This window comes from Lolium perenne, chromosome 6 (genome assembly GCF_019359855.2).
Source record: "Lolium perenne isolate Kyuss_39 chromosome 6, Kyuss_2.0, whole genome shotgun sequence".
NCBI lineage: Eukaryota > Viridiplantae > Streptophyta > Magnoliopsida > Poales > Poaceae > Lolium > Lolium perenne.
This window is the reverse complement of record NC_067249.2, coordinates 143,842,787-143,986,965: the sequence shown is the minus strand read 5'-3', so window position 1 is coordinate 143,986,965 and position 144,179 is coordinate 143,842,787. Positions and strand designations below refer to the sequence as shown.

The following is a 144,179-nucleotide window of genomic DNA, read 5'->3' as shown; positions in this document are numbered from 1 at the left end:
TTATGCTTATGTGGAGAGTAATGATACTTTTATGCATGTGAATAAGAATGCTTTGTGTGATACTTATATTGTTGAGTTTGTTCATGATGCCACTGAAAGTTATTATGAGAGAGGGAAACATGGTTATATGCATCTTATTAATATTAAGTTTCCCCTCTTTGTGTTGAGAATCTTGAAGTTACTCTTGTTTTATCTTCCTATGCTTGTCACTTTGCTCCTCATGAATTTATTTGTGTACAAGATTTCTTTTCATAGGAAGTGGGTTAGGCTTAAATGTGCTTTGAATTTTCTTCTTGATGCTCTCTTTTGCTTCAACTCTTATTTTTTGCGCGAGCATCATTAAAATTACTGAGCCCATCTTAATGGCTATAAAGAAATCACTTCTTGGGAGATAACGCATGTCTTTATTTTGCTACTGTTTTGTTGTGTCTTGGAAGTTGTTACTACTGTAGCAACCTCTCCTTATCTTTATTTTATTGCAATGTTGTGCCAAGTGAAGTCTCTAATAGAAGGTTGATATTAGATTTGGATTTCAGCGCAGAAACAGATTTCTATCTGTCACGAATTTGGTCAGGGCTCTCTGTAGGTAACTCAGAAAAATCTTCCAATTTACGTGCGTGTTCCTCAGATATGTACGCAACTTTCATTAGTTTTGAGCTTTTTCATCTGAGCAAGTTAAGTGCCCCAGAAAAATTCGTCTTTACAGACTGTTCTGTTTTGACAGATTCTGCCTTTTATTTCGCATTGCCTCTTTTGCTGTGTTGGATGGATTTCTTTGTTCCATTGACTTCCAGTAGCTTTGTGCAATGTCCAGAAGTGTTAAGAATGATTGTGTTACCTCTGAACATGTGAATTTTTGATTATGCACTAACCCTCTAATGAGTTTGTTTCGAGTTTGGTGTGGAGGAAGTTTTCAAGGGTCAAGAGAGGAGGATGATATACTATGATCAAGAAGAGTGAAAAGTCTAAGCTTGGGGATGCCCCCGTGGTTCATCCCTACATATTTCAAGAAGACCCAAGCGTGGGCATCCCCTTCTTCATCGACAACTTATCAGGTCACCTCTAGTGAAACTATATTTTTATTCAGTCACATCTTATGTACTTTACTTGGAGCGTCTGTTTGCTTTTGTTTTTGTTTTTGTTTGAATAAATTCATGCTTATGTGGGAGAGAGACACGCTCCGTTTTTTCATATGAACACTGGTGTTCTTAGTTCTATCTTTAATGTTCATGGCGGAGTTGAAAACCGCTTCGTTAATTGCTATTTGGTTGGAAACGGGAAATGCTTCATGTGGTAGTTGGTATAATGTCTTGAATAATTTGATACATGGTGGCGGTGCGGCCCAAGGGGGGGCGCGCCCCCCTGTTGTCTGGCTGCCCCAGACCCCCTCCGACTCCGACTCTCCGCCTATAAAAGCCTTCCTAACCTAAAAACTTCGGAGGAATAAGCCACGGGACGAGAAAAGTTACGCAGCCGCCGCCATCACGAAGCCAAGATTCGGGGGACAGAAGTCTCTGTTCCGGCACGCCGCCGGGACGGGGAATTGCCCCCGGAAGGCATCTCCATCGACATCACCGCCATCTTCATCGCCGCTGCTGTCTCCTATGATGAGGAGGGAGTAGTTCTCCCTCGAGGCTAAGGGCTCTACCGGTAGCTATGTGGTTCATCTCTCTCTCTCCCATGTGATCTTTATGTGATCATGAGCTTTGTATCACTATTAATCTATGTGCTACTCTAGTGATGTTATTAAAGTAGTCTATTCCTCCTTCATGATGTAATGTGGATAGTGTGTGCATCATGTAGTACTTGGCGTAGGTTATGATCGTGATCTCTTGTAGATTGTGAAGTTAACTATTACTATGCACTCTAGAGTTACTTTATATGAACTCCGGAATTACTCTCTATGGTGTGACAGTGACAGTGTTTGCATCTTGTGTGATTCCTTTATGGCGTTGTGGAGCTTGTTTACTCCGGCTTGAGGGTGCTCTCGTAGCCCTACACAATGAATGGTGTTTGTTATCCAACAATAGAGTCTTTGAAAGTAGCATAAGAGAAGATAACTTATTTATTTATGTGATCGTTGTTGAGAGTGTCCACTAGTGAAAGTATGATCCCTAGGCCTTGTTTCTAAGCATTGAAACACCGTTTCCAACAAGTTCTGTTACATGTTTGCTTGCTGCCATCTTTATTTCAGATTGCTATTACCACTCATATTCATCCATATTACTTGTATTTCACTATCTCTTCGCCGAACTAGTGCACCTATACATCTGATAAGTGTATTAGGTGTGTTGGGGACACAAGAGACTTCTTGTATCGTAATTGCAGGGTTGCTTGAGAGGGATATATTTGACCTCTTCCTCCCTGAGTTCGATAAACCTTGGGTGATTCACTTAAGGGAAACTTGCTGCTATTCTACAAACCTCTGCTCTTGGAGGCCCAACACTGTCTACAGGAATAGAAGCGTGCGTAGACATCAGAGAACTCCGGCAGGGCTTCGCCTATGCGCTGCGGGAGTAGTATGTGGAGGAGAGGTGCTAGGGTTTGGGGAGAGGGAGGCTTGGGCGCCGGCCACTAGGGGGGCGGGCAAGGTTGGAGGCTAGAGTGGCTGGCCCCCTCCCCTTGCTCCTCTTTTTATAGTTGGACACCCCCAAGAGTTAGAGTACAAGTCTTCGAATAAGACCCGAAACCAAAACTTGCCATAAGCACAAAACCTACTCAAGATGGGAGTCCTACTCAAGGTGGGACTCCCACCTTTCCTTGGGGGGGGGGGGGGGGGGTTGGCCGGCCATGCCAGGTGGAGTCCACCTGGACTCCTCCTTCCATGGTGATTTCTTCCGAAATTTTCTAGAACCTTCTAGAACCTTCCATAAATGCACCGGATCATTTTCAAACTTGGAAAATGACTTCCTATTCATGAATCTTATTCTCCGGACCATTCCGAAACTCCTCGTGATGTCCTGGATCCAATCCGAGAATCCGAACAAAACTTTGAACTCCATTCCATATTCCATATCTACTTAAACGACATCAAACCTTAAGTGTGTCACCCTACGGTTCGCGAACTATGCAGACATGGTTGAGACCACTCTCTGACCAATAACCAATAGCGGGATCTGGAGATCCATAATGGCTCCCACATATTCAACGATGACTTAGTGATCGATTGAACCATTTACATACAATACCGATTCCCTTTGTCACGCGATATTTTACTTGTCCGGGGTTTGATCATCGGTATCTCTATACCTCGTTCAACCTCGTCTCCGACAAGTACTTGATAACCCACAAGTATAGGGGATCGCAACAGTCTTCGAGGGAAGTAAAACCCAAATTTATTGATTCGACGCAAGGGGAGGTAAAGAATACTTATAAGCCTTAACAACTGAGTTGTCAATTCAGCTGCACCTGGAAAAGCACTAGTAACAGGGGTGATGTGAAAGCAGCAGTAATATGAGAGCAATAGTAACAGTAACACAGCAGCAGTAATAGTAACACAGAGGCAATGGCACCAGAAAATAGTTGATACTACTTCCAATGACATGTAGAAACGAGTATATGATGATGAGAGATGGACCGGGGTTCCCAGCTATCTACACTAGTGGTAACTCTCCAATAACAAGTGACAAGTGTTGGGTGAACAAATTACAGTTGGGCAATTGATAGGATTGAAATAGCATTAAGATAGAACATCAAGATTATTAATTATGTAGGCATGTTTTCCATATATAGTCATACGTGCTCGCAATGAGAAACTTGTACAACATCTTTTGTCCTACCAGCCGGTGGCAGCCGGGCCTCTAGGGAATCTACTGGAAATTAAGGTACTCCTTTTAATAGAGCATCGGAGCAAAGCATTAACACTCCGTGAAAACATGTGATCCTCATACCTAAGCCTTCCCCTCCAGCTTATCCCGATTCTTTGTCACTGGGGCCTCGGGTTCCGGACATAGACATGTGGAAACAACTTGTAGATACAATCTAAGCAATAAGTATAGAGCTTAAATCTAAGATCATGCCACTCAGGCCCTAGTGACAAGTATTAAACACAACAAGATTGCAGCAACAATAACTTCACAAAATTTATAGATAGACTAATCATAATGTAACAATCCATCGGATCCCAACAAACACAACACCGATTACATCAGATGAATCTCAATCATGTAAGGCAGCTCATGAGATCATTGTATTGAAGTACATGGGGGGGAGAGTACCAACTAGCTACAGCTAGAACCCGTAGTCCATGGGGGAACTACTGATACGTCCAATTTGCATCACTATTTTGTATCATAATTTGCTGCTATTCATTGATATATTTCATATTTGGACACAATACTTATGTTATTTCATCTATTTTGCATGTTTCATTATTATTGGAGGATCGAGCACCGGAGCCAGGATTCTGCTAGAAAAAGCACCGTCAGAACGCAATATTTCGGAAGATCAACTGCGGAAGGAAATTATACCAAAAATCCTATTTTTCCAGATGACGAAGGAAGCCAGAAGGGGGAGCCAGCTGGACCCAAGGTGGGCCCAGACCATAGGGCGGCGCGGCCCATGGCCTGGCCGCGCCACCTTGTGGTGTGGGGGCCCCACAGCCCCTTTCGCCTCCTTTTCTTCGCGAAACCCTTCGTCTCGAAAACCTAAGCTCCAGAGGGTACGTCGCGAAGAGCCACAGCCGCCTCTGCGGGGCGGAGAACACCAGAGAGAAAAGAGCTCTCCGGCGGGCAGGAATCCGCCGGGGAAATTCCCTCCCGGAGGGGGAAATCGACGCCATCGTCACCGCCATCGAGCTGGACATCATCTCCATCGCCATCACCATCATCTTCATCATCATCATCGCCATCTCCACCGCAGCACCTCGTCACCGCTGTAGCAATTTGGGTTTGATCTTGATTGTTTGATAGGGGAAACTCTCCCGGTGTTGATTTCTACTTGTTATTGATGCTATTGAGTGAAACCGTTGAACCAAGATTTATGTTCAGATTGTTATTCATTATCATATCACCTCTGATCATGTTCCATATGATGTCTCATGAGTAGTTCGTTTAGTTCTTGAGGACATGGGTGAAGTCTAAATGTTAGTAGTGAATTATGGTTGAGTAATATTCAATGTTATGATATTTAAGTTGTGGTGTCATTTTTCTAGTGGTGTCGTGTGAACGTCGACTACACGATACTTCACCATTTATGGGCCTAGGGGAATACATCTTGTACTCGTTTGCCAGTTGCGGGGTTGCCGGAGTGACAGAAACCTGAGCCCCCGTTGGTATATCGATGCAGGAGGGATCGCAGGATCTCAGAGTTTAAGGCTGTGGTTAGATTTATCTTAATTACTTTCTTGTAGTTGCGGATGCTTGCAAGGGGTATAATCACAAGTATGTATTAGTCCTAGGAAGGGCAGTACATTAGCATAGGTTCACCCACACAACACTTATCAAAACAATGAAGATTAATCAGCTGTATGTAGCGAAAGCACTAGACTAAAATCCCGTGTGTCCTCGAGAACGTTTGGTCATTATAAGTAAACAAACCGGCTTGTCCTTTGTGCTAAAAAGGATTGGGCCACTTGCTGCAATTATTTCTCTCGCATTTTACTTACTTGTACTTTATTCATCTGTTACATCAAAACCCCTTGAATACTTGTCTGTGAGCATTTACAGTGAATCCTTCATCGAAACTGCTTGTCAACACCTTCTGCTCCTCGTTGGGATCGACATTCTTACTTATCGAAGATACTACGATACACCCCCTATACTTGTGGGTCATCAAGACTATTTTCTGGCTCCGTTGCCGGGGAGTGAAGCGCTATTGGTAAGTGGAATTGGTAAGGAAAACTTTTACTGTTTGTGCTGATTTTATTTCTGCCTGCTGCTATAAGTCATTATGGAGAGATCTTCTCTTCAATTTCTATTTGGGAAATCTACTACTACTGCAACGGTAGTGGATGAGGCGCCAGGTGAGGAAGTGATACCATATAAAATACCTATGAAAATTATTGAACGCGTTATGGATAACCGCTATGAAGGGGATGGAACTGTCCATCCTGGTGATCATTTACTGTTTTTGCATGAATTATGCGGGTTATTCAAATGTGCAGGTATTGCTATGAATGAAGTTAGAAAGAAACTATTCTCTATATCGCTGTCTGGTAAAGCGGCGCATTGGTATAAATTGCTGAAGAATGGTGATTCTCTTGATTGGGAGGACATTGTGCCTTTATTTTATTCTAAATTCTATCCTCCAAGTGAAATTCACAAAGATCGTAACCGCATATATAATTTCTGGCCTCATGATGGAGAAAGTATTGCCCAAGCTTGGGGGAGATTGAAGTCTTTAATGCTCAAATGCCCCATTCATGAGCTTCCTGGTAATGTTATTATTGATAATTTCTATGCAAGACTTTCTTTTCAAGACAAGACCTTGCTGGATACTTCTTGTTCTGGATCATTTACACGCAACAAAGAAGAGTTTAAAAGGGACCTTCTTGATCGGATCCAAGAAAATACTGAAGGTTGGGAGAACGACAAGGATAGAGAATCAGGTATAATTTATGATTATAAATGCATTGAAGCTTTTATGGATACTGATAAATTTCGTAATATGAGTGCTACATATGGTCTTGATTCTCAAGTTGCTGCAAATCTTTATAAAGCTTTTGCCTCTCATTATGAATTGCCTAAGAAGAATTTTGATAAGTATCATGAACCGTATAAAGATAAAATTGATTCATCTATTAATAAATGCGTTGTAGTTGAAACTGCTGATCATGTTATCCCTGAAGCTTATATTGAAAAAACTCCTTTCCCTGCTAAAATGAAGGAGTACTCTGTTATAAATAGTGCGGTTCATAAAAGTGAAAAGAAACCTATAGAACCTGAAGAACAAATAAAAGTTGAACCTGCTGTTGCAATAGTTAAAGATCTTGTGACTGAAAATGTGGAGGATGGTCATATTATTTTCTGTGAAGATGCTTCTAATATTGTTTCAAATCCTAATAAACCCAAACAAGTTAGTGTTCCTATGCTATCTGTTAGAATTGGTGATCATTGCTATTATGGTTTATGTGATATTGGTGCAAGTGTTAGTGCTATTCCTTATGAGCTTTACACGGAGATTATGCACGAAATTGATTCTTGTGAACTTGAAGATATTGATGTGGTTATTCAGCTGGCTAATAGAGAAACTATTTCTCCAATTGGTATTGTTCGAGATGTGGAAGTTCTATGTGGTAAGACTAAATATCCTGCTGACTTTTTGGTACTTGGTTCTGCTGCTAGTGATTATTGTCCTATCATTTTTGGTAGACCTTTTCTAAATACTTGTGGAGCTATTATAGATTGCAAGAAAGAGAAAATTTTGACTAAATTTGCTGGTGAATCTTATGAGTTTAACTTCTCTAAATTTACTAAAGCTCCTTATAAAGCTGATTTGCCTAGTGATGATTTTAAAATGGAGCAGTGTGCATCTATTGTTCTTGTTCCTAATAATCATTTGCAGCAACATTTGGAGAATAGCGAGAGTGAAGTTTTTAGGAAAGAAAGAGATGAGCTTGAGGAAATTTTTCTTCGCCAACCTATTCTCAAGCATGATTTACCGGTGGAAGATTTGGGTACAACACCGCCACCAAAGGAAGATCCTATTTTTGATTTAAAGCCTTTGCCTGATAATCTTAAATATGCTCATATTGATGATAAGAAAATATATCCTGTTATTATTAGTTCTAAGCTTTCAGAGATTGAGGAAGAAAGGTTATTGGAAATATTGAAGAAACACCGAGGCGCTATTGGCTACACTCTTGATGATTTGAAGGGGATTTCTCCTTCTATTTGTCAACATGCTATTAATATGGAAGATGATGCAAAGCCTGTTGTTGAACATCAGCGTCGTCTAATTCCGAAGATGAAGGAGGTGGTAAGGAATGAGGTATTAAAACTTCTTGAAGCTGGTATTATATATCCTATTGCTGATAGTAGATGGGCTAGTCCTGTGCATTGCGTTCCCAAGAAAGGAGGGATGACTGTTGTGCCTAATGATAATGATGAGCTCATCCCTCAAAGAGTAGTTGTAGGGTATAGAATGTGCATTGATTTTCGAAAAGTTAATAAAGTTACTAAGAAAGATCATTACCCCTTACCATTTATTGATCAAATGCTAGAAAGGTTGTCTAAAAATACTCATTTTTGCTTTCTTGATGGTTATTCTGGGTTTTCACAAATTGCTGTTAAAACTAAAGATCAAGAGAAAACCACTTTTACTTGTCCCTATGGAACTTATGCTTATAGGCGTATGCCTTTTGGTTTATGTAATGCTCCTGCTACTTTTCAAAGATGCATGTCTGCTATTTTTCATGGCTTTTGTGAGAGTATTGTGGAAGTATTCATGGATGATTTTTCCGTCTATGGGAATTCTTTTGATAGTTGCTTGCGAAACCTTGATAAAGTTTTGCAGAGATGTGAAGAAACTAACCTTGTTCTTAATTGGGAGAAATGCCACTTTATGGTTAATGAAGGAATTGTATTGGGACATAAAATTTCTGAGAGAGGTATTGAAGTTGATAGAGCTAAAGTGGAAGCAATTGAGAAGATGCCCTATCCGAGGGATGTTAAAGGTATTCGTAGTGTTCTTGGTCATGCTGGGTTTTATAGGAGATTTATTAAAGATTTCTCCAAGATTTCAAAGCCTCTTACTAATCTTCTTCAAAAAGACGTACCTTTTGTTTTTGATGATGATTGTAAGGAAGCTTTTGAAACTCTAAAGAAAGCCTTAACAAGCTCCCGTAGTTGAACCTCCTGATTGGAATTTGCCTTTTGAAATTATGTGTGATGCTAGTGATTTTGCTATAGGCGCTGTTCTTGGACAGCGGGTAGATAAAAAACTGAATGTTATTCATTATGCTAGTAAAACTCTTGATGCTGCTCAAAGAAATTATGCTACAACTGAAAAAGAATTATTAGTTGTAGTCTTTGCTTGTGATAAATTTAGATCTTATATTGTTGATTCAAAAGTTACGATTCATACTGATCATGCTGCAATTAGATACCTTATGACAAAGAAAGATGCTAAGCTGAGGCTTATTAGATGGGTACTTCTTTTGCAAGAATTTGATTTACATATTGTAGATAGGAAAGGTGTTGATAATCCTGTTGCTGATAATTTGTCTAGATTGGAAAATATTGCTTATGATCCTGTTCCTGTTAATGATAGTTTTCCAAATGAACAATTGGCTGTAATAAAGGTGAGCTCGCGAGACAGTCCTTGGTATGCTGATTATGCTAACTTTATTGTTTCCAAGTACTTGCCTCCAATCTTTTCAGCTCAGCAAAGGAGGAAATTCTTTTATGACTTGAGGCATTATTTCTGGGATGACCCACACTTATATAAAGAAGGAGTGGATGGTATTCTGCGAAGGTGTGTTCCCGAATATGAACAACAAGAGATATTGAGTAAATGTCATGGTAGTGCTTATGGAGGACATCACGCCGGAGAAAGAACCGCGCAAAAGGTTCTACAATCAGGTTTTTATTGGCCAACTCTCTTCAAGGATGCGAGAAAGTTTATTTTATCTTGTGATGAATGCCAAAGGGTTGGTAATATCTCCAGACGTAATGAAATGCCTATGAATTATACTCTTGTTAATTGAACCATTTGATTGTTGGGGATTTGACTTCATGGGACCTTTTCCGTCTTCAGAAGGTAACACTCATATACTTGTTGCTGTTGATTATGTTACTAAATGGGTGGAAGCCATACCTACAAAAAGTGCTGATGGTGAGACCTCTTTAAGAATGCTTTTAGACATTATTTTTCCTAGATTTGGAGTGCCTAGATATATTATGACTGATGGAGGTTCTCATTTTATTCATGGAGGTTTTAGAAAAACTCTTGCTAGGTATGGTATTAATCATAGAATTGCTTCCGCTTATCATCCTCAAACTAGTGGTCAAGTAGAATTATCAAATAGAGAGATTAAATCTATTTTGGGAAAGACCGTTAATAAAACTAGAAAGAATTGGGCTAGTAAATTGAAGGATGCACTATGGGCTTATAGAACTGCTTATAAAAATCCCATGGGAATGTCACCTTATAAAATGGTTTACGGAAAAGCTTGTCATTTACCTTTAGAACTAGAGCACAAAGCTTATTGGGCTGTTAGAGAACTAAATAAAGATCCTAAACTGGCTGGTAATAAGAGGTTGCTGCAATTAAGTTCTCTAGATGAATGGAGAAGTGAAGCTTATGAAAATGCTAGACTCTTTAAAGAGAAAGTTAAGAAATGGCATGATAGAAGGATCATCAAAAGAGAGTTTAATGTTGGGGATAAAGTCCTATTGTATCGGTCTCATCTCAGACTCTTTGCAGGGAAATTACTCTCGAAATGGGAAGGACCATATGTTGTTGAGGAGGTGTATCATTCAGGAGCAATTAAAATTAGCTCTTTCCAAGGCAATGCTACGCAAGTGGTGAATGGACAAAGACTCAAGCATTATATCTCGGGTGATTCTTATAATGTTGATGTTGATATTATTCAAGTGGAAACACCAGAGGCTTTCATCAAAGGACAAATTGACAGTCCGCCAGAACTCAACTTTGAATAGGTAACAGTACCGGTAATGAAAAGTTCGCAATTTACTTTCCGAACAATATTTTTGCTGTTTTTGGAAAATATGAAAAATTACGAGATCGAAACGGAGTGGAAAAGACGCACGAGGGCGTGCCACCATAGGCCGGCGCGGCCTGGCCTGGGCCCGCGCCGCCCTATGGTCTGGCCTCCTCGTCGCCCCTTTCCGACTCTGGTTCGATCTGGTACTTTCCTTTTGTCGTGAAAATATTTGCTATATAATCCCCCGGACCCCTGGAAGTCCGTATATCGTTTTCTCGACGTGTTTTGTTTCAAGCTGTTTCTGCCAGGATTTGTTTTGGATCTAGAGCCATCATGTCTTCGTCGGGAACTCCGAAGGACAGCTCCTGCAAGGATGTTGGCAATTTGTATATGGAGGAGCTGAGGATGCACCCAAAGGAGTTGATGCTCGTCGAGGGAAAACTGCAGATCAAAGATGTTCAGGGTCCCAAAGGAGAAGGAAACTTGGAAGACAGGATGGAGAAGCTAGAACAAGAGGTCTTCAATTACAAGAAGATGGCCGAGCGTGAAGTGGATATCTTCCACAAGATTGTGTCTGAACTCATTGCTAAACACGAGAAGGAAACTGCAAAGCTATGGGGCGACATCCTCTCACTTCACGACACCACCAACAAACTCCAAGCTCAACTCTATGACGTTCATAATCAGAACTGTGAGTATGAAAACAGGTTTAAACACATAAGCCGTGCTGCTAGTTTCAGGATTCCCGAGACCAAGATGTCATTTGTTGATGGAGAGCCTCTATCTTGGAAGTCTGAAGACGGGAATTAATCACCACCATCGCCGAAGGAGTAATTCATCATCGGTATTGGCATCCCCTTGGTTTGTTCCAAGCTTGGGGGAGTGCCACGGTATCACATCATCACTACCTTTTACTTTTTACTGTCAAGTAGTGTCATATCATGAGTAGGGAAGTTATCATATAAGATGGGTTGCAGTTTGGAAGTATCTCTCCTTTAGTTGGTTATCTATGTATCCCTTGGTGTGAGTTATCGTTATGAAATATTAATGAGAAGTCTTATCATTTACATATTGCACACCTTATTTTAGTTTGCAATTTCTACTATATGATTGATCTTGATTTTAGTATTGGTACCACTTTGGGAGCATTGAGTAAATCTATTTGGTTTTGTCAAACTTAGCAATGGTCAATAGCAACAACACTTTGAGTTTAAGAAGAATAGAGGAAATACATGTAGAAGATGTTATTATCTTTCTTATCAGTTCTTAGCTTAGTATTCTGAAGTTAAAACTGTTTGTACTTACAAGTAAGATGCATGATTGTTTCTATCACATGTATATTTATTTGTTTCCCTCAACTCTTATGCTTGCTATTTAACCTTGCTAGCCAAAGACCTGTACTGAGAGGGAATACTTCTCGTGCGTCCAAACCTTAGCCCAAACCTATGTCATTTGTGTCCACCATACCTACCTACTACATGGTATTTTCTGCCATTCCAAGTAAATACTTCATGTGCTACCTTTAAACAATTCAAAACTTAGTATCTCTTATTTGTGTCAATGTTTTATAGCTCATGAGGAAGTATGTGGTGTTTTATCTTTCAATCTTGTTGGGCAACTTTCACCAATGGACTAGTGGCTTCATCCGCTTATCCAATAATTTTGCAAAAAGAGATGGCAATGGGATTCCCAGTCCCAAACTAATTAACCTAATTAGACACTCCTCCATGGTATGAGATTGATGGATGGCACCCAAAGGATTCGGTTAGCCATGGCTTGTGTAAGCAAAGGTTGGGGGGAGTGTCATCATCATAATAAAACTAAAATAAAAAGGCACTCCTTCATGGTATGAGATTGTTGGCAGGCACCCGAGGATTCGGTTAGCCATGGTTTGTGAAAGAAAGGTTGGAAGGAGTGCCACATAAAATGAAAATAATATGGGAGCCGCTCTTTGAAGGGTTGTCTAGCAAGGGGGTTAGAGTACCCGCTACCATTCGTTGACAAACAACAAACACCTCTCAAAACTTTACTTTTATTCTCTTTATATGATTTCAAAACTGAAAAAGCTCTAGCACATGATTTAATCCCTGCTTCCCTCTGCGAAGGGCCTGTCTTTTACTTTATGTTGAGTCAGTAAACCTATTTCCCTCCATCTTGAGCAAGCATTTGAGTAGTTGTGATCAAACCATTATATTGTGATTTACTTCATCATGTTTTTACTTTTCCTTGTTTAGTACAAGTTTTATCTGAATGAATATAGCTTTGCAAGTTATCAATGATTATGAGGAGACTATTATGATTGGGTATGCAAGTTGTGCAATATAAACTTTAACATGAGAGCATTGCTCGATAGATAAGTATAACCTGTTAATTGTTCTCTGACCAAGAACGAAGTTTGCCATCACCAATTACGATTTCTTATGCACCTTTATTTGTGATTACTTTATACTTGTTTCAAGTTGAATTATATGAGGAAGTTGTTCACTAGAATGCCTTGTGTGAATTAATATGATGCTTCTTGTCCGTATTTTATTTATCGACTCTTCACTCCATAAACATGTGGTCCTGTTTACCGAGTTCAGTTTCGCTTGGGGACAAGCGAAGTCTAAGCTTGGGGGGAGTTGATACGTCCAATTTGCATCACTATTTTGTATCATAATTTGCTGCTATTCATTGATATATTTCATATTTGGACACAATACTTATGTTATTTCATCTATTTTGCATGTTTCATCATTATTGGAGGATCGAGCACCGGAGCCAGGATTCTGCTAGAAAAAGCACCGTCAGAACGCAATATTTCGGAAGATCAACTGCAGAAGGAAATTATACCAAAAATCCTATTTTTCCAGATGATGAAGGAAGCCAGAAGGGGGAGCCAGCTGGACCCAAGGTGGGCCCAGACCATAGGGCGGCGCGGCCCATGGCCTGGCCGCGCCACCTTGTGGTGTGGGGGCCCCACAGCCCCTTTCGCCTCCTTTTCTTCGCGAAACCCTTCGTCTCGAAAACCTAAGCTCCAGAGGGTACGTCGCGAAGAGCCACAGCCGCCTCTGCGGGGTGGAGAACACCAGAGAGAAAAGAGCTCTCCGGTGGGCAGGAATCTGCCGGGGAAATTCCCTCCCGGAGGGGGAAATCGACGCCATCGTCACCGCCATCGAGCTGGACATCATCTCCATCGCCATCACCATCATCTTCATCATCATCATCGCCATCTCCACCGCAGCACCTCATCACCGCTGTAGCAATTTGGGTTTGATCTTGATTGTTTGATAGGGGAAACTCTCCCGGTGTTGATTTCTACTTGTTATTGATGCTATTGAGTGAAACCGTTGAACCAAGATTTATGTTCAGATTGTTATTCATTATCATATCACCTCTGATCATGTTCCATATGATGTCTCGTGAGTAGTTCGTTTAGTTCTTGAGGACATGGGTGAAGTCTAAATGTTAGTAGTGAATTATGGTTGAGTAATATTCAATGTTATGATATTTAAGTTGTGGTGTCATTTTTCTAGTGGTGTCGTGTGAACGTCGACTACACGATACTTCACCATTTATGGGCCTAGGGGAATACATCTTGTACTCGTTTGCCAATTGCGGGGTTGCCGGAGTGACAGAAACCTGAGCCCCCGTTGGTATATCAATGCAGGAGGGATCGCAGGATCTCAGAGTTTAAGGCTGTGGTTAGATTTATCTTAATTACTTTCTTGTAGTTGCGGATGCTTGCAAGGGGTATAATCACAAGTATGTATTAGTCCTAGGAAGGGCGGACATTAGCATAGGTTCACCCACACAACACTTATCAAAACAATGAAGATTAATCAGTTGTATGTAGCGAAAGCACTAGACTAAAATCCCGTGTGTCCTCGAGAACGTTTGGTCATTATAAGTAAACAAACCGGCTTGTCCTTTGTGCTAAAAAGGATTGGGCCACTCGCTGCAATTATTTCTCTCGCATTTTACTTACTTGTACTTTATTCATCTGTTACATCAAAACCCCTTGAATACTTCTCTATGAGCATTTACAGTGAATCCTTCATCGAAACTGCTTGTCAACACCTTCTGCTCCTCGTTGGGATCGACATTCTTACTTATCGAAGATACTACGATACACCCCCTATACTTGTGGGTCATCACTACTCACGGAGCATGATGGAGGCGGTGGCGTCGATGGAGATGGCTTCCGGGGGCACTTCCCCGTTCCGGCAGGGTGCCGGAACAGAGACTTCTGTCCCCCGAAACGGAGTTTCGCGATGGCGGCGGCGCCCCTGGAGTCTTTCTGGAGTTTCGTCAATTCGTATCGCGTTTTTAGGTCGAAAGGGGTCTTATAGGCGAAGAGGCGGCGCAGGGAGGTGCCTGGGGCCTCCTCACCATAGGCTGGCGCGGCCAGGCCTGGGGCCGCGCCGCCTTATGGTGTGGTGGCCCTCTGGCCCGCCTCCGACTCTCCTTCGGTGTTCTGGGGTCTTCCGGGAAAAATAAGATGTTGGGTCTTCGTTTCGTCGAATTCCGAGAATATTGCCCGAACAACCTTTCTGGAACCAAAAACAACAGAAAACAGGAACTGGCACTGTGGCATCTTGTTAATAGGTTAGTTCCAGAAAACGCATAAAAACATTATAAAGTGTGAGCAAAACATGTTGGTATTGTCATAAAACAAGCATGGAACATCAGAAATTATAGATACGTTGGAGACGTATCAGCATCCCCAAGCTTAGTTCCTACTCGCCCTCGAGTAGGTAAACGATAAAAAGAATAATTTCTGAAGTGACATGCTACCAACATAATCTTGATCATACTATTGTAAAGCATATGAGATAAATGAAGTGACTCAAGGCAATGATCTATAGTTGCTAACAAATAGATAACATATAGCAAAACTTTTCATGAATAGTACTTTCAGGACAAGCATCAAAAGCCTTGCATAAGAGTTAACTCATAAAGCAATAAATTCAAAGTAAAGGCATTGAAGCAACACAGAGAAAGATTTAAGTTTCAACAGTTGCTTTCAACTTTCAACATGCATATCTCATGGATAATTGTCAGCGCAAAGTAATATGATGAATGCAAATAAGCAACTATGTAAGAATCAATGCACAGTTGACACAAGTGTTTGCTTCTAAGATGGAAGGAAGTAGGTAAACTGACTCAACATAAAGTAAAAGAAAGGCCCTTTGCAGAGGGAAGCAGGGATTAAATCATGTGCTAGAGCTTTTCAAGTTTTAAAATCATATAGAGAGCATAAAAGTAAAGTTTTGAGAGGTGTTTGTTGTTGTCAACGAATGGTAGTGGGCGCTCTAACTACCTCATCAACCAGACTCTCAAGAGCGGCTCCCATGAAGGATGTTATCTCTACCAGCAAGGTAGATCATCCCTCTTCTCTTTTGTTTACACATGTATTTTAGTTTTATTTATGATGACACTCCTCCCCACCTTTTGCTTACACAAGCCATGGCTAACCGAATCCTCGGGTGCCTTCCAACATTCACATACCATGAAGGAGTGTCTATTTGCAAAATTAGGTTGCTTACTGATAGGTCAGGGCAAAACACGTGAAGAGAATTATTAATGCAAGTTAATTAATTGGGGCTGGGAACCCCATTGCCAGCTCTTTTTGCAAAATTATTGGATAAGCGGATATGCCACTAGTCCATTGGTGAAAGTCCATCTGAAGTAAATGACAAGATCGAAAGATAAAACACCACATACTTCCTCATGAGTGATGCGTGTAGTTGACACGTCCGTTGGGAACCCCAAGAGGAAGGTGTGATGCGCACAGCGGCAAGTTTCCCTCAGTAAGAAACCAAGGTTTAATCGAACTAGTAGGAGTCAAGAAGCACGTTGAAGGTTGATGGCGGCGGGATGTAGTGCGGCGCAACACCAGAGATTCCGGCGCCAACGTGGAACCTGCACAACACAACCAAAGTACTTTGCCCCAACGAAACAGTGAGGTTGTCAATCTCACCGGCTTGCTGTAACAAAGGATTAACCGTATTGTGTGGAAGATGATTGTTTGCAGAAAACAGTAAAACAAGTATTGCAGTAGATTGTATGCGATGTAAAGAATAGGACCGGGGTCCACAGTTCACTAGAGGTGTCTCTCCCATAAGATAAAAGCATGTTGGGTGAACAAATTACAGTCGGGCAATTGACAAATAGAGAGGGCATAACAATGCACATACATGACATGATAAATATAGTGAGATTTAATTGGGCATTACGACAAAGTACATAGACCGCTATCCAGCATGCATCTATGCCTAAAAAGTCCACCTTCAGGTTATCATCCGAACCCCTTCCAGTATTAAGTTGCAAAACAACAGACAATTGCATTAAGTATGGTGCGTAATGTAATCAATAACTACATCCTTAGACATAGCATCAGTGTTTTATCCCTAGTAGCAACAGCACATCCACAACCTTAGAACTTTCTGTCACTGTCCCAGATTCAATGGAGGCATGAACCCACTATCGAGCATAAATACTCCCTCTTGGAGTTAAGAGCAAAAACTTGGCCAGAGCCTCTACTAATAACGGAGAGCATGCAAGATCATAAACAACACATAGGTAATAACTTGATAATTAACATAACATAGTATTCTCTATCCATCGGATCCCGACAAACACAACATATAGTATTACAGATAGATGATCTTGATCATGTTAGGCAGCTCACAAGATCCAACAATGAAGCACAATGAGGAGAAGACAACCATCTAGCTACTGCTATGGACCCATAGTCCAGGGGTGAACTACTCACTCATCACTCCGGAGGCGACCATGGCGGTGAAGAGTCCTCCGGGAGATGAATCCCCTCTCCGGCAGGGTGCCGGAGGAGATCTCCAGAATCCCCCGAGATGGGATTGGCGGCGGCGGCGTCTCAGTAAGGTTTTCCGTATCGTGGCTCTCGGTACTGGGGGTTTCGCGACGAAGGCTATTTGTAGGCGGAAGGGCAGGTCAGGGGGCCACACGAGGGGCCCACACTATAGGTCGGCGCGGCCAAGGCCTAGGCCGCGCCGCCCTATGGTTTGGCCACCTCGTGGCCCCACTTCGTCTCCTCTTCGGTCTTCTGGAAGCTTCGTGGCAAAATAGGACCCTGGGAGTTGATTTCGTCCAATTCCGAGAATATTTCTTTACTAGGATTTCTGAAACCAAAAACAGCAGAAAACAGCAACTGGCACTTCGGCATCTTGTTAATAGGTTAGTTCCAAAAAAATGCACGAATATGACATAAAGTGTGCATAAAACATGTAGATATCATCAATAATGTGGCATGGAACACAAGAAATTATCGATACATCGGAGACGTATCAATGAGCTATAAAACATTGACACAAATAAGAGATAATAGCTTTTGAATTGTTTAAAGGTAGCACATGAAGTATTTACTTGGAATGGCAGGAAATACCACATAGTAGGTAGATATGGTGGACACAAATGGCACAGGTTTTGGCTCAAGATTTTGGATGCACGAGAAGCATTCCCTCTCAGTACAAGGCTTTGGCTAGCAAGGTTGTTTGAAGCAAACACAAGTATGAACCGGTACAGCAAAACTTACATAAGAACATATTGCAAGCATTATAAAACTCTACACTGTCTTCCTTGTTGCTCAAACACTTTTACCAGAAAATATCTAGACCTTAGAGAGACCAATCACACAAACCAAATTTCAACAAGCTCTACAGTAGTTCTCCACTAATAGGTTTAAACTACATGATGCAAGAGCTTAGACATGATTTACTTGAGAGATCAAAACAATTGCCAAGTATCAAATTATTCAAGGCAATATGAAGCATTTTCTGTTTCCAACCAAATATCAATAAATGCTGCGGCTTTCAACTCCGCCATGAACATTAAAAATAAAACGAAGAACACCAGTGTTCATATGAAAAAGCGGAGCGTGTCTCTCTCCCAAACAAGGATTGCTAGGATCCGAATTTATTCAAACATAAACAAAAATAAAAACACACAGACGCTCCAAGTAAAGCACATAAGATGTGACCGAATAAAAATATAGTTTCAATAGAAGAAACATGATAAGTTGATGAAGAAGGGGATGCCTTGGGCATCCCCAAGCTTAGACGCTTGAGTCTTCTTGAAATATGCAGGGATGAACCACGGGGGCATCCCCAAGCTTAGACTTTTCACTCTTCTTGATCATATATCATCCTCCTCTCTTGACCCTTGAAAACTTCCTTCACACCAAACTTCTCATAAACTTCATTAGAGGGGTTAGTACTCAAAAAACTTTAATCCACTTTAGTCCTGTAGTGACACATTGCAAGAACTCAATAAAACATTAGCTACAGCTCTCCATGTCTAGAAAGCCTCACTTAAAGTTCACAAGAGACAATGCAAAAAACAGAGACAGAATCTGTCAAAACAGAACAGCCAGTAAAGACGAATTTTTAAGAGGTACTTCCGTTGATCAAATCAGAAAACTCAAAACTAATTAAAGTTGAGTACATATCTGAGGAACACACACGTAAATTGGCAGATTTTTCTGAGTTACCTACAGAGAGCCCTGCCCAAATTCGTGACAGATAGAAATCTGTTTCTGCGCAGAAATCCAAATCTAGTATCAACCTTCTATTAGAGACTTCACTTGGCACAACAATGCAATAAAATAAAGATAAGGAGAGGTTGCTACAGTAGTAACAACTTCCAAGACACAACAAAACAGTAGCAAAATAAAGACATGGGTTATCTCCCAAGAAGTGCTTTCTTTATAGCCATTAAGATGGGCTCAGCAATTTTAATGATGCACTCACAAGAAATAAGAGTTGAAGCAAAAGAGAGCATCAAGAAGCAAATTCAAAACACATTTAAGTCTAACCCACTTCCTATGCATAGGAATCTTGTACACAAATAAATTCATGAGGAGCAAAGTTACAAGCATAGCAAGATAAAACAAGAGTAACTTCAAAATTTTCAGCATATAGAGAGGTGTTTTAGTACTATGAAAATTTCTACAACCATATTTTCCTCTCTCATAATATTTTTCAGTAGCTTCATGAATAAACTCAACAATATAACTATCACATAAAGCATGCTTTTCATGATCCACAAACACATAATTTTTATCAAGCTTAAAAATAATAGGATCAGAACTTTCAAAACCACTTTTATCAATACTATAACAAGATGATTGATCAATCTCAAAAGATATGGGACTCCTAGATAAAATCAAGACTTCTCCAATCCCTTTTTCATTAGTACAATTAATATTATCAAGTAACATAGGACCATCATCTAGAGCTTTATCATAAACATTTGCTAAGCAAAACTCTTTAGTACCATGCATTTCGACATCAGGCACAAACAAAACATTATCATATGATTTATCAAAATAGCATGGATTATTATAGATAACAGTAGCATAATTATTCTCACAAGTTTTACTCATAGGGAATATTTCAAGAGAATCCACAGGAACATAACATTCATCCTCCTTTGGTAAGCATGGAGGACAATCAAATAGTGTAAGAGATAAAGAGTTACTCTCATTAGAAGGTTGGCATGGGTAGCTAATCCATTCTTCCTCCTTTTTTTCATCACTCTCCTCTTCTTTTTCATCCAATGAGCTTTCAGGTTCATCAATTTCCTCCTCTTTTTCATCCAATGAGCTTTCAGGTTCATCAATTTCTTCTTCCACTGGTTCCTGCAAATTGTGAGTGCATTCTTGTGCATTAATGAGTCTCTCTTTATAATCAATGATATAAGGATTATCACTGTAACTTTCTATGCAAAAATTAAGGATAGAAGAGACATAATCTTTAAGGTCCTTACAAACAACACAAGTTTCATAATTTTTAGACATGAAGGATTCGATCTCAGAAGCTCCCATAAATAAGACAAATTGTTCTACCTCTTCGAACCCAAAATGAATATAGCTATTCCAATTATAGTTCTTAATTAAAACTTCTTCACTAAAGTCACATTGAAATTTAAGATGTTTAGTATCCTGTTTAGAGCAACAGTTTATATCATGGCGTTTAAGCAAGATTTTAGCAATTGTATTCAATTTTTCTATCACAGCACTCATAACTTTTCCCGTTCTTGATTCTCTATAATTATTATATAATTCTATAAGCTCCAAATAGGTTGTGGGTTCTTCCATAACAACAGTTTTTAATTTTTCGGTTTTTCAAATTTTTATGGATTTTTGGGTATATGAGAAAAGTAAAACAAAACAAAAACAAACTAAACAAAAGTAAACTAGGCAAAATAATACTAGACAGAAATAAACTAAGCAAAACAAAATAAAATAAAACAGAGAGAGAGGTGGAGTGTACTCCCCAGGTGAACTTATGAGTAGAGCTATGCCTCCCCGGCAACGGCGCCAGAAAATAGTCTTGATAACCCACAAGTATAGGGGATCGCAACAGTCTTCGAGGGAAGTAAATCCAAATTTATTGATTCGGCACAAGGGGAGGTAAAGAATACTTATAAGCCTTAACAACTGAGTTGTCAATTCAGCTGCACCTGGAAAAGCACTAGTAACAGGGGTGATGTGAAAGCAGCAGTAATATGAGAGCAATAGTAACAGTAACACAGCAGCAGTAATAGTAACACAGAGGCAATGGCACCAGAAAATAGTTGATACTACTTCCAATGACATGTAGAAACGAGTATATGATGATGAGAGATGGACCGGGGTTCCCAGCTATCTACACTAGTGGTAACTCTCCAATAACAAGTGACAAGTGTTGGGTGAACAAATTACAGTTGGGCAATTGATAGGATTGAAATAGCATTAAGACAGAACATCAAGATTATTAATTATGTAGGCATGTTTTCCATATATAGTCATACGTGCTCGCAATGAGAAACTTGTACAACATCTTTTGTCCTACCAGCCGGTGGCAGCTGGGCCTCTAGGGAATCTACTGGAAATTAAGGTACTCCTTTTAATAGAGCACCGGAGCAAAGCATTAACACTCCGTGAAAACATGTGATCCTCATACCTAAGCCTTCCCCTCCAGTTATCCCGATTCTTTGTCACTGGGGGCCTCTGGTTCCGGACATAGACATGTGCAAACAACTTGTAGATACAATCTAAGCAATAAGTATAGAGCTTAAATCTAAGATCATGCCACTCGGGCCCTAGTGACAAGCATTAAACACAACAAAATTGCAGCAACAATAACTTCACAAACTTTATAGATAGACTAATCATAATGTAACAATCCATCGGATCCCAACAAACACAACACCGATTACATCAGATGAATCTCAATCATGTAAGGCAGCTCATGGGATCATTGTATTGAAGTACATGGGGGAGAGAGTACCAACTAGCTACAGCTAGAACCCGTAGTCCATGGGGGGACTACTCACGAAGCATGATGGAGGCGGTGGCGTCAATGGAGATGGCTTCCGGGGGCACTTCCCTGTCCCGGCAGGGTGCCGGAACAGAGACTTCTGTCCCCCGAAATGGAGTTTCGCGATGGCGGCGGCGCCCCTGGAGTCTTTCTGGAGTTTCGTCAATTCATATCACGTTTTTAGGTCAAAAGGGGTCTTATAGGCGAAGAGGCGGCGCAGGGAGGTGCCTGGGGCCTCCTCACCATAGGCTGGCCCGGTCAGGCCTGGGGCCGCGCCGCCTTATGGTGTGGTGGCCCTCTGGCCCGCCTCCGACTCTCCTTTGGTGTTCTGGGGTCTTCCGGGAAAAATAAGATGTTGGGTCTTCATTTCGTCGAATTTCGAGAATATTGCCCGAACAGCCTTTCTGGAACCAAAAACAACAGAAAACAGGAACTGGCACTGTGGCATCTTGTTAATAGGTTAGTTCTGGAAAACGCATAAAAACATTATAAAGTGTGAGCAAAACATGTCGGTATTGTCATAAAACAAGCATGGAACATCAGAAATTATAGATACGTTGGAGACGTATCAGTACTCTTTACTCGTACCGTGATATGTCATCTCTTATGAACCATTCATATGCTTGCAAGCTAATTAGACGACATTTCACCGAGAGGGTCCAGAGTATATCTATCCGTCATCGGGATGGACAAATCCCACTGTTGATCCATATGCCTCAACTCATACTTTCGGAATACCTAATCCCACCTTTATAACCACCCATTTACGCAGTGGCGTTTGATGTAATCAAAGTACCCTTCCGGCATAAGTGATTTATATGATCTCATGGTCGAAAGGACTAGGTAACTATGTATCGAAAGCTTATAGCAAATGAACTTAATGACGTGATCTTTATGCTACGCTTAATTGGGTGTGTCCATTACATCATTCACATAATGACATAACCTTGTTATTAATAACATCCAATGTTCATGATCATGAAACTATGATCATCTATTAATCAACAAGCTAGTTATACAAGAGGCTTACTAGGGACTCCTTGTTGTTTACATAACACACATGTATCAATGTTTCGGTTAATACAATTATAGCATGGTATGCAAACATTATCATAAACACAAAGATATATTATAATTACCATTTTATTATTGCCTCTTGGGCATATTTCCAACAGTCTCCCACTCGCACTAGAGTCAATAATCTAGTTTACATTTGTAAAGATATAACACCTTGGCCTTCTGGTGTTTTATCATGTTTTGCTCACGGGAGAGGTTTTAGTCAACGGTTCTGACACACTCAGAAACGTATGTATTTTGCAATTCATTTGCGTCTTCACGCATCACTTATTTTCCAAATGAGTCGGTATTAAATATGTTTGCTCTTCTGGTGGAACCTTAATTCCGTGGTCTGAAATATGTCACTAATATTGTCATACACAATATAGCTTCAAAGTTCTGACACTATCGGGACTACACCAAATTCTCAAAGAACTTCTTGATTTAACATCCTCAATCATTGTCGAAACAATGACATACTCTGCCTTCTTTTGTAGAATCCGTCACAATATTTAGAACTCTTCTAAATCTAGCATTGTGCTACCTTTTAAACAACACTTAGCCTAATTGAGATTTGAAATTCATTTTTATATGTGACCAAACAAATATCGGTGCAACACCTTACAGCGATTTGTTTGTCATTACCCCATATAAAACTATATATGTATCCTTGGTTCTTCTAAAGCACACAAGGATATTCTTACTGTTGTCCAATGATCATCACATGAATCATTCTGGTATATGCTCCTAACTTTTTAGAGCACAGGACATCTGATTTTGTACATATTATTAGTGATCTAAAATCACTCATGTGTTTTTACTCATCGAGTGTCAAATACACTCAAGTCTTGTAAAATCTTCACATGACAAGAACATTTTCTTAATATTACTATATTGAACTACTTCAATATCCATTCTATCTACTTTGACTTAAACTTATTATGTGTTAATCTATCTTCATAGATCTTGACACTACATATGTTTCAGTCCATATCCTTTCATTGAAGTTAATTCTCAATGAAACCATTTAATCAAGTATATAATTACATCATTTATAACCAACTATATGTCATCTACATAAAATATTATAAATATGTCTCAGCGCTCCCACTTAATTTCTTGCAAATGCAAGCATCTTCATCGTTTCTGATGAAATCAAAAACTCTTTGACTATTTCATTCGGTGAAGATTCCAACTCCGCGATACTCACTTCATCCAATTGAAGTTCGTATACCTATCTAGTATTCCACGGACTAGCAAAACTCTTGGTTTGTATCTTGTATACACCTTTAATACACACTTCTGTTAAGTAATGTATTTTGCCATCCTACTAGCATATCTCATAAAAGAAATATGTAGCGATTACTAGAATAATCCACATAGACTATAAGCATTTCTACGGAAGATCTAATCTTATCGCAGTCAACTATTTGAACTTTGTCGTAAACAACTTTTCGACAAGTCGAGCTTCTTCAAGGATATTACATCCAAGTCCATCAATTTCATAGATCTGTTTACTTTCAAAAAGTATTCATCTATCTTGGATTTCATGGCGCATAGCCATTTTAACGGAGTCAGGGCCCATCATAACTTCTTTGTTTGTAGTTGGTTTATCATTGTTCAAAATCAATCCTTTGTCCACAAATCATTTATTTGATCACAAAGTAAACCATACCTACAAGGTTCAATATGTACTTCAATCTCCATGGCTAAAACACTTTGTAGTCATGCGAGCCATGATCGTCGTGGCCGCTTCCGGAACCAATTCCGATGCTGCGCTACTCTGATCATTATGCTCAGGTTCATAAACCTTATCAAGTTCTATTCTCCTCCCACTCAAATATTTCGCTAGAAACAGTTTCTTGGAAATAAGTAAGAAACATCGACAAACACTTTTGTCTTTGTTTCCATGGTGGAAAGAATTCCCAATTAATTCTTTGGGATAATCAACAAAGATATTCATCCGATTTTGGTTGTAAACTTATTTACTTACTATGCATACCAAAATTTAAGGAAGGACTATTAGGGTTCATACCCATGCCATAACTCGTATGGTGTCATTTCAACGTATCATGATGATGCTCTATTTAGTGTAAAAGCGGTAGTCACTATAATCCACAAAAATATAATGGCGTCATAATATTTATCTCATCATTAATCCAACAAGGTTTGGATACATCTCTCGGATACTACATCATCACTATGATACTCCAAGAAATGTGAGTTGTAGAACAATTTCATGACTCTCTTAGATGTTCGCTAAAACTCATAATTCAAATATTTCCACCATGATCCAATCATAGATATTTGACTTTTCTATTACGATGATTTCCACTTCATGCTGAAATTTATTTGAATCCATTCAAATGTTTCAAACTTCTTCCTTATCGAATATATCCACATGTATATACTCAATTCATTGTTGGAAGTTTTCATGAAGTAGAAGAATCTCCCGCACACAACTATGTCCAGTGAACCACATACATCATCATGTATGTTTTCACTAAGTTAGTTGCCCGTTCAACTCTTGGCCTACAAACGGTATTTTAGTCATTCTTTTTTTTTGAAAAGATTTGCAAGCGCCAAACGATTCAAAAATCAAATGACTCCAAAAATCCATTTGCATGGAGTTCCTTCATGCGTTCTTCTCTAATATGACCTAAATGGCGGTTCCACACAAATAAGTGGAATTCAAATCATTTGCCTTATGGCATTTTAGCGTTAGTGTTATGTATGTGTATTTCACCATTAAAATTTATAATAACTTATCCATCGTACATGGAGTAATGTCATAATTTGAACAACTCATTGTTTTCATTTGACCAGAGCAAAATAACAATTATTAAGTTCTTTATTATAAATTCTAAGGGCTAGGTAGAATGCCAACGACAAACACAATAACACTTTATTATGTTCCAGACGTGCATTATTACCATATTCCTTATCAGTCACTTAGGCCATCGTATTCTTGTATTGCGTTGTATTGTATGACATCTCATACCAACCAATCTGGTATAAATACCCAAGAATTCTATTATGCGACCAAACAAAGAATACATCCATAATATGTATATCATCTATATACACCTGAGCTAGACTTTCTAGTCTTTTTCTTTCTTTCTGCCAAAATATCTTTTGTAGTTTCTCTTTTAGCTTTCCTCATTCTCAGCACTTCACCTTCAATAACTTCTAGGTTTGTTGGTCAAATACCAATAACCTTGAGGTTCTTACTTTGAAGTTGATCATCATATGACAAGTGTTCCAGATTTCACTATTAGTAACTTTGTAATATGATGAACAATTTCACTCATAATTTTATCCATCATATCATGACGACTTTCCGAGACCATGTCTGTACGTGCTAGGCTCGTAAAGTTTAACCTCAGTATTCGCATGTGCAAATCTGGCTTGCACCCATTGTATGCACACGTAGAATCTATAACACCCGATCATCGCGTGATGCTTCGAAACAACGAGTCTTAGCAACGGTGCATACTAAGGCCGATCACTTCATGGATATGCGAATATCGTTAGTGCCCCAATAGTTGGAGGATTGGGACGCCTGGCGTCTTCAACCTTCGTACATTCCCATAAAACTTATGAGTTTATGTAGTTTCACCAAATTATATTCTATCACCTTGCAATAAGGTCTTAGGTATCACATATATCTCATACCTTGCTTATTTCTGAAAACAAAATTTTCAGCTCCTTACTTTTCAAACATATTTGAACTTAAAGTTTCACGGAGACAAGATGACTTTAGGTACTAATTGAAACCATAGCTCTTTGAATCAACAATGTGAGGTTTACTAAAAGTTTGCAATAGGACTTAATCATTTCTTGATTCTTTAACAATACGGTACCAGTCCGTAAAGTTTCTTGTCAGACTTAACGGTATTTCTATCTCAATTACAAGACTAGCGCATGGTAGAAAACGGATGCCAATACTACAAAATTAATTCAAAATACTACTCAGACTATGTTCATGATAATTAGTTCATGTTTTAATCTAATTACTAATGAACTTCCACTTAATACAACATCCCTCATAGTTGTTAAGTGGTACACGATCCAAATCCACTACACCAAAACCGATCATCACGTGAGATGATGTAGCTTCAATGGTGAACATCAACATGTTGATCATATCATCCATATGATTCATGTTCAACCTTTCGGTTTCCTGTGTTCCGAGGCCATGTCTGTACATGATAGGCTCACCAAGCAAACCCAAGTATTCCGCGTGTGCAAACATGGCTTACACCCGTTGTATGTAAACGTAGAGTCTATCACATCCGATCATCACGAGATGCTTCGAAACGACGAACTATAGCAACGGTGCATACGAGGGGAGAACACTTTATTATCTTGATATTAATGTGAGGGATCATCTTATAATGCTACCGTCGCGATCTAAGCAAAATAAGATGCATAAAGGATTAACATCACATGCAATTCATATGTGATATGATATGGCCCTTTAGTCTTTGCGCCTTTGATCTTCATCTCCAAAGCACGGACATGATCTCCATCATCAACGGGCATGATCTCCATCATCTTCGGCGTAGCGTCAAGGTCCATGGCGCCGTCTTCATGGTTGTTCACCGTGTGTAGCAACTATTACAACTACTTTGAAATAATACTACAACATGAAATATAAAAACAACCATAAGGCTCCTGCTGGTTGCCACAATACAATAATGATCATCTCATACATATTCATCATCACATCATGGCCATATCACATCACCAAACCCTGCAAAAACAAGTTAGACGCCTCTAATATGGTTTGCATATTTTACGTGGTTTAGGGTTTTCGAGTAAGATCCAATCTACCTACGAACATGAACCACAACGGTGATATTAGTGTTCTCAATAGAAAGAGTAAATTGAATCTTCACTATGGTGGGAGAGACGGACACCCGCAAATCCACTTATGCAATACAAGTTGCATGTCGAGCGTGGAGCAAGTATCATGAACGCGGTCATGTAAAGTTAGCCCGGGCCGCTTCATCCCACCATGGCGCAAGATGCAAAGTACACAAACTAAAGACAAAAAAGCATCAACGCCCACAAAACCATTGTGTTCTACTCGTGCAACCAATCTATGCATAGACACAGCTCTGATACCACTGATGGGATTCGTAGCATAGAAAACAAAAAAAATTCCTACCGCAAGAACGGAAACCAAGCCAAGATGCAATCTAGAAGATGGTAGCAATGAGGGGATCACGAGACTAACCCTTGAAGATTTCCAAAGCCTACGAGATTAGATCTCGTTGTTGCAGAAGATGATCACTTGCCGCTTTCAAAAGCGCGTAGAAGATCTTGACGGTGCCACAATCGGGCAGCACCTCCGTACTCGGTCACATGTACGGTGTTGATGAAGACGACGTCCTCCTCCCCGTTCCAGCGGGCAGTGGAAGTAGTAGATCGTCCTCGGAATCCCGGCAGCATGACGGTGTGGTGGCGGTGGTGGTGGAGAACTCCGGCAGGGCTTCGCCTCTGCGTTGCGGGAGTAGTATGTGGAGGAGAGGCGCTAGGGTTTGGGGAGAGGGAGGCTTGGGCGTCGGCCACTAGGGGGGCGGCCAAGGTTGGAGGCTAGAGTGGCTGGCCCCCTCCCCTTGCTCCTCTTTTTATAGGTGGACACCCCCAAGAGTTAGACTACAAGTCTTCGAATAAGACCCGAAACCAAAACTTGCCATAAGCACGAAACGTACTCAAGATGGGAGTCCTACTCAAGGTGGGACTCCCACCTTTCCTTTGGGGGGGGGGGTGATACGTCTCAAACGTATCTATAATTTCTTATGTTCCATGCTACTTTTATGATGATACTCACATGTTTTATACACATTATATGTCATTATTATGCATTTTCCGGCACTAACCTATTGACGAGATGCCGAAGAGCCAGTTGCTGTTTTCTGCTGTTTTTGGTTTCAGAAATCCTACAAATGAAATATTCTCGGAATTGGACGAAATCAACGCCCAGGGTCTTATTTTTCCACGAAGCTTCCAGAAGACCGAAAGGATTACGAAGTGGGGCGACGAGGCGCCGCCACGCCAGGGCCGCGCGGCCAGGGCTGGGCCCGCGCCGCCCTGGTGTGTGGGGCCCTCGTGCCGCCCCTAATCCTACCCTTCCGCCTACTTAAAGCCTTCGTCGCGAAACCCCCAGTACCGAGAGCCACGATACGGAAAACCTTCTAGAGACGCCGCCTCCGCCATTCCCATCTAGGGGGATTCAGGAGATCGCCTCCGGCACCCTGCCGGAGGGGGGAATCATCTCCCGGAGGTCTCTTCATCACCATGATCGCCTCCGGATCGATGTGTGAGTAGTTCACCCCTGGACTATGGGTCCATAGCAGTAGCTAGATGGTTGTCTTCTCCTCATTGTGCTATCATGTTTGATCTTGTGAGCTGCCTATCATGATCAAGATCATCTATTTGTAATGCTACATGTTGTGTTTGTTGAGATCCGATGAATATTGAATACTATGTCAAGTTGATTATCAATCTATCATATATGTTGTTTATGTTCTTGCATGCTCTCCGTTGCTAGTAGAGGCTCTGGCCAAGTTGATACTTGTAACTCCAAGAGGGAGTATTTATGCTCGATAGTGGGTTCATGCCTCCATTGAATCTGGGACAGTGACAGAAAGTTCTAAGGTTGTGGATGTGCTGTTGCCACTAGGGATAAAACATCAATGCTTTGTCTAAGGATATTTGTGTTGATTACATTACGCACCATACTTAATGCAATTGTCTGTTGTTTGCAACTTAATACTGGAAGGGGTTCGGATGATAACCTGAAGGTGGACTTTTTAGGCATAGATGCATGCTGGATAGCGGTCTATGTACTTTGTCGTAATGCCCTGATTAAATCTCATAGTACTCATCATGATATATGTATGTGCATTGTTATGCCTTCTTTATTTGTCAATTTCCCAACTGTAATTCGTTCACCCAACATGCTATTTATCTTATTGGAGAGACACCACTGTTGAACTGTGGACCCCGGTCCATTCTTTACATCTGAAATACAATCTACTGCAATTGTTCTTTATTGTTCTTCGCAAACAAACATCATCATCCACACTATACATCTAATCCTTTGTTTACAGCAAGCCCGTGAGATTGAGAACCTCACTGTTATGTTGGGGCAAAGTACTTTGATTGTGTTGTGCAGGTTCCACGTTGGCGCCGGAATCCCTGGTGTTGCGCCGCACTACACTCCGTCACCAACGACCTTCACGTGATCCTTGACTCCTACTGGTTCGATAAACCTTGGTTTCTTACTGAGGGAAACTTGCTGCTGTATGCATCACACCTTCCACTTGGGGTTCCCAACGGGCGTGTGCTTTACGCGTATCAAGCAAAATTTCTGGCGCCGTTGCCGGGGAGATCAAGACACGCTGCAAGGGGAGTCTCCCACATCCAATCTCTTTACTTTGTTTTTGTCTTGCTTTACTTTATTTTATTTGCTGCTTTGTTTGCTCTTATATCAAAAACACAAAAAATTAGTTGCTAGTTTTACTTTATTTACTGTCTTGATCTCTATATTAAAAACACAAAAAAATTAGTTACTTGCATTTACTTTATTTAGCTTTTGTTTATTTCATCATGTTTCCTCCTAAGTACACTCTAAAAGACATACCGGTGGGACGAGGGTCTACAATTGGAAGAGATAATATAGAAGATTTTTTCACTCATGTTAGTACAACTGAAGATTTTGAAGATAGACACTTGGTAGAACTTGCTCCTACTTATGAAATTGCTGCTGCTTCTTTAGTACACATGTTGGAAACTAAATTTGTTAATCTCAATCCTATAATTCAACATATGTTTCTTACACTCTGTGATATGGAGGAAGGAGAAAAGAAAGATTTTGTCTTAGAAACCCTTCTTAAAGAATTTGGTGGTGTAGCAAGAGAGGCTAGAAAAGTCTTTATTAAATATAAGATGCTTGGCTCTTACACCAACTTTGCTAGTACCCTTGAAAAGATGGAAATTGATAGAATAAAGTACACTAATAATGTTAATGATGGAGGGGAGATTAAAGTACCGATACCTAGTAAGCTCCTAGGAATGCATGAAGCTCTAGAAAATAACTATGGTTGGCTTGTTCCTGAAAATTTGTTTGATGAGAATAGCAAGCCTAAGAGTAATGAAAAAGGAGCCTCTGAAACTTACATAGATAAGATACAATGCATAGTTAAGAAAACTCCAAACCCCTATGTTGATGTTTCGTCTCTCGATAATACTTGATTCACACTTTCTGCGCCTAGCTGAAAGGCGTTAAAGAAAAGCGCTTATGGGAGACAACCCATCATTTTACTTCTGCACTTTTGTTTTATATTTGAGTCTTGGAAGTTGTTAATACTGTAGCAACCTCTCCTTATATTTATTTTATTGTATTGTTGTGCCAAGTAAAGTCTTTGATAGTAAAGTCAATACTAGATTTGGATTACTGCGCAGGAACAGATTTCTTGCTGTCACGAAATTGAGCAGCCCTTTCTTTAGGAAATTTATAAAAATCTGCCAATTTACGTGCGTGATCCTCAGATATGTACGCAACTTTCATTCAATTTGAGCATTTTCATCTGAGCAAGTTAAGTGCCCCTAAAAAATTCGTCTTTAAGGACTGTTCTGTTTTGACAGATTCTGCCTTTTATTTCGCATTGCCTATTTTGCTATGTTTGATGGATTTCTTTGCTCCATTAACTTTCAGTAGCTTTGTGCAATGTCCAGAAGTGTTAAGAATGATTATGTCACCTCTGAATATGTGAATTTTCAATTATGCAATAACCCTCTAATGAATTTGTTTTGAGTTTGGTGTGGTGGAAGTTTTCAAGGATCAAGATAGGAGGATGATACAATATGATCAAGAAGAGTGAAAAGTCTAAGCTTGGGGATGCCCCCGTGGTTCATCTCTGCATATTTTAAGAAGACTCAAGCATCTAAGCTTGGGGATGCCCAAGGCATCCCTTCTTCATCGACAACCTATCAGGTCACCTCTAGTGAAACTATATTTTTATTCCGTCACATGTTATGTGCTTTACTTGGAGCGTCTGTTTGTTTTTATTTTTGTTTTTGTTTTTGTTTGAATAAAATCGAATCCTAGCATTCTTTGTTTGGGAGAGAGACACGCTCCGCTGTTTCGTATGAACACATATGTTCTTAGCTTTATTCTTTAATGTTCATGGCGAAGGTTGAACTACTTCGTTCATTGATATATGGTTGGAAACAGAAAATGCTGCATGTGTTAATTGGTATAATGTCTTGAATAATTTGATACTTGGAAATTGTTGTGCTCATATATATCATGTTTAAGCTCTTGCATCATGTACTTTGCACCTATTAATGAAGAACTACATAGAGCTTGTTAAAATCTGGTTTGCATGATTAGTTTCTCTAGAGTCTAGATATTTTCTAGTTAAGGTGTTTGAACAACAAGGAAGACAATGTAAAGTCTTATAATGCTTACAATATGTTCATATGTGAGTCTTGCTGCACCGTTTTATACTTGAGTTTGCTTCAAACAACCTTGCTAGCCTAGCCTTGTATTGAGAGGGAATTCTTCTCGTGCATCCAAATCCTTGAGCCAAAAACTATGCCATTTGTGTCCACCATACCTACCTACTACATGGTATTTCTCTGCCATTCCAAAGTACATTACTTGAGTGCTACCTTTAAAATTCTATTCTTTGTTTTTGCAATATATAGCTCATGGGAAAATAGCCTTAAAAACTATTGTGGTGAAGAATATGTACTTATGTATCTTATTTCTTAATAAGTTGCTTGTTAAGCGGTAACCATGTTTCTGGGGACGCCATCAACTTTTACCTTTGTTGAATCTCATGTGAGTTGCTATGCATGTTCGCCTTGTCTGAAGTAAGGGCGATTTTCATGATCAAATGGTTTGAGTATGCATATTGTTAGAGAAGAACATTGGGCCGCTAACTAAAGCCATGATCCATGGTGGAAGTTTCAGTTTGGACAATTAATCCTCAATCTCTTATGAGAATTTTATCTGTTGTTGAATGCTTATGCATTAAAGAGGAGTCCATTATCTGTTGTCTATGTTGTCCCGGTATGGATGTCTAAGTTGAGAATAATCAAAAGCGAGAAATCCAATGCGAGCTTTCTCCTTAGACCTTTGTACAGGCAGCATAGAGGTACCCCTTTGTGACACTTGGTTGAAACATATGCTATGCAATGATAATCCATGTTAATCCAAGCTAATTAGGACAAGGTGCGAGCACTATTGGTATACTATGCATGAGGCTTGCAACTTATAGGATATATTATACATAACACATATGATTTATTACTACCGTTGACAAAATTGTTTCTATGTTTTCAAAATGAAAAGCTCTAGCACAAAAATAGTAATCCATGCTTCCCTCTGCGAAGGGTCATTCTTCTACTTTATTGTTGAGTCAGTTTACCTACTTCTTTCTATCTCAGAAGCAAACACTTGTGTAAACTGTGTGCATTGATTCTTACATGTTTACCTATTGCACTTGTTATATTACTTTATGTTGACAATTATCCATGAGATATATATGTTGAAGTTGAAAGCAACTGTTGAAACTTATATCTTCCTTTGTGTTGTTTCAAAGCTTTCTACTAAGAATTTATTGCTTTATGAGTAACTCTTATGCAAATCTTATTGATGCTTGTCTTGAAAGTATTATTCATGAAAAGTCTTTGCTATATGATTCATTTGTTTACTCATTGTCTTCACCATTGCTTCGAATCGCTGCATTCATCTCATGTGCTTTACAATAGTATTGATCAAGATTATGATAGCATGTCACTTCAGAAATTATCCTTGTTATCGTTTACCTACTCGAGGGCGAGTAGGAACTAGGCTTGGGGATGCTTGATACGTCTCAAACGTATCTATAATTTCTTATGTTCCATGCTACTTTTATGATGATACTCACATGTTTTATACACATTATATGTCATTATTATGCATTTTCCGGCACTAACCTATTGACGAGATGCCGAAGAGCCAGTTGCTGTTTTCTGCTGTTTTTGGTTTCAGAAATCCTACAAAGGAAATATTCTCGGAATTGGACGAAATCAATGCCCAGGGTCTTATTTTTCCACGAAGCTTCCAGAAGACCGAAAGGATTACGAAGTGGGGCGACGAGGCGCCGCCACGCTAGGGCCGCGCGGCCAGGGCTGGGCCCGCGCCACCCTGGTGTGTGGGGCCCTCGTGCCGCCCCTAAACCTACCCTTCCGCCTACTTAAAGCCTTCGTCGCGAAACCCCCAGTACCGAGAGCCACGATACGGAAAACCTTCCAGAGACACCGCCGCCGCCAATCCCATCTCGGGGGATTCAGGAGATCGCCTCCGGCACCCTGCCGGAGAGGGGAATCATCTCCCGGAGGTCTCTTCATCACCATGATCACCTCCAGATCGATGTGTGAGTAGTTCACCCCTGGACTATGGGTCTATAGCAGTAGCTAGATGGTTGTCTTCTCCTCATTGTGCTATCATGTTAGATCTTGTGAGATGCCTATCATGATCAAGATCATCTATTTGTAATGCTACATGTTATGTTTGTTGGGATCCGATGAATATTGAATACTATGTCAAGTTGATTATCAATCTATCATATATGTTGTTTATGTTCTTGCATGCTCTCCATTGCTAGTAGAGGCTCTGGCCAAGTTGATACTTGTAACTCCAAGAGGGAGTATTTATGCTCGATAGTGGGTTCATGCCTCCATTGAATCTGGGACAGTGACAGAAAGTTCTAAGGTTGTGGATGTGCTGTTGCCACTAGGGATAAAACATCAATGCTTTGTCTAAGGATATTTGTGTTGATTACATTACGCACCATACTTAATGCAATTGTCTGTTGTTTGCAACTTAATACTGGAAGGGGTTCGGATGATAACCTTAAGGTGGACTTTTTAGGCATAGATGCATGCTGGATAGCGGTCTATGTACTTTGTCGTAATGCCCTGATTAAATCTCATAGTACTCATCATGATATATGTATGTGCATTGTTATGCCTTCTTTATTTGTCAATTGCCCAACTGTAATTCGTTCACCCAACATGCTATTTATCTTATGGGAGAGACACCACTAGTGAACTGTGGACCTCGGTCCATTCTTTACATCTGAAATACAATCTACTGCAATTGTTCTTTATTGTTCTTCGCAAACAAACATCATCATCCACACTATACATCCAATCCTTTGTTTACAACAAGCCGGTGAGATTGACAACCTCACTGTTACGTTGGGGCAAAGTACTTTGATTGTGTTGTGCAGGTTCCACGTTGGCGCCGGAATCCCTGGTGTTGCGCCGCACTACACTCCATCACCAACGACCTTCACGTGATCCTTGAATCCTACTGATTCGATAAACCTTGGTTTCTTACTGAGGGAAACTTGCTGCTGTACGCATCACACCTTCCACTTGGGGTTCCCAACGGGCGTGTGCTTTACGCGTATCAGGGGGGGTTGGCCGGCCCCTATGGTGGAGTCTGATACATCTCCGACGTATCGATAATTTCTTATGTTCCATGCCACATTATTGATGATATCTACATGTTGAAGTCGCGCCGTGGTTGCTGGTGACCATGGCCGACGATTTTTGGTCTCTCCGTTGTGCATGTCAAAACGTTTTTTTTCTCGTTTTTGAGGCCACCTAGCCCGACGAAAACGGCCAAAACGTGGCGTATGGTGGCCCGGGACGTGGTGCATCTCGAAATCTCGGGTTCGCCGGCCGAGTCAACGCAAATCCGCACTGCCGAGGGATGTAGGGCCCAGATGGCAGCCTCTCTGGCATTGTTTTTTTCTCGATCGCGCCATCTCGTTCAACGCTCTCCGATCGAGCCGTTTACGATGCAGGATCATGGGTCCCGCATGTCATCCTCTATGAACCAAAATTCTTTCTATTCTTGGATTTTTTTGACCCCCTGATTTCTGGCTACTTCCTTTTTCTTTTGATCCCTTGCCGCCTTGGAAACGTTGAGACCGCTGCTGCTAAATGGGACCCGCATGTCATCCTCTATGTGCAATCAACTTTCTTTTCTTGGAGATTTTTTTGGCACCTCATATTTGGTCACTTGCCTTTTTCTTTCGATCCCCTGCCGCCTCTCAAACGGTGATACCGCTGCTGCTAAATGGGACCCGCATGTCATCCTCTATGTACTGTAAAACTTTCTTTTCTTGAATTATTTTTGGCACCTCATATTTGGTCACTTGCCTTTTTCTTTCGATCCCGTCCCGCCTCTCAAACGGTGATACCGCTGCTGCTAAATGGGACCCGCATGTCATCCTCTATGTACTATAAAACTTTCTTTTCTTGAATTATTTTTGGCTCCTCATATTTGGTCACTTGCCTTTTTCTTTCGATCCCGTGCAGCCTCTCAAACGGTGATACCGCTGCTGCTAAATGGGACCCGCATGTCATCCTCTATGTACTATAAAACTTTCTTTTCTTGAATTATTTTTGGCTCCGCATATTTGGTCACTTGCCTTTTCCTTTCGATCTCATGCCACGTTTGAAACGTTGATGAACCTGCTGGCTCATGGGACCCGCATGTCATCCTCTATGTACTATAAAAGTTCATTTTCTTGGTTTTTTTTCACCCTCTGATTTTTGGCTATTTCCTTTTTCTTTCGATCCCCTGTCGCCTTTGAAACGTTGAGGACTCTGCTGGCTCATAGGTCCCACATGTCAGCCTCTATGTACAATCAAGTTTCTTTTCTTGAATTATTTTTGGATCCTGATATTTGGTCACTTGCCTTTTTCTTTCGATCTCATGCCACGTTTGAAACGCTGCTGGCTCATGGGACCCGCATGTCATCCTCTATGTACAATCAACTTTCTTTTTCTTTTGATCTCAAGCCGCATTTGAAACGTTGAGACCGCTGCTGCTAAATGGGACCCGCATGTCATCCTCTATGTACAATAAAGTTTCTTTTCTTGGATTATCTTTGGCTCCTAATATTTTGTCACTTGCCTTTTTCTTTCGATCTCATGCCGCCTTTGAAACGTTGAGTAAGCTGCTGGCTCATGGGTCCCGCATGTCATCCTCTACGAACAATAAAAGTTTTCTTTCTTGGAGTTATTTTTGACCCCTAATTTCTGGCTATTTGCCTTTTTCTTTTGATCTCCTGCCCCCTCTGAAACGATGAGGACGTTGTTGGCAGGTCGGTCCCACATGTCATCCTCTATGAACAATAAAAGTTTCCTTTGATGGATTTATTTTGAACCCCTAATTAATTTCTGGATATTTCCCCTGCCGCCTTGGAATCATTGAGGATGTTGCTGCCTCATGGGTCCCGCATGTCATCCTCTCAGAAAGGTAAATGTTTCATTTCTTGGATTTTGTTTACCAACTGATTTTTGGCTTATTTTTTTTGTTTCGATCTCCTGCCGCCTTTAAAATGTTGACAACGCTGCTGCCTCATGGGTCCCCAATGTCAGCCTCCTCATACTGCAAATCCTCTTTCTGCAAAGGTTGTATTTCTAGCTAGATAGCTAAGGTGGATTCGAATCTGCCGTGGTTCAGGCAGCTCAGGTAAGCCTTCTTGCACTGATTAATGGAACTAGTGTATAGCAAGGTCAAGACATGTGGCTCGGTGTAATGAATCTATTTGAATCATGTTGTGGATTCAATCTGATAGTTCTCTAACAGGTCAGCCAAAATAGAAATTAAGTTTTTTTCTAAAACGGAAATGCAAATTAAGATGAACACAAACATTAGTTATCGTAATAGCTGATCATACATACATACTTGCTAAGAGCAAAAGCTCGCCAGAGTTTTACCACCCATACAATTAATTAGCAGTTCAGATAAGATAACCTTATATAAGTATAACTACAAATGCATTTGCTAAGGGCTCATGGGACAACAGAACTAGACAACCGCAAACTTTATGACCAGCATGTCACAACGGCATCGAAAGATCTTGACCTTCAACTTTGATCCAATGCGAAGTTTGGCACCGTCAATGAACTTTTTCCACCTGGAAGTAACAGCCAAGCGGCCATCGCGGGGACTGACGGAGTACCGTCCCTCCACGGTGAGACCTTCACTCTCCATGACGAGGGAAATCTTGCCCCTTCGGCCAGCATTGAGATCCTTGGAGATACTTTTAGGCAATTTCTGATTCAAAGCAAGAGATACCACCAAAAATTAGTCAATGGCACCAATGCACTGAAGACTAAACCATGTGAGACTTTGAGTAGAGAAGACATCAAGATAAGAGTAGTTATGCTGTCATATAATCACGAACATAGCCTTCAGATGCGTCCTGGTCACCACACGGGTGGCCACAGCAATGAGCTGAGACCTCGGTGATCTGGCTGGGGCAGGTGCAAGAGCCTGGGCTGGTACACGAGCTGGTGCTGATGCGGGAGACTGCTGGGTAGGTGCAATAAATGGTGCCTCTAGAGGAACCGGTGCTGATGCAGGATACTGTTGGGCAGGTGCAGTAAACGGTGCAGCTAGAGGAACCAGTGCTGATGCAGGAGCCTGCTGGGTAGATGCAGTAAACGGAGCTGGTACAGGAACCGGTGCTGATGTAGGAGAGTGGGAAGCCGGTGCCAGTGCTGGTGTGGGTGCCCTTTGTGACATCCGCTCCTGTTCCATCAGGGGATCTGTAACTTTGATCATGTTAAACCCAACAAGCTAGAACAGAGGGAATGGTTTAGAACAACTGCTCAGAATGCAGTAATCAAAGGATATGAGTACAAAAAAGTTACATAATATATATTTCGAAGTGTCTCCAACTCTGTAAGCAGTTACGTATATCTGCCCGTTTGAGTTTCTGATCCTCAGCTCGTCGCCCTTCTTCAGACCGTAGTCAAAAGCAAACTTTCTCCAATCATGTCCATACAAATATGTGATGGCCTGCGTCTTGTAGACATACACCTCATAGACCGTGTAGGTGTTCATCAATTTGCCATTGCCATGCATAGTGAAAGACCCTTCATGCGGACACATCTGGTTAATCATTGGACGAAGTTCACAAGGTACAGTCTGCAGGTGAAAATTGATACTAATGTAAGAAGCAGGAAGACTAAAAACAAGACTTTACTATATGCCAATTCATGCTAAACCACTGAGAATTCATACCTGTAACTCTGTGAAGGAGTTATTAGAAAGGTAGATAGAGCCATAGGAGGTGTTATAGGCGGGGTATGTACATGGGCCCGCCATATTCCCGCAAGCTCGGCATCGGGATGGTGAAGGAAACATGGGAGGTACTACTGGTGCGTAGCGCTGAATGTAAGTGGAAGAATTAGGTTGTGTAAAGTGCATAGTTCAGAGCAATGCAAATTTTGACAAGCGAGTGCATAACACTATGTTACAAACTGAACAGTCAAAATTTAGTGTATGATGAATATAAGCATGCTAATTTGGCGTTTCCGAATTCCAAAAAGCATTAGACAGAGCCGGTGATAATATCAGACATAAATCATGGCATGTAAATGTGGCTTAAGAAAATATACTCGAACCCTTGGATGGTTACGGCCCGGCTGGTCCTTGGACTTGAGCTTATATAAGCATCCAGAAGGTGGGGCTGACAGTAACTTGGTGGCAGCCTCTGCAGATGCCTCATCAGCAGCAGTTGCAATCCTTTTGACCAATGAAGGCTTAGCAGTTTCAGTCTGCATATGAAAATTGAAGAGCAACAGACATCAGCAGTTATATATAAAATGAATCTATGAGACACTGATGCATATAGTGCTGGATGTAAGTGGAAGAATAGGGTTGTGTGTGTTTCTGAACTATTGGTAAGCATTAGACAAAGCCGGCAATAAACAGACAAATCAAATCATGTATGAGGATTAAGAAAATATACCTGCTTGAAAAGGATACCACCCAGCTGGCCCGTGGCCTTGTGCTTGAGGAGGTTTTCAGAAGATGGTAGCGGCACCATCGTCTTCACAGCAGCCTCATCAGGATCATTTTTTCCATTTGAGTAGAGGCACAGAAGATTCATCCTGCATATGAATAGCAACAGAACTCATCATTGATATTTAATAAATCTATGAGATAGACTGATGCAAATAGTGTGGGATGTAAGTGGAAGAATAGGGTTGTGCATAGACAACAGTTGACAACAATGCAAATGATTACAAAAGAAGCCAATGGAACTCAACAGTTTATATACTGGATGAGACAGACTGAAAAGTGAAAAATTAGTGCATGATGATTGTAAGCAAACGCAGTGTTTCTGAACTTTTGGTAAGCATTAGGCAAAGCCAACAGTAATTAAACAGATAATAATAAAATCATGTATGTGGATTAAGAAAATATACCAGATTCATTAAAAGGTCACCACCCAGCTGGCCCATGGCCTCGTGCTTGTAGAGGTTTTCGGATGATGGTGCCGGCACCATCGTCCTCACAGCAGCCTCATTTTGCATCCACTTGAGTAAAGGCGCAGCAGTTTCAGCCTGCATAAGAATGGGAACAGATCTCAGTAGTGATATTGAATGACTCTAAGACAGACTGATGCATATAGTGCTGGATGTAAGTGGAAGGGTATGGCTGTGTATGGACAACCGTTCACAACAATGCAAGGGTGTGTTCGGTTCTGAAACAGCATGGAATGGAATGAAATGGTTCCATTTCAGAGGAATGGAATGGTTACATTTTTGTTCGGTTGGGAAAAATGGAGAGCAGAACAGGTCGAGGTTAAACTAATCATTTGTCTCAAAATTGTAATTAGCAATTGTAAATGACATTTTAATGTCAAAGTCATAATTAACAGCGCCTAATGGTGCTCTTTTAATCTAAAAATCGTAATTAACATCGTTTTTTGTTGGGTTAGGGGAACTGGAGAGTAGATGAACATTACTGTATGATGATTGTAAGCAAACGAATTTGGTGTTTCTAAACTTTTGGCTTCGAGATCTTATGGGCTTCAACTCTAGCCTACCCCAACTTGTTTGGGACTGAAAGGCTTGGTTGTTGTTGTTGTTGTTGTAAACTTTTGGCAAGCATTAGAAAAAAACGACAATAAACAGACAAAAATCAAGGCATGTTTTGTGGATTAAGAAAATATACCATATTCATTAAAAGATCACCACCCAGCTGGCGCGTGGCCTTGTGCTTGTAGAGGCATTTAGAAGATGGGGGCGGCATCAACATACTGGCAGCCTGATCACCAGCTTTGATCTTCCTTTTGAGTAAAGGCCCTAAAGTTTCAGTATGCATATGAATAGCAAAACAAAAGGCAGACCTCAGCAGTAATATTGAATTACTGTATGAGATAGACTGATGCATATAGTGGATGCTCTTAGCCTTTTGCACCATGAACACTAGCTATATGGACAGACAAAAAAAAACTAGTTGACTCAGCTTTGTCTAGATACCTCCATCCCAAAGCTTAAGGCTTATTTATTTTTGAGAAATCAAAACAAGTAAAGTTTGACCAAAATTTTAGAACATTCTATCAACAAATATAATATTGTGTAGATACCGTAGGAAAATATATTTCACAACCTATTTAATGATATTAATTTTGTATTTTGCATGTTAATGATTTTTGGTAAAAGCTTAGTCAAACATGGTATAGTTTGACTTTCTAAAAATAATATAAGCCCTAAGCTTTGGGATGGAGGTAGTAGTATCTAGAGCTAAAACACATCTAGATACATCCGTATCTACAGATAGTTGAGTCAATTAATTTGGATCTGAGGGAGTATCAGATTCAGACTACATGGTAAGTTGGTTAAAAAATTTACCCTGGGCGGTCCCTGCCCCCGGCTCGGCGATGGCATTTCGCTTCTTGTGCTGCGCAGATCCGGCCATGCTCCTGCAGCAGGTGGGGCGCTATCGTTCCCCATAGCCTCAGCACGGAACCTGGAGGTACCAACCTGATACAGAGAATATAGAGCATGGTGTCACAGAGGCTTTACGCACAAACAGCTGAAGACATGTGCTACTTTAAGCATTTTCCAGAACAGGAACAGATTGAGGATGCAGACAAACAGAGTGGATAAGCAAACGGAGTACCTGCTTTGCGGGGTTGGGGACGCAGCTCAGGCTCAGCCAACTGCCCACATGCGTGGTGGCCTTACGCTCCATTGCCCCCCCACCACCACCACCACCGATCGAGGTCTTCCCTTTCCTGTACAAGCTGACAAAAGATACATTGAGGATTAGCAGAGACTACAAGGGTTGCAAATGTCGACAAATAAAGGAAGAACACCCCAATCCAAGCAAAGGTAGCCCCCGCCCCCACCCCCATCCCCATCAATCACTCCCAGCGCGAGGGTGACCAGAAAGACACCCCTTCGCCCAGAATAGGAAATAGATGCGCAAGATATCGAGGTGAGGAAAAAGGAACCGATATCGAGAAAGGATAGAACATTACTAGTAGAGTACTACCTAATCCGCTTGGTCTAGATGCAGCTTGCCCCTCCAAGCTGGATGCCTGGACGGTGGAGGCGAAAGGAGGGGATCGAGCTAGCGGCTTGCATCCGTCGACTGTCGGCACTCGATCGGGAGAGACAAGGGGGGATACATAAAGGGGAGGGGTAACATATTTTATTACACAGTGAACTTACTGATGTGACTAGTCATTACATGTCTCACTGAAACTGGGGCCCATAGTGTGGCACCCCAAATTCACTTGAACCTCCCCGGCGGGACACATTGGCGCGTCAAGAAACCCCCCGAATTGTAGCGGGGAAATGAAACATTTCACGAAAATTCGAAATTCAAGCACACTGCCACGCGCCAAGCACGCGGGCTGTTCCTTCTTCTTCCTCGGTTCCTCCTCCCCTATCCGAAAAAACCCCAAATCCCAAGCTCAAACAACAACAAAAAAAACCAAATCCCCTGGCCGCCATGCATGTCCTCGTTAACCCGCTGGAGATCGTTCCGGGATGAGGCGGACCCCCCGCCCTGAGATCCCGAGTTCGTCTGTTCCGTCCACCTCGAGGCACTGCGTGCTGTCTCGCAGCGGCGGCTTGAGGGCGCTGCAGAGGAAGTTCCGCCGGAAAGTGCTCATGGCAACCGTGCAAGCTCACCGGCGTGCCGTATCCCAAGAGGAACTGGTCAAAGCTTTGCTATTCGCAAAAAAAACGGGCCAAGATCTGGTCAAAGCTTCGTCGATGGCTTGCCGCGAGAGGCTTGGAGTCCAGAGTCAATAAACTAGCTGCTCGAGGACTTGGGCGGTTTACACCGATTCATGTTAACTGACTCAAGTTTGTTAGTCTAGTTAACAAATGCATCTAGATAGATCCATATCTAGACAAAATTGAGTCAATTAATATGAATCAGAGGGGAGTGCCTGAAAGTGTTTCATGCTACCAATTAATGCGCTGGCAGGACTGGCTGTAGAAGTAATTGTGCTACTACTCATACGATGAACTGATTGTGTGGGTGTCAAATTTTGCAACGCGATCATCCACTGAATGCTTAATTATAGTTCTAGCGCCAAAGGCGTACAAATCATAACAAAGATAGTACATACTACAGCACCAGAACATAAGAGTACGAATCATAAAGTAGCTCAACATTTTGCATCAGGGCTGGGTGGTCCTGAGACTACCGGGACGCCCCTGATGATCTCCGGGCGTGCATCCACTTCAACGCAAAACTGTGTACTCGGTCCACGGCCTCCTTCTGTAGGCTGGATAATCTCAGGTGCAGGACCTTCGTCTATGAAAGGCTCGTCATCAGTACCATCCACGGGTGCATCAGGGCTGGGTGGTCTTGAGACTACCCGGATGCCCCTGATGATCTCTGGGCGTGCATCCACTTCAACGCAAAGCTGTGTACTCGGTCCACGGCCTCCTTCTGTAGGCTGGATAATCTCAGGTGCAGGACCTTCGTCTATGAAAGGCTCGTCATCAGTACCATCCACAGGTGCATCAAACTGAGATTCATCTTCAAATCTCCCATCAAACTGAGAGACCTCTTCAACTCTATGCTTCTGCAATTAGTACATCAACAGATTAGACAAACATCTAAGGGATGCAACCTGAACAAATGTCGTTTTACATATTTACCTTCTCATCTGGCACAGCACATGTCCCAGAGCTGAAACCCATTTCCTGAAGCAAGCGCTTTTTCTCTCCTTCCCGTCCATCCATCTGCAACAAGTTAAATTTGAGTACAGAACCTTGCACAGCAATGCAAACTATTGATCGAAACAGCGGCAACATCAATATAAATAATTAACTACATATGCCAGCACACGTACAGTGTGAGCAAGATCTGCTTCTCCCGCTGAAGGATCATTATATGGTTCACCATGATAAACCCACCTAACATATGTGCGGTCCATCCCAAAAATGTGTAAATGATCTTCCACTACATGGTGAGGCCTCTTCTCACCATTCATACATGTGCAGCGCGGGCATACACGTCCAGGTTGTGACCTTCATGAGCTCTAATAAACCCCATAAAGGGTTGAACACCATTTATATATGAAGGGGAACATAAGTGTCCATGCAGTATCCAAGTTCTGTCCATCTGTTTAATTATGAGATACAATGGTTGGTGATTAATTTGTAAGGCGAAGTAGGAAATGTATATCCATCGAGTACAAAACTATACTACATGATTATGCATTTCAGCAATCATGTCGAGTACAAAACAAAAAATGCCCATCGACATTTTAGCAAACAGATCGTGTACAAAACTCTGCCATGGCATTTCAGCAAATTAACGGATCGAGTGGAGAACTGACTCTATATGCCCACGCAAATAAACAAATTGATCGAGGACAAATCGAACGGAAAACTATAAAGTGCCAATTAGTTCGAGCATACTGACGATTTTTTTTAGCAGCATCAAGAAAATATAAATCGTTAGGCCGTCTTGCCCGATGCATGATTGAGCTAGAGATAGCAGCCCTACCGTGGATCAACTTGACCGCCGGTGCGTCTCGAGAAGAACGACGGGGAGGGGAAGCTTCTTCTTCACACGGACGGGACGGGGAGGGGAAGCTCTTCGCACGGACGGGGATAAGTTGTGTAGGGGTGGGTGGGGGGTCATGCGGCCGGGCCGCCCGGTAGGTGGTGTTTAATGGAGTTGCGTGTGTAATTTGTGCACAAGGTTGAGGAATAGGCGGTTCCCTTTGCCGGGCGCACAATTCAAACTATCCCACCCATGTAGTTTAAATTCGCCCTATTTTCGTTAAATCGACATAAAGTCATGTGAGTGGGTGGAAATTAGCAAAGTTGCTTGAAAAATAGTAAAACTCTGGAATTGTCCTTTAAATATGCTCTACTTCGTGTGAAAATTGGGGTGTGGAGGCATGTTGAGCTATTTTATTTGTACTTTCTTCATTGAAACTCCCATTTTATGCACTTTGGATGGAAAGAAATCATTTGTACATAAATTTTGACAACGCCATTTGCAAACATTAATTGTTTTACATGCCAAGATGCACCCATCCACCAAATATGGGGCAAAAGTTTATCACAATCTAGATATATATGTATAATTAGTGAGGGACCCCTTTTGATTTTGTGCAATTTCCACTAATTAGCTAGAGAGAAGGGGTCAATTAATTAGGCCATGCATGTTAGGGGCTATGTGTTTTAGATTAGGGTTGTGTGGATTCAAATACAACTTCTTTATTTGTGTGCTATGATTAATCAAAACTAGATCGATCGAATGCGCACACATTATTAGAGGCACATGCCTTTGCGCGCACAAAGTGCAGGTTAGGGTTTAGGGTTTAGGGTTTAGTGTTTAGGGTTTAGGGTGTAGTGTTTAGGGTTTAGGGTCTAGGGTTTAGGGTTTAGTGTTTAGGGTGTTTAGGGTGTACGTTTAGGGTATAATTCGGGATTAGGGATATTAGGGTTTTAGGGTTTAAGGTTTAGGGATCATCGATCGAGTGCACACACACATTATTAGACGCACCCGCTCCTTTGCGCATAAAGTGCATGCGTATATAAAAGTGTGTGTTTTGGCCACCAACGATATATAGATCGAGAGAGAGATTAAAAATATATATATCCCCAAGAATATGTTCAGATATATATTGAAATATATGCACGAATGATATGTGCAAGGTATGACATGCGCGCATGCACACACTAATTGCATATATATATATATATTATGAGGCAACTTAATCAAATGTGTTTTCATATATTCGAGAGAACTTGTCAAAATTCAAGTTAATTAATTTATCAGCACTAATTAGTTGGTCGCCTGCTTGATGCGCAATGAAGTGTCGTTGGCCTATATATATATGTAGGGTTTATTAGGGTTTAGGGTTTAGGGTTATCTAGCTAGGGTTTTAGGGTTAGGGTTAGAGTTAATTAGGGTTTAGGGTTTAGGGTTGAGGGTTTGGGGTTTAGTTTTAGGGTTTAGGGTTTAGGGTCTAGGGTGTAGTGTTTAGGGTTTAGGTCTAGGGTTTAGGGTTTAGTGTTTAGGGTGTTTAGGGTGTATGTTTAGGGTATAATTAGGGATTGGGGATTAGGGTTTTAGGGTTTAAGGTTTAGGGATCATCGATCGAGTGCACACACACATTATTAGAGGCACCCGCGCCTTTGCGCATAAATTAAGTGCATGCGTATATAAGTGTGTTTTTTGGCCACGAACGATATATAGATCGAGAGAGAGATTGAAATATATATATCCCCAAGAATATGTTCAGATATATATTGAAATATATGCACGAATGATATGTGCAAGGTATGACATGCGCGCATGCACACTAATTGTATATATATTATGAGGCAACTTAATCAAATGTGTTTTCATTCGAGAGAACTTGTCAAAAATCAAGTTAATTAATTTATCAGCGATAATTAGTTGGTCGCCTGCTTGATGCGCAATGAAGTGTCGGTTGGCCTATATATATGTAGGGTTTAATTAGGGTTTAGGGTTATCTAGCTAGGGTTTTAGGGTTAGGGTTAGGGTTAATTAGGGTTTAGGGTCTAGGGTTTAGGGTTTGGGGTTTAGGGTTTAGGGTTTAGGGTCTAGGGCTAGGGTTTAGGGTTTAGTGTTTAGTGTTTAGGGTTTAGGGTGTAGTGTTTAGGGTTTAGGGTCTAGGGTTTAGGGTTTAGTGTTTAGGGTGTTTAGGGTGTACGTTTAGGGTATAATTAGGGATTAGGGATTAGGGTGTTAGGGTTTAAGGTTTAGGGATCATCGATCGAGTGCACACACACATCATTAGAGGCACCCGCGCCTTTGCGCATAAAGTGCATGCGTATATAAGTGTGTGTTTAATTTTGGCCACCAACGATATATAGATCGTGAGAGAGATTGAAATGTATATATATCCCCAAGAATATGTTCAGATATATATTGAAATATATGCACGAATGATATGTGCAAGGTATGACATGCGCGCATGCATGCACACCAATTGTATATATATATTATGAGGCAACTAATTAATCAAATGTGTTTTCATTCGAGAGAACTTGTCAAAATTCAAGTTAATTAATTTATCTGCGCTAATTAATTAGTTGGTCGCCTGCTTGATGCGCAATGAAGTGTCGTTGGCCTATATATATGTAGGGTTTAATTAGGGTTTAGGGTTTAGGGTTATCTAGCTAGGGTTTTAGGGTGTACGTTAGGGTTAGGGTTAATTAGGGTTTAGGGTTTAGGGTTTGGGGTTTAGGGTTTAGGGTTTAGGGTCTAGGGTTAGGGTTTTGGGTTTAGTGTTTAGTGTTTAGGGTTTAGGGTTTAGGGTGTAGTGTTTAGGGTTTAGGGTCTAGGGTTTAGGGTTTAGTGTGTTTAGGGTGTACGTTTAGGGTATAATTAGGGCTTAAGGATTAGGGTTTTAGGGTTTAAGGTTTAGGGATCATCGATCGAGTGCACACACACATTATTAGAGGCACCTGCGCCTTCGCGCATAAATTACTGCACGCGTATATAAGTGTGTTTTTTGGCCACCAACGATATATAGATCGAGACAGATTGAAATGTATATATATCCCCAAAAATATGTTTAGATATATATTGAAATATATGCACGAATGATATGTGCAAGGTATGACATGCGCGCATGCACACTAATTGTATATATATATATATATATATTATGAGGCAACTAATTAATCAAATGTGTTTTCATTCGAGAGAACTTGTCGAAATTCAAGTTAATTAATTTATCAGCGCTAATTAGTTGGTCGCCTACTTGATGCGCAATGAAGTGTCGTTGGCCTATATATATGTAGGGTATAATTAGGGTTTAGGGTTTAGGGTTATCTCTAGCTAGGGTTTTAGGGTTAGGGTTAGGGTTAATTAGGGTTTAGGGTTTAGGGTTTAGTTTTGGGTTTAGGGTCTAGGGTTTAGGGTTTAGGGTGTATAGTGTTTAGGGTTTAGGGTTTAGGGTGTAGTGTTTAGGGTGTAGGGTCTAGGGTTTAGTGTTTAGGGTGTACGTTTAGGGTATAATTAGGGCTTAGGGATTAGGGTTTTAGGGTTGAAGGTTTAGGGATCAACGATCGACCGAGTGCACACACACATTATTAGAGGCACCCGCGCCTTTGCGCATAAAGTGCATGCGTATATAAGTGTGTTTTTTGGCCACCAACGATATATAGATCGAGAGAGAGATTGAAATGTGTATATATATCCCCAAGAATATGTTCAGATATATATTGAAATATATGCACGAATGATATGTGCAAGGTATGACATGCGCGCATGCACACTAATTGTATATATATTATGAGGCAACTTAATCAAATGTGTTTTCATTCGAGAGAACTTGTCAAAATTCAAGTTAATTCATTTATCAGCGCTAATTAGTTGGTCGCCTGCTTGATGCGCAATGAAGTGTCGTTGGCCTATATTTATATGTAGGGTTTAATTAGGGTTTAGGGTTTAGGGTGTAGTGGTTTAGGGTTTAGGGTGTAGTGTTTAGGGTTTAGGGTTTAGGGTTTAGTGTTTAGGGTGTTTAGGGTGTATGTTTAGGGTCTAATTAGGGATTAGGGTTTTAGGGTTGAAGGTTTAGGGATCAACGATCGATCGAGTGCACACACACATTATTAGAGGCACCCGCGCCTTTGCGCATAAAGTGCATGCGTATATATATAAGTGTGTTTTTTGGCCACCAACGATATATAGATCGAGAGAGAGATTGAAATGTATATATATCCCCAAGAATATGTTCAGATATATATTGAAATATATGCACGAATGATATGTGCAAGGTATGACATGCGCGCATGCACACTAATTGTATATATATTATGAGGCAACTTAATCAAATGTGTTTTCATTCGAGAGAACTTGTCAAAATTCAAGTTAATTAATTTATCAGCGCTAATTAGTTGGTCGCCTGCTTGATGCGCAATGAAGTGTCGTTGGCCTATATATATGTTGGGTTTAATTAGGGTTTAGGGTTTAGGGTTATCTAGCTAGGGTGTTTTAGGGTTAGGGTTAGGGTTAATTAGGGTTTAGGGTTTAGGGTTTGGGGTTTAGTTTTAGGGTTTAGGGTCTAGGGTTTAGGGTTTAGGGTTTAGGGTTTAGGGTGTATAGTGTTTAGGGTTTAGGGTTTAGGGTGTAGTGTTTAGGGTGTAGGGTCTAGGGTTTAGGGTTTAGTGTTTAGAGTGTTTCGGGTGTACGTTTAGGGTATAATTAGGGATTAGGGACTAGGGTTTTAGGGTTTAAAGGTTTAGGGATCATCGATCGAGTGCACACACACATTATTAGAGGCACCCGCGCCTTTGCGCATAAAGTGCATGTGTATATAAGTGTGTTTTTTGGCCACCAACGATATATAGATCGAGAGAGAGATTGAAATGTATATATATCCCCAAGAATATGTTCAGAGATATATTGAAATATATGCACGAATGATATGTGCAAGGTATGACATGCGCGCATGCACACTAATTGTATATATATTATGAGGCAACTTAATCAAATGTATTTTCATTCGAGAGAACTTGTCAAAATTCAAGTTAATTAATTTATCAGCGCTAATTAGTTGGTCGCCTGCTTGATGCGCAATGAAGTGTCGTTGGCCTATATTTATATGTAGGGTTGAATTAGGGTTTAGGGTTTAGGGTTGATATGTCTCCGACGTATCGATAATTTCTTATGTTCCATGCCACATTATTGATGATATCTACATGTTTTATACACATTATATGTCGTATTTATGCATTTTCCGGCACTAACCTATTAACAAGATGCCGAAGAGCCAATTGTTGTTTTCTACTGTTTTTGGTTTCAGAAATCCTACAAAGGAAATATTCTCGGAATTGGACGAAATCAACGCCCAGGGTCCTATTTTGCCACGAAGCTTCCAGAAGACCGAAGGGGAAAGGAAGTGGGGCCACGAGGTGCCGCCACAACAGGGCGGCGCGGCCCAGCCCTAGGCCGCGCGGCCCTGGCGTGTGGGGCCCTCGTGTGGCCCCCCACGTTGCCCTTCCGCCTACTTAAAGCCTCCGTCGCGAAACCCCCAGTACCGAGAGCCACGATACGGAAAACCTTACTGAGACGCCGCCGCCGCCAATCCCATCTCGGGGGATTCTGGAGATCGCCTCCGGCACCCTCCTGGAGAGGGGAATCATCTCCCGGAGGACTCTTCACCGCCATGATCGCCTCCGGAGTGATGAGTGAGTAGTTCACCCTTGGACTGTGGGTCCATAGCAGTAGCTAGATGGTTATCTTCTCCTTATGTGCTTCATTGTTGGATCTTGTGAGCTGCCTAACATGATCAAGATCATCTATCTGTAATGCTATATGTTGTGTTTGTCGGGATCCGATGGATAGAGAATACTATGTTATGTTGATTATCAATCTATTACCTATGTGTTGTTTATGATCTTGCATGCTCTCCGTTATTAGTAGAGGCTCTGGCCAAGTTTTTACTCTTAACTCCAAGAGGGAGTATTTATGCTCGATAGTGGGTTCATGCCTCCATTAAATGCAGGACGGTGACAGAAAGTTCTAAGGTTGTGGATGTGCTGTTGCCACTAGGGATAAAACATTGATGCTATGTCCGAGGATGTAGTTATTGATTACATTACGCACCATACTTAATGCAATTGTCTGTTGTTTTGCAACTTAATACTGGAAGGGGTTCGGATGATAACCTGAAGGTGGACTTTTTAGGCATAGATGCATGCTGGATAGCGGTCTATGTACTTTGTCGTAATGCCCAATTAAATCTCACAATACTCATCATATCATGTATGTGCATTGTTATGCCCTCTCTATTTGTCAATTGCCCGACTGTAATTTGTTCACCCAACATGCTTTTATCTTATGGGAGAGACACCTCTAGTGAACTGTGGACCCCGGTCCTATTCTTTACATCGCATACAATGTACTGCAATACTTGTTCAACTGTTTTCTGCAAACAATCATCTTCCACACAATACGGTTAATCCTTTGTTACAGCAAGCCGGTGAGATTGACAACCTCACTGTTTCGTTGGGGCAAAGTACTTTGGTTGTGTTGTGCAGGTTCCACGTTGGCGCCGGAATCCCTGGTGTTGCGCTGTAGGATAACGTTGCATAGAAAACAAAAAAATTCCTACCGCGAACACGAAATCCAAGCCAAGATGCAATCTAGAAGACGGTAGCAACGAGGGTATTATCGAGTCTCACCCTTGAAGAGATTCCAAAGCCTACAAGATGAGGCTCTTGTTGCTGCGGTAGACGTTCACTTGCCGCTTGCAAAAGCGCGTAGAAGATCTTGATCACGGCGCCACGAACGGGCAGCACCTCCGTACTCGGTCACACGTTCGGTTGTTGATGAAGACGACGTCCACCTCCCGTTCCAGCGGGCAGCGGAAGTAGTAGCTCCTCTTGAATCCGACAGCACGACGGCGTGGTGTCGGTGGCGGTGGAGAACTCCGGCGGAGCTTCGCTAAAGCACGCGGGAGCTATGGAGGAGAGGGGGGCGGCTAGGGTTTGGGAGGGGATGGCCGGCCACTCAAGGGGGGCGGCCAGGTTGTGGTCTTGGGGTGGCCGGCCCCCTCCCCTTGGCCCCTCATTATATAGGTGGAAGCCCCAAGTGTTGGACTACAAGTCTCCGAATAAGACCCGAACCCAAAACCTTCCATGTGATAGGGAAACCTACCCAAGGTGGGAATCCCACTTGGGTGGGATTCTCCCCTTCCATGTGGGGGGGTGGCCGGCCCCCATAGGGGGAGTCCACTTGGGACTCCTCCCCCACTAGGGTTGGCCGGCCATGGAGGTGGAGTCCCTCCGGGACTCCACCTTCCTTGGTGGTTTCTTCCGGACTTTTCTAGAACCTTCCATAGAACCTTCCGCATCATTTTAATTTACACAAAATGACATCCTATATATGAATCTTATTCTCCGGACCATTCCGGAACTCCTCGTGATGTCCGGGATCTTATCCGGGACTCCGAACAAATATTCGAACTCCATTCCATATTCAAGTTCTACCATTTCAACATCCAACTTTAAGTGTGTCACCCTACGGTTCGCGAACTATGTGGACATGGTTGAGTACTCACTCCGACCAATAACCAATAGCGGGATCTGGAGATCCATAATGGCTCCCACATATTCAACGATGACTTTAGTGATCGAATGAACCATTCACATACAATACCAATTCCCTTTGTCACGCGATATTTTACTTGTCCGAGGTTTGATCTTCGGTATCACTCTATACCTTGTTCAACCTCGTCTCCTGACAAGTACTCTTTACTCGTACCGTGGTATGTTGTTTCTTATGAACTTATTCATATGCTTGCAAGACATTAGATGACATTCCACCGAGAGGGTCCAGAGTATATCTATCCATCATCGGGATGGACAAATCCCACTGTTGATCCATATGCCTCAACTCATACTTTCCGGATACTTAATCCCACCTTTATAACCACCCATTTACGCAGTGGCGTTTGGTGTAATCAAAGTACCTTTCCGGTATAAGTGATTTATATGATCTCATGGTCATAAGGACTAGGTAACTATGTATCGAAAGCTTATAGCAAATAACTTAATGACGAGATCTTATGCTACGCTTAATTGGGTGTGTCCATTACATCATTCATATAATGATATAACCTTGTTATTAATAACATCCAATGTTCATGATTATGAAACTAATCATCCATTAATCAACAAGCTAGTTTAAGAGGCATACTAGGGACTTCTTGTTGTCTACATATCACACATGTACTAATGTTTCGGTTAATACAATTATAGCATGGTATATAAACTTTTATCATAAACATAAAGATATATAATAACCACTTTTATTATTGCCTCTTGGGCATATCTCCAACAGTCTCCCACTTGCACTAGAGTCAATAATCTAGATTACATTGTAAGGTACCTAACACCCATGGCATTCTGGTGTTGGTCATGCTTTGCCCTAGGGAGAGCTTTAGTCAACGGATCTGCTACATTCAGATCAGTGTGTACTTTGCAAATCTTTACTTCTCCATCTTCGATGTACTCGCGAATCGAATGATAACGCAGCTTGATATGCTTCAGCCTCTTGTGTGACCTTGGTTCTTGTGCATTGGCGATGGCACCCATGTTGTCACAATAGATGACTAGTGGGTCCAATGCACTAGGAACCACACCGAGCTCTACAATGAACCTCTTCATCCATACCGCTTCTGATGAAGCCTCTGAAGCTGCTATGTACTCCGATTCTGTTGAGGATTTCGCCACCGTGCACTGCTTCGAGCTTGCCCAGCTTACTGCAGCACCATTCAATATAAACACGTACCCAGACTGTGACTTAGAGTCATCAGGATCAGTGTTCCAACTTGCATCGGTGTAACTTGTTACAACGAGCTCTTGGTCACCTCCATAACAAAGAAACATATCCTTAGTTATTTTCAAGTACTTCAGGATATTCTTGACCGCTGTCCAGTGTTCCATTCCTGGATCACTTTGATATCTGCTAGTCAAACTAACAGCATGTGCTATATCCGGTCTTGTACATAGCATGGCATACATGATAGAGCCTATTGCCGAGGCATAGGGGATCTGACTTATCCTTTCTCTTTCTTCTGCCGTAGCTGGACCTTGAGTCTTACTCAAGACCTTGCCTGGTAACATAGGTAAGAATCCTTTCTTACTTTCGTTCATTCTAAACTTCTTCAGAATCTTGTCCAGGTATGTACTCTATGATAGCCCTATTAGACGTCTTGATCTATCTCTATAAATCTTGATGCCTAATATATATGATGCTTCACCAAGGTCTTTCATTGAAAAACTATTATTCAAATAACCCTTTACACTGCTTAATAGTTCTATATCATTCCCAATCAATAATATGTCATCTACATATAATATCAGGAATGCTACAGAGCTCCCACTCACTTTCTTGTAAATACAGGCCTCTCCATGACACTGTATAAACCCGAAGTCTTTGATCACCTTATCAAAGCGTCGGTTCCAACTTCTTGATGCTTGCTTCAGTCCATAAATTGAACGCTGAAGTTTGCATACTTTGTCAGCATTTTTAGGATCGACAAAACCTTTGGGTTGTACCATATACAACTCTTCCTCAATGTCTCCATTAAGGAACGCCGTTTTGACATCCATCTGCCAAATCTCATAATCGAAAAATGCAGCTATTGCTAACAAAATCCTTACAAATTTTAGCTTCGCTACAGGTGAGAAAGTCTCATCGTAGTCAACACCTTGAATTTGTCGGAAACCCTTTGCGACAAGTCGAGCTTTATAGACAGTAATATTACCATCAGCATCTGTTTTTCTCTTGAAGATCCATTCATTCTCGATAGCCTTGCGGCTATCAGGTAAGTCTACCAAAGTCCATACTTTGTTATCATACATGGATCCCATTTCGGATTTCATGGCTTCTTGCCATTTGTTGGAATCTGGGCTCATCATCGCTTCTTCATACGTCGCAGGGTCTTCATCATTGTTATCCACAATCATGACATTTAGACAAGGATCATACCAATCTAGAGTGGCACGTTCCCTTGTCGATCTGCGAGGTTCAGTAGCTATCTCATTTGAAGTTTCATGTTCATTATCATTAGCTTCCTCTGTTACCGGTGCAGGCGGTACAGGAACATCTTCCGGTACTGCGCTACTCTGATCAACGAGCAAAGATTCTTCAATCTCATCGAGTTCTACTTTTCTTCCAATCACTTCTTTAGTGAGAAATTCTTTCTCAAGAAAGGTTCCGTTTTTAGCAACAAAGATCTTGCCTTCAGATCTGTGATAGAAAGTGTACCCTATAGTTTCCTTAGGGTATCCTATGAAGACGCATTTCTCCGCTTTGGGTTCTAGCTTGTCCGGTTGTAACTTTTTTACATAGGCTTCGCAACCCCAAACTTTCAGGAACGACATCTTAGGTTTCTTATTAAACCATAATTCATGCGGTGTCGTTTCAACGGATTTTGATGGTGCTCTATTTAAAGTGAATGCGGCTGTCTCTAATGCATAACTCCAAAATGATAACGGCAAATCAGTAAGAGACATCATAGAACGAACCATATCTAAGAGAGTTCGATTACGACGTTCGGACACACCGTTTCGTTGTGGTGTTCCCGGCGGTGTCAATTGTGAAAGTATTCCGTATTTCTTTAAATGCATGCCAAACTCATAACTCAGATATTCACCTCCGCGATCAGATCGTAGAAATTTAATCTTCTTGTTACGTTGATTTTCTACTTCACTTTGGAATTCCTTAAACTTCTCAAAAGTCTTGGATTTATGTTTCATGAAATAGATATACCCATATCTACTCAGATCATCTGTGAAGGTTAGAACATAACGATAACCACCGCGCGATGCTACACTCATTGGTCCGCACACATCGGTATGTATGATTTCCAATAAGTCAGTAGCTCGCTCCATAATACCAGAGAATGGAGTCTTAGTCATTTTTCCCATTAGACATGCTTCGCATCTATCAAGTGACTCAAAGTCAAGTGATTCAAGTAACCCATCGGTATGGAGTTTCTTCATGCGTTTCACTCCAATATGACCAAGACGACAGTGCCACATATAAGTAGAATTATCATTCAATTTAATTCGCTTAGCATCAATGTTATGTATATGTGTATCACTACTATCGAGATCTAACAGAAATAAGCCATTCTTTTCAGGTGCTCGACCATAAAAGATATTATTCATAAAAATAGAACAACCATTATTCTCAGACTTGAATGAATAACCGTCTTGCATTAAACAAGATCCAGATATAATGTTCATGCTCAACGCGGGTACAAAATAACAATTATTGAGGCTTAAAATTAATCCCGAAGGTAGATGTAGAGGAAGTGTGCCGACAGCGATCACATCGACTTTGGATCCATTTCCAACGCGCATGGTCACTTCATCTTTTAGTAGTCTTCATTTATTCTTTAGTTCCTGTTTCGAGTTACAAATATGAGCAACCGAACCAGTATCAAATACCCAGGTACTAGTACGAGAACCAGTAAGATAAACATCTATAACATGTATATCAGATATACCTTCTTTCTTCTTCTTGACAAGGCCGCTCTTCAGATCCGCCAAATACTTGGAGCAATTACGCTTCCAGTGTCCCTTCTCCTTGCAGTAATAGCACTCAGCATCAGGCTTAGGGCCAGTCTTAGGTTTCACAGGAGGCGTGGCAGCTTTCTTGCCACTCTTCTTGTTCTTGCCTTTAGACTTGCCCTGTTTCTTGAAGCTGGTGGTCTTGTTGACCATCAACACTTGGTGCTCTTTCTTAATTTCAATCTCAGCAGATTTCAGCATGGAGAAGAGTTCAGGTAACTCTTTGTTCATGTTCTGCATATTGTAGTTCATCACAAAGTTCTTGTAACTAGGTGGCAGTGATTGAAGGACACGATTAATCCCCAGTCTATTAGGAATCACTATTCTCAAGTCACTGAGTTTCTTCGCATGTCCGGTCATGGCGAGCATGTGCTCACTAACGGAGCTGCCTTCTTCCATCATGCAGCTGAAGAAGTGTTTCGATGCTTCATAGCATTCCACGGCCGCATGAGTCTCAAATATAGTCTTCAACTCATTGATTAACTCATGTGTATCGTGGTGCTCAAAATGTTTTTGAAGATCGGCTTCCAGACTGCATAAGATGGCACACTGAACTTGAGAGTACCGAGTTTTCCGAGTCTCGTAAACAGCTTTTACTTCATCGGTTTCAGTTTCTGCAGGAGGGTCACCTAGCGGTGCATCAAGCACATATTGCAGATTTCCGCCATTGAGGAAAATCCTCACATGACGGAACCAGTCGGTGAAGTTGCTACCGTTGCTCTTAAGCTTTTCTTTCTCTAGGAACTGGTTAAAATTGATTGAGGACGCCATATCTACAACATATTTGCAATAGTTTAGACTAATGTTTATGACAAATTGAGTTCAAATTTTAATTCAATATAATTAAAAAAACTAGGTGAACTCCCACTCAAAACAATATCCCTCGCATTGTCTTAGTGATCACACGAACCAAATCCACCACACCAAGTCCGATCATCACGAGACAAGATGTAACTTCAATGGAGAACACTCAAAGTGTTCATCATATCAATCATATGATTCATGCTCTACCTTTCGGTATCACGTGTTCCGAGACCATGTCTGTACATGCTAGGCTCGTCAAGGCCACCTTAGTATCCGCATGTGCAAAACTGGCTTGCACCCGTTGTATGCACTTGTTGATTCTATCACACCCGATCATCACGAGATGCTTCGAAACGACAAGTCTTGGCAACGGTGCTACTAAGGATGAACACTTTATTATCTTGAGATTTTATTGAGAGATCATCTTATAATGCTACCGTCGCGATCTAAGCAAAATAAGATGCATAAAAGGATTAACATCACATGCAGTTCATATGTGATATGATATGGCCCTTTTGTCTTTGCGCCTTTGATCTTCATCTCCAAAGCACAGACATGATCTCCATCATCAACGGGCATGATCTCCATCATCGTCGGCGAAGCACCAAGGTCAATGGCGCCGTCTTCATGATTGTCCTCCATGTAGCAACTATTACAACTACTTTGAAATACTACTTAACATGAAATTTAAAGACAACCATAAGGCTCCTGCCGGTTGCCACAATACAATAATGATCATCTCATACATAGTCATCATCACATTATGGCCATATCACATCACCAAACCCTGCAAAAACAAGTTAGACGTTCTCTAATTTGGTTTGCATATTTTACGTGGTTTAGGGTTTTCGAGTAAGATCCAATCTACCTACGAACATGAACCACAACGGTGATACTAGTGTTGTCAATAGAAGAGTAAATTAAATCTTTACTATAGTAGGAGAGACAGACACCCGCAAAGCCTCTTATGCAATACAAGTTGCATGTCGAACGAGGAACAAGTCTCATGAACGCGGTCATGTAAAGTTAGTCCGAGCCGCTTCATCCCACTATGCCATAAAGACGCAAAGTACTCAACTAAAGATAACAAGAGCATCAACGCCCACAAAACCATTGTGTTCTACTCGTGCAACCATCTATGCATAGACACGGCTCTGATACCACTGTAGGATAACGTTGCATAGAAAACAAAAAATTTCCTACCGCGAACACGAAATCCAAGCCAAGATGCAATCTAGAAGACGGTAGCAACGAGGGGATTATCGAGTCTCACCCTTGAAGAGATTCCAAAGCCTACAAGATGAGACTCTTGTTGCTGCGGTAGACGTTCACTTGCCGCTTGCAAAAGCGCGTAGAAGATCTTGATCACGGCGCCACGAACGGGCAGCACCTCCGTACTCGGTCACACGTTCGGTTGTTGATGAAGACGACGTCCACCTCCCATTCCAGCGGGCAGCGGAAGTAGTAGCTCCTCTTGAATCCGACAGCACGACGGCGTGGTGTCGGTGGCGGTGGAGAACTCCGGCGGAGCTTCGCTAAAGCACGCGGGAGCTATGGAGGAGAGGGGGGCGGCTAGGGTTTGGGAGGGGATGGCCGGCCACTCAAGGGGGGCGGCCAGGTTGTGGTCTTGGGGTGGCCGGCCCCCTCCCCTTGGCCCCTCATTATATAGGTGGAAGCCCCAAGTGTTGGACTACAAGTCTCCGAATAAGACCCGAACCAAAAACCTTCCATGTGATAGGGAAACCTACCCAAGGTGGGAATCCCACTTGGGTGGGATTCTCCCCTTCCATGTGGGGGGGTGGCCGGCCCCCATAGGGGGAGTCCACTTGGGACTCCTCCCCCACTAGGGTTGGCCGGCCATGGAGGTGGAGTCCCTCCGGGACTCCACCTTCCTTGGTGGTTTCTTCCGGACTTTTCTAGAACCTTCTAGAACCTTCCATAGAACCTTCCGCATCATTTAAATTTACATAAAATGACATCCTATATATGAATCTTATTCTCCGGACCATTCCGAAACTCCTCGTGATGTCCGGGATGTTATCCGGGACTCCGAACAAATATTCGAACTCCATTCCATATTCAAGTTCTACCATTTCAACATCCAACTTTAAGTGTGTCACCCTACGGTTCGCGAACTATGCGGACATGGTTGAGTACTCACTCCGACCAATAACCAATAGCGGGATCTGGAGATCCATAATGGCTCCCACATATTCAACGATGACTTTAGTGATCGAATGAACCATTCACATACAATACCAATTCCCTTTGTCACGTGATATTTTACTTGTCCGAGGTTTGATCTTCGGTATCACTCTATACCTTGTTCAACCTCGTCTCCTGACAAGTACTCTTTACTCGTACCGTGGTATGTGGTTTCTTATGAACTTATTCATATGCTTGCAAGACATTAGACGACATTCCACCGAGAGGGCCCAGAGTATATCTATCCGTCATCGGGATGGACAAATCCCACTGTTGATCCATATGCCTCAACTCATACTTTCCGGATACTTAATCCCACCTTTATAACCACCCATTTACGCAGTGGCGTTTGGTGTAATCAAAGTACCTTTCCGGTATAAGTGATTTATATGATCTCATGGTCATAAGGACTAGGTAACTATGTATCGAAAGCTTATAGCAAATAACTTAATGACAAGATCTTATGCTACGCTTAATTGGGTGTGTCCATTACATCATTCATATAATGATATAACCTTGTTATTAATAACATCCAATGTTCATGATTATGAAACTAATCATCCATTAATCAACAAGCTAGTTTAAGAGGCATACTAGGGACTTCTTGTTGTCTACATATCACACATGTACTAATGTTTCGGTTAATACAATTATAGCATGGTATATAAACTTTTATCATAAACATAAAGATATATAATAACCACTTTTATTATTGCCTCTTGGGCATATCTCCAACATGCGCCGCACTACATCCCGCCGCCATCAACCTTCAACGTGCTTCTTGGCTCCTCCTGGTTCGATAAACCTTGGTTTCTTTCTGAGGGAAAACTTGCTACTGTGCGCATCATACCTTCCTCTTGGGGTTCCCAACGAGGGTGTAGTATGTGGTTTAGGGTTTAGGGTGTACTGTTTAGGGTTTAGGGTCTAGGGTTTAGGGTTTAGTGTTTAGGGTGTTTAGGGTGTACGTTTAGGGTATAATTAGGGATTAGGTATTAGGGTTTTAGGGTTGAAGGTTTAGGGATCAACGATCGATCGAGTGCACACACACATTATTAGAGGCACCCGCGCCTTTGCGCATAAAGTGCATGCATATATAAGTGTGTGTTTTGGCCACTAACGATATATAGATCGAGAGAGAGATTGAAATGTACATATATCCCCAAGAATATGTTCAGATATATATTGAAATATATGCACGAATGATATGTGCAAGGTATGACATGCGCGCATGCACACTAATTGTATATATATTATGAGGCAACTTAATCAAATGTGTTTTCATTCGAGAAAACTTGTCAAAATTCAAGTTAATTAATTTATCAGCGCTAATTAGTTGGTCGCCTGCTTGATGCGCAATGAAGTGTCGTTGGCCTATATATATGTTGGGTTTAATTAGGGTTTTGGGTTTAGGGTTATCTAGCTAGGGTTTTAGGGTTAGGGTTAATTAGGGTTTAGGGTTTAGGGTTTGGGGTTTAGTTTTAGGGTTTAGGGTCTAGGGTTTAGGGTTTAGGGTTTAGGGTGTTTAGTGTTTAGGGTTTAGGATGTAGTGTTTAGGGTGTAGGGTCAAGGGTTTAGGGTTTAGTGTTTAGGGTGTTTCGGGTGTACGTTTAGGGTATCTTTAGGGATTAGGGACTAGGGTTTTAGGGTTTAAAGGTTTAGGGATCATCGATCGAGTGCACACCAACGATATAAGTGCATGCGTATATAAGTGTGCTTTTTGGCCACCAACGATATATAGATCGAGAGAGAGATTGAAATGTGTATATATATATATATCCCCAAGAATATGTTCAGATATATATTGAAATATATGCACGAATGATATGTGCAAGGTATGACATGCGCGCATGCACACTAATTGTATATATATTATGAGGCAACTTAATCAAATGTATTTTCATTCGAGAGAACTTGTCAAAATTCAAGTTAATTAATTTATCAGCGCTAATTAGTTGGTCGCCTGCTTGACGCGCAATGAAGTGTCGTTGGCCTATATTTATATGTAGGGTTTAATTAGGGTTTAGGGTTTAGGGTGTAGTGGTTTAGGATTTAGGGTGTAGTGTTTAGGGTTTAGGGTCTAGGGTTTAGTGTTTAGGGTATTTAGGGTGTACGTTTAGGGTATAATTAGGGATTAGGGATTAGGGTTTTAGGGTTGAAGGTTTAGGGATCAACGATCGATCGAGTGCACACACACATTATTAGAGGCACCCGCGCCTTTGCGCATAAAGTGCATGCGTATATAAGTGTGTTTTTTGGCCACCAACAATATATAGATTGAGAGAGAGATTGAAATGTATATATATCCCCAAGAATATGTTCAGATATATATTGAAATATATGCACGAATGATATGTGCAAGGTATGACATGCGCGCATGCACACTAATTGTATATATATTATGAGGCAACTTAATCAAATGTGTTTTCATTCGAGAGAACTTGTCAAAATTCAAGTTAATTAATTTATCAGCGCTAATTAGTTGGTCGCCTGCTTGATGCGCAATGAAGTGTCGTTGGCCTATATATATGTTGGGTTTAATTAGGGTTTTGGGTTTAGGGTTATCTGAAGGAGATATGCCCTAGAGGCAATAATAAAGTAGTTATTATTTATATCTTTATGTTCATGATAAATGTTTATATATCATGCTATAATTGTATTAACCGAAACATTAGTACATGTGTGATATGTAGACAAACAAAGAAGTCCCTAGTATGCCTCTTAACTAGCTTGTTGATTAATGGATGATTAGTTTCATAATCATGAACATTGGATGTTATTAATAACAAGATTATGTCATTGTATGAATGATGTACTGGACACACCCAATTAAGCGTAGCATAAGATCTCGTCATTAAGTTATTTGCTATAAGCTTTCGATACATAGTTACCTAGTCCTTATGACCATGAGATCATGTAAATCACTTGTACCGGAAAGGTACTTTGATTACACCAAACACCACTGCGTAAATGGGTGGCTATAAAGGTGGGATTAAGTATCCGGAAAGTATGAGTTGATGCATATGGATCAACAGTGGGATTTGTCCATCCCGATGACGGATAGATATACTCTGGGCCCTCTCGGTGGAATGTCGTCTAATGTCTTGCAAGCATATGAATGAGTTCATAAGAGACCACATACCACGGTACGAGTAAAGAGTACTTGTCAGGAGACGAGGTTGAACAAGGTATAGAGTGATACCGAAGATCAAACCTCGGACAAGTAAAATATCGCGTGACAAAGGGAATTGGTATCGTATGTGAATGGTTCATTCGATCACTGAAGTCATCGTTGAATATGTGGGAGCCATTATGGATCTCCAGATCCCGCTATTGGTTATTGGTCGGAGTGAGTACTCAACCATGTCCGCATAGTTCGCGAACCGTAGGGTGACACACTTAAAGTTGGATGTTGAAATGGTAGAACTTGAATATGGAATGGAGTTCGAATATTTGTTCGAAGTCCCGGATGAGATCCCGGACATCACGAGGAGTTCCGGAATGGTCCGGAGAATAAGATTCATATATAGGAAGTCATATTCCAAGTTTGGAAATGATCCGGTGCATTTATGGCAGGTTCTAGAAGGTTCTAGAAAAGTCCGGAAGAAATCACCATGGAAAGTAGAGTCCCGGAGGGACTCCACCTTACATGGCCAGCCAACCCTAAAGGGGAGGAGTCCAAGGTGGACTCCTCTAGGGTGGCCGGCCAACCCCCCTCATGGAAGGGGGGAATCCCACCCCAAGTGGGATTCCCACCTTGGGTAGGTTTCCCTACATATGGGAGGTTTCATTGTTGGGGTCTTATTCGAAGACTTGGATACCAACACTTGGGGATTTACACCTATATAATGAGGAGGAGAGGGAGGGGGCTGCCCACTCTTGGCCGCACCACCTAGGGCTGCCCTTGGCCGGTGCCCTAGCCTCCCCCTCTCTCCCCAAACCCTAGCGGTATCTCTCCTCCACCACATCCCGCACGCTTAAGCGAAGCTCCGCCGGATTTCTCCACCACCACCGACACCACGCCGTCGTGCTGTCGGATTCAAGAGGAGCTACTACTTCCGCTGCCCGCTGGAACGGGGAGGTGGACGTCGTCTTCATAAACAACCGAACGTGTGACCGAGTACGGAGGTGCTGCCCGTTCGTGGCGCCGGAAGCGATCGTGATCAAGATCTTCTACGCGCTTTTGCAAGCGGCAAGTGATCGTCTACCGCAGCAATAAGAGCCCACTCTTATAGGCTTTGGAATCTCTTCAAGGGTTAGTCTTGATCATCCCCTCGTTGCTACCGTCTTCTAGATTGCATCTTGGCTTGGATTGCGTGTTCGCGATAGGAAATTTTTTGTTTTCTATGCAACGTTATCCTACAGTGGTATCAGAGCCGTGTCTATGCATATATGGTTGCACGAGTAGAACACAATGGTTTTGTGGGCGTTGATGCTCTTGTTATCTTTAGTTTGAGTACTTTGCATCTTTGTGGCATAGTGGGATGAAGCGGCCCGGACTAACTTTACATGACCGCGTTCATGAGACTTGTTCCTCGTTCGACATGCAACTTGTATTGCATAAGAGGCTTTGCGGATGTCTGTCTCTCCTACTATAGTGAAGATTCAACTTACTCTTCTATTGAAAACACTAGTATCACCGTTGTGGTTCATGTTCGTAGGTAGATTAGATCTTTCTCGAAAACCCTAAACCACGTAAAATATGCAAACCAAATTAGAGACGTCTAACTTGTTTTTGCAGGGTTTGGTGATGTGATATGGCCATAATGTGATGATGAATATGTATGAGATGATCATTATTGTATTGTGGCAACCGGCAGGAGCCTTATGGTTGTCTTTAATTTTCATGTTGAGTAGTATTTCAAAGTAGTTGTAATAGTTGCTACATGAGGTGAACAATCATGGAGACGGCGCCATTGACCTTGACGCTACGCCGACGATGATGGAGATCATGCCCGAAGATGATGGAGATCATGTCCGTGCTTTGGAGATGAAGATCAAAGGCGCAAAGACAAAAGGGCCATATCATATCACATATGAACTGCATGTGATGTTAATCCTTTTATGCATCTTATTTTGCTTAGAACGCGACGGTAGCATTATAAGATGATCCCTCACATTAATATCAAGATAATAAAGTGTTCTCCCCTCGTATGCACCGTTGTAACAGTTCGTCGTTTCAAAGCATCTCGTGATGATCGGATGTGATAGATTCAACGATTCACATACAACGGGTGTAAGCCATGTTGCACACGCGGAATACTTGGGTTTGCTTGACGAGCCTAGCATGTACAGACATGGCCTCGGGACAACGGAAACCGAAAGGTTGAACACGAGTCATATGGATGATATGATCAACATGTTGATGTTCACCATTGAAGCTACATCATCTCACGTGATGATCGGTTTTTGGTGTAGTGAATTTGGATCGTGTACCACTTAACAACTATGAGGGATGTTGTATTAAGTGGGAGTTCATTAGTAATTAGATTAAACCATGAACTAATTATCATAAACATAGTCTGAGTAGTATTTTTAATTAATTTTGTAGTATTGGCATCCGTTTACTACTATGCGCTAGTCTTGTAATTGAGATAGAAATACTGTTAAAATCTGACAAGAAATTTTACGGATTGGTACCGTATTGTTAAAGAATCAAGAATTAATTAAGTCCTATTGCAAACTTTTAGTAAACCCCACATTGTTGATTCAAAGAGCTAAGGTTTCAATTAGTACCTAAAGTTATCTTGTCTCCGTCAAACTTGAAATTCAAATTTGTTTGAAAAGTAAGGAGCTGAAAATTTAGTTTTCAGAAATAATCAAGGTATGAGATATATGTGATATCTAAGACATTATTGCAAGATGATAGAATATATTATGGTGAGACTACATAAACTCATAAGTTTTATGGGAATGTATGAAGGTTGAAGACACCAGGCGTCACAATCCTCCAACTATTGGGGCACTAACGATATTCGCATATCCATGAAGTTATCATCCTTAGTATGCACCATTGCTAAGACTCGTCGTATCGAAGCATCACGTGATGATCGGGTGTTATAGATTCTACGTGTGCTTACAACGGGTGCAAGCCAGATTTGCACATGCGAATACTAAGGTTAAACTTTATGAGCCTAGCATGTACAGACATGGTCTCAGAAAGTTGTCATGAATTAATGGATAAAATTATGATTGAAATTGTTCATCGTATTACAAAGTTACTAATAGTGAAATCTGGAACACTTGTCATATGATGATCAACTTCAAAATAAGAACCTCAAGGTTATTGGTATTAGACCAACAAACCTAGAAGTTATTGATGTTGAAGTGTTTTTCTGAATAATGAGGAAAGCTAAAAGAGAAACTGCAAAAGATATTTTGGCAGAAAGAAAGAAAAGACTAGAAAGTGTAGCTCAGGTGTATATAAATGATATACATGTTATGGTTGTATTCCTAGTTAGGTCACACTATGAAATTCTTGGGTATTAGTACTATATTGGTTGGTATGAAGTGTCATACAAAACAACGCAATACAAGAATACAATGGCCTAAGTGACTGACAAGGAATATGATAGGAATGCACGACTGGAACAAAATAAAGTGTTATTATGTTCGTCGTTAGCATTCTATCTAGCCCTTAGAATTTATAATAAAGAAATTAATAATTGTTATTTTTCTCTGGTCAAATGAAAACAATGAGTTGTTCAAATTATGACATTACTCCATATACGATGGATAAGTTATTATAAATCTTAATGGTGAAACACACATACATAACGCTGACGCTAAAATGCCATAAGGCAAATGATTTGAATTCCACTTATTTGTGGAACCGCCATTTAGGTCATGTTAGAAAGGAACGCATGAAGGAACTCCATGCAAATGGATTTTTGGAGTCATTTGATTTTTGAATCATTTGGCGCTTGCAAATCTTTTCTAAAGAGAATGATTAAAATACCGTTCATAGGCCAAAAGTTGAACGGGCAACTAACTTAGTGGAAAAATACATGATGATGTATGTGGTTCACTGGGCATAGTTGTGTGCGGGAGATTCTTCTACTTCATGAAAACTTTCAACAATGAATTGAGTATATATATGTGGATATATTCAATAAGGAAAAGTTTGAAACATTTGAATAGGATTCAAATAAATTTCAGCATGAAGTGGAAATCATCGTAATAGAAAAGTCAAATATCTATGATTGGATCATGGTGGAAATATTTGAATTACGAGTTTTAGCGAACATCTAAGAGAGTTATGAAATTGTTCTACAACTCACGTTTCTTGGAGTATCATAGTGATGAAGAAGTATCCAAGAGATGTATCCAATAATTGTTGGGTAAATGATGAGATAAAATATTGATGTCATTATATTTTTGTGGATTATGCTTTAGTGACTACCGCTTTTACACTGAATAGAGCATCATCATGATCCGTTGAAATGACACCATACAAGTTATGGCATGGGTATAAACCCTAATAGTCAACCAAAATCGGATGAATGTCTTTGTTGGTTATCCCAGAGATTTAATTGGGAATTCTTCCCACGAGACAAAGAAAAAAGTGTTTGTCAATGTTTCTTATTTCCGAGAAATTGTTTCGAGTGAAGTATTTGAGTGGGAGGACAATATTATTTGATAAGGTTTATGAACCTGAGCATAATGATCAGAGTAGCGCAGCATCGGAATTGGTTTCGGAAGCGGCCACGACGATCATGGCTTCCATGACTACAAAGTGTTTTAGCCATGGAGATCGAAGTACATATTGAACCTTGTAGGTATGGTTTACTTTGTGATCAAATAAATGATTTGTGGACAAAGGATTGATTTTGAACAATGATAAACCAACTACAAACAAAGAAGTTATGATGGGCCCTGACTCCGTTAAAATGGCTATATGCCATGAAATCCAAGATAGATGAATACTTTATGAAAGTAAATGGATCTATAAAATTGATAGACTTGGATGAAATATCCTTGAAGAAAGCTTGACTTATCGAAAAATTGTTTACGACAAAGTTCAAAGAGTTGAATACGATAAGATTAGATCTTCCGTAGCAATGCTTATAGTCTATGTGGATTATTCTAGTAATCACTACATATTTCTTTTATGAGATATGCTAGTAGGATGGCAAAATACACTACTTAACAGAAGTATGTATACAAGATACAACCAAGAGTTTTGCTGGTCCATGGAATACTAGATAGGTATACAAGCTTCAATTGGATGAAGTAAGTATCACAGAGTTGGAATCTTCACCAGATGAAATAGTCAAAGAGTTTTTGATTTCATCAGAGACGATGAAGAGGCTTGCATTTGCAAGAAATTAAGTGGGAGCGCTAAGACACATTTATAATACTTTATGTAGGTGACATATAGTTGGTTATAAATGATGTAATTATATACTTGATTAAAAAGGTTTCATTGAGAATTAACTTCAATGAAAGGATATGGACTGAAACAAATTTAGTGTCAACATCTATGAAGATAGATTGAAACACATAAATAAGTTTAAGTCAAAGTACATATGATGGATATTGAAGTAGTTCAATATAGAAATATTAAGAAAATGTTCTTGTCATGTGAAGGTTTAACAAGACTTAAGTGTATCTGACACTCAATGAGTTAAAACACATGAGTGATTATAGATCACGAATAATATGTACACAATCAGATATCATGTGCTATAAAGTGTTATGAGCTTTTACCAGAATGATTCATATGATGATCATTGGGAGACAGTAAGAATATCCTTGAGTACTTTAGAAGAACTAAGGATATATATATATTTTTGTATGAAGAAATGACAAACAAATCGCTGTAAGGTGTTACACCGATATTGGTTTTGTCACATATAAAATATAATTTCAATCTCAAATTAGACTAAGTGTTGTTTAAAAGGTAGCACAATGAACTAGAAGTTGTCTATGCTAGATTTAGAAGAGTTCTAAATATTGTGACGGATTCTACAAAAGAAGGCAGAGTTTGTCATTATTTTGACAATGACAAAGGATGTTAAATCAAGAGGTTCTTTGAGAACTTGGTGTAGTTCCGACAGAGTCAGAACTTTGAAGCTATATTGTGTGTGACAATATTAGTGACATATTTCAGACAGCGGAATTAAGGTTCCACCAGAAGATCAAACATTTTTTATGCCAACTCATTTGGAAATGAGTGATGTGTTGAGACGCAAATGAATTACAAAATACATACGTTTCTGAGCGTGTCAGATCCGATGACTAAAAACCTCTCCCGTGAGCAATACATGATAAAGCACCAGAAGGCCAAGGTGTTATATCTTTACAAATGTAAACTAGATTATTGACTCTAGTGCAAGTGGGAGACTGAAGGAGATATGCCCTAGAGGCAATAATAAAGTAGTTATTATTTATATCTTTATGTTCATGATAAATGTTTATATATCATGCTATAATTGTATTAACCGAAACATTAGTACATGTGTGATATGTAGACAAACAAAGAAGTCCCTAGTATGCCTCTTAACTAGCTTGTTGATTAATGGATGATTAGTTTCATAATCATGAACATTGGATGTTATTAATAACAAGGTTATGTCATTGTATGAATGATGTAATGGACACACCCAATTAAGCGTAGCATAAGATCTCGTCATTAAGTTATTTGCTATAAGCTTTCGATACATAGTTACCTAGTCCTTATGACCATGAGATCATGTAAATCACTTGTACCGGAAAGGTACTTTGATTACACCAAACACCACTGCGTAAATGGGTGGCTATAAAGGTGGGATTAAGTATCCGGAAAGTATGAGTTGATGCATATGGATCAACAGTGGGATTTGTCCATCCCGATAACGGATAGATATACTCTGGGCCCTCTCGGTGGAATGTCGTCTAATGTCTTGCAAGCATATGAATGAGTTCATAAGAGACCACATACCACGGTACGAGTAAAGAGTACTTGTCAGGAGACGAGGTTGAACAAGGTATAGAGTGATACCGAAGATCAAACCTCGGACAAGTAAAATATCGCGTGACAAAGGGAATTGGTATCGTATGTGAATGGTTCATTCGATCACTGAAGTCATCGTTGAATATGTGGGAGCCATTATGGATCTCCAGATCCCGCTATTGGTTATTGGTCGGAGTGAGTACTCAACCATGTCCGCATAGTTCGCGAACCGTAGGGTGACACACTTAAAGTTGGATGTTGAAATGGTAGAACTTGAATATGGAATGGAGTTCGAATATTTGTTCAAAGTCCCGGATGAGATCCCGGACATCACGAGGAGTTCCGGAATGGTCCGGAGAATAAGATTCATATATAGGAAGTCATATTCCAAGTTTGGAAATGATCCGGTGCATTTATGGCAGGTTCTAGAAGGTTCTAGAAAAGTCCGGAAGAAATCACCATGGAAAGTAGAGTCCCGGAGGGACTCCACCTTACATGGCCAGCCAACCCTAAAGGGGAGGAGTCCAAGGTGGACTCCTCTAGGGTGGCCGGCCAACCCCCCTCATGGAAGGGGGGAATCCCACCCCAAGTGGGATTCCCACCTTGGGTAGGTTTCCCTACATATGGGAGGTTTCATTGTTGGGGTCTTATTCGAAGACTTGGATACCAACACTTGGGGATTTACACCTATATAATGAGGAGGAGAGGGAGGGGGCTGCCCACTCTTGGCCGCACCACCTAGGGCTGCCCTTGGCCGGCGCCCTAGCCTCCCCCTCTCTCCCCAAACCCTAGCGGTATCTCTCCTCCACCACATCCCGCACGCTTAAGCGAAGCTCCGCCGGATTTCTCCACCACCACCGACACCACGCCGTCGTGCTGTCGGATTCAAGAGGAGCTACTACTTCCGCTGCCCGCTGGAACGGGGAGGTGGACGTCGTCTTCATAAACAACCGAACGTGTGACCGAGTACGGAGGTGCTGCCCGTTCGTGGCGCCGGAAGCGATCGTGATCAAGATCTTCTACGCGCTTTTGCAAGCGGCAAGTGATCGTCTACCGCAGCAATAAGAGCCTACTCTTATAGGCTTTGGAATCTCTTCAAGGGTTAGTCTTGATCATCCCCTCGTTGCTACCGTCTTCTAGATTGCATCTTGGCTTGGATTGCATGTTCGCGATAGGAATTTTTTTGTTTTCTATGCAACGTTATCCTACATTATCTAGCTAGGGTTTTAGGGTTAGGGTTAATTAGGGTTTAGGGTTTAGGGTCTAGGGTTTAGGGTTTAGGCTTTGGGGTTTGGGGTTTAGGGTTTAGGGTTTAGGGTCTAGGGTTAGGGTTTAGGGTTTAGTGTTTAGGGTTTAGGGTGTAGTGTTTAGGGTTTAGGGTCTAGGGTTTAGTGTTTAGTCTTTAGGGTGTACGTTTAGGGTATAATTAGGGATTAGGGATTAGGGATTAGGGTTTTAGGGTTTAAGGTTTAGGGATCATCGATCGAGTGCACACATATTAGTGGCACCCGCGCCTTTGCGCATAAAGTGCATGCGTATATAAGTGTGTTTTTTGGCCACCAACGATATATAGATCGAGAGAGAGATTGAAATATATATATCCCCAAGAATATATTCAGATATATATTGAAATATATGCACGAATGATATGTGCAAGGTATGACATGCGCGCATGCACACTAATATTATATATATTACGAGGCAACTTAATCAAATGTGTTTTCATTCGAGAGAACTTGTCAAAATTCAAGTTAATTAATTTATTAGCGCTAATTAGTTGGTCGCCTGCTTGATGCGCAATGAAGTGTCGTTGGCCTATATATATATGTAGGGTTTAATTAGGGTTTAGGGTTATCTAGCTAGGGTTTTAGGGTTAGGGTTAGGGTTAATTAGGGTTTAGGGTCTAGGGTTTAGGGTTTGGGGTTTAGTGTTTAGGGTCTAGGGTTAGGGTTTAGGGTTTAGGGTCTAGGGTTTAGGGTTTAGTGTTTAGGGTGTTTAGGGTGTATGTTTAGGGTATAATTAGGGATTAGGGTTTTAGGGTTTAAGGTTTAGGGATCATCGATCGAGTGCACACACACATTATTAGAGGCACCCGCGCCTTTGCGTATAAAGTGCATGCGTATATATATATAAGTGTGTTTCTTGGCCACCAACGATATATAGATCGAGAGATAGAGATTGAAATCCCCAAGAATATGTTCAACTATACGCACACACATGAATTACTAGAGGCACCCGCGCCTTTGCGCATAAAGTGCATGCATATGTGTGTTGTTCTGGCCACCAACGATAGATCGAGAGAGAGAGAGAGAGAGAGAGAGATTGAAATCCCCAAGAATTAGAGGACCCCCTTGCACAAGTGTTGGCCATCTATATATATTATGAATCCCAATAATGTTCATACATGATAGGGCATATGTGTGAAGCAATTTTTTTCTGAGAACTTGTAAAGATTCAAATTTATCAGTGCAAATGGAAACTAGTGCACATTAGAGGACCCCCTTGCACACGTGTTGGCCATCTATGTATAGTTTGAATCCCAATAATGTTCATACATGATAGGCTATATGTGAATCAATTTTTTCTTCCAAGAACTTGTCAAGATTCAAATTTATCGGTGCTAATGGAAACTAGTGCGCACTAGACGATCCCCTTGCGCAAGTGCTGGCCATTACATATAGTAGTTTAAATCTTAAGAATGTTCATACATGATAGGCCATATGTGCAAATAATTTTTTTTCCCGTGAACTTGTCAAAATTCAAGTTTATCGTTGCAAATGGAAACTAGTCCAAAAAATTACATAGAGGTCCAAAAGAACTAGACAATAACTAATAGGACCTGCAACTTTACAAAAAGGACCCCAAAACATATAGAAGAAAATCAATCGAGTCCTTCTGGACCGCACATCAGATCTCTGCTCCGCATCCTTTCCAGCAACTACGTCGCCGGGGACACACCACTTGGGACGGTGTCACCGGTAGTCGCTAGGACGAAGGAGAAGAATGGCCTCAGCAGCGGCATATTGGCTCTGAGAAGGGCCGCTGAAAGGCCAAGATGTTCACGGGCAAGACGGATGACGCCGTCGTATGCCCCGAGCTTGTGAATGTTAGCAGCTTGACTTCCCCGTTGGCCAGATCTGAAGCACTGACCAAAGCAAGCCTCACCGTTAGCGCCATCACCTTGATGGCACCAGATCGGGGTTTGGCCGGCAAGATTTGCCAGATCTGATCCGCCAGATTCACCATAGGCCAGATCTGAAGCCGATGACGAGATCCCCGACTCCATTGCGCCATTCTGCTCATGGGAAACACTGGATCTAAGCTTACAACAACACTAACTCCCTCGGATCCAAATTAGCTGACTCAACTTTGCTTATCTAAATATGGATGTATCCACACATGTTTTTACTCTAGATACATACACGTCTAAGGAAAGTTGAATCAATTAATTTAGTTAGGAGGGTGTACGATATACAGAGAGAAGTCGGCCTCGTCTCCGGCCGGCGAGGCCGCCGGAGAGAAGGGGGAGAGGAGCCGGGGGAGTGAGAGAGACTCGAGAGAGAAAGAGAAGAGGAGAGCTCCCTGGGGAAGAACATTATTTTTGTCGTTCTGCTCGTAGCTTGAAACTGAAAATTTCGGCCCCGCGCCAAATCATCCCGCCGAATCCATTCGAAAATCCCGTGACCAGTTTTACCCTTTTAACCCTGGTCCGGAAGTTACAACCCACCGACCATGGAGGGCTCATTCGGTAACAATGAAATATCTTGCCTAGATCCCGAACCCTCCCCACAGGCTGATGGCGTGTAACTCACACGTTCGTTGGGAACCCCAAGAGGAAGGTATGATGCGCACAGCAGCAAGTTTTCCCTCAGAAAGAAACCAAGGTTTATCGAACCAGGAGGAGCCAAGAAGCACGTTGAAGGTTGATGGCGGCGGTATGTAGTGCGGCGCAACACCAGAGATTCCGGCGCCAACGTGGAACCTGCACAACACAACCAAAGTACTTTGCCCCAACGAAACAGTGAGGTTGTCAATCTCACCGGCTTGCTGTAACAAAGGATTAACCGTATTGTGTGGAAGATGATTGTTTGCAGAAAACAAGAGAACAAAGTATTGCAAGAGATTGTATTTCAAGATAGAGAATTGGACCGGGGTCCACAGTTCACTAGAGGTGTCTCTCCCATAAGATAAACAGCATGTTGGGTGAACAAATTACAGTTGGGCAATTGACAAATAAAGAGGGCATGACCATGCACATACATATTATGATGAGTATTGTGAGATTTAATTGGGCATTACGACAAAGTACATAGACCGCTATCCAGCATGCATCTATGCCTAAAAAGTCCACCTTCAGGTTATCATCCGAACCCACTCCAGTATTAAGTTGCTAACAACAGACAATTGCATTAAGTATTGCGCGTAATGTAATTAGTGACTACATCCTTGAACATAGCACCAATGTTTTATCCCTAGTGGCAACAGCACATCCATAACCTTAGAGGTTCTTGTCACCCCTCCAGATTCACGGAGACATGAACCCACTATCGAGCATAAATACTCCCTCTTGGAGTTACTAGCATCAACTTGGCCAGAGCATCTACTAATAACGGAGAGCATGCAAGATCATAAACAACACATAGACATAACTTTGATAATCAACATAACAAGTATTCTCTATTCATCGGATCCCAACAAACGCAACATATAGAATTACAGATAGATGATCTTGATCATGTTAGGCAGCTCACAAGATCCGACAATGAAGCACAATGGGGAGAAGACAACCATCTAGCTACTGCTATGGACCCATAGTCCAGGGGTAGACTACTCACTCATCACTCCGGAGGCGACCATGGCGGCGTAGAGTCCTCCGGGAGATGAATCCCCTCTCCGGCAGGGTGCCGGAGGCGATCTCCTGGATCCCCCGAGATGGGATCGGCGATGGCGGCGTCTCTGGAAGGTTTTCCGTATCGTGGCTCTCGGTACTGGGGGTTTCGCGACGGAGGCTTTAAGTAGGCGGAAGGGCAGGTCAGGGGGCCACACGAGGGCCCCACACCATAGGGCCGCGCGTCCAAAGGGGGGGGCCGCGCCGCCCTAGGGTTTGGGCGCCTCGTGGCCCCACTTCGTCTCCTCTTCGGACTTCTGGAAGCTTCGTGGCAAAATAGGACCCTGGGCGTTGATTTCGTCCAATTCCGAGAATATTTCGTTACTAGGATTTCTGAAACCAAAAACAGCAGAAAACAGAATCGGCACTTCGGCATCTTGTTAATAGGTTAGTTCCAGAAAATGCACGAATATGACATAAAGTGTGCATAAAACATGTAGATAACATCAATAATGTGGCATGGAACATAAGAAATTATCGATACGTTGGAGACGTATCAGCATCCCCAAGCTTAGTTCTGCTCGTCCCGAGCAGGTAAAACGATAACAAAGATAATTTCTGGAGTGACATGCCATCATAACCTTGATCATACTATTTGTAAAGCATATGTAGTGAATGCAGCGATCAAAACAATGTATATGACATGAGTAAACAAGTGAATCATAAAGTGAAGACTTTTCATGAATAGTACTTCAAGACAAGCATCAATAAGTCTTGCATAAGAGTTAACTCATAAAGCAATAATTCAAAGTAAAAGCATTGAAGCAACACAAAGGAAGATTAAGTTTCAGCGGTTGCTTTCAACTTATAACATGTATATCTCATGGATATTGTCAACATAGAGTAATATAATAAGTGCAATAAGCAAGTATGTAGGAATCAATGCACAGTTCACACAAGTGTTTGCTTCTTGAGGTGGAGAGAAATAGGTGAACTGACTCAACAATGAAAGTAAAAGAATGGTCCTCCATAGAGGAAAAGCATCGATTGCTATATTTGTGCTAGAGCTTTGATTTTGAAAACATGAAACAATTTTGTCAACGGTAGTAATAAAGCATATGTATCATGTAAATTATATCTTACAAGTTGCAAGCCTCATGCATAGTATACTAATAGTGCCCGCACCTTGTCCTAATTAGCTTGGACTACCGGATCATCACAATGCACATGTTTTAACCAAGTGTCACAAAGGGGTACCTCTATGCACTTTGTACAAAGGTCTAAGGAGAAAGCTCGCATTGGATTTCTCGCTATTGATTATTCTCAACTTAGACATCCATACCGGGACAACATAGACAATAGATAATGGACTCCTCTTTTATGCATAAGCATGTAACAACAATTAATAATTTTCTCATATGAGATTGAGGATATATGTCTAAAACTGAAACTTCCACCATGGATCATGGCTTTAGTTAGCGGCCCAATGTTCTTCTCTAACAATATGCATGCTTAACCATAAGGTGGTAGATCGCTCTTACTTCAGACAAGACGAACATGCATAGCAACTCACATGAAATTCAACAAAGAGTAGTTGATGGCGTCCCCAGTGAACATGGTTATCGCACAACAAGCAACTTAATAAGAGATAAAGTGCATAATTACATATTCAATACCACAATAGTTTTTAAGCTATTTGTCCCATGAGCTATATATTGCAAAGGTGAATGATGGAATTTTAAAGGTAGCACTCAAGCAATTTACTTTGGAATGGCGAAAAATACCATGTAGTAGGTAGGTATGGTGGACACAAATGGCATAGTGGTTGGCTCAAGTATTTTGGATGCATGAGAAGTATTCCCTCTCGATACAAGGTTTAGGCTAGCAAGGCTTATTTTGAAACAAACACAAGGATGAACCAGTGCAGCAAAACTCACATAAAAGACATATTGTAAACATTATAAGAATCTACACCGTCTTCCTTGTTGTTCAAACTCAATACTAGAAATTATCTAGACCTTAGAGAGACCAAATATGCAAACCAAATTTTAGCATGCTCTATGTATTTCTTCATTAATGGGTGCAAAGTATATGATGCAAGAGCTTAAACATGAGCACAACAATTGCCAAGTATCACATTATCCAAGACATTATAGCAAATTACTACATGTATCATTTTCCAATTCCAACCATATAACAATTTAACGAAGAAGAAACTTCGCCATGAATACTATGAGTAGAAACTAAGGACATACTTGTCCATATGCTATAGCGGAGCGTGTCTCTCTCCCATAAAGTGAATGCTAGGATCCATTTTATTCAAACAAAACAAAAACAAAAACAAACCGACGCTCCAAGCAAAGCACATAAGATGTGATGGAATAAAAATATAGTTTCAGGGGAGGAACCTGATAATGTTGTCGATGAAGAAGGGGATTACTTGGGCATCCCCAAGCTTAGACGCTTGAGTCTTCTTGATATATGCAGGGGTGAACCACCGGGGCATCCCCAAGCTTAGAGCTTTCACTCTCCTTGATCATGTTGCATCATACTCCTCTCTTGATCCTTAAAAACTTCCTCCACACCAAACTTAGAACAACTCATTAGAGGGTTAGCGACAATAAAAATTAACATGTTCAGAGGTGACACAATCATTCTTAACACTTCTGAACATTGCATAAAGCTACTGGACATTAATGGATCAAAGAAATTCATCCAACATAGCAAAAGAGGCAATGCGAAATAAAAGGCAGAATCTGTCAAAACAGAACAGTTCGTATTGACGAATTTTATCGAGGCACCAGACTTGCTCAAATGAAAATTCTCAAATTTAATGAAAGTTGCGTACATATCTGAGGATCACTCACGTAAATTGGCATAATTTTCTGAGTTACCTACAGAGAAAACAGCCCAGATTCGTGACAGCAAAGAAATCTGTTTCTGCGCAGTAATCCAAATCTAGTATGAACTTTTCTATCAACGACTTTACTTGGCACAACAAAACACTAAACTAAGATAAGGAGAGGTTGCTACAGTAGTAAACAACTTCCAAGACACAAAATAAAAACCAAGTACTGTAGGTAAAAACATGGGTTGTCTCCCATAAGCGCTTTTCTTTAACGCCTTTCAGCTAGGCGCAGAAAGTGTGTATCAAGTATTATCAAGAGACGAAGTGTCAACATCATAATTTGTTCTCATAATAGAATCAAAAGGTAACTTCATTCTCTTTCTAGGGAAGTGTTCCATACCTTTCTTGAGAGGAAATTGATATTTTATATTACCTTCCTTCATATCAATAGTAGCACCAACAGTTCGAAGAAAAGGTCTTCCCAATATAATGGGACAAGATGCATTGCATTCAATATCCAAGACAACAAAATCAACGGGGACAAGGTTATTGTTAATGGTAATGCGAACATTATCAACTTTCCCCAAAGGTTTCTTTGTAGAATGATCAGCAAGATTAACATCCAAATAACAATTTTTCAGCGGTGGCAAGTCAAGCATATTATAAATTTTCTTAGGCATAACAGAAATACTTGCACCAAGATCACATAAAGCATTACAATCAAAATATTTAACCTTCATCTTAATGATGGGCTCCCAACCATCCTCTAGCTTTTTAGGAATAGAGGCTTCGCGCTCTAGTTTCTCTTCTCTAGCTTTTATGAGAGCATTTGTAATATGTTGCGTGAAAGCCAAATTTATAGCACTAGCATTAGGACTTTTAGCAAGTTTTTGCAAGAACTTTATAACTTCAGAGATGTGGCAATCATCAAAATTCAAACCATTATAATCTAAAGCAATGGGATCATCATCCCCAATGTTGGAAAAAATTTCAGCAGCTTTATCACGAGCGTTTAATGATTTTAGCGATTTCGAGCAGGTTTCTCGCGCTTTGCATTAGAAGTGGAAACATTGCTAACACCATTTCTTTTATTATTAATAGTATAAGGTGCAGCAACATGTGTAGCATTAGCATTACTAGTGGTGGTAATAGTCCAAACTTTAGCTACATTCTTCTCTTTAGCTAGTTTTTCATTTTCTTCTCTATCCCACCTAGCACGCAGTTCAGCCATCAATCTTATATTCTCATTAATTCTAACTTGGATGGCATTTGCTGTAGTAGTAATTTTATTTTCAATATCCCTATTAGGCATTACTTTCGATTTCAAAAGATCAACATCAGCAGCAAGACTATCGACTTTAGAAGCAAGTATATCAATTTTCCCAAGCTTTTCTTCAACAGATTTGTTAAAGGCAGTTTGTGTACTAATAAATTCTTTAAGCATGGCTTCAAGTCCAGGGGGTGTGTTCCTATTATTATTGTAAGAATTCCCATAAGAATTAGCATAACCGTTACCATTATTATAAGGATATGGCCTATAGTTATTACTAGAATTGTTCCGGTAAGCATTGTTGTTGAAATTATTATTTTTAATGAAATTCACATCAACATGTTCTTCTTGTGCAACCAATGAAGCTAATGGAACATTATTAGGATCAATATTAGTCCTATCATTCGCAAGCATAGACATAATAGCATCAATCTTATCACTCAAGGAAGAGGTTTCTTCGACAGAATTTACCTTCTTACCTTGTGGAGCTCTTTCCGTGTGCCATTCAGAGTAGTTGATCATCATATTATCAAGAAGCTTTGTTGCTTCACCAAGAGTGATGGACATAAAGGTACCTCCAGCAGCTGAATCCAATAAATTCCGCGAAGAAAAATTTAGTCCTGCATAGAAGGTTTGGATGATCATCCAAGTAGTCAGTCCATGGGTTGGGCAATTTTTAACCAGAGATTTCATTCTTTCCCATGCTTGTGCAACATGTTCAGTATCTAATTGTTTAAAATTCATTATGCTACTCCTCAAACATATAATTTTAGCAGGGGGATAATATCTACCAATAAAAGCATCCTTGCATTTAGTCCATGAATCAATACTATTCTTAGGCAGAGATAGCAACCAATCTTTAGCTCTTCCTCTTAATGAGAAAGGGAACAATTTTAATTTTATAATGTCACCATATACATCTTTATATTTTTGCATTTCACATAGTTCAACAAAATTATTAAGATGGGCAGCAGCATCATCAGAACTAACACCAGAAAATTGCTCTCGCATAACAAGATTTAGTAAAGCAGGTTTCATTTCAAAGAATTCTGCTGTAGTAGCAGGTGGAGCAATAGGTGTGCATAAGAAATCATTATTATTTGTGGTTGTGAAGTCACACAACTTAGTATTTTCAGGGGTAGCCATTTTAGCAACAGTAAATAAAGCAAACTAGATAAAGTAAATGCAAGTAACTAATTTTTTTGTGTGTTTTTGATATAGTAAACAAGATAGCAAATAAAGTAAAACTAGCAACTAATTTTTTTGTATTTTGATTTAGTGCAGCAAACAAAGTAGTAAATAAAACTAAGCAAGACAAAAACAAAGTAAAGAGATTGGGAAGTGGAGACTCCCCTTGCAGCGTGTCTTGATCTCCCCGGCAACGGCGCCAAAAAAAGAGCTGTTGCCGTGGGAGTTGGCAATTTCCGTGGTGTAGCTTTTCTTCAGATCCCCGGAAACGGCGCCAGAAAAAGAGCTTGATGGCGTGTAACTCACACGTTCGTTGGGAACCCCAAGAGGAAGGTATGATGCGCACAGCAGCAAGTTTTCCCTCAGAAAGAAACCAAGGTTTATCGAACCAGGAGGAGCCAAGAAGCACGTTGAAGGTTGATGGCGGCGGGATGTAGTGCGGCGCAACACCAGAGATTCCGGCGCCAACGTGGAACCTGCACAACACAACCAAAGTACTTTGCCCCAACGAAACAGTGAGGTTGTCAATCTCACCGGCTTGCTGTAACAAAGGATTAACCGTATTGTGTGGAAGATGATTGTTTGCAGAAACAGGTAGAACAAAGATTGTAGTAGATTGTATTTCAGTATAGAGAATTGGACCGGGGTCCACAGTTCACTAGAGGTGTCTCTCCCATAAGATAAACAGCATGTTGGGTGAACAAATTACAGTTGGGCAATTGACAAATAAAGAGGGCATGACCATGCACATACATATTATGATGAGTATTGTGAGATTTAATTGGGCATTACGACAAAGTACATAGACCGCTATCCAGCATGCATCTATGCCTAAAAAGTCCACCTTCAGGTTATCATCCGAACCCCCTCCAGTATTAAGTTGCTAACAACAGACAATTGCATTAAGTATTGCGCGTAATGTAATTAGTGACTACATCCTTGAACATAGCACCAATGTTTTATCCCTAGTGGCAACAGCACATCCATAACCTTAGAGGTTCTTGTCACCCCTCCAGATTCACGGAGACATGAACCCACTATCGAGCATAAATACTCCCTCTTGGAGTTACTAGCATCAACTTGGCCAGAGCATCTACTAATAACGGAGAGCATGCAAGATCATAAACAACACATAGACATAACTTTGATAATCAACATAACAAGTATTCTGTATTCATCGGATCCCAACAAACGCAACATATAGAATTACAGATAGATGATCTTGATCATGTTAGGCAGCTCACAAGATCCGACAATGAAGCACAATGGGGAGAAGACAACCATCTAGCTACTGCTATGGACCCATAGTCCAGGGGTAGACTACTCACTCATCACTCCGGAGGCGACCATGGCGGCGTAGAGTCCTCCGGGAGATGAATCCCCTCTCCGGCAGGGTGCCGGAGGCGATCTCCTGGATCCCCCGAGATGGGATCGGCGATGGCGGCGTCTCTGGAAGGTTTTCCGTATCGTGGCTCTCGGTACTGGGGGTTTCGCGACGGAGGCTTTAAGTAGGCGGAAGGGCAGGTCAGGGGCCACACGAGGGCCCCACACCATAGGGCCGCGCGGCCAAAGGGGGGGCCGCGCCGCCCTAGGGTTTGGGCGCCTCGTGGCCCCACTTCGTCTCCTCTTCGGACTTCTGGAAGCTTCGTGGCAAAATAGGACCCTGGGCGTTGATTTCGTCCAATTCCGAGAATATTTCGTTACTAGGATTTCTGAAACCAAAAACAGCAGAAAACAGCAACTGGCACTTCGGCATCTTGTTAATAGGTTAGTTCCAGAAAATGCACGAATATGACATAAAGTGTGCATAAAACATGTAGATAACATCAATAATGTGGCATGGAACATAAGAAATTATCGATACGTTGGAGACGTATCACAGGCCCACACCCACCCACCAACCATTCGCCCCCATTAGCTCAAAAATACTCTCACACGCCAAAGCTCTGACTCTCTACAGTACTAGATCTGCTTCGCCGCCGGCATACTCCTCCACAGCGTAGCCTTATCGTGTTGGCTGTCCACCCACCTGATCCGCTCCCCCGTCGCCCTCGCCACCGATGGATCTGCTTCACCGCCGACCTCGCCACCGACGGATCTGCTTCAACGCCGACCTCGCCACCGACGGATCTGCTTCACCGCCGACCTCATCCACATCATAGCAATCAACGCCTTTTCCTGTCGACGCACCGGATCCTCTCCAACGGAACCGGGTCTACTTCACCGCGGCCCCCCTCCACAGAAGCCGATCTATTCCACCGACTAGCTCGGCGCACCGGCTGTATCAACTTCACCGAATCCCTTGCCAGCCAACCAGATCTGCTTCACTAACGCCCGCTTCTACTGAAACAGGGTCGACTCATCGTCTCCCGCGTTCGCCGCCGCTGGAATGCAAGTTGCCGCCCCCGTCCACCCCGCTGCAGCTTGGTTAGTACGCTGGCCCGTTAGATCGCGGTGTTTCTTTAGCCATGTTTTGTGTAGTTATTTGCAGATCTCATATGCCATTAACTTTCTTTATTTGTTACTTCGCATGAAGTTCGTTTAAATATTGTACAGTACAAAAGCATTATCCGGTCGCTACCATCCTGTTCATTCTACTGACACCTGTGTGCATCCACATACTTATAGCCTTATACCCATTCATTTGCTGCCAACTGTTTTTGTACTGCATGCTATTCCTTTTATAGTCATGCTATGGGCATTTCCAATCTGGTTGTTCTTATACCACGTCATTAGCTCACCGCTAGCCACTAGCTGTTTTCTCGTGCCTGCTATTCTCACACTGCTTTTATAATCATGCTATGTGCATTTTCAATCTGCTTGCTCTTATACCTCGTCTTTAGCTTATAGCTATTTTTTTCCATGAATGCTCCTGTCGCACAACTTGTATAGTTATTGCTGCGTGCATGTCTGGTCTTTGTATTATCGTAGACTAACCTGTCAATGTTATTTTTCCTAGGGATTGATCATGCGAACCACTTATTAGAATATCCAACATTAACAGCGGGGACGCTAGGGAAGGTTGGAATCTGAGTTCTTGGTTGGTAATTTTGGCAGTTTACTTCCGTCATTATCTATAACCTATATGCATTGTTCCTTATGCAAGAGATTAACACTTGGAACCCTGCCATAGCAATGCCATTCATGTTTTACTATGTTTCTGCCTATTTGATATGCTTGTCTTGGAGCAACTACGAAGGTGATTTGAACCTGACATTTGGTCATTCTTAATGCCAGTTTACTTTATGTGGAAAACCTTGGCATTACCCTACTCTAAATCTGAATGTCTGAAATTCGTATCTCATGAAAAGCAACATATAGTTGGTTTTAATCTGATATCTGGTAAATATTGGCTTATTCATTTGGCAGCTCAAGTTTTTTGTTATTTGAAACCAGCTGACTTGGTCTTAAATGTGATATCTAAACACAGATTAAGGACAATGGAGCAGGAGGATTAGCATTTCACTTGATGGCTGAACCTAAAATGACAGGCATGTCGACCACGACTAGTGCACGCAAGAGAAGGACCTGCAGCGAGCCAGTATGTGCTTAGTACATGCATCTTATCTTATCTTGTGCTTATTTACGCTACATCTTTGTTATCTGATCTCTACATTGCGTAATACATGTTTGAATAGTTAATTGTTGTAACTATGTTTGCAATATTACCAGAATGCAGTTTTAATGAAGCAGTCATCATTAGAAGATAGTCGCCAAAGCGACCCTGTGCAACATTATGATGTAAGTCTGTGCTTAGTACAAGTTCCATACATTGTCTTATTTATGCAACTTGTTATTATCTTACATCTACATTGCATAATAAATGTTTGAATAGTTCACTGTTGTAACTATGTTGCAATATTACTAGAATGCAGGTGTAATGAAGAAGTCCTTAGTAGAAGATAGAGCACAAAAAAGGTTCCGGGGTGAGCCTATGCAACGATATAATGTAAGTCTGTGCTTAGTACTTGTGACTATCTCATATCGACAATGCTTAATACATGTTTGCATAGTTCATCGTTTAACTCTTTTTGCATTATTATCAGAATGCAGTTCTGAGGAAGCAATCTTCATCAGAAGAGAGGCCCACAAAAAGTTCTGATCTTTCTTCTGATGCATCCTCTCATAGCCGTCAACCTAGACCATTCCTTTCATCAAACAGTAAATATCTCAAGGCTGTACTTTATAAAAGACATGGTATTGCTGCTTTAAGATCTGTAGCTGATATGTTGACCAAGAGTACACAAGATTCAATCAAGGCGATTGCCAAATGTCAACGTGTTATTGATGATGCTAATAGAAGTCCTCAATGATTCTATGTGATTTTTTTATTTGGGCACATTAATTGCCTTGTAATTTTCCTAGTTATTTTATTTGTGTATGTAATTGTGTGTATCATTGATACCAGATTTTAGGCTCATGAAATTTAATGCAAGTTGACTAGTCAAACAACCAGGGCCCTACAACTGATTGGGCCGGCCCACTTACAGTAGTGCGGGACCCACTTTCATTTTGGGTCGGCCCACCTACTTATTGGGCCGGCCCGTTAACAGGGAAGTGGGCCCCACCAGCTTATTGGGCCGGCCCACTATCTTGTTGGGCCAGCCCACTTGCTATATTGTGGACCCCACATACTAAATGGGCCGGCCCTTCAACAGGAAAGTGGGACCCACCTGTGTTTTTGGCCGGGCCCACTATCTTGCTAGGCCGGCCCACTTGCTATATGGTGGACCCCACATACTAAATGGGCCGGCCCTTTAACAGGAAAGTGGGACCCACCTGTGTTTTTGGCCTGGCCCACTATCTTGTTGGGCCAGCCCAATTGCTATATGGTGCACCCCACGTACTAAATGGGCCGGCCCTTTAACTGGAAATTGGGACCCACCTGTGTTTTTGGCCCGGCCCACTATCTTGTTGGGCCGGCCCACTTGCTATATGGTGGACCCCACATACTAAATGGGCCGGCCCTTTAACAGGAAAGTGGGACCCACCTGTGTTTTTGGCCCGGCCCACTTTCTTGTTGGGCCAGCCCATTTGATCTATTGTGGACCCCACATACTAAATGGGCCGGCCCGATAGCAGGAAAGTGGGACCCACATGCTAATTGGGCCGGCCCAATAACTTCTTGGGTCGGCCTAGTTGTTTTAAGGTGGACCCCACTAGGTAAATGGGCCGGCCCGATAACAGGAAAGTGGGTCCCACGTGTCTTGTGGGCCGGCCCTTTTGCCTGTTGACCGGTCAAACGAGTGCATTCGGCCCGGCCCACATGCTTAGTGGGCCGGCCCATTAAAGTTTTGACCAGTCAACCTTAGAGGTTAGGCCCGGCCCACGTAACTAATGGACCAGCCCAGCTATATAGTTGACCGGTCAAACTAAGTCAGCTGGCTCGGCCCGCAAACTTAATGGGCCGGCCCGCTTAAGACGTGGCAGGCCACGTGTGGGCCTACCATCTACCACGGGGTTTCAGCCGGTTAACGCCGTTAACTGGCAGTTTGCATGACGTCAGCAGTCAACGGGCTCCCGGAAACACTTGCGCAATGGTCCGATTTTCCGTGGCGGAAGGGCGCCCAAGCGCGACGGACCGAAAAAATCGTCGTAGGACTTTGCCTGACGCAGTTTCCACAACAGAACCCATATCGTCGGGTTAGGCCCATAGGCGATGAAAAATACCCCTTAGCAGACGATTTTGAGACGTTGTCTATCAGAACTTTTCTTGTAGTACTATTAACGAGATGCCGAAGAGCCAGTTGCTGTTTTCTGCTGTTTTTGGTTTCAGAAATCCTACAAAGGAAATATTCTCGGAATTGGACGAAATCAACGCCCAGGGGCCTATTTTTACACGAAGCTTCCAGAAGACCGGAGGGGAGACAAAGTGGGGCCACGGGGCGCCGCCACACTAGGGCGGCGCGGCCTAGAGGGGACCCGCGCGGCCCTAGCGTGTGGGGCCCCCGTGACTCTTCCGACTCCGCCCTTCCGCCTACTTAAAGCCTCCGTCGCGAAACCCCCAGTACCGAGAGCCACGATACGGAAAACCTTACTGAGACGCCGCCGCTGCCAATCCCATCTCGGGGGATTCAGGAGATCGCCTCCGGCACCCTGCCGGAGAAGGGAATCATCTCCCGGAGGACTCTTCACCGCCATGGTCGCCTCCGGTGTGATGAGTGAGTAGTTCACCCCTGGACTATGGGTCCATAGCAGTAGCTAGATGGTCGTCTTCTCCTTATGTGCTTCATTGTTGGATCTTGTGAGCTGCCTAACATGATCAAGATCATCTATCTGTAATGCTATATGTTGTGTTTGTCGGGATCCGATGGATAGAGAATACTATGTTATGTTGATTATCAATCTATTACCTATGTGTTGTTTATGATCTTGCATGCTCTCCGTTATTAGTAGAGGCTCTGGCCAAGTTTTTACTCTTAACTCCAAGAGGGAGTATTTATGCTCGATAGTGGGTTCATGCCTCCATTAAATGCAGGACGTGTGAGAAAGTTCTAAGGTTGTGGATGTCTTTGTTGCCACTAGGGATAAAACATTGATGCTATGTCCGAGGATGTAGTTATTGATTACATTACGCACCATACTTAATGCAATTGTCTGTTGTTTGCAACTTAATACTGGAAGGGGTTCGGATGATAACCTGAAGGTGGACTTTTTAGGCATAGATGCATGCTGGATAGCGGTCTATGTACTTTGTCGTAATGCCCAATTAAATCTCACTATACTTCATATCATGTATGTGCATTGTCATGCCCTCTCTATTTGTCAATTGCCCGACTATAATTTGTTCACCCAACATGCTATTTATCTTATGGGAGAGACACATCTAGTGAACTGTGGACCCCGGTCCTATTCTTTACATCGAATACAATCTACTGCAATATTTGTTCTTTACTATTTTCTGCAAACAATCATCATCCACACTATACATCTAATCCTTTGTTACAGCAAGCCGGTGAGATTGACAACCTCACTGTTTCGTTGGGGCAAAGTACTTTGGTTGTGTTGTGCAGGTTCCACGTTGGCGCCGGAATCCCTGGTGTTGCGCCGCACTACATCCCGCCGCCATCAACCTTCAACGTGCTTCTTGGCTCCTCCTGGTTCAATAAACCTTGGTTTCTTTCTGAGGGAAAACTTGCTACTGTCTACATCACACCTTCCTCTTGGGGTTCCCAACGGACATGTCGATTGCACGCATCAAGCACATTTTCTGGCGCCGTTGCCGGGGAGGAAAGGTAAACGGCACTCACACACCGGATCCCGGCAACGAAGCACATTTTCTGGCGCTGTTGCCGGGGAGATCAAGACACGCTGCAAGGGGAGTCTCCACTTCCAATCTCTTTACTTTGTTTTTGTCTTGCTTTATTTTATTTACTACTTTGTTTGCTGCATTATATCAAAACACAAAAAAATTAGTTACTAGCTTTACTTTATTTACTGTCTTGTTCTCCATATCAAAAACACAAAAAAAATTAGTTACTTGCATTTACTTTATTTACCTTTTGTTTATTTCATCATGTTTCCTCCTAAGTACACTCTAAAAGACATACCGGTAGGACGTGGGTCTATAATTGGGAGAGATAATATAGAAGATTTTTTCACTCATGTTAGTACCACTGAAGATTTTGAAGATAGACACTTGGTAGAACTTGCTCCTACTTATGAAATTGCTGCCGCTTCTTTAGTTCACATGTTGGAAACTAAATTTGTTAATCTTAATCCTATAATCCAACACATGTTTCTCACACTTGGCGATATGGAAGAAGGGGAAAATAAAGATTTTGTTTTAGAAACCCTTCTTAAGGAATTTGGTGGTGTAGCAAGAGAGGCTAGAAAAGTCTTTATCAAATATAAGATGCTTGGTTCTTGCACCAAATTTGCTAGTACCCTTGAAAAGATGGATATTGATAGAATAAAGTACACTAATAATATTAATGATGTAGGGGATATTAAGACATCAATACCTTGCAAGCTCGCAGGAATGTTCGAGGCACTAGAAAAGAATTATGATTGGATTGTTCCTGAAAATTTGTTTAATGAGAATAGCAAGCCTAAGAGTAATGAAAAGGGAGCCTCTGAAACTTACATAGATAAGATAACATGCATTGTTGAGGCAACTCCCAACACCCCTGGTAAGAATGTCGATGCTTCATCTCTTGATAACACTTGATTTACACTTTCTGCGCCTAGCTGAAAGGCGTTAAAGAAAAGCGCTTATGGGAGACAACCCATATTTTTACTACAGTAGTTTTATTTTATATTTAAATCTTGGAAGTTGTTTACTACTGTAGCAACCTCTCCTTATCTTAGTTTTGTGCATTGTTGTGCCAAGTAAAGTCGTTGATAGTATGGTTCATACTAGATTTGGATTACTGCGCAGAAACAGATTTCTTTGCTGTCACGAATCTGGGCCTAATTCTCTGTAGGTAACTCAGCAAATTATGCCAATTTACGTGAGTGATCCTCAGATATGTACGCAACTTTCATTCAATTTGGGCATTTTCATTTGAGCAAGTCTGGTGCCACTTTAAAATTCGTCTTTACGAACTGTTCTGTTTTGACAGATTCTGCCTTTTATTTCGCATTGCCTCTTTTAATATGTTGGATGAATTTCTTTGTTCCATTAATGTCCAGTAGCTTGTGCAATGTCCAGAAGTGTTAAGAATGATTATGTCACCTCTGAACATGTAAATTTTTATTGTGCACTAACCCTCTAATGAGTTGTTTTGAGTTTGGTGTGGAGGAAGTTTTCAAGGATCAAGAGAGGGAAATGATGCAATATGATCAAGGAGAGTGAAAGCTCTAAGCTTGGGGATGCCCCGGTGGTTCACCCCTGTATATTTTAAGAAGACTCAAGCGTCTAAGCTTGGGAATGCCCAAGGCATCCTCTTCTTCATCGACAACATTATCAGGTTCCTCCCCTGAAACTATATTTTTATTCCATCACATCTTATGTGCTTTGCTTGGAGCGTCGGTTTGTTTTTGTTTTTGTTTTTGTTTGAATAAAATGGATCCTAGCATTCATTGTGTGGGAGAGAGACACGCTCCGCTGTTGCATATGGACAAATATGTCCTTAGGCTTTACTCATAGTATTCATGGCGAAGGTTGAATCTTCTTTGTTAAATTGTTATATGGTTGGAATCGGGAAATGCTACATGTAGTAATTCTAAAATGTCTTGAATAATTTGATACTTGGCAATTGTTGTGCTCATGTTTAAGCTCTTGCATCATATACTTTGCACCCATTAATGAAGAAATACATAGAGCTTGCTAAAATTTGGTTTGCATATTTGGTCTCTCTAAAGTCTAGATAATTTCTAGTATTGAGTTTTGAACAACAAGGAAGACGGTGTAGAGTCTTATAATGTTTACAATATGTCTTTTATGTGAGTTTTGCTGCACCGGTTCATCCTTGTGTTTGTTTCAAATAACCTTGCTAGCCTAAACCTTGTATCGAGAGGGAATACTTCTCATGCATCCAAAATCCTTGAGCCAACCACTATGCCATTTGTGTCCACCATACCTACCTACTACATGGTATTTCTCCGCCATTCCAAAGTAAATTGCTTGGGTGCTACCTTTAAATTTCCATCATTCGCCTTTGCAATATATAGCTCATGGGACAAAATAGCCTTAAAAACTATTGTGGTATTGAATATGTACTTATGCACTTTATCTCTTATTAAGTTGCTTGTTGTGCGATAACCATGCTCCTGGGGACGCCATCAACTACTCTTTGTTGAATATCATGTGAGTTGCTATGCATGTTCGTCTTGTCTGAAGTAAGGGCGGTTTTCACAATCAAATGGTTTGAGTATGCATACTGTTAGAGAAGAACATTGGGCCGCTAACTAAAGCCATGAATCATGGTGGAAGTTTCAGTTTGGACATAAAACCTCAATCTCTTATGAGAATATTAACTGTTGAATGCTTAAGCATTAAAAGAGGAGTCCATTATCTGTTGTCTATGTTGTCCCGGTATGGGTGTCTAAGTTGAAGAATGATCAAAAGCGAGAAATCCAATGCGAACTTTCTCCTTAGACCCTTGTACAGGCGGCATAGAGGTACCCCTTTGTGACACTTGGTTGAAACATATGTCATGCAATGATAATCCGTGTTAATCCAAGCTAATTAGGACAAGGTGCGGGCACTACTAGTATACTATGCATGAGGCTTGCAACTTGTAAGATATAATTTACGTGATACATATGCTTTATTACTACCGTTGACAAAATTGTTTCATGTTTTCAAAATAAAAGCTCTAGCACAAATATAGCAATCGATGCTTTCCTCTTTGAAGGACCTTTCTTTTACTTTTATGTTGAGTCAGTTCACCTATTTCTCTCCACCTCAAGAAGCAAACACTTGTGTGAACTGTGCATTGATTCCTACATACTTGCATATTGCACTTGTTATATTACTTTACATTGACACTATCCATGAGATATACATGTTATAAGTTGAAAGCAACCGCTGAAACTTAATCTTCCTCTGTGTTGCTTCAATACCTTTACTTTGATTTATTGCTTTATGAGTTAACTCTTATGCAAGACTTATTGATGCTTGTCTTGAAGTACTATTCATGAAAAGTCGTTGCTTTATGATTCATTTGTTTACTCATGTCATTACCGTTGTTTTGATCGCTGCATTCATTACATATGCTTACAATAGTATGATCAAGGTTATGATGGCATGTCACTCCAGAAATTATCTTTGTTATCGTTTACCTGCTCGGGACGAGCAGGAACTAAGCTTGGGGATGCTGATACGTCTCCGACGTATCGATAATTTCTTATGTTCCATGCCACATTATTGATGATATCTACATGTTTTATGCATACTTTATGTCATATTTATGCATTTTCCGGCACTAACCTATTAACGAGATGCCGAAGAGCCAGTTGCTGTTTTCTGCTGTTTTTGGTTTCAGAAATCCTACAAAGGAAATATTCTCGGAATTGGACGAAATCAACGCCCAGGGGCCTATTTTTACACGAAGCTTCCAGAAGACCGGAGGGGAGACGAAGTGGGGCCACGGGGCGCCGCCACACTAGGGCGGCGCGGCCTAGAGGGGGCCCGCGCGGCCCTAGCGTGTGGGGCCCCCGTGACTCTTCCGACTCCGCCCTTCCGCCTACTTAAAGCCTCCGTCGCGAAACCCCCAGTACCGAGAGCCACGATACGGAAAACCTTACTGAGACGCCGCCTTCGCCAATCCCATCTCGGGGGATTCAGGAGATCGCCTCCGGCACCCTGCCGGAGAGGGGAATCATCTCCCGGAGGACTCTTCACCGCCATGGTCGCCTCCGGAGTGATGAGTGAGTAGTTCACCCCTGGACTATGGGTCCATAGCAGTAGCTAGATGGTCGTCTTCTCCTTATGTGCTTCATTGTTGGATCTTGTGAGCTGCCTAACATGATCAAGATCATCTATCTGTAATGCTATATGTTGTGTTTGTCGGGATCCGATGGATAGAGAATACTATGTTATGTTGATTATCAATCTATTACCTATGTGTTGTTTATGATCTTTCATGCTCTCCGTTATTAGTAGAGGCTCTGGCCAAGTTTTTACTCTTAACTCCAAGAGGGAGTATTTATGCTCGATAGTGGGTTCATGCCTCCATTAAATGCAGGACGGATGAGAAAGTTCTAAGGTTGTGGATGTGCTGTTGCCACTAGGGATAAAACATTGATGCTATGTCCGAGGATGTAGTTATTGATTACATTACGCACCATACTTAATGCGATTGTCTGTTGTTTGCAACTTAATACTGGAAGGGGTTCGGATGATAACCTGAAGGTGGACTTTTTAGGCATAGATGCATGCTGGATAGCGGTCTATGTACTTTGTCGTAATGCCCAATTAAATCTCACTATACTTATCATATCATGTATGTGCATTGTCATGCCCTCTCTATTTCTCAATTGCCCGACTGTAATTTGTTCACCCAACATGCTATTTATCTTATGGGAGGGACACCTCTAGTGAACTGTGGACCCCGATCCTATTCTTTACATCGAATACAATCTACTGCAATATTTGTTCTTTACTATTTTCTGCAAACAATCATCATCCACACTATACATCTAATCCTTTGTTACAGCAAGCCGGTGAGATTGACAACCTCACTGTTTCGTTGGGGCAAAGTACTTTGGTTGTGTTGTGCAGGTTCCACGTTGGCGCCGGAATCCCTGGTGTTGCGCCGCACTACATCCCGCCGCCATCAACCTTCAACGTGCTTCTTGGCTCCTCCTGGTCCGATAAACCTTGGTTTCTTTCTGAGGGAAAACTTGCTACTGTCTGCATCACACCTTCCTCTTGGGGTTCCCAACGGACGTGTCGATTGCACGCATCAGAGTCCACCTGGGACTCCTCCCCCTTAGGGTTGGCCGGCCATGCCAGGTGGAGTCCACCTGGGACTCCTCCTTCCATGGTGATTTCTTCCGAACTTTTCTAGAACCTTCTAGAACCTTCCATAAATGCACGGATCATTTTCAAACTTGGAAAATGACTTCCTATACATGAATCTTATTCTCCGGACCATTCCGAAACTCCTCGTGATGTCCTGGATCCAATCCGAGACCCCGAACAAAACTTCGAACTCCATTCCATATTCCATATCTACTTAAACGACATCAAACCTTAAGTGTGTCACCCTACGGTTCGCGAACTATGCAGACATGGTTGTGACCACTCTCCGACCAATAACCAATAGCGGGATCTAGAGATCCATAATGGCTCCCACATATTCAACGATGACTTAGTGATCGATTAAACCATTTACATACGATACCGATTCCCTTTGTCACGCGATATTTTGCTTGTCCGAGGTTTGATCATTGGTATCTCTATACCTCGTTCAACCTCGTCTCCGACAAGTACTCTTTACTTGTACCGTGATATGTCATCTCTTATGAACCATTCATATGCTTGCAAGCTAATTAGACGACATTCCACCGAGAGGGCCCAGAGTATATCTATCCGTCATCGGGATGGACAAATCCCACTGTTGATCCATATGCCTCAACTCATACTTTCTGAATACCTAATCCCACCTTTATAACCACCCATTTATGCAGTGGCGTTTGATGTAATCAAAGTACCCTTACGGCATAAGTGATTTATATGATCTCATGGTCGAAAGGACTAGGTAACTATGTATCGAAAGCTTATAGCAAATGAACTTAATGACGTGATCTTTATGCTAGGCTTAATTGGGTGTGTCCATTACATCATTCACATAATGACATAACCTTGTTATTAATAACATCCTATGTTCATGATCATGAAACTATGATCATCTATTAATCAACAAGCCAGTTATACAAGAGGCTTACTAGGGATTCCTTGTTGTTTACATAACACACATGTATCAATGTTTCGGTTAATACAATTATAGCATGGTATGCAAATATTATCATAAACACAAAGATATATTATAATAACCATTTTATTATTGCCTCTTGGGCTTATTTCCAGCACTTATGCTACGCTTATTTGGATGTGTGTCCATTATATCATTCATCTAATGACATAACCTTGTTATTAATAACATCCAATGTTCATGATCACGAAACCATGATCATCTATTAATCAACAAGCTAGTTATACAAGAGGCTTACTAGGGACTCCTTGTTGTTTACATAACACACATGTATCAATGTTTCGGTTAATACAATTATAGCATGGTATGCAAACATTTATCATAAACACAAAGATATATAATAACCACTTTATTATTGCCTCTTGGGCATATCTCCAACAGTCTCCCACTTGCACTAGAGTCAATAATCTAGTTTACATTTGGAAAGATATAACACTCTGGCCTTCTGGTGCTTTATCATGTTTTGCTCACGGGAGAAGTTTTAGTCAATGGATCTGACACGCTCAGAAACGTATGTATTTTGCAATTCATTTGCGTCTCAACGCATCACTCATTTTCCAAACGAGTCGGCATTAATCGTATATGTTCGGTCTTCTGGTGGAACCTTAATTCCGCGGTCTGAAATACGTCACTAATATTGTCACACACAATATAGCTTCAAAGTTCTGGCACTATCGGAACTACACCAAGTTCTCAAAGAACTACTTGACTTAAACAACCTCAGTCATTGTCAAAACAATGACATACTCTGCCTTCGTTTGTAGAATCCGTCACAATATTTAGAACTCTTCTAAATCTAGCATTGTGCTACCTTTTAAACAACACTTTACAACGATTTGTTTGTCATTACCCCATACAAAATTATATATATCCTTGGTTCTTCTAAAGTACTCAAGGATATTCATACTGTCGTCCAATGATCATCACCTGAATCATTCTGGTACATGCTCATAACACTTTAGAGCACAAGACATCTGATTGTGTACATATTATACGTGATCTATAATCACTCATGTGTTTTTACTCATTGAGTGTCAAATACACTCAAGTCTTGTTAAACCTTCACATGGAAAAGAACACCTTCTTAATATTTTTATATTGAACTACTTCAATATTCATTATATGTACTTTGACTTAAACTTATTACGTGTTTCAATCTATCTACATAGATCTTGACACTAAATATGTTTCAGTCCATATTCTTTCATTTGAAGTTAATTCTCAATGAAACCTTTTATTCACATCAAGTATATAATTACATCATTTATAATCAACGATATGTCATCTACATAAAGTATTATAAATATGTCTCAGCGCTCCCACTTAATTTCTTGCAAATGCAAGCATCTTCATCATTTCTGATGAAATTAAAAACTCTTTGACTATTTCATCCGGTGAAGATTCCAACTCCGCGATACTCACTTCATCCAATTGAAGTTTGTATACTTATCTAGTATTTCACGGACTAGCAAAACTCTTTGGTTTGTATATAGTATACATCCTTCATACATACTTCTGATAAGGAATGTATTTCTGCCATCCTACTATCATATCTCATAAAAGAAATATGTAGCAATTACTAGATTAATCCACATAGACTATAAGCATTGCTACGGAAGATCTAATCTTATCGTAGTCAACTCTTTGAACTTTGTCGTAAACAACTTTTCGACAAGTCGTGCTTCTTCAAGGATATTTCATCCAAGTCCATCAATTTTATAGATCTATTTACTTTCAAAAAGTATTCATCTATCTTGGATTTCATGGCGCATAGCCATTTTAACGGATTCAGGGCCCATCATAACTTCTTTGTATGTAGTTGGTTTATCATTGTTCAAAAACAATCCTTTGTCCATAATGTAGGGATTCGTTGCATATAAAACAAAAAAATTCCTACTGCGAGAACGCAATCCAAGCCAAGATGCAATCTAGAAGATGGGAGCAACGAGGGGATGAACGAGACTAACCCTTGAAGATTTCCAAAGCCTACAAGAGGAGGCTCTCGTTGCTGCGGTAGACGATCACTTGCCGCTTTCAAAAGCGCGTAGAAGATCTTGACGGTGCCACAATCGGGCAGCACCTCCGTACTCGGTCACACGTTCGGTGTTGATGACGACGTCCTTCTCCCCGTTCCAGCGGGCAGCGGAAGTAGTAGATCCTCCTCGGAATCCCGGCAGCACGACGACGTGGTGGCGGTGGTGGTGGAGATCTCCGATAGAGCTTCGCCTAAGCTATGTGGGAGAGAGAGGGAGGAGGGAACCGCTAGGGTTTCTGGGAGAGGGGGCTCTTGGGGGGTGCGGACATGGTGGTCTTGATGTAGCCGGCCAGCCCCTCTCCTCTCCTCTATATATAGGTGGAAGCCCCAAGGTTTAGGTCAAAGTCTCCGAATAAGACCCCAACATAAACCTTCCATGTGACCAAACCTAGGGGGAGTGGGACTCCCCCCTTTCCTTGGTGGGGTGGCCGGCCACCATGTGGAGGAGCCCACTTGGGACTCCTCCTCCCTTAGGCTGGCCGGCCAAGGTGGGTGGAGTGCCTCTGGGACTCCACCTTCCATGCTGATTTCTTCCGGACTCTTCTAGAACCTTCTAGAACCTTCCAGAGAAAATACCGGATCATTTTCAAACCTAGAAAATGACTTCCTATATATGAATCTTATTCTCCGGACCATTCCGGACCTCCTCGTGATGTCCTGGATCCCATCCGAGACTCCGAACAAAACTTCGAACTCCATTCCATATTTCCATATCTACTTAAAACGACATCAAACCTTAAGTGTGTCACCCTACGGTTCGCGAACTATGTAGACATGGTTGAGACTTCTCTCCGACCAATAACCAATAGCGGGATCTGGAGATCCATAATGGCTCCCACATATTCAACGATGACTTAGTGATCGAATGAACCATTGACATACGATACCAATTCCCTTTGTCACGCGATATTTTACTTGTCCAAGGTTTGATCATCGGTATCTCTATACCTTGTTCAACCTCATCTCCTGACAAGTACTCTTTACTCGTACCGTGGTATGTGGTCTCTTATGAACCATTCATATGCTTGCAAGTTATTTAGACGACATTCCACCGAGAGGGCCCAGAGTATATCTATCCGTCATCGGGATGGACAAATCCCACTGTTGATCCATATGCCTCAACTCATACTTTCCGGATACTTAATCCCACCTTTATAACCACCCATTTACGCAGTGGCGTTTGATGTAATCAAAGTACCTTTCCGGTATAAGTGATTTACATGATCTCATGGTCGAAAGGACTAGGTAACTATGTATCGAAAGCTTATAGCAAATAACTTAATGACGTGATCTTATGCTACGCTTAATTGGGTGTGTCCATTACATCATTCATATAATGATATAATCTTGTTATTAATAACATCCAATGTTCATGATCACGAAACCATGATCATCTATTAATCAACAAGCTAGTTATACAAGAGGCTTACTAGGGACTCTTTGTTGTTCACATAACACACATGTATCAATGTTTCGGTTAATACAATTATAGCATGGTATGTAAACATTATCATAAACACAAAGATATATTATAATAACCATTTTATTATTGCCTCTTGGGCATATCTCCAACAGTCTCCCACTTGCACTAGAGTCAATAATCTAGTTTTCATTTGTAAAGATATAACACCTTGGCCTTCTGCTGCTTTATCATGTTTTGCTCACGGGAGAGGTTTTAGTCAACGATTCTGACACACTCAGAAACGTATGTATTTTGCAATTCATTAGCGTCTTCACGCATCACTCATTTTCCAAATGAGTCGGCATTAAATATGTTTGGTCTTCTGGTGGAACCTTAGTTCCGCGGTCTGAAATATGTCACTAATATTGTCATACACAATATAGCTTCAAAGTTCTGACACTATCGGAACTACACCAAGTTCTCAAAGAACCTCTTGACTTATCATCCTCTATAATTGTCAAAACAATGACATACTCTGCCTTCTTTTGTAGAATCCGTCACAATATTCTAGAACTCTTCTAAATCTAGCATTGTGGTACCTTTTAATCAACACTTAGCCTAATTGAGATTTGAAATTAATTTTATATGTGACCAAACAAATATCGGTGCAACACCTTACAGTGATTTGTTTGTCATTACCCCATACAAAACTATATATATATCCTTGGTTCTTCTAAAGCACACAGGGATATTCGTACTGTTTGTCCATTGATCATCACATGTATCATTCTGGTATATGCTCCTAACTTTTTAGAACACAGGACATCTGATTGTGTACATATTATTCGTGATCTATAATCACTCATGTGTTTTTACTTATTGAGTGTCAGATACACTCAAGTCTTGTTAAACCTTCACATGACAAGAACATTTTCTTAATATTTCTATATTGAACTACTTCAATATCCATTTTATGTACTTTGACTTAAACTTATTATGTGTCTTAATCTATCTTCATAGATCTTGACACTAAATATGTTTCAGTCCATATCCTTTCATTGAAGTTAATTCTCAATGAAACCTTTTATAATCAAGTATATAATTACATCATTTATAACCAACTATATGTATCTACATAAAGTATTATAAATATGTCTCAGCGCTCCCACTTAATTTCTTGCAAATGCAAGCCTCTTCATCGTTTCTGATGAAATCAAAAACTCTTTGACTATTTCATCCGGTGAAGATTCCAACTCCGTGATACTTACTTCATTCAATTGAAGTTCGTATTCCTATCTAGTATTCCACGGACTAGCAAAACAATTGGTTGTATCTTGTATACACCTTTAATACACCCTTCTGTTAAGTAATGTATTTTGCCATCCTACTATCATATCTAATGAAAGAAATATGTAGCGATTACTAGAATAATCCACATAGACTATAAGCATTGCTACGGAAGATCTAATCTTATCGTAGTCAACTCTTTGAACTTTGTCGTAAACAACTTTTCGACAAGTCGAGCTTATTCAAGCATATTCCATCCAAGTCCATCAATTTTATAGATCCGTTTACTTTCAAAAAGTATTCATCTATCTTGGATTTCATGGCGTATAGCCATTTTAACGGAGTCAGGGCCCATCATAACTTCTTTGTTTGTAGTTGGTTTATCATTGTTCAAAATCAATCCTTTGTCCAGAAATCATTTATTTGATCACAAAGTAAACCATACCTACATTGTTCAATAAGTACTTCGATCTCCATGGCTAAAACACTTTGTAGTCATGGAAGCCATGATCGTCGTGGCCGCTTCCGGAATCAATTTCCGATGCTGCGCTACTCTGATCATTATGCTCAGGTTCATAAACCTTATCAAGTTCTATTGTCCTCCCACTCAAATACTTCACTAGAAAAAATTTCTTGGAAATAAGCAAGTAACATTAACAAACACTTTTGTCTTTTACTTCATAGTGAAAAGAATTCCCAATCAATTCTTTGGGATAACCAACAAAGACATTCATCCGATTTTGGTTGTAAACTCTTAGACCAAAATTTAAAGAAAGGACTATTAAGGTTTATACCCATGCCATAACTTGTCTGGTGTCATTTCAACGGATCATGATGATGCTCTATTTAGTGTAAAAGTGGTAGTCACTAAAGCATAATCCACAAAAATATAATAGCATCAATATTTTATCTCATCATTGACCCAACAAGGTTTGGATACATCTCTCAGATACTCCATCATCACTATGATACTCCAAGAAACGTGAGTTGTAGAACAATTTCATAACTCTCTTAGATGTTCGCTAAAACTCGTAATTCAAATATTTCCACTATGATCCAATCATAGATATTTGACTTTTCTATTACGATGATTTCCACCTCATGCTGAAATTTATTTGAATCCATTCAAATGTTTCAAACTTCTTCCTTATCGAATATATCCACATATATATACTCAATTCATTGTTGGAAGTTTTCACGAAGTAGAAGAATCTCCCGCACACACCTATGACCAGTGAACCACATACATCATCATGTATTTTTTCACTAAGTTAGTTGCCCGTTCAACTCTTGGCCTATGAACGGTATTTCAGTCATTCTCTTTAGAAAAAGATTTGCAAGCGCCAAACGATTCAAAAATCGAATGACTCCAAAAATCCATTTGCATGGAGTTCTTTCATGCGTTCCTCTCTAATATGACCTAAATGGCGGTTCCACAAATAAGTGGAATTCAAATCATTTGCCTTATGGCATTTTAGCGTCAGTATTATGTATATGTGTTTCACCATTAAGATTTATAATAACTTATCCATCGTACATGGAGTAATGTCATAATTTGAACAACTCATTGTTTTTATTTGACCAGAGCAAAATAACAATTATTAAGTTCTTTATTATAAATTCTAAGGGCTAGATAGAATGCCAACGACGAACATAATAACACTTTATTTTTGTTCCAGACGTGCATTCCTATCATATTCCTTGTCAGTCACTTAGGCCATTGTATTCTTGTATTGCGTTGTTTTGTATGACACTTCATACCAACCAATATGGTACAAATAGCCAAGAATTTCATTGTGTGACCAAACTAGGAATACAACCATAACATGTATATCATGTATATACACCTGAGCTAGACTTTCTAGTCTTTTCTTTTCTTTCTGCCAAAATATCTTTTGTAGTTTCTCTTTTAGCTTTCCTCATTATTCAGAAAACACTCCACCTTCAATAACTTCTAGGTTTGTTGGTCAAATACCAATAACCTTGAGGTTCTTACTTTGAAGTTGATCATCATATGACAAGTGTTTCAGATTTCACTATTAGTAACTTTTTAATATAATGAACAATTTCACTCATAATTTTATTCATCATATCATGATGACTTTCCGAGACCATGTCTGTACATGCTAGGCTCGTAAAGTTTAACCTCAGTATTCGTATGTGCAAATCTGGCTTGCAACCGTTGTATGTACACGTAGAATCTATACCTCAGTATTCGAAATGATGAGTCTTAGCAACGGTGCATACTAAGGACGATCACTTCATGGATATGCGAATATCGTTAGTGCCCCAATAGTTGGAGGATTGGGACGCCTTGCGTCTTCAACCTTCGTACATTCCCATAAAACTTATGAGTTTATGTAGTCTCACCAAATTATATTCTATCATCTTGCAATAAGGTCTTAGATATCATATATATCTCATACCTTGATTATTTCTGAAAACTAAATTTTCAGCTCCTTATTTTTCAAACAGATTTGAACTTCAAGTTTCACGGAGACAAGATAACTTTAGGTACTAATTGAAACCATAACTCTCTGAATCAACAATGTGAGGTTTACTAAAAGTTTGCAATAGGACTTAATCATTTCATGATTCTTTAACAATACGGTACCAATCCGTAAAGTTTCTTGTCAGATTTTAACAATATTTCTATCTCAATAACAAGACTAGCGCATGGTAGAAAAACGGATGCCAATACTACAAAATTAATTCAAAATACTACTCAGACTATGTTCATGATAATTAGTTCATGTTTTAATCTAATTACTAATGAACTCCCACTTAATACAACATCCCTCATAGTTGTTAAGTGGTACACGATCCAAATCCACTACACCAAAACCGATCATCACGTGAGATGATGTAGCTTCAATAGTGAACATCAACATGTTGATCATATCATCCATATGACTCGTGTTCAACCTTTCGGTTTCCGTTGTCCCGAGGCCATGTCTGTACATGCTAGGCTCGTCAAGCAAACCCAAGTATTCCGCGTGTGTAACATGGCTTACACCCGTTGTATGTGAACGTTGAGTCTATCACATCCGATCATCATGAGATGCTTCGAAACGACGAACTGTGCAATGGTGCATACGAGGGGAGAACACTTTATTATCTTGATATTAATGTGAGGAATCATCTTATAATGCTACCGTCGCGTTCTAAGCAAAATAAGATGCATAAAGGATTAACATCACATGCAATTCATATGTGATATGATATGGCCCTTTAGTCTTTGCGCCTTCGATCTTTATCTCCAAAGCACGAACATGATCTCCATCATCAACGGGCATGATCTCCATCATCGTCGGTGTAGCGTCAAGGTCCATGGCGCCGTCTTCATGGTTGTTCACCTCATGTAGCAACTATTACAACTACTTTGAAAAACTACTCAACATGAAATTTAAAGACAACCATAAGGCTCCTGCCGGTTGCCACAATACAATAATGATCATCTCATACATATTCATCATCACATTATGGCCATATCACATCACCAAACCCCTGCAAAAACAAGTTAGACGTCTCTAATTTGGTTTGCATATTTTACGTGGTTTAGGGTTTTCGAGTAAGATCTAATCTACCTACGAACATGAACCACAACGGTGATACTAGTGTTGTCAATAGAAAGAGTAAATTGAATCTTCACTATGGTGGGAGAGATAGACACCCGCAAAGCCACTTATGCAATACAAGTTGCATGTCGAACGTGGAGCAAGTCTCATGAACGCGGTCATGTAAAGTTAGCCCGAGCCGCTTCATCCCACCATGCCACAAAGATGCAAAGTACTCGAACTAAAGACAACAAAGCATCAACACCCACAAAACAATTGTGTTCTACTCGTGCAACCATCTATGCATAGACACGGCTCTGATACCACTGTAGGGATTCGTTGCATAGAAAACAAAAATTTTCCTACCGCGAGAACGCAATCCAAGCCAAGATTCAATCTAGAAGATGGGAGCAACAAGGGGATGAACGAGACTAACCCTTGAAGATTTCCAAAGCCTACAAGAGGAGGCTCTCGTTGCTGCGGTAGACGATCACTTGCCGCTTTCAAAAGCGCGTAGAAGATCTTGACGGTGCCACAATAGGGCAGCACCTCCGTACTCGGTCACACGTTCGGTGTTGATGATGACGTCCTTCTCCCCGTTCCAGCGGGCAGCGGAAGTAGTAGATCCTCCTCGGAATCCCGGCAGCACGATGGCGTGGTGGCGGTGGTGGTGGAGATCTCCGACAGAGCTTCGCCTAAGCTATGTGGGAGAGAGAGGGAGGAGGGAACCGCTAGGGTTTCTGGGAGAGGGGGCTCTTGGGGGGTGCGGCCATGGTGGTCTTGATGTAGCCGGCCAGCCCCTCTCCTCTCCTCTATATATAGGTGGAAGCCCCAAGGTTTAGGTCAAAGTCTCCGAATAAGACCCCAACATAAACCTTCCATGTGACCAAACCTAGGGGGAGTGGGACTCCCCCCTTTCCTTGGTGGGGTGGCCGGCCACCATGTGGAGGAGTCCACTTGGGACTCCTCCTCCCTTAGGCTGGCCGGCCAAGGTGGGTGGAGTCCCTCTGGGACTCCACCTTCCATGTTGATTTCTTCCGGACTCTTCTAGAACCTTCCAGAGAAAATACCGGATCATTTTCGAACCTAGAAAATGACTTCCTATATATGAATCTTATTCTCCGGACCATTCCGGACCTCCTCGTGATGTCCTGGATCCCATCCGAGACTCCGAACAAAACTTCGAACTCCATTCCATATTTCCATATCTACTTAAAACGACATCAAACCTTAAGTGTGTCACCCTACGGTTCACGAACTCTGTAGACATGGTTGAGACTTCTCTCCGACCAATAACCAATAGCGGGATCTGGAGATCCATAATGGCTCCCACATATTCAACGATGACTTAGTGATCGAATGAACCATTGACATACGATACCAATTCCCTTTGTCACGCGATATTTTACTTGTCCGAGGTTTGATCATCGGTATCTCTATACCTTGTTCAACCTCGTCTCCTGACAAGTACGCTTTACTCATACCGTGGTATGTGGTCTCTTATGAACCATTCATATGCTTGCAAGCTATTTAGACGACATTCCACCGAGAGGACCCAGAGTATATCTATCCGTCATCGGGATGGACAAATCCCACTGTTGATCCATATGCCTCAACTCATACTTTCCGGATACTTAATCCCACCTTTATAACCACCCATTTACGCAGTGGCGTTTGATGTAATCAAAGTACCTTTTCTGGTATAAGTGATTTACATGATCTCATGGTCGAAAGGACTAGGTAACTATGTATCGAAAGCTTATAGCAAATAACTTAATGACATGATCTTATGCTACGCTTAATTGGGTGTGTCCATTACATCATTCATATAATGATATAATCTTGTTATTAATAACATCCAATGTTCATGATCACGAAACCATGATCATCTATTAATCAACAAGCTAGTTATACAAGAGGCTTACTAGGGACTCTTTGTTGTTCACATAACACACATGTATCAATGTTTCGGTTAATACAATTATAGCATGGTATGTAAACATTATCATAAACACAAAGATATATTATAATAACCATTTTATTATTGCCTCTTGGGCATATCTCCAACACATAAATCATTTATTTGATCACAAAGTAAACCATACCTACAAGGTTCAATAGATACTTCGATCTCCATGGCTAAAACACTTTGTAGTCATGGGAGCCATGATCGTCGTGGCCGGTTCCGGAACCATTTCTGATGTTGCGCTACTCTGATCATTATGCTCTGGTTCATAAACCTTATCAAGTTCTATTGTCCTCCCAATCAAATACTTCGCTAGAAAACAATTTCTTGGAAATAAGCAAGTAATATTAACAAACACTTTTGTCTTTTACTTCATAGTGGAAAGAATTCCCAATTCTGGGATAACAACAAAGTAATTCATCCGGTTTTGGTTGTAAACTTATTTACTTATACCAAAATTTAAGAAATGACTATTAGGGTTTATACCCATGCCATAACTCTTATGGTGTCATTTCAACGGATCATGATGATGCTCTATTCAGTGTAAAAGCGGTAGTCTCTAAAGCATAATCCACAAAAATATAATGGCGTCATTTTATCTCATCATTAATCCAACAAGGTTTGGATACGTTTCTCGGATACTTCATCATCACTATGATACTCCATGACACGTGAGTTGTAGGACAATTTCATAACTCTCTTAGATGTTCGCTAAAACTCGTAATTCAAATATTTCCACCATGATCCAATCATAGATATTTGACTTTTATATTACGATGATTTCCACTTCATGCTGAAATTTATTTGAATCCATTCAAATGTTTCAAACTTCTTCCTTATCGAATATGTCCACATATATATACTCAATTCATTGTTGGAAGTTTTCATGAATTAGAAGAATCTCCCGCACACAACTATGCCCAGTGAACCACATACATCATCATGTATGTTTCCACTAAGTTAGTTGCCCGTTCAACTCTTGGCCTATGAACGGTATTTCAGTCATTCTCATTAGAAAAGATTTGCAAGCGCCAGACGATTCAAAAATCGAATGACTCCAAAAATCCATTTGCATGGAGTTCCTTCATGCGTTCCTTTCTAACATGACCTAAATGGCGGTTCCACAGATAAGTGGAATTCAAATTATTTGCCTTATGGCATTTTAGCGTCAGTGTTATGCATGTGTGTTTCACCATAAAGATTTATAATAACATATCCATCATACATGGAATACTGTCAAAATTTGAAAAACTCATTGTTTTCACTTGACCAGAACAAAACAACAATTATGAAGTTCTTTATTATAAATCTGAAGGGCTAGATATAATGCCAACGACGAACATAATAACACTTTATTTTTGTTCCAGATGTGCATTTCTATCATATTCCTTGTTCGTCACTTAGGCCATTGTATTCTTGTATTGCGTTTTTTGTATGACACTTCATACCAACCAATATGGTACAAATACCCAAGAATTTCATTGTGTGACCAAACTAGAAATACATACATAACATGTATATCATCTATATACACTTGAGCTAAACTTTCTAGTTTTTTATTTCTTTCTGCCAATAATCTTTTGTAGTTTCTCTTTTAGCTTTCCTCATTCTCAGAAAAACACTTCAACATCAATAACTTCTAGATTTGTTGGTCAAATACCAATAACCTTGAGGTTCTTACTTTGACATATGACAAGTGTTCCGGATTTCACTATTAGTACATTTTTAATGTGATGAATAATTTCACTCATAATTTTTATCCATCAAATCATGACAACTTTCTGAGACCATGTCTGTACATGCTAGGCTCATAAAGTTTAACCTCAGTATTCGCATGTGCAAATCTGGCTTGCACCCGTTGTATGCACACGTAGAATCTATAACACCCGATCATCACGTGATGCTTCGAAACGACGAGTCTTAGCAACGGTGCATACTAAGGACGATCACTTCATGGATATGCGAATATCGTTAGTGCCCAACTAATTGGAGGATCGGGACGTCTGGCGTCTTCAACCTTCGTACATTCCCATAAAACTTATGAGTTTATGTAGTCTCACTAGATTATATTCTATCATCTTGCAATAGGGTCTTAAATATCACATATATCTCATACCTTTCTTATTTCTGAAAACAAAATTTCTAGCTCCTTACTTTTCAAAGGATTAACATCACATGCAATTCATATGTGATATGATATGTCCCTTTAGTCTTTGCGCCTTTGATCTTCATCTCCAAAGCACGGACATGATCTCCATCATCAATGGGCATGATCTCCATCATCGTCGGCGTAGCGTCAAGGTCCATGGCGCCGTCTTCATGGTTGTTCACCACATGTAGCAACTATTACAACTACTTTGAAATAATACTACTACATGAAATATAAAGACAACCATAAGGCTCCTGCCGGTTGCCACAATACAATAATGATCATCTCATACATATTCATCATCACATCATGGCCATATCACATCACCAAACCCTGCAAAAACAAGTTAGACGCCTCTAATTTGGTTTGCATATTTTACGTGGTTTAGGGTTTTCGAGTAAGATCCAATCTACCTACGAACATGAACCACAACGGTGATACTAGTGTTGTCAATAGAAAGAGTAGATTGAATCTTCACTATGGTGGGAGAGATAGACACCCGCAAAGCCACTTATGCAATACATGTTGCATGTCGAGCGTGGAGCAAGTCTCATGAGCACGGTCATGTAAAGTTAGCCCGGGCCGCTTCATCCCACCATCCCGCAAGATACAAAGTACACGAACTAAAGACAACAAAAGCATTAACGCCCACAAAACCATTGTGTTCTACTCGTGCAACCAATCTATGCATAGACAGGGCTCTGATACCACTGATGGGATTCGTACCATAGAAAACAAAAATTTTCCTACCGCAAAAACGAATAACAAGCCAAGATCCAATCTAGAAGATGGTAGCAACGAGAAGATCATGAGACTAACCCTCGAAGATTTCCAAAGCCTACAAGATTAGATCTCGTTGTTGCTGTAGTCGATCACTTGCCGCTTTCGAAAGCGTGTAGAAGATCTTGACGGTGCCACAGTCGGGCAGCACCTCCGTACTCGGTCACACGTTCGGTGTTGATGACGACGTCCTTCTCCCTATTCCAGCGGGCAGCGGATGTAGTAGATCCTCCTCGGAATCCCGCCAACACTACGGCATGGTGACGGTGGTGGTGGAGATCTCCGGCAGGGCTTCGCCATAAGCGCTACGGGAGAAGGACGAGGAGGGGAGAGGCTAGGGTTTGGGAGAGGGAACTTGGGCTGCGACTTGTGATGCCTTTGGGGTGCCCCTTGGTCCCTTTAAATAGGTGGCCAAGCCCCTTGGGTCGTCCATAAACCTGCCCCCTAGTTTGACTGAGTTCCGACAGGTTTCCAGTTCCAAAAACCTACTCCTATTCAGACTCTTTTGCCAATTCCGAAATTGCATTAAGGAAAGACTCCTTTTCCCTTAAGGCAACGTGGTTGCACCTATTATGGAACCCTCCGGACTTCCTTAGAAAGCCCGGGTCGTCCCGGACACTTCCGGAACCTTCCATAATATTCCAGACTATTCCGATCCTTCCAAAACCTTCTAGAAGCTCCGGTCAAAACACCAGACTTTTTCCGAACCCCGGAAAATGACTTCCCATATATGAATCTTATTCTCCGGACCATTCCGAACCTCCTCGTGATGTCTTTGATCCCATCCGAGACTCCGAACAACATTCGAGCTCCATTCCATATTCCATATCTACTTAAAACGACATCAAACCTTAAGTGTGTCACCCTACGGTTCGTGAACTATGCAGACATGGTTGAGACTCCTCTCCGACCAATAACCAATAGCGGGATCTGGAGATCCATAATGGCTTCCACACATTCAACGATAACTTAGTGATCGATTGAACCATTTACATACGATACCGATTCCTTTTGTCACGCGATATTTTACTTGTCCGAGGTTCGATCATCGGTATCACGATACCTTGTTCAACCTCGTCACCGACAAGTACTCTTTACTCGTACCGTGGCATATCATCTCTTGTGAACCATTCACATGCTTGCAAGCTAATCAGATGACATTCCACCGAGAGGACCCAGAGTATATCTATCCGTCATCGGGATGGACAAATCCCACTCTTGATCCATATGCCTCAACTCATACTTTGCGAATACTTAATCCCACCTTTATAACCACCCATTTACGCAGTGACATTTGATGTAATCAAAGTACCCTTCTGGTATAAGTGATTTACATGATCTCATGGTCGAAGGACTAGGTAACTATGTATCGAAAACTTATAGCAAACTGAACTTAATGACGTGATCTTATGCTACGCTTATTTGGATGTGTGTGTCATTATATCATTTATCTAATTACATAACCTTGTTATTAATAACATCCAATGTTCATGATCACGAAACCATGATCATCTATTAATCAACAAGCTAGTTATACAAGAGGCTTACTAGGGACTCCTTGTTGTTTACATAACACACATGTATCAATGTTTCGGTTAATACAATTATAGCATGGTATGCAAACATTTATCATAAACACAAAGATATATAATAACCACTTTATTATTGCCTCTTGGGCATATCTCCAACAATTACTAGACCATGTGTAGAGGCGATCAGTTAGAGGTAATTTTATGAGGGCTAGGTTGTGGATCGCATCATTGAAAGCATCGGCTTCGTCCTGCCGAAAGGAGGGATTGTTTTTATCGGCTGAGTTACGCATTAGGTTGAAATCGCCTAGGAGGATCCAAGGAGTGTTTGGTGGTGCTTGGATTGTTTGAATTTCTTGGAGAAATTATAGTTTTAAGTCGTGGTTCGTGGGTGCATAAACGTTGGTTACCATAATTTCTTGATTGTTAGATGTGGAGGTGATGATGGTGGTTAGAGCAAATTGGTGCTGGGTAATAGATTTAATGTTGAAGCAGTTATTTGAGGCAGCATTCAGAATTCCTCCAGCAGATCCGATGGAAGGTTTGTAAGCAAAGGCGTTTAAGTGGTTTGGAAGAAAGGTTTTCGCCTTTTGATTTGTTATATCATGTAGTTTGGTTTCTTGTAGTAGTAGGACAGATGGTTTGATGTTAATAAGTTTACTTAGTAATTCGTCACATTTTGTTTTCTGGCCTAAGCCACGCACGTTCCAAGAGCAGAATTCATTGATAAACTGCAGTTACACCAAGATAAAGAGTGGTAGTAGCACATTGGCGTAGCAACATTAGATCTAGGAAATAGTAAGTGCAGATAGGCATTGTTTGACAAGTTGAGAGTCGATAAGCCGCTAGCTGACTGAGCTGCGGCGAGGTCTTGAGCTGGTGGACGAGATTCATGGAGCTGCTTCTGGCACCGACATGTCAGAGAGGGCCGCCAGCTTGTCGTCAGTGGCGCCACACTCACGGGCGACTAGATGCTACTTTGCATCATCAGTTTTGTTGTAAACGCACAACAAGAGAATAAAAAGGGTGTTTCGAACAAAGCGATTGTCGAGTAGTATTGATGAGTAGGGAATGTGTATGCCAACATTATGCCGAAAGTTGGTGCACCCTTTGCGAGAGTTAAGACAATGTTTTTTTTAAATAGTTTCAAATGATTCGTTCGAAGATGCCCTTCTCCTACGCTTGGAAACTTGAAGCGTGGGGGCCAGGGGACATGGAACTTGGGCCGTTGGAGACTTCCCAATGATGAAGCCAAGCTCCTTACTCGATGTAGGTACGAGTCACACAAAACTTAAACTAGAGCCTAACTCTCCCCCTTCTTGAATTAAGTTGGACGTGAATGAACCTCCACCAAACAAGGGGTCCTTGAAAAATGACCAAATCTACCTTCAATGGTGGTAGATGGAAAGGGTACATAGGTAAAACTTGGTCCATAATACTGGAGGGTTCTTCGTCTTTGACTTCCTCGTTTATCCTTCTTGTCTTATTTGACCCGTTGACCAGAGCACTTTGCTCTTCTAGTCTAGGAAATACTAGATTTGTTCCTTAGTTGAGGAGGTGGTATTTCTTTCAAGGGAGGGAGAATGTGAAATTATCTTGCCTTATGTAAGAGTGGAAGACAAAAGGGTGAATTAGGAATTTATCTAGTAGGAGATGATACCCTTCTCCCTTTGGCCATAGAATTTTGTCACCTAGATTTTTGCTTTAATTTTCTTGATATTTGTCCATGTGGACGCCATGTAGGATTTGAAGGAACTCCGTATAAACATTACTCACTCCAAGACGGACAGGTGGTGGCGTTAGTGGCCATGTCACAACAAGGTGATATGTGTTTGTGGGGCACTCATGGCTGACATGCTGCAATCCCTGTAGAGCATAAATGACACTTTGTGGCAGGCTTTATTTCTCTCGAAACACGCTTGCATCATCCATGATTACATTAACAATATAATCGGGAGGTTCCTCTTGCCACATAGTGAATTGTGACCCGTCCGCTTTACTAGCTAGAAAATTAGCTGCCTTATTGGCTTTCCTAGGGCAATGAGTAAATAAGAATCGAGCAAAACTATGACACTAAAAAGAACATTCCTTATAAATTGTCGTTGCACGACCAACATAGTTTCCAGCATTCTTCAACACCTCGATTACTACCATGCAATCTGCTTCCACCATGATACGATTCCAGCCGACAGAGTTTCCACCATTCTTCATCCCTCGGCACATGACCTCCGTAGAAGGAACATCCTCAGCATAGCGGAGAGTGAAGTTGTTGCTTGCAATAAGCATACCATTGACATCAATTGTCTGTTAACGCTTCATACTTTTAGACCATATGTCTCGAAAGGGTTTATGTGTAGTTTTTAGTTTGATATGTGTGTTCCCTTTTATGTAGTAAATAGTGATTTCAATTAAACTTGCTATTTTGTTTCGAACCAAGTATCTTCCATAATTCCTTCTCCCATACCCAATTAGAGAATCCAGTTTATTCGCCTCCTGTTGTTAGCGACCTTAGGAAAAAGCATGTGTTATCGTCTCCCTTCTTAAGCGGCCATATGGCGGTGTGGATCTACATGTGCAAAAGCCGGATTTACCCCTTATCTAACAAAACGTGGTGGCGGGCTCTCGTTCCTCCTGTTGCGGGACCTCTGTCCTAGCGTGGCGTTTGGCCCTAGATGTTGTCGCGCTGAGCGGAGCTCGGAAACCGGGGTGGCGGCTCTGGAACCCCAAAAAATTCTAACAAAAACTAATAATAGCCATAGAAAAAAAACAATAGCCATTCCTCCGGGATAAAAATCCAAATATGTTTTGGAATCACGCTCGCACAGGCGGAGAGCCCACCTCTTCTCCATCACCACCACCGCAACACGTCGCGGCTTTTCCTTCCTGCCTCCCTCTCCACCAGCCATCAGCCATCACAGAGAGAGACGCAGAGCGCCCCAAAAAGGTCGAGATCGTGCTCTGAACCTGACGCCGACGGCGAACCTCACCTCACCTCACCTCACGGACGCCGCATCCGATCTGAGAGCCGCGCCGCCCCCCTCCCCCTCGTCGGAATCTGATCCCGCACCTTTCCTCACCTATCTTGTACCCAAGCTCCGATCCGTCCCACCCAATGCGGCTATGAAATCTCCCCCGCAGTCTACCGCAGCCGCGCCGCAGTGCTGCCTCCACGCCGTAGCTTAGCGCCACCGCCACCGCCACCGCCGACGCCTCGCGCCCCAAACCCCCTCCGCCTCTCGCGCGCGTCGCCGCTCCCGTTCCAACCTCACCGGCATCGCGATCTTGGATATTCGTTTCTGAGGTATGAGCTTTTAGTAGTAATACATGCACAAGTGAACCCAAACTAACCCTCCACAATTTTGGAGTGCACGCCCGGGACACCGTGTAGATCCGCCCGTAGTTGTCTCTGCATTTGGTTCGTACTCGAGCTAGATCATGCCAACACACGCTGCAAGTGGTTACCCTTAAGACTTCTGCACTTAGGATTGGTTGCCAATCATTAATCTTCTAACTGCAGCAGAGCCTGAAATGGTCAGGGCTTCCTACCAACACATGATTATGAAACAGGCAGGATCTGAACTGGATCACACACGTTGATTTCATATGGTTTCGATGGTTATGCTTGTGGTGGAGCATTCCCTCATTCATAACAAGAAATGCAGACCATCAGCTTGTAAGTGATAATCTAGGATGGTCATCACTTAACGTAGATGTCAGTGCATATAAAATGTTTATTGCTGAAGCTAGAATGCCGGGCATCTCACTTATGTGCTTCTTAGGCAATCCGGTGCCCTTTTTAAAGTAATTGTGCGTACTGGAAGTTTCATTCTCTGCCCCCACTTTATTTTACTTATGCACTTAAAAGCTTATGCAGAAACATTAGAAGAATCAATTAAACCCCAAGGATGCGGAGGTTCAATCCCTTTGGCGGGAAAGCGCAGGCTGGATTGGATGGCCGCACCATTGATGTAAAAAACGTGAAGATCACGGTGCGCAATGCCATCGCGCAGGGAGGTTTCTCCTGCGTGTATCTTGCATGTGATGCGCTGCACTCGTCAAAGCAGTATGCGCTGAAGCACATCATTTGCAATGATTCCGAATCGCTTGATCTTGTCATGAAGGAGATCCAGGTGATGAATCTCCTCAAAGGGCATGCCAATGTTGTCACACTGGTTGCCCATGATGTTTTTGACATGGGCCGCACAAAGGAGGCGCTGCTTCTGATGGAGTTCTGCGAGAAGTCCCTGGTGAGTGCAATGGAGAGCAGAGGTACTGGTTACTATGAGGAGAAGAAGGCACTTTTGATATTCAGAGATGTTTGCAATGCGGTTTTCGCTATGCACGGCCAGTCACCACCAATTGCGCATAGGTACATGGAACGAGTCATTTACAGATATCAAAGCCATATTTTATTCTCATTCTGTAAGAATGCCTTGTGATAGGCCATGTTTATCAAGTATCACTAGCTAGGTTTCTGCACAGTTATGCTGTTATTATGTTTCACTATTTAATTAGCTGACTTAAGTTCACTTAGCAACTACTGGAGTGCTGATACATTAGTAAACTGAGTTGACTATTGCTATTTGTTTGCCCGTATTACATTTGTATATTCTGGCCTATAGTATATCCCTATACCTTGTAATTTGGCTATCTGTGTGTGAAAAAATATCATATGCAAGCAGTTCTTACCTGCATGACTGTGGTGTGAGCGAGGGACTTACTTTCTAGTTGTTGCAAACCATTTTTTACATTTTATCTTGTATTCACCAAGATCTTACATTCTGCCCCCTTTCTGTAGGGATCTGAAAGCTGAAAATGTTCTTCTTGGACTAGATGGTGCGTGGAAACTATGTGATTTTGGAAGCACATCAACAAACCATAAATGCTTTGACAAGCCAGAAGATAGGGGGATTGAAGAAGATATCATTAGGAAACATACAACGCCTGCATATAGAGCCCCTGAGGTTAATAAGCTGTCTGCATGATCGATAACTTTTTGTACAGCCTCCAGTGATCTTATCTGTGTGTTCATGGTTTTTCAGATGTGGGATCTCTACAGAAGAGAAGTCATTAGTGAGAAAGTCGACATTTGGGTAAGTCTATAACATATGAATATGTGGTTTTCATGGTTCATATACCTGAATAGTAAGCAAGTAAACTAATGCCACAGCATGTGCTATATTTTCTGATTTAGTCAGCGTTACTAGGTCCATCTCCGAAGTTATAACATAACGGGGAAGTGATTTATATCTGAATAGTAATAAGCAAAGTAATGTCAGAACAGAATGGTTATATTACAAGATCACAACTATAAGCGTCAGCTGCAAAGTACCTGGGTCAGCTGCGAAGTACCTGAATAGTAAGCAAGTAAACTAATGGCAGGACTGATTTTAACACTTTCTATTCCACAATTCGCAGGCCCTGGGATGCCTTCTCTATAGAATATGCTACTTCAAATCTGCATTTGATGGAGAGTCAAAGTTGCAGGTCCTTAATGGCAACTATCGCATTCCAGAGCAACCGAAGTACAGCACTAGTGTCACAGGGCTGATCAAAGATATGCTTGAAGCCTCTCCAAATGCCAGACCAGATATCACGCAGGTGATTGGACATTCATCTCCATGGTACTAGGTTAGTCATAGAATGCTGCATGTAGTCTTAGGAGCCAAATAAGCATTGTTTATTATTGGCTGATGTTCTGTTTTGTCCAATTAACAGGTCTGGTTTCGTGTTAATGAACTACTGCCTCCCGAGTTACAGAAAAGTTTACCTGATGGGGCCTCAGCAGCCATTTCTATGGGCTTGCAAGATGAAGGTGTGTTTTTCTTTAAATGCTATCTATAGGGTATACACTTTGTGGATCATGTGGGGTACCTCTTAATTTATAGTAATGGTTAGAATATTTTTTTTTTGAAATAATCCACCATATATTAAGACCAACAGGCCGCCTCATTAAAAACCTTCCAGCCCCCTTCGGTACCCTGGAAGGAAAAGAGTGCGTCAGAAACCTGTTGGCCTGAAGCCAAGTCAATTACAATCCTGGGTGATGAGCTCCAACACACATGCGCTGCACCATTACTAACCCGGTCTATCTTACAAATGGAGATGCTACCAAAAACCCTAAGAAGATCCCGAGCTTCATTATAGAGTGCCCATCCACTCGACAACTCTTGTCCTGAACTTGATATGGATTGCACAGCTCGGAGACAGTAATGGTTAGAATATGACAATCTGTAAAGTGTAAACTTAGACATGACTGTTTCTTCTGTTGGTAAAAAACTGTAGTGGCGCTTCACCTATTTTTCTGAATATATTCAATACTTTAATTAGTGGTATTTTCTGGAGAGTTTGGACTTTGGAGTCTTTTGTAGAGTATGCGATCATATTTAATCAATGTAATTTCTTTTTGTATATTTATAACTATATTCGAGTCACGGTCTCCTCACATTGCACTTCGTGAGGGTAATGCTTGCCACTTGCACCTTCCCCAGACCCCGCACAGTGCGGGAGCTCTCAGCACTGGGTACGTCCTTTTTTATATTTATAACTATATTGATTGTATTTGAAGGAACATAGAGAAACAAGGACCCTTCGAAAATAGGAAAAGGCAGTGTTTTGCATTAGTCTGCATTTTGTTATGTATTCTGTCATATCAGTAATTCAGTATGCATTTGTTTTGGGTTAAAATTAGGAAGTGTCATTACAAAATTTGGCTCTAGGAAACTTATTTTGGATGAAGCTGAATTTTACATGTCTTCTAATGAAGTAAAAGTCCTCATCTATTCATAAGTCTGATATCACCTAATTATATGATTGTTTGATGAGCATTCTATTTGAGAGGGTGTTAATGGTAATGTTTGTATTGATTGTCTTATGATCTCATTTTATTATTTCTGTGGCATCTGACTGGGTCAATCACTAGATAGTGCATTGCCATGTTTGATAAGCTTATGTTCACTTAACCTTTCTATCATCTCCTTGCAGCGCACAATGTGGTAGATTAAAGTATTCTAGTCTGATTGCTTATTATAAATATTCACATAAGCGATAGCACAACTGGTGAATGACCAAGGTTACTGTCTCACTTTACTATCATCTTGTTTTGCATCTGTAGGTGCTTATAAAAGGACACATGTGGCGCCTAAAAGGAGCCCCCCTCCGCCTCCAAGAGGACAAACTGATAGTTCATCATCTCATGGAAGTGCAAATGCAGCAGATGCACCTCTAGGTGCATTCTGGGCGACACAACATGCACAGGGCTCTCAAGTTGCTGATAATAAGAAGCCTATGTTCGACGAGGAACCAATTAAACCATCACCTTCATCAAAGTATAACCAAAGCAGGGTGGATATCAGCAGCAGTACCCCTGGAGATAGGCATGGTCATTCTGGTCAGGCTTTGCGAAATACAACAAGTAACATTGTTTCCAGTAATGGACTTATGGGTGGTTCGGACACAAATCTTTTCATGGAACCACAAAGTTCTGTAAAAAATAAAGCATCACAATCACAAAGCAAGACAATATCTGGGAAAGATCCCTTCCACAGTTTTGTCGCAGACTTTGATGCAAACAATCTGCATTTGGGGACCGCTGCTACTGGTAAGACGTCTGAGCTTGAAGCTGAAGTGTCCAATCTGAAGGAGCAGTTGAAGAAAACCACACTGGAGAAGGCTGAGATGACGGCCAAGTATGAAAAGCTGTCAGCAATCTGCCGCTCTCAGCGTCAGGAAATCCAAGAGCTGAAGCGCACTGTTGCTGAGACAACACCGCCACCTTCAAGTAAAGTCAGCTCAAGGATACCAGAATTTGGATCTCAGGTGCTTACTCTAAATCTATATCTAGTACAACACATTTGCTTATCCGTGAACATTTCTAGCATCTTACGTGAGACTTACAATCCATGTAGCGAAAGGAGAAGATCGAAGGGACGGTGTGGGAGCTTGAGCAAGGGATGCTTGCAGGCAACTCGTCGTTACCCAGCTCCGAGGCAAAGACATGGCAGGCATTTCCAGAGGCAAAGGCTCAGGCCAGGCCAAAGGTCGACCATGCAACCAATGGGAGGCAAAACTTGACGAGGACCACAAATGCAGGGCCTTCCCCTGATGCGTGGGGTTTCAGCACATCATCGGGGAGTACTGCTGCTGCAGCACAGATCAACAGAACAAGTGCGCAGGGGAGTTCCTCCCAGAGATTCAGCACCGGGGTAGCGAAGAAAGTAGATCAGCCATCAGGATGGGCTGGATTCTAGCTTCTCATCATTGTGCGGTAATCTCGATTCTCCGGGTTCTGTTTGCACAATATCCTGTGCTACTGCCAATTGCGAAGGATGAGATGAGTCGTGATTCTTGCTTGCCGAAAATTGGTTTATTTTAACTCTGTCCATAGTTGGCTGAGCCGACCTGGACATCGGTTTTCTGGGGTCATTTGTCATTAACTTGTTAATAAATCTATATGTTTATAGATGTATATTTACGTGTACCTTGTATGATCATGTGGAACTGTCGAAACATCCCCTTTAACTTGTTGTGCGTGATATGGAAGAAAAACTTATGTTTAATATGCTAATTACTCACGGGCTAAACAGGCCCATATATATAGCTGTTTCACGGTATTAAGTTATTTATTTCCTTCAGTTTGGGCAACTAAGCTAGAAATTTTGTTCAATTGGGTCAGCTGTAAATTAGTATCTACATTTCACCGGTGTCATTCTCTATAGTTAAAGGGCGTCTCTAATGCTTAGTCGACTGAGACTTAGCTTATGTCTGAGTTGAATTACTTTAGTGTGTTTTAACGTGGGTCTAAACCAGTGGTGGACGCACAAGAAATCTGTAGGGTGGGCACACCCCTAATTTTTAATTTTTCCTGCCCATGTGTGATAAAAATTTACTCAAATGACTAAATATTAATGGTTTTCCAAAAAATAAGGGTGGGCCACGGCCCACCCAGCCGCGTACGCCACTGTCTAAACAAAATACAAACAACAGCAAACATGAATCTTCAAGCAGAAACAAAATCCAACGCAGCTATGTCTTAGTTAGCTGAAACTCAGCAATTCTAATAGTTAAATAGCCATTAGTGCTATTAATGAATAAATTCCTAGCTTTCAATGGGGGCAGCTTCGTCCCTAGGTTATGGAAGAGTCCGACCAACAACTCGTTGTCACCACGTGGAAAGCCCTAGCCCTAATGCGTGGGGAACCAACAAGGTGGATGAATGGAAGAGTCCGATCGACAACTCGTTGTCACCACGTGGGAAGCCGTAGTCCTAATGCGTGGGAAAGCAACAAGGTGCATGAAGTACCGTTAGAGCAACTCCAATAGTGTAGTATAATAGTTAGCTATAAGAATATACTACTTATCAATGGATGACTCACGTTTCATTCACATAACTTGCCTAGGAGCACTAGAGCGAGCTCTTTCATAATAGCCCACTTACATTCCCTCTCCTCCAACTAGACACAAATATGTTATTTTAATCTTCGTAACTAGCTAAGAGCATCTCCAGCCGCGTCCCCCAAAGCGTCCCCCAAAGGGATTTGGGGCGCGCCGGACCAAAAAACCTTTCTAGCCGCGTCCCCCAAAGCCCATTTTTGTCCGGAGCGGCCCGATACGGTGTCCGGCGCCCCGAGCCCGTCCCCGTCCCACAGGGGACGCACCGGGGACGCCGGACACACCGAAAAGCGAGGCGAACCGACGCGGGCTCGGCGCGTCAGCGGCTCAGTGAAAAAATCGTCTCCCACTCCCGCCAAATCCCGCCCCTCCCGCCATATCGCGCCTATCCCGCCGCGCATTTCTGGCCTCCCAACACTATCCTGCCGCCGATTCATTTATCCTTTCCCCGCCGATTTGTTTCTCCCTCCCGCCGTCCACCCGCCGCCGCTACCTTCTCCCAATTCCATGACGCCGCCGGTAGCCCCCAAGAAGATGGCCAAGAAAGCGGCCAAGAAGCCGCCGGGCAATGCGACGAAAGTGGCGAAAGCGCCGTTCGCGAAGCCGCGGAAGGCGCCGGCCCCGAAGAAGAAGCCGGAAGGATGGACCGATGATCAGTGGCATCAAGACTGTCTGCGCCGGAAGATGTCGATGGCGGAGCGGAAAGGACGCGGGCGGCGCACAACTTCTTCAAAGGCCAGATCCTCGACGACATCGAAGCCAAAATGGCGGCGGCCGACGCGGCGGCCCAGGAAGCGGCAGCGGCAGCGGCAGCAACTGCGGCGCAAGAGCCGGCTGCCGCGTCTTCGACTGCTACACCATCGTCGGCCTACGCGACGGCGGCGGAGGAGACGGAGTATGCACAGCACCAGGCAGATCGCGACGAGGTCATCGTGATCGACGGGCCTGCGTCGACTCAGGATACGTCGCCGTCGACCAACCCCTTTTTCTAATTTAGCATGCACTATATGGTCTGTAATATGATCGCGCGCCTAGTACTTTGATCGCCGCTACTCTGATCGCGACGATTCGGCGGGAACGATCTCTTTTGAATGCAAAATTTGAATTCTTGATTGGGGGCGGCGTTTGGGAGACGCGACTGGAGAGCGACGTCCCCCAAAGGAGACACGAACAAAACACGTCCCCCAAACCGCTAAATCTGTCCGGTTTGGGGGATGCTTTGGGGACGCGGCTGGTGATTTCAGGGCCCTGTCTTGCTTATTGTTTCAGTGGGATAGGAGCACTACTTGCTTTGTCTTTGCTTGAATATAGGCTCATAGAATATTCTTTCGGCATGCAAACAATCAAGTATAGTAGGTCAAGCCTGCTAGTAGATAGAAAGATAAAGCAGCCTAAACAGGATCAATAGAATATCACACATGTGCCATTACTATGCCTCACGTTCTAGTTCTAAACGCAAGGAACTTACACATATTAGTATAAGAATTTCTTTAAGATATTCGAAATCACTCCCATATTATGTAGACACTTTAATGTACTCCATACACGTTCCGTAGAAACATGTTTGATACTGGGACTCAAATCCACAGAGATTACTCGATTCACATCAGTTTGACCATTCCGGAACTGCTCGTGGTAAGTCACCATTTCATTATAATGAGTTAATCTACGCGGACTGGTGGAAAACCTGTCTGGCATGGTAATTTGGAAGGCCTGGAATTGGATGATATGTTTGGGTTTATTGAGGCTTATGTTGTTTGTCCTACTACTATTACTCGCCCATTCTTGCCATACAAAAAGCAAAATAATACACTACTTTTCCCAACGGGGAAATTTGGGGGTGTATATTACAGCGAAGAGCTGAAGTATGCCCGCGATTTGGGTTACCAGATTATACCACTCAGGGGTTACTGCTCTAACTAAAACTTATTATACTTGCTTCTAAGAAAAGCTGACCAGCTTTTGAATCCATGGCCGATTGGTTACTCATGTAGAAGTCCAAAGTGGCGGCCGTTTCCGAACTCCCCTAACCGGCCTTGAAGTCTGGGTGGAGGCAAGGGTGTGCCAGACACTTTTTGGGGTCGTCCGGATGGATGGGGGGACCGCATTCCCAATGTCTCTCAAGCTCAGAGCATCCCCACTCGTTTGGGCTCCCCACGCCCAAATCCGGACGAAACTACCTCCGGATTGGACGAAATTAAGGCGTGGGGAGTACCGTATTTCCAGTCGTCCACCCGGAGTTCGGCGGATAGAGTTTAAATTCAAACAAACCGCCGTCCCGCGCTACAAGTACGGCCAGATGATCGGCAAAAGGAGCAAAAGGATCAGCCACAGATCGGCGATCGGAGGGAAATTACACGGAAACAGGCTCGTCGGCAGTCCCGGCCGGCACGGCTTCGTCCGACGGACCAGTTTCCTCACACGTCGTGGCCGAAGCGGCTGCGGCGGCGGATGATGAACCAGCGGCAGTGGACGTCGAAGCGGCCGCGATCGACGAGGTAGATGGTGAGGCGGACGAGGTAGGAGCCGGCGGAGACGACGAAGGACCTGGCCGGAGTGGCTCGGAGGATGTCGTTGCGGTGGCCCTGGTACCAATTCCTCGTCTCCTCGTCCATCGGTTCCATGTCGCCGCCGCCCATGAGGAACGCCAAGTACGTGTTCCTCTTCTTCGCCGCCGCCGTCGTCTTCGACGAGGGCGATCCGGACGCCTTGGTTGGCGAGCATCTCCCGCCACCTGCCGTCGAACTTGTCGTTCCTCCCGTCGGCGTGCGTCCTCAAGTCGGCCCAGCACTTGTCGATCGACGCCTTTGCATCTGTCGGCGGGATTGCCCGTCTTTTTGAGCTCTTTGAGCTTCTTCGCCGAGTTCGGGCGCCCTTCCGCCGCGCTTGCCGCCGGAGCGTCGGGGTTGTACTGCTCGGTCTTGCTCTTCGAGAGGGTCGTGCGGACTTCCTTCCACTTCTCGCAGTTCTCGAGGCGGGCGTAGACGTTGAGGAACTTAAACTGCAGGCCGGTGTCGTCCGTGTACATGTCCAAAGCTCGGCGCAGCTGGGGAAAAAAGAACACGGCGATACGGGTCAGCTAACGACGATGTACCTCGGTGATGCAGGGTCGACGGAGCATACCTTTTGCTCCAAGTCGTGGCCGCTGATCGGCCGTTTCTCGCACTCCTCCTGTATGCCGTGCCATTTGCTGCACGCCGTCTGCATGAGCCCCCAATGGGTGGCCATTGCCTTGTCTCCCCGGAACACGTTCATGTTCGTCTTCTTGAAGTAGGGATCGACGAGTTTGCGCTCCTCGTACGCCTGCTTCACTCGAAGCCAATATGTGTCGAACGACTGATTGGCCCCGATTATGCCGTTCGTGGACACGGTCATCCAAGCTTCGGCGAGGCACTCCTCTTCCTTCGGCGTCCATTTGATACGCGGTTCGGCAGGCGGCGAGTCCTTCTTCCTCTTCTTCTTCCCCTTCGAACAGGCCGCCGCCGCCGACGTCAACCTCGGGCGGCGACGGTGTGGGCTTGGACGGTTGGACGTAGGCGCCCTCTTGGAACACGGCAGTCGGCGACGGCGAGTACAGCGAAGGCGAGAAGGAAGACGGGGAACTTGTTGTACCTTGCGTCGGCCATTGGCCGGGGAACATGCCGCCGCTATAGGCCATGCTGATCAGCCTCGCTTGTTCCTCCTGGGCCGCCTCCGCCGACCTCTTGGCGGCGGCTCTTTTCACCCTCTCCGCCCTGGCGCTTGTTTCCACGTCGCGCCGTTGCTCGTCCGCCGCCCACTCGGCGTTCGACATGCCCGGCGGCTTCGTCTTCTTCGCCCGCATCTTCCTCGCCGGCGCCTTCGGCGGCATTGTGGTGGACGAGAAGACGAGGAGGAGAGTGGTGGTGGACGAGAAGACGCCGCCAGGAACTGGAGCTGGAAGACGAGGAGATTGGGGGATTTCGGCGGGAGAGAATGGGGATATGCAAGCAAATTGGAGGGAATGGGGATATGCAAGCAAATTGGAGGGAAAATCGACAGGATTTGGTTTTCCAGTCGCCGACTACACGGGTCCACACGCCGTTTCGCGCCAAAATCTTTCGTCCGGAGTCCCCGAGCGCGCCCCGGGGGGCCGGGGGTGGCGTGGGCTCGCCGGATGGATTAAGGGCCAAATCCGGACGAAAACGAGGAACCGGGGGCGCGACTGGGCCGAATTTTGCCGTCCGGATGGAAAAAACGTCGCTCGGGGGCCTCGTCGGGGGGACGAGTGGAGATGCTCTCACACACATTGTTTCTATGGCTATATAATCTCCGATTCCTGATCATTTCAGAGTTTTTACAAGTACATTTTCTTTTCGCGAGGGCGAGCAACTGGATTCGGGAGGAGGTGGAGATGGAGCTGAGGTGAGGAGCTAGGTATTTATTTCATCGTGGATCCAAAGAGAAAGGAGACTGAACATATAGGACGTTGAATGTATGACATTTCTCCTATAAATGATCCTAGACTACCCTCTCAACCAGGGGGTCTGAAAGGGGCAAACGTTCGTTGGCCGTTGGATGCCAGCGATCCACTCCCGCTTTTCACCTCAGCCATTGGATGCTGTCGCTTTTTTGTCACCAGTTTCTTCTCCAAACGGGTCAATGACAGCTGGGGCCAGGTGCGTGTGGGACCGACGAGCAGAGGCAGCGGCGTTGTATGCTCTGTGTCGCCTGGTCGCTTGTCGATCAGAGGTGAGAGAATATAGATCGAACAGGGCAAACCAATCCCCGTCCTCCTCTCCTCCCCCGAATCAGCCGCCTCCTCTTCTCCCACCGCCTCTCCCCTCCGCGTTCGTGGGTCGGAGGAGGTGCGGCCGGAGTGCGCACGGAGGTTGGCGGTGGCGACGCCCACGTCGCGGAGGCGGCCGGCAGCGCGGGCCCAGGAGCAGCCGCGGGCCGCTGGAGCGCCGGCAGGCGACGGTCACGGCCGGTCGCGGGTGTCGCCGCGTGGATGCCGCGTCAGTCGTCGCCGCCGCGGCTCCTCCAGGTGACAGTCGGCCGCGTCCGTCGTCGTGCGATGAGGAGGTGGGCGGGCGCCGCTTCGGGTCGACGCCGCCGTCGCGGCTCCTCCACACCATGGCCGACGTATGCTCGGCGGCGGCCTCCGACGAAACCCTAGCTGGGAGTGTTCCCAGCCTAGGAAGACCGAAGACCAAGCCACGACGGGGGAAGGTACGGCCTCCAGCACCCTCAATGCCTCAGCCCCCCATCGTAAGTTCTCCTTTTCGATTGCTCCTTCTCCTCCTCCAACCTCTATATATGTAAACAGTGGAATGTGCATGTCCAGATATGATATTTCGAATGTGCATGATTTTTTTTATAACGAAAATGGTCCAGATCTGATATTTCTTGGTTGCTTATTTGTGATCTCTCCTTGCTGATAGAATGGTACTAACGAGAATGGTCCAGATCACTAAATATGCTTGTTCATATGTGCTTTCTAAAGTTTGCTGGTTCATATTTCTTAGCATTTAAAAGTTACCCGGTTACAAGCATTTTGAAAGGCCCAGGAACTACTCTTCGTGAGATATGCTACTACATTAAGTGCAGGGCATTTCTACAGAATGTTCAGTAGCAATTGGTGGTGGAATGAAGAATCTAATCTGGCCGTTGGTACATGATCCAATAGTAGGAGAAATTTACAGATTTTTACAACTTGGTCATGCTTTCACCTGATATGTCCCCGGCTAAAGGCCTACATGGCATGTTACAGATAAACAACAAAATAAATGTATATGAAGATAGAAATTCATCCCTGACCAAGAAGATTATTCAATGCATAGAAGTGTTAAGCATCAATGATTCTGTTCCTGCATTATGTTTATCCTTCACTTAAAACCCTTGCCTGATTGTATTTATTGACCAAGAAGAAAGCACATACCAGCATTTTCAGCATCAGAAGCTTCTTCTTCATCACTTTCAGCTGATTCTACTTCATTTTCTTCAGGCAAACTCTCATCCAATGGTTCTCCTACATAATTTCCTTTATTTTTCCTATGCCAGTTAATTATATTGTCAGTTTTTTGGTCATAATTTCCAGCCACGTAGTCTACTATAGTTTACACTTTCACTCCCCTTCGGATGCTAATTCAACCCCGACCATCGCTTAGCGGTTTGATGATGGTGTGAACATGTAGACATAACAACATAGCGTTGTATAAATCGTTATAGCCTCATTCTAATATTCCATTGCCTCTATTTTAGATATTGGTGAATTATCGCCGGCTTGAGAAGGTCATCCACAGGCGGCTGGGCTCAAGATCTTCTTCTCCGGTTCGTTATCTACTCTGCCATTAACAGTTTCTAGACGAGAAAGAAGAGCTGCAAATCTCATCAAAAAAGTGGTTGTTCCCTTCTTCTTCCATGCTGATTCAGGGCACTCGGCAGGAGGCATCCGTCTCGGGTCATGGGGAGCTGCCGCTAGCCCCATCCCTTCTCCTCCCGCGCCCCTTCTCTGTCACCGACCTCGCGCTGCTGCTCTGGTCGACCTCTTCCTCCTCCTTCGTGCTCACCAGGTGAAGCACGAACAGCCGGTGCCGAACGCTCAAGCAGGTGCACACACTCTTCTCCTTTTCTCTGATTTTTGCCTCCTTCCAGTGCCATGCTCTAGAGCTTTATTTGTGCAGATTTGTTTCTCTACGTCTACATTGTGTTGGATGAAATCCCAATGAGACTGATTGATGTATATAAGCCATGTGAGTTCTACAAAATCATAAGAAGAATACATGGGGTACTTACCGTTTCTTTATATCTTCCTTGCCATTAGCTCAAGTGGATATTTCTTCAGTAAATGCTTGAGTTAGTTTGATAATTTCAGTAGCATGTATCAGATTGGGTTGTGTTCGTTCTAATACAGTTTGGGTTTTCAGATATTTTGCGTATTAGCTAAGAGCTCCTAATAGTTTGTTTTTCCTCTTTGCAGCTACTATTTCAGTTAAATATTTGATGTGCTAAAACAATAATGTTGAGAGAACTCGTTTCTCCAATGAAAAATAATAGGTACAGCTATTTTTTGTTTTTGTTTTCAGTACCATTTAAGGATCCAGTTAGCTGAAAGGGAATACATGGAGCAATGTTGGACCATGTGGTTGTGCTTATCATGGTCAATGAGGTGGCTGAGCCAAATCAGTAATACAGTAGCTAGATGAGTGGCGTATACTAGATTGTTGTAGTAGGTACATAATTGATATGTTTGCTTCCCTCATTTGCAAGTGGCCCTCATTTGAGATGATTTTCACTGGAAACCTGATATCGTGTTGTGTATACCAGATTTTTCAGTAGGTATCATTGATATATTTGCTTCCCACATTTGCTTGTTGCCCTAATTTAAGAAGATGTTCATCGGAAACCTGATAGAGTAGAATTAAACTATGGTGTAGTGTATACTGGATTGTTGTAATAGGTACATAATTGATATGTTTGCTTCCCTCATTTGCAAGTGGCCCTCATTTGAGATTATTTTCACTGGAAACTTGATATCGTGTTGTGTATACCAGATTGTTCAGTAGGTATAATTGATATGTTTGCTTCCCACATTTGCTTGTTGCCCTAATTTAAGAAGGTGTTCGGAAACCTGATAAGAGTAGAATTAAACTATGGTGTAAATCAGCTGTCAATTGCTACATCTTCCAGTTTATGACGTATCTTTGTTCATGGAGTTCTTACTAGAGAGGGGTGTATATAATTGAAATTTCATTTCAGTTGTATATTTTACTTTATATGGCGCTATTTCGTTTTCCTGAAACCTACTGTATGTTATGCAGCTCAAGAAGGTGATTTCAGATCTTCCTTGTGAGGTACTTCAAAAAGTATGTGTTCACATTGTAGGATAACGTTGCATAGAAAACAAAAATTTTCCTACCGCGAACACGCAATCCAAGCCAAGATGCAATCTAGAAGACGGTAGCAACGAGGGGGTATCGAGTCTCACCCTTGAAGAGATTCCAAAGCCTACAAGTGGAGGCTCTTGTTGCTGCGGTAGACGATCACTTGCCGCTTGCAAAAGCGCGTAGAAGATCTTGATCACGATCGGTTCCGGCGCCACGAACGGGCAGCACCTCCGTACTCGGTCACACGTTCGGTTGTTGATGAAGACGACGTCCACCTCCCCGTTCCAGCGGGCAGCGGAAGTAGTAGCTCCTCTTGAATCCGACAGCACGACGGCGTGGTGTCGGTGGTGGTGGAGAAGTCCGGCGGAGCTTCGCTAAAGCTACGCAGGAGTTATGGAGGAGAGGGGGGCGGCTAGGGTTTGGGAGGGGGTGGCCGGCCACTCAAGGGGGGCGGCCAGCTTGTGGTCTTGGGGTGGCCGGCCCCCTCCCTTGGCCCCTCATTATATAGGTGGATCCCAAGTGTTGGTGTCCAAGTCTTCGAATAAGACCCGAAACCAAAACCTTCCATAGGAGGGGGAAACCTAGCCCAACTAGGACTCCCACCCAAAGGTGGGATTCCCACCTCCCATGTGGGGGGTGGCCGGCCCCCTATGGTGGAGTCCACTTGGGACTCCACCCCATCTAGGGCTGGCCGGCCATGGAGGTGGAGTCCCTTGTGGACTCCACCTTCCTTGGTGGTTTCTTCCGGACTTTTCTAGAACCTTCTAGAATCTTCCATAGAACCTTCCGCGACATTTTATTTCACATAAAATGACATCCTATATATGAATCTTATTCTCCGGACCATTCCGGAACTCCTCGTGATGTCCGGGATCTCATCCGGGACTCCGAACAAATATTCGAACTCCATTCCATAATTCAAGTGCTACCATTTCAACATCCAACTTTAAGTGTGTCACCCTACGGTTCGAGAACTATGCGGACATGGTTGAGTACTCACTCCGACCAATAACCAATAGCGGGATCTGGAGATCCATAATGGCTCCCACATATTCAACGATGACTTTAGTGATCGAATGAACCATACATATATTACCAATTCCCTTTGTCTCGCGATATTTTACTTGTCCGAGGTTTGATCTTCGGTATCACTCTATACCTTGTTCAACCTCGTCTCCTGACAAGTACTCTTTACTCGTACCGTGGTATGTGGTCTCTTATGAACTCATTCATATGCTTGCAAGACATTAGACGACATTCCACCGAGAGGGCCCAGAGTATATCTATCCGTCATCGGGATGGACAAATCCCACTGTTGATCCATATGCCTCAACTCATACTTTAAGGATACTTAATCCCACCTTTATAGCCACCCATTTACGCAGTGGTGTTTGGTGTAATCAAAGTACCTTTCCGGTATAAGTGATTTACATGATCTCATGGTCATAAGGACTAGGTAACTATGTATCAAAAGCTTTATAGCAAATAACTTAATGACGAGATCTTATGCTACGCTTAATTGGGTGTGTCCATTATATCATTCACACAATGACATAACCTTGTTATTAATAACATCCAATGTTCATGATTATGAAACTAATCATCTATTAATCAACAAGCTAGTTTAAGAGGCATACTAGGGACTTCTTGTTTGTCTACATATCACACATGTACTAATGTTTCGGTTAATACAATTCTAGCATGATATATAAACATTTATCATAAACATAAAGATATAAATAATAACCACTTTATTATTGCCTCTAGGGCATATCTCCTTCAGTCTCCCACTTGCACTAGAGTCAATAATCTAGTTTACATTTGTAAAGATATAACACCTTGGCCTTATGGTGCTTTATCATGTATTGCTCACGGGAGAGGTTTTTAGTCAACGGATCGACACGCTCAGAAACGTATGTATTTTGTAATTCATTTGCGTCTCAACGCATCACTCATTTCCAAATGAGTTGGCATTAAATATGTTTGATCTTATGGTGGAACCTTAATTCCGCGGTCTGAAATAAGTCACTAATATTGTCACATACAATATAGCTTCAAAGTTCTGACACTATCGGAACTACACCAAGTTCTCAAAGAACTTCTTGACTCAACATCCTCAGTCATTTGTCAAAACAAATGACATACTCTGCCTTCGTTTTGTAGAATCCATCACAATATTTAGAACTCTTCTAAATCTAACATAGACAACTTCTAGTTCATTGTGCTACCTTTAAAACAACACTTAGTCTAATTTGAGATTGAAATTCTATTTTGATATGTGACAAAATAAATATCGGTGTAACACCTTACAGCGATTTGTTTGTCATTTCTTCATACAAAAATATATATGTATATCCTTAGTTCTTCTAAAGTACTCAAGGATATTCTTCTGTCGTCCTATGATCATCTTATGAATCATTCCGGTATATGCTCATAACATTTTAGAGCACAAGATATCTGATTTTGTACATTTTATTTGTGATCTAAAATCACTCATGTATTTTTACTCATCGAGTGTCAGATACACTCAAGTCTTGTTAAACCTTCACATGACAAGAACATTTTCTTAATATTTCTATATTGAACTATTTCAATATCCATTCTATGTACTTTGACTTAAACTTATTATGTGTTTCAATCTATCTTCATAGATCTTGACACTAAATATGTTTTAGTCCATATCCTTTCATTGAAGTTAATTTTCAATGAAACCTTTTAATCAAGTATGTAATTACATTATTTATAACCAACTATATGTCTTCTACATAAGTATTATAAATATGTCTCAGCGCTCCCACTTAATTTCTTGCAAATGCAAGCCTCTTCATCGTCTCTGATGAAATCAAAAACTCTTTGACTATTTCATCCAGTGAAGATTCAAACTCCGCGATACTTACTTCATCCAATTGAAGTTCGTATACCTATCTAGTATTTCACGGACCAGCAAAACTCTTGGTTTGTATCTAGTATACACCTTTAATATACACTTCTGTTAAGTAGTGTATTTTGCCATCCTACTAACATATCTCATAAAAGAAATATGTAGTGATTACTAGAATAATCCACATAGACTATAAGCATTGCTACGGAAGATCTAATCTTATCGTAGTCAACTCTTTGAACTTTGTCGTAAACAACTTTTCAATAAGTTGAGCTTCTTCAAGGATATTTCATCCAAGTCCATCAATTTCATAGATCCATTTACTTTCAAAAAGTATTCATCTATCTTGGATTTTATGGCATATAGCCATTTTAACGAAGTCAGGGCCCATCATAACTTCTTTGTTTGTAGTTGGTTTATCATTGTTCAAAATCAATCCTTTGTCCACAAATCATTTATTTGATCACAAAGTAAACCATACCTACAAGGTTCAATATGTACTTCGATCTCCATGGCTAAAACACTTTGTAGTCATGAGAGCCATGATCGTCGTGGCCGCTTCAAACCAATTCCGATGCTGCGCTACTCGATCATTATGCTTAGGTTCATAAACCTTATCAAATTATATTGTCCTCCCACTCAAATACTTCACTCAAACAATTTCTCGGAAATAAGAAACATTGACAAACACTTTTGTCTTTGTCTCGTGGGAAGAATTCCCAATTAAATCTCTGGGATAACCAACAAAGACATTCATCCGATTTTGGTTGACTATTAGGGTTTATACCCATGCCATAACTTGTATGGTGTCATTTCAACGGATCATGATGATGCTCTATTCAGTGTAAAAGCGGTAGTCACTAAAGCATAATCCACAAAAATATAATGGCATCAATATTTTATCTCATCATTGATCCAACAAAATTTGGATATATCTCTTGGATACTTCATCATCACTATGATACTCCAAGAAACGTAAGTTGTAGAACAATTTCATAACTCTCTTAGATGTTCGCTAAAACTCGTAATTCAAATATTTCCACCATGATCCAATCATAGATATTTGATTTCTATTACGATGATTTCCACTTCATACTGAAATTTATTTGAATCCATTCAAATGTTTCAAACTTCTTCCTTATTGAATATATCCACATATATATACTCAATTCATTGTTGAAAGTTTTCATGAAGTAGAAGAATCTCCCGCACACAACTATGCCTAGTGAACCACATACATCATCATGTATTTTTCCACTAAGTTAGTTGTCCGTTCTACTTTTGGCCTATGAACGGTATTTTAATCATTCTCTTTAGAAAAGATTTGCAAGCGCCAAATGATTCAAAAATCAAATGACTCCAAAAATCCATTTGCATGGAGTTCCTTCATGCGTTCCTTTCTAACATGACCTAAATGGCGGTTCCACAAATAAGTGGAATTCAAATCATTTGCCTTATGGCATTTTAGCGTCAGTGTTATGTATGTGTGTTTCACCATTAAGATTTATAATAACTTATCCATCGTACATGGAGTAATGTCATAATTTAAACAACTCATTGTTTTATTTGACCAGAGCAAAATAACAATTTATTAAGCTCTTTATTATAAATTCTAAGGGCTAGATAGAATGCCAACGTGAACATAATAACACTTTATTTTTGTTTCGACGTGCATTCCTATCATATTCCTTGTCGATCACTTAGGCCATTGTATTCTTGTATTGCGTTGTTTTATATGACACTTCATACCAACCAATATAGTACTAATACCCAAGAATTTCATAGTGTGACTTAACTAGAAATACAACCATAACATGTATATCATTTATATACACCTGAGCTAGACTTTCTAGTCTTTTCTTTTTTCTTTTTGCCAAAATATCTTTTGCAGTTTCTCTTTTAGCTTTCCTCATTATATCAACTTCAATAACTTCTTGGTTTGTTGGTCGAATACCAATAACCTTGAGGTTCTTACTTTGAAGTTGATCATCATATGACAAGTGTTCCAGATTTCACTATTAGTAACTTTGTAATATGATGAACAATTTCACTCATAATTTTATCCATCATATCATGACGACTTTCCGAGACCATGTCTGTACATGCTAGGCTCGTAAAGTTTTAACCTTGGTATTTGCATGTGCAAATCTAGCTTGCACCCGTTGTATGCACTCGTAGAATCTATCACACCCGATCATCACGTGATGCTTCGAAACGACGAGTCTTAATAACGGTGCATATTAAGGATGGTCACTTCATGGATATGCGAATATTGTTAGTGCCCCAATAGTTGGAGGATTGTGGCGCTTTGGCGTCTTCAACCTTCATACATTCCCATAAAACTTATGAGTTTATGTAGTCTCACCAAATTATATTCTATTATCTTGTAATAAGGTCTTAGATATCACATATATCTCATACCTTGATTATTTCTGAAAACTAAATTTTCAGCTCCTTACTTTTCAAACAAATTTGAACTTCAAGTTTGACGGAGACAAGATAACTTTAGGTACTAATTGAAAACATAGCTCTTTGAATCAACAATGTGAGGTTTACTAAAAGTTTGCAATAGGACTTAATCAATTCTTGATTCTTTAACAATACGGTACCAATCCGTAAAGTTTCTTGTCAGATTTTAACAGTATTTCTATCTCAATAACAAGACTAGCGCATGGTAGAAAACGGATGCCAATACTACAAAATTAATTCAAAATACTACTCAGACTATGTTTATGATAATTAGTTCATGTTTTAATCTAATTACTAATGAACTCCCACTTAATACAACATCCCTCATAGTTGTTAAGTGGTACACGATCCAAATCCACTACACCAAAACCGATCATCACGTGAGATGATGTAGCTTCAATGGTGAACATCAACATGTTGATCATATCATCCATATGACTCGTGTTCAACCTTTCGGTTTCCGTTGTCCCGAGGCCATGTCTGTACATGCTAGGCTCGTCAAGCAAACCCAAGTATTCCGCGTGTGCAACATGGCTTACACCCGTTGTATGTGAATCGTTGAATCTATCACATCCGATCATCACGAGATGCTTTGAAACGACGAACTGTTACAACGGTGCATACGAGGGAGAACACTTTATTATCTTGATATTAATGTGAGGGATCATCTTATAATGCTACCGTCGCGATCTAAGCAAAATAAGATGCATAAAGGATTAACATCACATGCAGTTCATATGTGATATGATACGGCCCTTTTGTCTTTGCGCCTTTGATCTTCATCTCCAAAGCACGGACATGATCTCCATCATCAACGGGCATGATCTCCATCATTGTCGGCGTAGCGTCAAGGTTCATGGCGCCGTCTTCATGGTTGTTCACCTCATGTAGCAACTATTACAACTACTTTGAAAAACTACTCAACATGAAAATTAAAGACAACCATAAGGCTCCTGCCGGTTGCCACAATACAATAATGATCATCTCATACATATTCATCATCATATCATGGCCATATCACATCACCAAACCCTGCAAAAACAAGTTAGACGTCTCTAATTTGGTTTGCATATTTTACGTGGTTTAGGGTTTCGTGTAAGATCTAATCTACCTACGAACATGAACCACAACGGTGATACTAGTGTTGTCAATAGAAGAGTAAGTTGAATCTTCACTATAGTAGGAGAGACAGGACACCCATAAAGCCTCTTATGCAATACAAGTTGCATGTCGAACGAGGAACAAGTCTCATGAACGCGGTCATGTAAAGTTAGTCCGAGCCGCTTCATCCCACTATGCCACAAAGATGCAAAGTACTCAAACTAAAGATAACAAGAGCATCAACGCCCACAAACCATTGTGTTCTACTCGTGCAACCATCTATGCATAGACACTGCTCTGATACCACTGTAGGATAACGTTGCATAGAAAACAAAAATTTTCCTACCGCGAACACGCAATCCAAGCCAAGATGCAATCTAGAAGACGGTAGCAACGAGGGGGTATCGAGTCTCACCCTTGAAGAGATTCCAAAGCCTACAAGAGGAGGCTCTTGTTGCTGCGGTAGACGATCACTTGCCGCTTGCAAAAGCGCGTAGAAGATCTTGATCACGATCGGTTCCGGCGCCACGAACGGGCAGCACCTCCGTGCTCGGTCACACGTTCGGTTGTTGATGAAGACGACGTCCACCTCCCCGTTCCAGCGGGCAGCGGAAGTAGTAGCTCCTCTTGAATCCGACAGCACGACGGCGTGGTGCTCGGTGGTGGTGGAGAAGTCCGGCGGAGCTTCGCTAAAGCTACGCAGAGTTATGGAGGAGAGGGGGCGGCTAGGGTTTGGGAGGGTGGCCGGCCACTCAAGGGGGCGGCCAGCTTGTGGTCTTGGGGTGGCCGGCCCCCTCCCTTGGCCCCTCATTATATAGGTGGATCCCAAGTGTTGGTGTCCAAGTCTTCGAATAAGACCCGAAACCAAAACCTTCCATAGGAGGGGAAACCTAGCCCAACTAGGACTCCCAACCAAAGGTGTGATTCCCACCTCCCATGGGGTGGCTGGCCGGCCCCCTATGGTGGAGTCCACTAGGGACTCCACCCCATCTAGGGCTGGCCGGCCATGGAGGTGGAGTCCCTTGTGGACTCCACCTTCCTTGGTGGTTTCTTCCGGACTTTTCTAGAACCTTCTAGAATCTTCCATAGAACCTTCCGCGACATTTTATTTCACATAAAATGACATCCTATATATGAATCTTATTCTCCGGACCATTCCGGAACTCCTCGTGATGTCCGGGATCTCATCCGGGACTCCGAACAAATATTCGAACTCCATTCCATAATTCAAGTGCTACCATTTCAACATCCAACTTTAAGTGTGTCACCCAACGGTTCGAGAACTATGCGGACATGGTTGAGTACTCACTCCGACCAATAACCAATAGCGGGATCTGGAGATCCATAATGGCTCCCACATATTCAACGATGACTTTAGTGATCGAATGAACCATACATATATTACCAATTCCCTTTGTCTCGCGATATTTTACTTGTCCGAGGTTTGATCTTCGGTATCACTCTATACCTTGTTCAACCTCGTCTCCTGACAAGTACTCTTTACTCGTACCGTGGTATGTGGTCTCTTATGAACTCATTCATATGCTTGCAAGACATTAGACGACATTCCACCGAGAGGGCCCAGAGTATATCTATCCGTCATCGGGATGGACAAATCCCACTGTTGATCCATATGCCTCAACTCATACTTTCCGGATACTTAATCCCACCTTTATAGCCACCCATTTACGCAGTGGTGTTTGGTGTAATCAAAGTACCTTTCCGGTATAAGTGATTTACATGATCTCATGGTCATAAGGACTAGGTAACTATGTATCAAAAGCTTTATAGCAAATAACTTAATGACGAGATCTTATGCTACGCTTAATTGGGTGTGTCCATTATATCATTCACACAATGACATAACCTTGTTATTAATAACATCCAATGTTCATGATTATGAAACTAATCATCTATTAATCAACAAGCTAGTTTAAGAGGCATACTAGGGACTTCTTGTTTGTCTACATATCACACATGTACTAATGTTTCGGTTAATACAATTCTAGCATGATATATAAACATTTATCATAAACATAAAGATATAAATAATAACCACTTTATTATTGCCTCTAGGGCATATCTCCTTCACACATACGAGATGCAGCCCTATGCCCATAGCTTTGTTTATGAGATTTGATTTTGTGACATGTTTGTGCAATGGTGTCAGTTCCGATTAGCTCTAAATCTTGAATGCTTACAGTATGGCACTATCAAATCTCAGGTTTTTGTACCCAGTGAGCTGATATAGGTAACAAGTTTGGTGTTGAAAACTGCATTGATTTTTGTTATGTTTCATTCGTGAAGGATGCCAATGATGCACAATGAGGAGATGCTTGGGCCTTGTGGCGTGCCTACGGCAGCAGCTCCCCTGGCAGTGCGGTGTTCTCAGCTGGATTAGGGCGACCTTGCTAGCAAACTCGCCATCTCTTTCCCTAGGTATACCAACTCCCTTCCCTCCCCTCTCTTCTTTGATTTTGCTCGTGACGACCCACAACATAATGCAGGTCATTTTTTATGGATATATGGACTACAATAGGTAGTGTTTCTCTGCTCGGGTGTCATTGTCATCGACGGGCCTCTCAACTGTCTCGAGATCCAGACTCATCCAACTCGCCGCCGTTTTTATGGGTGAGTAATTTCAGGGAAACTAACCATGCCCTCAAAATAGGTTGCTAAAGTTTTTTGTGTTGATACTTTATTTTGGAAGGCTTTTTAACTATATGAGACCACAAGGAAGTGACTTTTGTGTATGTACTATTCCAAATTTATTCATTAGTTTGAATCTATGCACTGATGATTATGTATGAACTAATTGTAGTTGGATTAAAATAAATGTTTTAGCCAAATTGTTCTTCTGTAGGGTACATGGTTTTTGTAGCATGATGTCTGAATTAATGGTGAATGATTAAAAAACTCATGGTTTTTGTTGTTGATTCCATTCAAGTGGTGCTTCTTTAGGACTTTATGTAGAAAGAATGGAAGCTGAGCTGACTCTTATGGTGTTTATCCTGACATCTTGTTTATTTTATTGGTTTCTTAAGATCTTTTCTGAACCCTGCCTAAATTATAATGGTACCGCGAATATTCAGGACATAAGAGAATATATGAGAAGCTAGAAGAGAATGGTACTGCATATTGGGTGAAGAAGACTGCATATGCCTACACTGGTTGAATGTAGTGTTTATCAATCATCCATTTTTTTTTGAAGTGCAACCCACATGCTCTGGCCTGTAGCAAGAATATATATGTATATATGGAGGTAGGCTAAGATTCAAATATTGCTGCCTTTTGCACTGCTCTCGTCTATGGCAGGAATATATATGGAGCTAGGCCAAGATTTAGATATTGATGTCCAGGTATTGTAGAGTTTTTGGCGCTAGAAGCATTCATGTTCTAGATTTTCAGTTGAATTGTTCATGCCACCATTTTTTACAGCCTTTGTAGCTGAACGATTACTTAGACCGTTTGGACTAAATTCTGAATATGTAGCATTTGTTCTGTCCGGAGAAATGACATATTTATTAATTGGAACCTTGAGTTAGGAGATTTCTAGGCAGCAAAAACTGAAGTGTTTTCAGTGATATCACTGATCTGCAAAGAGCGTGCCAACTCTACGGTAGTTGGCTGTTTCTGCCCCTAAAGGAGTATTGTATAATAAGCACACTTCCACGTGGTTGTTGCTCCTGTCGATAAACAAATGGATAGTTTTTATTTGGGCATAAGTCAATTACCAAATGGGAAGTACATGCAGTATTTGGTACATTAATATTATATGTTGTTCATGTATGTTTGACTGAAGCTACTGAAGTTGCTTCATGGTTTATGGATAAATGATTATAAAAAATAAAACTTGCTGAGTAAATTTGAATCTTCTGATAAAGAACCATTCCTTTGTATGTTATAAATAGGTTCTAAAAGCGGTCTTGGTCAAAAGTGTAGTTCCATAAGTAGCTTTAAACCATTTATAGTGGATCGGAGGGAGTACCATATTTAGTACCATAAAATTGACCCTCGTATCATTAGGATTTTGGTTCCATGATGATAGGTAAGGTTTTGAAATTTAATGTCCTCTTCTCCTTTTCAGGTCCCTGAGTTGGTTAATGTTGATTTTGCTCAGGCACGGTCCATCTTAGGGATCAACGAGAGGTGGCTCAAGCGATACGGGATGGCGGCGAGCAGCGGCGACCGCAGCGGACGGTGCAGCATACTGGACATGCTTTAGAAATCACGGTCAAGACAACACGTCCTGGGGAGTGGTGCGCCTGTCAAGCGACAGCGTCTGATTCCTACACAACAAGGTGAGCTTTTCCCAAATCCTCTTTCTTTATATCTCTCTCTTTCCATCAAGCTTGTGCGATGTGCTATACTTTCTCATCATTTATTAGATATAATTGTTGGCACTTTCAAGGACCCATTACACCTCCCTGTGGAATTACTTGATATGTTGTGCAGCGTGAGACCCATTACACCCCCTGTGGACCCATTAAACTTTCGAGGGCCTCATATAGTGTTGTGAGCCTTCCCCGTGGCCTCCTTTTTAGTCTATTGATTTGAGGCTACTGCTACCTACCGTGTAGTTTCATGCCTACTAGAAGGACCCCGCGCGCTTTGCTGCGCCGTCCTTTGTTGTACATGTTTTTATTTTTTCGTGCCCGGTGACTATGTGCTTATAACAGCGGTCCTCAACTAAAATAAGATAATGCAATCCTCAAGTAAAAAGATATGGAACAAATAATATAGATCAAGGACAAAGAAAATAGCTTCACTGTAACCATAAAAACCAGAAGCTCATTGAGGAGCCTCCCAACACACGAGGCGCATCCAAAACTTGAGACAAACCGTCCACCGATGACTCCACTACCACATTGAAAAATAGAACCAGCAAAGGAGGTAATAATAGATAGTCATAGTCTGAAATGTTAATTTTGATGCATAGCTAAAATGGTTATTCAATCTAGAGGTCAACAATGTCGTCAAAATCTCTGACTGCATTAATTAAACTGAAGATGAAAAGTATAGACAGCAGTTCAAGGACAGTGTGAGACACAATCAGGATATCAACTTAACAGTACGCTATTTATGTTGCATCATTACTACCAAGAGGCAAGATCATACGTAGAAGTTAAGTATTTGACTAAAAAACATGCTAAATTAAATGCAATAGTTCATTTTTCTATTTAATGAGAGAATAACATCAGGTCATTTAATCCTTACATGAGAAGATGATCAGTATCACAAAAACAAATGAAAAGCATGCATCCACCATTGCAATTTTCTTAATTTAAATTTATTTGGTATGTTACAGATAAGTTTTTCCCCATCTGAGATAGAACTATTGTGAATCACGTGGAAGGAAAGAGAAAAAAAATTTCAGGTTAAGAAGTAAGAAGGTAGGACAAAGATATTTCTATGTGAAATACCCTTTATATGTTAGTGGTGAAACCATGACATCAACTTTTTTATTCATGCTCCTGGTATAGAAAAGGGAAAATTCTCCAAAAAGATGACAAGCCATCCCATGTACTGTCAAATAGAACTGACCTCTGAGAGTAACTTTGGAAACTATCACTTTGCTTAACAATTCGTTCTGCATCCGCCAACATTCCTTGGAAAGCAAATATTAACCAACCTAGAAAGTCATTATCTCAGGTAGAAGCCTTTCAGAGTTATATCAGTTTCTGAACTTTGATTGATGCAATATAAAATAGAGACGATGGCCATTATCGTTTGAATTGGAGAAAAAAATGCGTAAAACTCTCACAATCTGAAGTAAAAATGAGCGTAGCATCCTGAAGCCTCTCAAACGCCACTTACGTACCAAACCATGACCATCTGATATTTGTTCAGGTTACATGGAAGGCACTCAGTACAGAAGTGGTCGCACTGGAATCCAATGCCCACTTTTCTCAAGTTGATATGAAATTATATAGATTATTATAAGTAGAACTCGACATGTATAAATGCAGCACATTCATGAAATTTACTGCATTGATGGCATAATTGCTGATCCGCAGGCACACTTTCAATTTTGTTCACCTAACAATAGCTAATGGCCTCAAAGTCGTAAACAGTAATCAATTGATAAAAAAAATCAACCCACATAATTCTGACTTGTTCAAGACTTCTTGTTTTCTTATATTGTTTTCTGTCACTCAAGTCTTAGGATTTGACAACATTATTTCTGGCTGTTAGATTGTACAACATATTTGTTATGGATTGTGACATCCACATAATACTGGATTCAGGTACACTAGCAACTACTCTTTTTGTCATCTATTATGATTTAGTTGAGACTGAGGTCAACATATATGCTGGAAAAGGACAACTTTGCATGTATTAACTTCTGGACTATTGTAATGTGCGTCATCAGCCAGAGAAGGCGGGGATCCGTGGATGCCAATGAGGGAAGCAGCTTGGCTCGGGCCGACCATGGCGCTAGCGTTGCAACTCGCCGCCATCCTCCTTCGTCTCCCATCCACAGCTGGCTCCAACCCCTCCTCTGATGTGGTGCTATGAGAGCAAGAAAAAGAGCAGACATGCTCTGTATCTACATCCAGCGTCCACACAGCCAGATAATGGTACTGCTCTGAATAATTCTCTTTTTGTTTAGAGCTACGGTGATGCATGTAACTATGTTATCTTAAATTATCTGCTTGTGTTAATTGAAAAAATTATGTTCCTTGCTTACATTTTCAATGCAAACTTGTTGGTGGTTTGTCCATTCTGCTGTTTGAAAATTCAAAGCACTCCATATTAATGCATTCTCTATCTTCTGATGTGTCGGCTATTAAACTAAGCAACGACATATGTACTACACATGCTTCTGGCATAGCGTGATTAAAACATAGGTTAATGCCGTACTTTTGTTTGGAAGATTAGTCCTGCTATTTTTTAGCGATTGTAAGTATTGGGGGCATGCTTGGATAATTTCCTGGTGTGTTTTGTATTGTTCTGACTATGCTTGTATCTAAACGGGTTGTCTATTGTTCTGACCGATACATGTATTTTGTATAACGACTGACTGTAAGAGTTACATATGGCTACTTTAATCAATTTTAAGAGTTACATATATGCTTTTACAGTTTTTTATGTGTTCATAGAATAGATAACTTAGCTTCTTATGCAGTGAAATAACATTGAACCTCTTTCTGCATGATACTGGCATCCACGGTTTGTATGTATTGTTATGTACTTGAGTGCACCAGCGGATATATGTTTGTCGACTATTTTGTGCTTATGGTGAACTCTTGTGAGTGAATATTTCGACCTTGATATATCATCTGTTAATTGCTTTATAACTATTTTACTCTAGGCCTCTAATCCTCCCACCAGAAAATGAGTAGCTGAGCCGCATCAATGTGTGACTGCAAGAACCTTTGAATTGCCCCAACTTCTAACTCTTTGACCCTTTTGATAGAACATGTTTGTTAATGTGCAATGTCTCCATTCCAGGTTATAGATTTTGCTTTCAAACTTTTGTCCTTCAAATGTATTTCCTTTTCTCCAACCGCTTTTGATCATTGGAAACTACTACAGGATGTAATTGTGTGCATGGAGCTCGCTGATCTGTGGTTCTTGTGCAACAGAGACCCTTCAGTTAGGTTATAAAATCCTTAATTATTGGAGCCATTCATATGCATGTATCATGCATGTATCAACGAATGAAGGAAGAAGATTTTCTTGTATTACTTTATGACTTTGTCTTTGATCATTGAATGGCACACGCATATGCTGATGTATAATGCTTGTTCTGGTATATATTTGTTCTTTGGACACATTGCACATAGAGATGAATCTCTTATTGCATGATTCTTTGAATGTGTGTGTGTGTGTGGTTATGATATATTGAGCATTTCTGTTATATACTTATATTATTGTTTCCTCCCAGCTTCAGAAAGTCTATCCTGTTTTGTTATTTTTTTCCAGTTTACAAATGATAATGCATAAGGTTCAACGAGCTCAAGCAGCAAGCAGCCAATACGAGAAGACTTAGTAGTTCATCTTTGTCTTAAGATGCCACAACCAGCTGCTATGGTTTCTAAAAGGACACCATTCTCTGCAACTCTGCAAAGTAATCTGGACAGACTTTGCTGAGTTTGGATGGAAACAGATGAAGCGATGAGAAATTAGAATACTTTATTTTGTGGCAATCTTTGTCAATTTGGTATGTTTCCCCATGCCTAATCAGACTTTGTTATTCAGGTCTTTGGGCTTATGTGTTTTTCTGCGAGGACTATCATGTTGCTCTGGCTGGATTTCCATACTTTATGTGTAGTGAATCTCAACATCATCTCATTTAAGTGCCAAAGTAACTTATTATTGACTTATGAACATGGAGCAGCCAATTAGTGTAAAACTTATGGTTTGATTAATGTCCCGCTTTGCCTTTGCGCTGGGTGCAACCGGTCTCTATGGATGGCAGAATTGCCATCATATAAGTTCCTGGGATTGTATTAGACCACACATAAAAAGTGTAATTTACAGATGAAATGAATAAATGGCAGAATTGCCATCCTATAAGTTTGCCATCCTATAAGTTCCTGCATTAATTTGAAAATGGATGGTCATGCTTGCTGCGCCATTTTATGAGTTTGCCATCCTATAAGTTCCTGCATTAATTTGAAAATGGATGGTCATGCTTGCCACGCCATACGATTGTATTATAACTTCATTATTATGGTACTGGGGGTTTCCTTGAAAAATACTTATATGAGCTTCTATTTCGCTGTTGCCTTTGCGCTGAAATTGTCATATCTAATTGCAGCATCTTGATAGAATGTTGTGTCTACATTTATACTAAAACATTTATTAAATTTCAAGCTAATTTTTAATACTAAATAAGCTAAAACTTATAATTTAAATTTTGCTTTGATTCTGTCATTTGCGCGATAGCGCAACGGGTCATCTAGTAGATCTGTAGTAGGTGCTGGAGTAGAGATACATCACATGGGGCACACGGGCATCATTACTAGGGAAAAGAGTAAATCACTAATTTCAGTGTACAAGAAAACAAAGGTAGAAAAACTTATCCGAGCTTAGGCTGGTCATAGTGCACACTATCATATAATAATATCATGTATACGGTATTTGTCTATGATCTATGTCTATAATGAGTGGTATTATAGACTAGTATCATAATCTTCTAAATTTATTATTTTGTAGAATCCTAATATAAATCTGTGTACAAGATCTATTTAGCATTAACTTTTCTCGTAACATGTGCTATAATACAGTATTCATCTATGTTACTCTAATCATATATCTCCTTCTTAATTAGATGCTACATCAGTATTTTTTGTTGGCCTATCATGCATGATACTACCTAAAATACTAGCACTATGGCCAATCTTAGCTTTCACGATTTGCAAGGAAAACTTGGAGAATCAGAGCCTACTTTACCATTCAGGAAACGGTTATAGAATTGTTATAGAATCTTTGTACAATCGGCAGTTTCCTTGCTTGGAAACTCGATCTCAACACCAACTTGCGAGCTAGACAGCCTGTTTGGTTCGACATTGCTAAGCCCTTTGACTCAGTTTCCTAGGGGTTCTTGGTTGAGGTCCTACGTAAGATGGGCTTTGGGCTTAAGTTCTGTGAGTTGGTGGCCATTCTTTTATCCACAACAAGTACCAGGGTGATACCTAATGGCGAGCCAGATCCCCCATCTGGCACAGGAGGGGCTTGAGACAGGGTGACCCCTGTCGCCATCTTTGCTTGTGCTGATCATGAACACGCTCAACAGGGCGCTCGCCAAGGCGATCGAGCTGGGTATTCTTAGACGCCTGGCGCGGCGGGAGTTGGCCACAACGGTGTCGCTTTATGCGGACGATGTGGTCATCTTCTGCCACCCGGACGAGACGGAACTGCGCGCCATCTGTGACATTCTTGAGCTCTTCGGACATGAGACGGGCCTACATACCAACTTCACTAAGTGTTTGGTCTCTGCGATTGCCTGCATGGAGGAAGAGGTGAATGCCGCGGTGGTGGTGATGGAGTGCCAGTTGGCACCCTTCCCCGTCAAATACCTTGGCATCCATCTTTCCATTCGTCGGCTGCCGGGGAGGCGTTCTAGCCTGTGGTGGACCGTTTAGCTGACAAGCTACCCACCTGCAAGGCGTCGATGATGCCCCAGGCTGGGCGCTTGGCGCTGGTCAGGTCGGTGCTGGCGGCAATCCCGCTACACCAACTCATGGTGCTCAGCTTCTGCAAGAAGGCGCTGAAGCAGGTCAACAAGATCCTGCGGAGCTTCTTGTGGGTTGGGAGGGAGGAGACCAACGGCGGTCACTGCCATGTCAACTGGTCGAGGGTGTGCCGCCCGCTGCGGTTTGGGGGCTTGGGGATTCCAGATCTCGCACGCACAGCCATCAGCCTCGGGGTTCGGTGGCTATGGAGGATGATCGACCCCCAGCGACCTTGGCGCGGGCTCGACATGCAGTTCTCGAGGATCGAGCTGGATGCCTTTGCTGCCTCCACCCCTATGGTGGTAGGCAACAGAGAATCCGCTCTCTTCTGGGAGGACAAGTGGGTGGATGGCAAGTCCATCAGGGAGATAGTGCCCGAAGTCTACGCGCTCATTTCCAAGCGCTGCAGGAAGCGGCGCACGGTGTAGCAAGCGCTGGTGGAGCGTAGCTAGATGCCGAACATAGGAGGTGCGCCGAGTGCCCTAGCCCTCTAGCAGTATGTGCAGTTGTGGATTAGGCTGAGGGGCATGCAACTATCTCCGGACCAAGACATGCTGGTTTGGCGTTGGATGATTCTTCCAGTTCCTGCTATGAGGCCCTCTTCCAGGGGGCAATACTATGAGGTTCCTGGAAGCTCAACTGAAAATCTTGGGCGCCACCCAGGGTGAAGTTCTTCATCTAGCTTGCTTGCCTGGATATATATTGGACGAGCGAGCATCTGGCGCGCCGGGGGTTACCTCACGCGACATGTTGCCCGCTGTGCGACCAGTCAACTGAGACTATGGCACACATTCTGATCGGATGCTCCTTCTCTAGGACCATTGGTTCGAGGTTCTATCATGGATTCGGTCTACCGCTAGACCTCCCACGGTTGAGGGTAACTTCGCAGAGTGATGATCGCTAGCGGTGCGGACCGCCCCTCGCCAGTTGCGTAAAGGAACACCGTCGCTCATCATGCTCACGGCGCGCCCCTCGATGACCTCCTTACTTAGCGACATCGAAGACGAGACACGAAAATGGGCTTCACCAACTTCTCTCTTAGATTGGTTCTTTTGGGTTGAGTTGTATGGCTTGATCCTCTCTTGAACTTGTACATACAAACTTTATTTATCTATCAATGCATCGAAACGAAATGTTTTTAAGTTTTCGCGAAAAAGACAGCCTGTTTGGTTCGTGGGATTTAATAAGTGGTTCACCGTGTGAAACGACTGAGAGATGGCGGTTCTGCGCGGCGGCGGCCAGCAGGGGTCCGCGAGCGAGCAGCCCGGTGGCGGTGCGCGGCTGACAAGGATGACCGGCGGTTGGATGCAGCGCGAGTGGCCACCGGTGGCGAGCGGCCGACAGGGCTGCCAGCGGCGAGCGGTGGTGCCGACGCCGCTGCATTGTATTGTGGCGCACACCACCATCCTCCTCCCATTTCCCCGTCCAGTCCGGCTACATGTATCTCCGACGCGCCGGCCTCGCCATTGCGGCGCCCCGCCTTTTCTCGCGTACGCTCCCGCTGCCGATTTGACGAGCTGAGGATCTGCTCACCGTCGAGTCCACCTGGGCGTAGTTCCGACGCGTCGGCCTCGCCGCCCGCGGCCAATTTGATGAGGTCAGGATCTGCTCACCACGTGGGATCTCGGCCCGCTCACCGTCTCCTGCCTCATGTGCCAGTCTCCGTGTCGATCCCGCCACGGCCTACGGGTGACGCCTTCTTGTGCCGCTTCATCCCGCAGATGGAGGCGGTGGTGGGCCGGCTCAGGAGGTCCACCACCAAGACAACACCTGAAATACAGACTCTCCAAAAATGACGCCTTCAAGAAGGAAACAATGCTCTAACACCGTCGTCGCCCGATTAAAGATCTTAGGTTTTCACCGTGAAGATAGTTCCTGCTCTCAAAACAATGCCTGCAACAAGGTCATTGCCAGGCACAACCAGTTAAGGCCAGACCTTGGGTTTTCACCCTGAAAGGTAGGACTTTGAACTTCACCTGTGTTATCGCCCCCACTTTCATACCGCTGTTGTGAACCCCGGAACACCAAGTAAGTCCCTCAACAGCGCGGAGACTTGAACCTCCCTTAGCTAGTCCTCCCATCCAGCCTTCATGAAATTCTCTTCTTCCGACTTTCATCATGGATCCATAGTCACTTGATGTCAACACAGAAAAAGAGCTTCACACCGCTCCCTCCAGAAGCAGACGGTCGGAATAAAAGCATGGGTGCGCGCGACCGAATACCACCCGATCCAGCAAACTACAGGCAAAAGATGCGATGATGCATTCGCCGGCGGAGCCTTCCGGAAGTCAACACTCCGGCTAGATGAAAAGGATCAGCATCCGTTAGTTCTTCATCTTCGCAGAAGAGGAACCCTACAACCACCACCTTCAAACCCGAAGTAGACGAACAGGCCCCCACGCCGCCATTCGCTGACCAACGATGACGAAGGAGAATTCGGTGGACGGCGGAAGCCGCAACCACACCATCCTCGCCCCGCACATCGCCGCCCCTTCCTCGTGCCGCCAGCAGAAGCCGACGATGGATCTCGGCGGGCACAATATCCAACGGCCGCCGCCACCACCATCCATCGCCGGAGGCCGTGGAGGAGGAGGAGCCGCCTCCGCACATCCATGAGTGCCGCTCTAGATGCGGAGCACGCCGAAGCCGGAGGTCGCCGCCCCAGCCGCCAGCGCCGGTCGCCGCCTCCAACAACCCCCCGAGCACTTTGGCGCTGGGGCCC

General features: G+C 42.0%; 3 protein-coding genes across 5 annotated transcripts; 2 read left to right on the top strand and 1 right to left on the bottom strand.

Moving 5' to 3' along the window:
* Positions 1 to 38,373: 38,373 nt before the first annotated feature.
* LOC127309534 (uncharacterized) lies at positions 38,374 to 108,134 on the top strand. The gene is made up of 6 exons (XM_071822292.1): positions 38,374 to 38,390; positions 81,738 to 81,922; positions 82,455 to 82,516; positions 82,926 to 83,036; positions 83,168 to 83,236; positions 108,081 to 108,134. Exons 1-6 carry the CDS (start codon positions 38,374 to 38,376, stop codon positions 108,132 to 108,134), a joined length of 498 nt encoding a protein of 165 aa, XP_071678393.1.
* A 2,284-nt stretch (positions 108,135 to 110,418) lies between these two features.
* On the top strand, positions 110,419 to 116,145 carry LOC127307365 (uncharacterized). Of its 3 annotated transcripts, XM_051338102.1 has the most exons (9): positions 110,419 to 110,886; positions 111,106 to 111,258; positions 111,460 to 111,954; positions 112,384 to 112,549; positions 112,628 to 112,678; positions 113,004 to 113,186; positions 113,304 to 113,400; positions 114,700 to 115,403; positions 115,493 to 116,145. In XM_051338102.1, the coding sequence occupies exons 3-9, from the start codon at positions 111,491 to 111,493 to the stop codon at positions 115,832 to 115,834; spliced, it is 2,007 nt and encodes a 668-aa protein (XP_051194062.1). In that variant the 5' UTR covers positions 110,419 to 110,886; positions 111,106 to 111,258; positions 111,460 to 111,490; the 3' UTR covers positions 115,835 to 116,145. The 3 variants fall into 3 exon arrangements, with proteins under 3 accessions (XP_051194062.1, XP_051194059.1, XP_071678827.1); XM_051338099.1 differs by lacking the exon at positions 111,106 to 111,258; XM_071822726.1 differs by lacking the exon at positions 110,419 to 110,886 and having other exon boundaries at positions 111,103 to 111,258.
* Positions 116,146 to 118,641: 2,496 nt separating this feature from the next.
* LOC139832517 (uncharacterized) lies at positions 118,642 to 120,439 on the bottom strand. Its single transcript, XM_071822291.1, has 3 exons — positions 120,099 to 120,439; positions 119,805 to 120,021; positions 118,642 to 118,688 (listed from the first exon to the last, which is right to left on the bottom strand). Exons 1-3 carry the CDS (start codon positions 120,348 to 120,350, stop codon positions 118,642 to 118,644), a joined length of 516 nt encoding a protein of 171 aa, XP_071678392.1. The 5' UTR covers positions 120,351 to 120,439.
* Positions 120,440 to 144,179: the final 23,740 nt, after the last annotated feature.

Excerpts from the sequence above, each read along its gene's own strand:
- LOC127309534 (XM_071822292.1), top strand. Across the intron at positions 82,517-82,925 it reads CAGCGGGGACGCTAGGGAAG|ATTAAGGACAATGGAGCAGG; the intron begins GTTGGAATCTGA and ends ATCTAAACACAG. Across the intron at positions 83,037-83,167 it reads GAAGGACCTGCAGCGAGCCA|AATGCAGTTTTAATGAAGCA; the intron begins GTATGTGCTTAG and ends CAATATTACCAG.
- LOC127307365 (XM_051338099.1), top strand. The coding sequence starts at position 111,491 with ATGCGGAGGTTCAATCCCTTTGGCGGGAAAGCGCAGGCTGGATTGGAT. Across the intron at positions 112,550-112,627 it reads CTGCATATAGAGCCCCTGAG|ATGTGGGATCTCTACAGAAG; the intron begins GTTAATAAGCTG and ends ATGGTTTTTCAG. Across the intron at positions 113,187-113,303 it reads CCAGACCAGATATCACGCAG|GTCTGGTTTCGTGTTAATGA; the intron begins GTGATTGGACAT and ends TCCAATTAACAG.
- LOC139832517 (XM_071822291.1), bottom strand. The coding sequence starts at position 120,350 with ATGACCGTGTCCACGAACGGCATAATCGGGGCCAATCAGTCGTTCGAC. Across the intron at positions 120,022-120,098 it reads GCCACGACTTGGAGCAAAAG|CTGCGCCGAGCTTTGGACAT; the intron begins GTATGCTCCGTC and ends TTTTTTCCCCAG. Across the intron at positions 118,689-119,804 it reads CAAAGAGCTCAAAAAGACGG|GCCTTCCAAATTACCATGCC; the intron begins GCAATCCCGCCG and ends ATCCAATTCCAG.